This window comes from Mchenga conophoros, linkage group LG19 (assembly GCF_057382185.1).
Source record: "Mchenga conophoros isolate Kocher_MC1m ecotype Shallow Benthic linkage group LG19, M_conophoros_male_GT1.1, whole genome shotgun sequence".
NCBI classification, from domain to species: domain Eukaryota; kingdom Metazoa; phylum Chordata; class Actinopteri; order Cichliformes; family Cichlidae; genus Mchenga; species Mchenga conophoros.
Genome location: NC_140544.1, coordinates 6399446 through 6543624, shown reverse-complemented (window position 1 = coordinate 6543624; position 144179 = coordinate 6399446). Strand labels below are relative to the sequence as shown.

At 39.9% G+C, this 144179-nt stretch overlaps 7 protein-coding genes and 1 long non-coding RNA gene across 13 annotated transcripts in view; 6 read left to right on the top strand and 2 right to left on the bottom strand.

Moving 5' to 3' along the window:
- LOC146551561 (tumor necrosis factor alpha-induced protein 2-like) overlaps positions 1-12910 on the top strand; it is a 16083-nt gene extending 3173 nt beyond the window's left edge. For both annotated transcript variants that reach the window (XM_085257468.1, XM_085257470.1), the window contains 12 exons: positions 1795-1899; positions 2420-2494; positions 2755-3388; positions 3646-3757; positions 4944-5066; positions 6678-6772; positions 6888-6980; positions 7083-7206; positions 7308-7427; positions 7550-7705; positions 8316-8437; positions 10665-12910. In XM_085257468.1, coding sequence (XP_085113594.1) covers positions 1795-1899; positions 2420-2494; positions 2755-3388; positions 3646-3757; positions 4944-5066; positions 6678-6772; positions 6888-6980; positions 7083-7206; positions 7308-7427; positions 7550-7705; positions 8316-8437; positions 10665-10854 — 1949 coding nt within the window. In that variant the 3' untranslated portion in view covers positions 10855-12910. The remainder of the gene's footprint in view (positions 1-1794; positions 1900-2419; positions 2495-2754; positions 3389-3645; positions 3758-4943; positions 5067-6677; positions 6773-6887; positions 6981-7082; positions 7207-7307; positions 7428-7549; positions 7706-8315; positions 8438-10664) is intronic.
- A 1174-nt stretch (positions 12911-14084) lies between these two features.
- LOC146551560 (tumor necrosis factor alpha-induced protein 2-like) lies at positions 14085-39483 on the top strand. The gene is made up of 23 exons (XM_085257467.1): positions 14085-14173; positions 14766-15046; positions 17729-17839; positions 18945-19058; positions 20610-20720; positions 22570-22674; positions 23278-23388; positions 24421-24534; positions 25144-25254; positions 27544-27657; positions 28267-28377; positions 29749-29859; positions 30228-30311; positions 30822-31461; positions 33413-33524; positions 33668-33790; positions 35053-35147; positions 35263-35355; positions 35458-35581; positions 35684-35803; positions 35919-36074; positions 36748-36869; positions 37909-39483. The coding sequence occupies exons 2-23, from the start codon at positions 14779-14781 to the stop codon at positions 38063-38065; spliced, it is 3207 nt and encodes a 1068-aa protein (XP_085113593.1). The 5' UTR covers positions 14085-14173; positions 14766-14778; the 3' UTR covers positions 38066-39483.
- A 20614-nt stretch (positions 39484-60097) lies between these two features.
- On the top strand, positions 60098-68795 carry LOC146551559 (tumor necrosis factor alpha-induced protein 2-like). Its single transcript, XM_085257449.1, has 11 exons — positions 60098-60167; positions 60425-61061; positions 61315-61426; positions 61640-61762; positions 62680-62774; positions 62890-62982; positions 63085-63208; positions 63311-63430; positions 63546-63701; positions 64502-64623; positions 66511-68795. Exons 1-11 carry the CDS (start codon positions 60161-60163, stop codon positions 66698-66700), a joined length of 1779 nt encoding a protein of 592 aa, XP_085113575.1. The 5' UTR covers positions 60098-60160; the 3' UTR covers positions 66701-68795.
- Positions 68796-71845: 3050 nt separating this feature from the next.
- On the bottom strand, positions 71846-72806 carry LOC146551558 (uncharacterized). The gene is made up of 2 exons (XM_085258224.1): positions 72478-72806; positions 71846-72388 (listed from the first exon to the last, which is right to left on the bottom strand). The coding sequence occupies exons 1-2, from the start codon at positions 72661-72663 to the stop codon at positions 71846-71848; spliced, it is 729 nt and encodes a 242-aa protein (XP_085114350.1). The 5' UTR covers positions 72664-72806.
- A 3865-nt stretch (positions 72807-76671) lies between these two features.
- Positions 76672-105168, top strand: exoc3l4 (exocyst complex component 3-like 4). 3 transcript variants are annotated; one of them, XR_014890077.1, is made up of 16 exons: positions 76672-76971; positions 77772-78057; positions 80762-80872; positions 81587-81811; positions 84162-84774; positions 86966-87083; positions 88901-89026; positions 89260-89360; positions 90417-90509; positions 92790-92913; positions 95460-95582; positions 96252-96404; positions 96996-97117; positions 97661-97722; positions 97913-98018; positions 102203-102302. XR_014890077.1 is itself a non-coding variant. In XM_085258442.1 (14 exons), exons 2-14 carry the CDS (start codon positions 77793-77795, stop codon positions 102420-102422), a joined length of 2394 nt encoding a protein of 797 aa, XP_085114568.1. In that variant the 5' UTR covers positions 76704-76971; positions 77772-77792; the 3' UTR covers positions 102423-105168. The 3 variants fall into 3 exon arrangements, 1 of the variants encoding a protein (XP_085114568.1); XR_014890076.1 differs by having other exon boundaries at positions 97661-98018; XM_085258442.1 differs by lacking the exons at positions 97661-97722; positions 97913-98018 and having other exon boundaries at positions 76704-76971; positions 102203-105168.
- A 6225-nt stretch (positions 105169-111393) lies between these two features.
- On the top strand, positions 111394-114097 carry LOC146551556 (uncharacterized). Its single transcript, XM_085258446.1, has 3 exons — positions 111394-112204; positions 112321-112489; positions 113001-114097. The coding sequence occupies exons 1-3, from the start codon at positions 111517-111519 to the stop codon at positions 113098-113100; spliced, it is 957 nt and encodes a 318-aa protein (XP_085114572.1). The 5' UTR covers positions 111394-111516; the 3' UTR covers positions 113101-114097.
- A 3184-nt stretch (positions 114098-117281) lies between these two features.
- Positions 117282-119881, bottom strand: LOC146551555 (uncharacterized). 2 transcript variants are annotated; one of them, XR_014890080.1, is made up of 5 exons: positions 119605-119881; positions 119127-119162; positions 118601-118753; positions 118143-118230; positions 117282-117562 (listed from the first exon to the last, which is right to left on the bottom strand). It is a non-coding gene; the product is annotated as an uncharacterized LOC146551555 (long non-coding RNA). The 2 variants fall into 2 exon arrangements; XR_014890079.1 differs by lacking the exon at positions 119605-119881 and having other exon boundaries at positions 119127-119565.
- A 6023-nt stretch (positions 119882-125904) lies between these two features.
- On the top strand, positions 125905-135752 carry LOC146551554 (tumor necrosis factor alpha-induced protein 2-like). Of its 2 annotated transcripts, none has more exons than XM_085258443.1 (12): positions 125905-125995; positions 128795-129028; positions 129286-129931; positions 130185-130296; positions 131723-131845; positions 132436-132530; positions 132646-132738; positions 132841-132964; positions 133067-133186; positions 133281-133436; positions 134283-134404; positions 135119-135752. In XM_085258443.1, exons 1-12 carry the CDS (start codon positions 125935-125937, stop codon positions 135267-135269), a joined length of 2037 nt encoding a protein of 678 aa, XP_085114569.1. In that variant the 5' UTR covers positions 125905-125934; the 3' UTR covers positions 135270-135752. The 2 variants fall into 2 exon arrangements, with proteins under 2 accessions (XP_085114569.1, XP_085114570.1); XM_085258444.1 differs by lacking the exon at positions 125905-125995 and adding an exon at positions 128498-128571.
- The last annotated feature ends 8427 nt before the right edge of the window (positions 135753-144179 follow it).

Below are 144179 nucleotides of genomic sequence, written 5' to 3'. Positions count from 1 at the left end.
TCACAAAGAGATGACAAAGTATAAAACAGAAACAGACAAAAGTTAACAAAATGCAATTCTAAAAAGATGTGTTTTTAGTTGTTTTTTAAAAGAGACCACTGAGTCCACAGATCTTAAACTCCGAGGAAGAGAGTTCCACAGTCGCAAAAACTCTGTCTCCCTTGGTTTTCAGCCTTGTATGCTGAATAACAAGTAGGCCCTGATCATATGATCTCAGGGACCTCCTAAGGGCATAGGGCTGTAAAAGTTCAGTGATGGCTGGTGCTTTTCGATGAAGAACTTTAAAGGGCAGAACCAGAAATTTAAAATGGACTCTGAATTCAACAGAGAGCCAATTGAGCTGCATTAGCAACGGTGTCACATGAGAGTATTTAGATGTTTTGGTCAGAAGCCTTGCTGCAGCATTTTGGACAATCTGCAGATGCTCCAGGGAGCCCTTGCTTAGACAAGTGGACAGTGAAGATGTAGTGCAATCTCTACATTGCCAGTTTGTAGGATCATTGATTATGTTTGGCCATATACTATGGCCGGATTTAAAAGGAAAAAGATTAAGGTAACCCTAATCTATAAAATTGAGTTTTCAGGAGTCATTAAAAAAACAAACAGAGTCAGCAGACCTGATTGAGTGAAGAAGATTATTCTACAGTTTGGGCGCAACAACCTCAAAAGCACAATTATCTTTGGTTTTAAAGTCAGAGCGAGGGACAGTTACAAGATCCCCTTAAACGGGGCGGAAAGGTCGGCTGCAGGGATCAGGTTTCAGAAGCTTTGCTGTATAAGCAGTGCCCTGTCATTGTGTTAGTAACAGAATTTTGCAATATATTGAGGTGAAGGAACCAAGTTTGGGTGAACTTTGAGATATGAGTTTCAAAATTCAGGTGTTGGTCAAAAATTATAGCAAGGTTTTTAGTTTTAGAAGTCATTAGTGAAGGGGCCGATGTACTGACTCATCTCCTTACAGAAACTGCCTGGGCCAAGTACTAGAACCTCAGTTTTACTGCAATTGAGATGAAGTAAATTTGACTGCATCCAATTAGTAATGGCAGAGAAGCTGTCACTGCGGCAGGAAAGGCTGTTAAGGTTGTTGGGCTTGACATAAAAGTAAAACTGTGTAATCTACATAGCAGTGGTAAGAAAGTCCATTAAAACAATTAGTTAGATGGCCTAAAGAAAACTGGTCCAAGGACTGAGGCTTGGGTGCTTGAGGCTTCTCATATGAGAGGTGCAGATGAGGACATATGCTGATTCATATGAATTCTGAAATATCTGCTCGTGTCTGTTTCCTGAATCCTGATCTGATGCCGTCAAATAACATTTTTTAACCTGGGCAATAATCCAGGCGTTAAGAGCATATTTAAAGTATGCAAAATGGCAAAATTTTGCAGTTATAGAATATTTCCAGGATGTAATTGATATCTTAACCATGTCCTCTATAGAGTAAATAAATATAAATATTCAGTCACAGTAGCAATTCAGTTGTCATGATGTGCTGTGTGGCAGGCACTGACTTAAACTAGAAGCCAGAACAACAAATAACATCAAGAGAACAAAACCATGAATAACCAATAATCAAGAAATAGAAATTAAACACAAAACACAGGGTAACACCCGGGACTGTAACAGCACTGACACAGGAAAAATGGTTTCTTTACAATAAAAGCACATGTGAAATTGGCCATATTATTAAATGCTTGTATTCAATTATGTGTGACACTTTGGACACCATCAAAAACAGAAATGATGCCTGCAGTCTGTTATTGAAACTACAATAAACTGTGTGCTTTTCTGTTTCAGATCCCACTACGTCCACTTTTGATAATACTGTTAAGAGAGTGAAAGAATCTTTTTACTTTAGATGGAAAAAGGACGAGGATAAACCCCCCTCGATCGAGGAAAAAGGTGGGAAGTACAAATATTTTTTATTTGCTGAACCTCATTTTAATATACTTGACAAAAGTTTCATTATAATTATTTTTATTATTTTTAATTATGTGCATATAGTACATGTGCAGCATTCATTTCACTGTTTAGCAAGATTTTAAATGTTGAGCAATAAATTTCAAGAGAAACTTTTCTAAAAAAAAAAAAGAAATGTATTCGGGAACATTGGACATGTATTCAAATAGTTATAAAAGTCAGAGGTCCAAATTTCCACAGTACAATTGTGGAACAACAAAATATTAACTTTTAGTTCATCCTTCATGTTTGAGTTCTGCACTTGGGTCCACCTCCTTCATGCCTGCCACAGCTACACATGACAATAGTGGGCAAAAAAATAACAACAATTTTTTTGCATTGAGTTTACAACAGAAAGCACTGTTGATGCTTGTATGTGGAACGTGGGAAAAAACAAAACATTGAAATCATGTCTGCAGTCTGTTATTCAAACTTCATTAAACTGTGTGCTTTTTTCTTTCAGATCCCAATAATACTGTTAAGAGAGAGTTTTCTTTTAGACGGAAAGGACACGAGGATAGGCGCTCCTCAATGGAAGGTGGGAAGTACAAATATTTTTTTATTTGTTGAATCCCATGTTAATATCCTTTGCATAAGTTGAATTACAATTATTTTCATGATATTTAATTATGTGTATATAGTACATGTGCAGCATTCATTTCACTGTTTAGGAAGATTTATTTAGATGTTTAGTGTTAAATACCAAGAGAACCCCAGAGAGCCTGGGTGATTCATTTATAAAATAGTACTGGTAATCTAAAAGAAATTCAAAGATTTGTCTTTGTTATTGTCCACCAGTGAAACCTACGTTTGAGGAATACCTTGAAAGGCAAGCCTTTTGTGAGGCCACTCAGCAACTGATAGACAGGGAGAAACATCTGTTTTGGGAGACAGCTGAGGCTGAGGCTAACAAGGAAGCGGTAGAAAAGCTTGCTGCAGACCATAAAGCCCTTGAACAGCATGTATGGCAGATTCTACAGCAGAGTCTTTCTCTCAGCACTGAGGAAGAGGTGTCTGCTTTGGCATCTGCGGTGAAAGCCATCAACCTTGAGGAAGAGCAGGACCAGCTGTGGAGACAAAATCCTCAAACTCCACCAGCCTGGAGGCCCAGCGAGTGGAAGAAACACCATGATGAAGTGCTTCAAAAATTAGTAAATGGGCGTATGGATAATCCATCAAGCCCCATTGGTGATCCCGTGAACCAGTCATCTATAGAGGCAGACATCCACTCCATGGGCAGGCAGCTGAAGGAGGACCTGCAGTGGGTGGTGGAGGTTGTGAAGAACTGCTACCCACCAGAGATGGACATCTGTAACTTTTATGCAAGACAGTACCATCAAAATTTCAGCGCAAGACTCAAAAAGATTGTGGGTTCTGTGGATGACAAGGACTGCAGCTTCCTCCTGCGATGGGTGAAGGAGTTTTATCCAGGGTAAGCCACCAGTTCAATTATTGTTTGAAGCAGCATCTTTCTGTGACTAAACAAGAGGATGTCTGTCAGTGTGAGGTCCTTCACTGATCCCTGAAGAATAAATACCTGAACAATTACAGATAGATAGTGAATAATAATACAAATATGACTGCTAATTTCTTGTTTTCTTAATGTGCTAAATAAAATGACATTTTTGTATACTAAACACAACTTGGGTTGTTTATAGAAACTCATGTGTTATCTGCTCTGTGTACCAGAATCCTTGAAAAACCTGAGGTGGCCAGTAATATCAATACTGAAGCGCTGGGAAAGCTGCTTCCTGACGAGTTACTGAAACCTCTGGAGGAGCAGTACCTCAGCAAACAACAGGTAACACAGTGTATCTGAGGCGTGTATCCAGTTAATCAGTATGGTCATTGCAGGGCTTAAAGTGAGATGTGTAAATGCAGCATCAAAGAGTTGCTGGTTTTGACGGATATTTTTCTTATACATAATATTGTAGATGTAATTAGGGATGGACCGATCCAATATACAGTATCAGTATCAGTCCGATCCTGACCTAAATTACTGGATCGGATATTGAGAAATAAAAAGTGTAATCCGATCTATTAACTATCACAAAAGCACCTCACAAAACTTGGAACATGGCGTAACCCAGCTTAGTACTTTAGCACGTTGGAGCAGTATGCGTCACTGGTTAGAACGGAAGTTATGTGCGAGACCTGTCAGTGGTCTGGAGTTACTTCACACTGAAAACATTTGGAGCATCGGGAGCCTCACTATGTGCTTCCAAACCAGCATTTCATCAAACAGCAGTGTTGCAAGCGAAACAGTTTCGTGGTTCAAAAAAAAATTAAGAAAACACTTTTTTTCATATGTGTTTTAAGTTTTGTATAGAAATTACACAAAATTCAGTCTCAGGTTAAATGTGACACAAACAGCTTACACTGACATCCATCTTGATAAAAGATGTGTGTCATGAAGCCGTGTTCGCATCTGTTTGCACTGCTTTCCACTCTGGATGTCTATTTATGTTCAGCTTTAAGCATAAAAGGGTCCATTATACAACCTGTTTTTTTTTTAGTTTGTTGAATATAAACATTATTTTGTGCTGATATTGCACTTCTTTTATTTCAGAACCAAAGAGATTTTGAAATGTGCATAAAATTACATTTTAAATTACTTTTTGAATATTAATTTAAATACTTAGATTTAAAGTTCTGCTAAAAGTTTAAATAAAAAGATTAGTATTGCTGAACTGCAAAATATTTTGGGTGCAGTGTATTTTTTGCATACAAGTATAATAGAATAGCTTTAGTGTTTTGCTTTGTAAAACTTGAGTATGAACGTATACGATATTAAAAAGACAGTTTTATCAATGATAAAATACACTTTATCAGATTCATATCAGTATCTGCAGAGATCCAAATTTATGACATCGGACATAAAAAAGTGGTATCGTGCCATCTCTAGATGTAATTATTACTGTCAGTAATTAAATTTTTACACATGAAAGCGGTTTAAAAGTGACAGCTGTGTGTTGTTGAGTGTTTAGAAGGACCTGATGATTTATATTGGCCGAGTATTGGATGAAGCAAAGAAAGAGTGGGATCAAGGAAAGGAGCCGACAAGAGATGATGGTTGCTACGTCAGTCCTGTGGCCTATGATGTCATCCAGGTACAGTTGCTGCATAAACTTGTTATTAAAAAGGCTGAAATTGATGCTTTTATAAAAATGTATTAACATAAAGTGAAAGGCGTCACTTGTGTTGGCCTGCTTTAAGGGTCCTTACAGTGAGTCTTGGACAGTGTTGGTCAAGTTACTTGAAAAAAGTAATCAGTAACTAATTAGTAATTACTTCCCAAAAAAAGTAATCCCGTTACTTTACTGATTACGTGTTTTCAAAAGTAATCAGTTACTTAGTTACTTTAAAAAAAAAAAGATTTACAACCTGAATAGGTGAGAAAGCAATAGATCTTTCAGCCCAATTCTATTTTTTCTGCATAATCCATCATATAAAATGTAATCAAATGGAAAAGTGTCCTTTTGAAACTTGTTTTATTAGTTTTAATCTTTTAACTTTATGCATCAAGCAAACATTAAATTATATGCAACATTCTCTGACTGGAAGAAATTTGTTTAACATTTAAACCTATTTTCTGCACATTCCTGCACATAAGATAAAATAGGTTTTTGTGTTTACACTCAGTCTTTCAAATAAATGCACATAAAACACAGCAGAAAATTAAAAAAAATCAAAGACTCAGCGGTCCTGTTGCTCTATTTTCACCTGTATAGCAGGAGTGGGGCAGGTGGAGGTTTGCTCTGGTGCAGGTGTGTCGTAGCGGTCAGTGGAAGGATTTGGGAGTTCCCGTGGCAGCGTACTGTCGGTGCTTGCTCGTACGTTTAGGGGTTTGTTTCGCTGTAAAAAGAAGTTTTCTTCCCACGCAGTGAACAGCGGACGCTAATGTTTTTGTCACTTTTTACGGAATCAAACTCAAAGTAAGGTCGGTACTTCCACGCTTTAAACGCTGCACGGTCATACTCTCTCCCACCCTCCTTATATTATCCATTGTTGATCTGCACGCAGCTGTTGCCACGAACGGCGCACTCGCTTACATCATTGTCATGAGACACTCTCGCAAAAAAATCATGGTTTTAGTAATGCAGTAACGCAGCGTGCTTATGGGAAAGTAACAGTAATCAAATTACCTTTTTTGCAATAGTAAACCCTTACTTTACTTGTTACTTGAAAAAAGTAATCAGATTACAGTAACACGTTACTTGTAACGCGTTACTATCCATCTCTGGTCTTGGATTGGTTGACTTCTAATTGTTGACCATGATGAGAAGCTTTGAAAACATTGCTATGTCAGAACTGTGCAATAAAAAAATGTGAAATATTGAAACATTGTTTTGATCATAGGAGAACAAAATGTGCAGACTGACATTTACTCTGTTATCCACTTTAGAACTTTCCAAAGAAGTGCCGACAAATATTTTCAGCCTGATGCACATATTAACCAAACTGAAAAAGACTTTGAGAAACTTTAAGAAAAAGATTAACAAACAAACAAAGGACCGTCATTTTTGTTTGGGTCAATTATAGAAACTCATTTACTGTCAGATCAGGGTCACAGTTTCAAACCCTCCCATGGTTCTGTAGTTTAATCACTTGGGTTTGTCACTAACATTGTAAAGCACTGGGTTTGGTTCCTGGTGCTTAACTGGATCAGAAAATTATGCTTTGGGAGCTTGAAACTGATTTGTCAATACATTTGTCTTTAGTTGATCAACGGCATCGTGACATCAGCACATATAACTGTAAGAGACCCGCACAAGGCCCAGGAAATAACATCCAACCTGACTGACTTCATGCAGAGGTAGCAAGGCTTCACAAGGCTGTCTTTTAAATATTGTCATTTGAAAATACATTTCAGTTTTATTTTTGTTATTATCAAGGCAATAAAACTGAAAACTGTTCTTAATCTTCTGCAGGTATCAAACTTTTCATGAAGACGTCATTAAGCAAAACAAGCCACACAGCAAAGCTTTCATAAAGGCAAACCTCAGCTGTGTCGAACAGTTCAGGTTTGTTTCTGATCCAGTTAGATGGAAATTCAGATTTTATCTTCATCATAACAGGCGAATACTTCACTGTGAGCTAATGTGTCCTGTGTGGTCTGTCTAAAGGGACTTCCTTGTGGAGCACGATCTGTTCCCAGAGGATGTGCGGGAAAACTGTTTGCAGGTCCTGACTGAGATGAAACAGTCTGCCCACACTTATTTATTAACCCCTGTGCACAAGATCCTCAAAGTAAGTTCTTTACAACTGCAGATTTCAATAATCCTCAGGATTAAATCCTAACATGTCTTAATCAAAGGTTTAAAAAACTGTGTTATTTGTTCCCCACACAGCCACACTACCAGAAACTGGGAACCAGTGACTGGCTGAAGAAGAACACGTTTGAGAAGCTGCTGAACAGCACTGAAGACGAGCTTCAAGAACTTCAGGGTTCGAGTCAGTCCTCTTACCAGGTAAAAGGAGGAAACTTTATAATGGATTATAATTATAATGGCCATTATTGCCTTCATTGTCAACTTTTTAGTAAAAGGATTATGATGTGCTCTGATTACTTATATACTTGGGCTAAATTCAGGAGCTGATTGGTCAGCTTCAGCAGGAAGTGACAGTGGAATATGTCCGAAGGCTCCTGAAAGGAAAAGTCAAATTAAAGAACACCAAAAAGCAGCAGAAGGCTTACAAGATTGTGAGAGAAAATGCAGAGAAACTCCACGAGCTGTTTGCCAGAATGGTGAGACTCACCTTCACTGCACACTTTAGCTGAGACATGAATAAAACCCAAAAGTGATCAGATTTCTGCTGAGCTGTGGAAAAAATAAGAATAAGAATCGGCTCAATTTCACATTTATTTGGTTTAGAAGTTTTGATTAAAAATAATTTGATTAAAAAGATTTGTAGAATTGAAAAGGCTGTTCAGAGGAGTTGGCTAAAATGTGACCCTCCAAGGCTGGACATAATAAACTCAATGGAAAACCAATGGACTCATTCCTTAGGAACAAAAGTGTGACCTATAGAAAGTGATGGACCAAATGGTCTATATGTAAGTCACATTATGAGTCAAAGGCATGATTTCTATAAAATTCTGGTAATCACTTTAGACTGCAGAAACAATGTTCAACAATGTGCTGTCCTTATTTATTATTCTGATCCCCCCCCACCCCCACCCCCACTTCACTCCACTTTCTGCATATAAACCCCTGTCAAAAAAAGATACATTTATAAATCTTGGGAAGATAAATGTATAAATATAAAAATGTGTAACTCAGAAATTAATATCTTACACACATTAGAGTTTTGGGAAACTTGCAGACTAAACTGACGTCACTGATTTGTCTTCACAGGGATCCGAACAAGACTGGTTAAAGGAAATCCTGACCAACATCGCAGAAGTGCTAAGACTCCAAGATATTCCTGCCATACAGATGCAAATCGTTTCACTGGGATCTGCTTATCCCGACCTCAGGTAACTTTTGAATTGACTCAAACATTATTTACTTTAATACAGAAACATACAGAGTATAACTCACGCAAAACATAATGTGCTCTCCTTTTTTGGGCCTGTTGCATCAACTGTAACATAAACAATAAGGACAGAACTATATCATGATAAGAGGTTTGTGAGACATTAGGTCAGGATAAACAATCGTACTTTTCAGAGAGAGCTGAGGGAAAACAGGAAGCTGACTGAGCCAAACATCTTAATTGGTTTCAGATGTTTCTTATCAGCAGGATGAGCAACATTCATGGAAACTAATATGAGAAACGGAAAGCTAAATAAAACATGCAGGCCTGAGAGAAGCAGCAGCAGCTGTGTGTAGATGAAGTCAATAATGCTGTTAATTAGAGTGAAAGGAGAGATTTCTTCCAAATGTGGCACCAGAAACCAAACTGTCTCGTTCTTGTCTTATTTCTAACCTTAAAGGAAAAGGAGAAAGGGATTCAGGGGACATAATCACTTCTCTTGATAGCACTCATATAAAGACTGACTGTGTGTCTGAAAGTATCAGCACCACAGAAGTGTGTGATTTTATGGGGAGTTATTTGGTAAAACTAGTGTATGTCACGATCCAGCGTTTTGAATTTTAATATATTTTGATGTTTATGGTTTATGTTTAAGTTCATGTAGTTATCTTTAGCTCATCTATTTTAGGTTGCCCAGTTCTAGTTTATTTTCTGTTAGATTCCCCTTGTGTCTTCGCTTCTTGTGTTTATGTCTCCCGTGCCCATCATGTGTTTCAGTAATGTCTTTGTCTCCCGTCTTCTCCTCTTGTTTACATGTTTTCCCTCATGACCCTTTCCATCCGTCATGTGTTTTTCTGCAGCCATCATGTTCTGTGCTTGGTTATGGCTGCCTCATCTCCAGTTTTTTCCTATGTGTGTATTTATAGTGTTCCTCATCAGTTCTTCACGTTGAGTCCACGTGTCTTAGTCTGTCATGTGTTTTCATGTCTGCGTGTTTCATGTTGTCAAGCGTGTGCCACGTCTGCGTTATGTTTCCTGTTTTATTTTGTAGAGGTCTGGTGTCCCATGTTCATTGTGTTTAGTTTTACTTCCCCTGTGGTGTCATTATGTTCATTCTAATCAGCTGTTTCCCAAGTGTTTGCACTTCCCCTGATCACCTCCTGTGTGCATTAATCTGTGTGTTTTCATTCATTCCTCATCCAATCGTCTGTGATCTGGCCATGTCATGCCATGCCAGGTTTCCAGGGTTTCATGTTTTCATGTATTCGTACCAAGTTGTCACATTTAAGGTTTTTTTTTTCACGTTTAGGATATTTTATGTTTTCTTTCTAGTTTTATCCAATTTAGGCTTTTGTTTAGCTTCAAATAGTTTTTACACTTTTATTTTTGTACTGCTCGTTCAGCCATAATAAACGCTATGTTCTCTGTTAGAATCAAGTTTGTTTGTGCGTGTCTGCATTTTGGTTCTCACTCCACACAGTCTGCATCAGCTGACTGTGATTGTGTAAACTGGGAGATTCATGTAAATTTAGGCACATATCAGTGTCACCAATAGTAGTTTCACCTACCATGTATTTAAAACAGAAATGTTTAATTACAACAGCATAGAGCCTTGTTGTTGTGATTTGGTGCTGTATAAATAAAATGTAATTGAACTGAATTGGAAATGGACACATTTTCCACCTCCACTTTTTCAGTACTTTAAATTGGTGTGGTGACGCGTTACTGACAGCTGTTAGTGTTTGCAGGAAGGATGTGTGTCAGGGGCAGAAAACTGAAAAAGACATAACAGGTTCAATAATGCAGATCAGGAAATCAGCTGTTTGATTTGAGACCTGCAGTCTTGGACTACAAGTTTAAAGAAATGAATTAAACTTGTAACCTTTGTATTGACATTTTTCTTATTCACATTGTTAATATCATTTATCAATCATCAATCCTTGTTAATATCATTCATGGTGCATATATAATCATATAAACTAAGCTTGGCAGAAAACAACAGTTATTTGCTTGCATCTCATGGAATTCATACATTTTCATAAACAGTAAGCAAGTCAACACACCAGTGAACTGACAAAGTGCTCAGACTTATTATTTGATGTACTTCCACTGATAGTCTTACTTCAGAGTCTCTAGTTTTGTAATGATAAACAGCATATAAACATAATCATTAGGTCACATCTTTTTTCTTTTTTTTAATAACCTTTTCTTCTTTCTGTCACCAACAGTGAAGAACATGTTTCGGCTCTGCTCAAACTCAAAACAAACCTCTCCCAAGCCGACATGAATACCATCACATCCACTGTGCTGGACACACTAAAAGAAAGCTATACTGGTGGTGAAACCCGGAGGTTTTTCTCCAATGTTGTAATGATGAGCCCTTCATTTCCAACATGTATTACATCATGCAGTGGATAAGATGAGTTGAATTCCAGTGCTTTCAGTCTGTCAGTAAGGATGTACAAAGTGGCTGCCATGGGCAAGCCTGATTCTAATGTTACAGGTACAATAACAAACATCACACTGTGTGTGACCACATGTGACCAGATTGCAGGAGATAGTCTTTCCTCTCTGCATTTTTGCATTTTGTGTTGTATTGTGAAATGTGCCCTTTGCATGATGCTACAGTACTTTAGAATTTAATGACTCTGTATCTTTTAATATGTTAGATTTGTCTCTAACAGACGATGTCACGATTTGTGAGGCAAACTGTGTGGAGACAAGAGATGTGGACCCAAACGCAGACAAAATAGATGCAGGAGAATGTTTAAATTGAAGACGAGCCTTTATTAGCAGTGAGGGGAACAGTCACTAGCGAGGGGTACTAACAAAACCTACACTGAGAGAAGCTAACATGAACCCTGAAACAAAGAATGAGGAAACCTGAAAACTGGCAACACAGGTAGAGGAATGCAGGAAAAGATGAACAGGGGATGATATGCAAACGAGGAAAAGAGGTTAACACACTAAATATTCACAGAAGACAACGTGAAAGCAAAACACTGAAAACAGGACACAAGACTCGCCAAAGTAAAACAGAAAACATGAGACAGTTCACAATGATCCAGACTACACACTAAGACATGGAAACGAGACAGACCTGGGAACAGAGGAAACAGAAGCAGAGACCCTATACTAAATCTATATTAAACATGAGGGTCACAGGAAACAAAAGCTAGAGGACAGGACAGTGACAGATGATAATGAAACATGATAACACACTTGAGAAATGTATTCACATCACATCAAAAAGTCTGTCAGTTTTGCAGCATTTGGCTGAATATGTATCCATGTACACCTCCGAATCCCCCCTGCTGCTACTATCAGCAGTCACATCTAAATCAACACCAGTGGTCGGGTTACACTGGCAGCCAGTTTTCAGACTTTTTGTTGTGTCTCAGGGGAAATGATAATCAGCCTAAGTGTTGCTTTTTATTTACTTATTTATCATTTTTGAAAGATCATCACTTATGTGTTATTTGTTATTCCATTTTGTACAGTTAAACTTTCTCCTTATTTCTTGTCTTAGAGGTGCAGGCTTCTCTCTTAAAACATCGTCACCACGTGCTCTGCTTCACTTGGACGTAAACATAGTTTTGTACACAGAGAAATGGGAGCGAGGAAATGTGCATGTTTGTTCCGGATGCTTCTGATTTACTAACATATGCACCGTGGTGACAATAAAATAGGCTGGCATGCACGTTTCACAAATGGGATTTTGCGTTTGATTTCTGCACAGGGTAAAAATATTTCCAGGCAAATATTAGTAAATGAGGCTCATTGTCTCCCCATGTTTCACAGATAATGTGGTCGTGAAATCGGTCACATGCTCTCTCCTCCTGATTTTCTCTTCCCATGGTTCTGATACAAGTTAATCTTGGTTTCATCTTTTGAAATATAATTTTTCGAGAACTGTGCGTCTGTTAGATGTTTTCTGGCAAAGTCTAATCTGACCTTCTTGTTCTTCAGTGTAACCTCATGTTTGCACCTTGTTGTAAACTCTGTGTATTTACAAGACACAAGATGAGAGTTTTATGTCATGGTGGACTCAGACACACAGGCTTTACACCTAAACAGCATTGATGACCCTGGATAATAATAACTCTGCTGGAAGTGTTTCCTAGTCTTCTATTACTGTATTAGATACTGCTGAAATAATAGAACCGACGTCTTGTAACAACATGGATAAATAATACTCTGATGCACTGGAACATTGTTTCACATGTAACCTTATAGCGGAGTTTTCATTTTGATATTATCTATTAGTTTTTCTCAGTGTTGTAAATAATACTATACTATAATATAAGGTACTGCTTTTAAAAAATGTACACAACCACTGAAAAAAGTCAGAATTTCTGCAATAATTTATGTTTGTTTCTTGGTTTATGCAAGTTAGTATAGAATAAGTCTTTATTTTTGTATTTATACAAGAATAAATAATAAATGGAAATATCGTGTTTACAGTGAAGTAATAAAGTACACTCTTTAAAATATTATCCTTTGTCCTGTCATATTTGTTGTGTTTGACATCAGACACAGAAACGTGACATATTTCACATCAAACATATATATTATGTTAATCTGCTCATGTGTGTTATTTTGTAAAGGTAACCAGACAGATAACCATCAAAGTCAATTCATTTTTCAGATAAATGTATAATCTTATGTGTAGTATCATCATCATCATCATCATCATCATCATTATTATTATTATGATGATGATGCGCATAAAAACAGCACTTGGAAACAAATCTCACATATTTCTATCATCTTATTTAAAAACCCAATTCTACTTTTTTTTCAAAAAGGTATGGACAAAGACTAAACCCCTGCACGCATAACTACAGCACACACCAGTGGACCACCCTCTAGTGGACATAAATGTCCTAATGTCACGTTGGATTTGGTTTTAATGCAACTTGTGTTCATTTACCTGCCAAACATAGAAACCATGTTGTAAATAATACTCAAAAAGATATTCATGAGATTTTTCTCAGTTCTGTAAACAACACTTTCTTAAAAATTAAGTTTTGCTCCATTTTTCATATACCATAAAAATGTAGACACAAGACTCAATCAACAGTTTTTTCCCCGAAACAAATATAGCACCCACATTGCCCTCTAGTGGACTGTGATCACGTTGCATTTGATTTCATTACTTGAGCACAATTATCCGCATCTATATCAGCGTGAGAGGTTACAGGTATTTTCTCTAATTTCTCCTGTTGTGATATATTGCACAGTTTCCCTTCTTTAGACCTCTAAAAAACAACAGCGAAGGAAAAAAAAAGTCTCAGAAGTACAACACACTGGTTTCGAGAGATTTTATCATTTTTGTTGTATTTCTTTCTTCAGTACCCGCTGCAACACTGTCAAAGGTTATGCAGCAGACATAATGCTGCGACTTCATTGTCTCACCTGTAAAGTATACATTTGACCAAAACACGCCTGTAAGGTGCTCTGACTCACAGCTCAGACTGGATGACTGGAAACTGTCCCGTTTCTGTGAACGTGACACGCTTGCTTTTGCCCCTCGTTTGTGCGCCTGCTCTTTAAACGGTTAGTGACGTATCGCTTTCATAAAAAAAGGGACGTTGCCCATTATAAATGCCCTCCTACCCCGCCCCGCGTGCGCGCTCTGTCACACCCTCTGACCTTGCCAAACCTGAACTAGTAATCGAAAGCAGGTGAAGCGGGAAGAAACTGTGGAAGTTCTATCACCTGTGCGAAACCGGAGGTGAGTACATCTTTTCTCTTTACTGTAACTAGGTACGGTTTGCATACACGGACTGAATATCAATCTTGAAAATAAAACTGCGAGAGAAATCACTCTGCTGTCTCTCTCTCCACACACACACAGACACACACACATTTGTGTTCAGCGACATCTAATTTCTTATCTCAGCACGGTGTGCAGCATGTCCTTGAAATGTTTAGTAATCTGGACAAATTGAAGTTTTGCGAGGCTAAAAACGATCAACAGCAGATAAAAAGTATTTGAAAGTCCAGGACCTGAGAGATGAGATTAAATGGTCCCAAATTACAAACAACGTGTTGCTCTCTGTTTTTCTACCTCAATCTATCTGATATAAAATGTTATCTCTAATATAGTTTTATGATGATCCTGGTGAAAGCCACAATGAATTGCTTAGTCAATAAACTGGTTCTTTATACAGCACTTATACAGGTTTTATTATGTAAGATTTTGTTCATTGAGGCACTTTCTCACAAATTACTATAACTATCATTAAAATCCAGATAAGAAGTAACAAAATAGAAATGCTTCATTACTTTACTTGAATATTTATTACATTTTCACATTTGGGTAGATAATGGAATAACATGTCACAAATGATGGACAAGTCCACTGAGAACCCCAGCAATGACACGGTGTCCACCAAGAGCAACGGATCCATCAAGAGCGATGAGAAGACGTCGACTGATGGTGGCATAAATGTGGGCATGATGGGGAAGTTTAGAAGGAGCCTCCGGCTTCCAACACGGAAGAATCCTCCATCTCCTGGTGACAAGGAATCCAAGTTATCACCAGAATCAGATGAACCTGCAAAGAAGTTGGATTCTGCGGCTTCACCACAACCTCCGTCACCCAGTGAGTACCGTTGGGGTTTTCATAAAATCTCCTGTCAAATGTAAACACAGATGGCAAGCTAGATGGTGTCTCTCTTGTTTAGGCCAGAGGACTGAGTGTCCATTTTTTGCAGATTGGTGCACCTCCGTCTCCCTAAGATGCTCTTTTCATACTCAATCATGTTACTGAACTGTGGGCATTAAACTAACCAGTTGCAAAATTTTCCTCCAGCTGTTTCTTGTTAGCACCACTTACTTTGCTGCCTTTCCCAACTTTAGGACATGTTGCTCACATTTGATATGTCTCCTATGTTCTATGCCTAAAATCTTAACTTACAGTATGAGTGTTTCCCAGCTTTCTGACAGTGCGGGTTGCACATATTTCCCTAGAGGACCCACGTGAGTCATTCCTCTGAGATGTGGGTGCTATTGTATGTGCAGTAAAGCAAAATAAATAAATCTATCAAGCTGACTGAAGGCAGGCACCATTACATTTAGAAAATGTAGGTGCAGAAATGTGTCCCCCTGTCCAAGACATTAACGGTGATGTTTGATTTTAGGAGACATGCATTCACAAAGCTCCACCACGGCAGCTCACTCTGTTTACTTTACAGTATTGTAATTGTAATGTATATATTCATGTAGTTTTCTTTTGTTCTTTTTAAATGTCCTACAGGAAATTTGTAGTGCAGTAAAAATCAGATAAAGATGACAGATTTACTTTGACACAAACATTATGTAGGAGCAGGTAATGGGTAATACACAGCAAAATCTCCAGTGTTAAATTAACACTGGAGAGTGTCTATATGGGTCCACACCTCTGAGTGTTAAACATAACACTGTTGAGTGTTAAATTAACACTTTTGATAGTGTTATATGTTTAAAAGTAACCTAGTCAGTTTTGAAGATTAACAAAGACTAACACTGAGCAGTGCTGATTTTCTAACACTGGAATATTTCTAACATTTTGAGTTATTTTCCAGATTTCTACAAATGATTCAAGTTTGATTCAATTTGATTCAGAAATATTAGAAATATGATCATCTGACTTGGATATGTACTGTCAAAAGAACCCTCTAAACCTTGTAGGGGCGATCGTGGCTCAAGAGTTGGCATCGGAAGGTTGCTGGTTCGAGCCCCGGCTCCGACAGTCTCAGCCGTTGTGTCCTTGGGCAAGACACTTCACCCGTTGCCTACTGGTGGTGGTCAGAGGGCCCAGTGTTGAGGTCATTTTTGGTGAAAAAAGCGTCAGACATCACCATACACCGTACACAGCTGTAGACTGGTGTATAATAAGAAAGCGAATAAGGCAGAAAACTGGTATTGAAGTACTCTGAGAAGGATCCACGCTTTGTGTTCCCTCTTTTGTGGAATCTTATCTGTTTTGTGGAATCAGTTTACCTGTGCTTTAATCGTTTGAAGTTTTATCTGTTTTGTGGAGTTTTATCTGTTTTGTGGAGTTTTATCTGTTTTGTGGTTGTTGAAATGGTTTTGAGAGCTTTTAGTTGAGACTCTGACATACGTGGCAAAATACATTTATATTTAAAAATTGATTTAAGGATCCAATAATGAATCAGTATCGGATTATTTAAATTCAAATTGCTTTGAGTTTGGATATCGTTTTTTTTACCCACCCATATTTCTTACTAACTTTCTTTAAAGATATAATGAATTTATGGTTAACTTGTAAAACATGATATTTGTATACAAACTAATGTCATATTTACTTGACCATATATATCATCGCCTATGTACCTTTACGTTGTCAGTACAAACACTGGCAGTGAGAAACAATGCACACACTAAAAATCATAGTTTTAAGCTTTTTGTCAATTTCTGACAAATAAACACATTTTAAGTTGGTATTGAAGATCTCAGTGGATGTAAAGCAAATTTTAATGAGTAGTTAAGATGACCTCAGTCTACAGTTTCAGAATTCATTCCAAACTTTTCAAGCTACTGTGTTTGCAGACAGAATGATGTGCACACATGCACTATGAAAGACATAATTTCCTTAGAAAAATAAAACGAAACACAAGAAGACCGTTAAACTTGTTGGAACATGTCTGTTTGCTAAATGAAGGAGCGTCTGGGTCATACATAAGCAGACAAGTTTTCCTCTGGGTTTTCCTTGAGTTAACATTAACTAGTGCTGGTAAAGATATAAAAACTCACCTCAAACTTTAAATACAAAGAAATGGAAGATGTAAAAATATTGCTCTTTTCCTCAGAAGTTTAATGTCTATTATATTTCATAAAGATATATTTATTTTTCCCCACATTAACAGCAAAATACTAGATTTTTTTCAGCCTGTGCAAGAGGGTGGAAGAAGCCACTTTACTGGTCTGTCCTCTTCTTCAGGTTATCCTTTGAGGCGAGGGCTTTGGTTTGCCTGCTACAGGATACATGAACTACTTTGTATACCAAAGTGTTTTACAGTCCCCAAAGTACGCCATGCAAAAGGACAATGATCTCGTGCACCGCAGCAAATCTACAACAGAATGGTGAAAAAAAAAAGCAAAGAATCAATGTTTTGGCTCGTCCCAGAAAAAGTTCAGAGCTCAACCTGAATTGAATCCTGTGGCAGGACATTAATTGCTGTGACACCACAAAGACGAATGTGTTTTTGAAACTAGGGACTAAAGAGTCAGTTTAAAAGAGAAAGCAGCTTTTACAAATGTCCTCTTCTCCCCTCTCTGTCAGGTCTGAGTCCTGGCTCTGCATCCACCTCTCCGAAGAGCAACCAGGAAAAAGAGGATGATGAGTCAGATGTTTCTTCTCACAAATCCAGACCACTAACACCATCAAACACAGGTGAAACTTCTTAATTTTAATACTAGATCAATGATCCTGCATACTGGATATGTAGAGATTTACTTTCACATACAAATCCATCCATCCATCCATGCACCCATCCTTTTTTGCTTATTCGGGGCCAGGTTGCGGGGGCAGCATCCTTAGCAGAGAAGCCCAGACCTCCCTCTCTCAAGCCACCTCCTCTTGCTTGTCTGGGGGAACACCAAGGCGTTCCCAGGCCAGCCAAGAGATGGAGGAGCCTCCTCCTGGTCCGACATGCCCGGAACACCTCACCCAGGAGGTGCCCAGGAGGCATCCTTGTCAGATGCCCAAACCACATCAACTGGCTTCTTTTGATGTGGAGGAGCAGTGGCTCTACTCTAAGCGCCTCCTGGATGGTTGAATGCCTTACGTTATATCTAAGGGAGAGGCCAGCCATCCTTTGGAGAGAGCTCCTTTGTATCTGCAACCTTGTTCTTTTGGTGACTACCCAAGACTATTGACCATAAGTGAGGGTGGGGACGAAGATCGACTGGTAAATCGAAAGTTTCGCTTTTACGCTCAGTTTTCTCTTCATGAACTCCAGGAAGGCCTGGTACTCTGAACTGTCATTCAGCACATAGAGGCTGACGACAGTCAGGACACGTTTCCTGACCCGAAGGCACAGGGAACATCCTTGCTCCAGGGCGGAGCCCCGGTAACCCTATCCTGGTAAGGGTAAACTGTTCCCTGGGTCTTCTCATATGGGTTTTTGAATTGCTCTTTATCTGGTGCCTCACCCCTACCAGGGGACAAAAGCCCCCCAACATCATAGCCCCTGGGATCTCTGGAATACACAAACCCCTCCACCAGGGTATAGATCATTCATGCATGGATTGTTACCCTTACTATAAAAACTCCAAATGTCATCTGTTTAAAAATCGCTATTATCAGCTTTCATGTTTAAGATCATGCAGTCATGAAAGAACAAACCAAAGTAGCTAAAATCTGCACACTTGCAAATGATTTTTTGTCTCTGTAAAATGTTCTCTTGTCTGTGGAAAGTGGAGAAAACAAAAGATCAGAAATCAGGCCTGTAGTTGGTTATTCAAACTATATTAAACTGTTTGCTTTTCTTTCTTAGATCCCAGTATGCCGAAGTTTGAAAATACATTAAACAGACTGAGAGAATCTTTTCGTTGGAGACGAAAAAAGGAAGTGGATACACTCCCCTCTGAAGACTTGAAGGAAGAAAAAGGTGGGAAGTACAAATACTTTTTACTGTACCTGTTTTTAATTTTCAATGCTCTATTTAAGTATTCCTTTTAACTTTTACTTTTTAATGCAAATATATCTCCTTTCTACTCCTTACGTTTTCAAATCAGACTTGTATTTGAATTTCTTTTTATTTATTTATTTTTATTTTTATTTCCTGTCACTGTGCACCTTTAAACATCAAGCTGATGCCAAATTGCAACCTCATCCCACATAGCAAAATTGGTATGGCTTAGATCTGGCCCACAGAATGTGCTTACACATGGCTCACATACCGCAAAGAATGACGACCCTTTGGTGGCCCAGATTTGGTTTGCCAGATGTGGCCCACACATGGGTCAGCACAAGGCCAGTTGCAGACACACTGCTGGCCCAGAACAGTTTCAGCTCTGGCCCCGGATGTCAGCCTAATGTGTACCTTAATCAAGCCATGTAATAACAACAGGTGCCAGAACATAATAGTGCAAAAGAAGCATGACAAAACTCTGTTCAGACAGTGAATGGACTGACTCTTATACAGCGCTTTTCTAGTCTCCCAGATTACTTAAAGTGCTCTATACAACATGCCACATTTATCAAACACTTCCTCTAAACTGAGTGCTTCCTATTTACATTCATACACATTCACACTCTTGACATGCAGACTGGAGGAGCCAGGGATCAAACCACTAAGCTTGCGTTCAGTAGGTGACCTGCTCTACCTCCTGAGCTACAGCCACCCACTGTCAAAGATGTGTAAACCGTCACTAGGTTTTGGATAAAGTGTACCCTCACAAACCTGTCACACCTGCATTTGAAACGTTGGTTACCATAGCAGTATAGTATTGCAACATGGCATTTGGGTCTTCTAACTAAAATGGGAAAATAGGAACATAAATAGTACCATCATTGCCAGACCTGGCCCACATCTGGTTGACATACACCCTGCCATGACTCCAGTCAGTCAGAAGTGCCAGCTTGATGCCAGATCCGGGCCAGACCTGTTTTCTGTGGGCCTGGGCCACATAAACCAAACCACAATCAAGCCAGATGTGGCATTCCATCACATAAACAGTGCCATCTATGCCAGGCCTGGCCCATATCTGGATGACATATGTCTTATCATGCCAGAAGTCAGCAGTGCCGGTTTGATACCAGATCCAGGCCAGACTTGATATGTGGGATTGGGCAGAACAATAACACATAAAAGACAATCTTATTAGAGTATCCATCGCCAATCTTTATTGCATACAAATCACACTTAGTGGGTAAAGTGACCCCAAACAATGCAAAACAGCATTTTTGGTGCAGATGTTCATGAGTAATAGTTGTGGTACTTCAGGATCTAGTTAGTGCTACAGACACAAATGAGCATCAAGCAAACAGTTTCTGAGAAGTTCATCGCACAATGTGTGAACACAAGCCAGTGCACAAGCCCTAGATAACTGGAGAGAGTTGCATCAGGAAGGCCATCTGGCATCAAATCTTTGCCAAATCAACCTGTTATGAGAAAATTGTGCTGTTACCAGCAGTGCTCTGCTTTACCCTCTGTCAGGTCTTGGCGACGGCTCTTCAGCCACCTGTCTGGAGAATGAAGAGAAAAAAGAGGAAGAAGAGTCAGATGTTTCTTCTCTCAAATCCAAACCAGCGACACCATCAAAGACAGGTATTAACTTTAATACTAGATCAATGATCCTATAAACTGGCAATATTTAATTATTAAACTTCTACTAACATTTTTTAGTATTTACCTTAACATAGTCTGTGTTGACTAAAGTTTATAAACTTGTGAAAAAAGTATGTGAACATTAACTTTGCAATGCCAAATCAAACCATGGGCACTGATCTGCTGCTGGAAAAGCCTCCACCTCTGGTTCAAGGCTTTCCATCAGATTGTTGCATCTGGCTATTATCTGTTGGATAAGTATGAAGAAAACCATTTAAGAGCAGTACCAGTAATGCCAACTCAGCTGTCTAGTCTGTAGCATTAATACTATTAACGGCTGCTGAAAACTCAACCAGAAGTAAAATTGAATGTTGACCAAGTAAAGCTGCTATTTGTATTTAGTAGTGAAACATTAACATTTATGAGTGATTGTTTTGCCCCCTCCTTTTCCCTGGGAAGCTGAAAAATAAAATAAGGAAAAATGTTCATAACTGAATCCTGATCTGATGCCTTCAAACAACATTTTTAACCTGGGCAAGAATCAGTTAAGTTAAAAGCATATTTAATGTATGATAACAGAATAACTTTGCCTCAGTAAAATGGCAAATTTTTTGCACATGTAGAATATTTCCAGGATTTAATGCTATCTTAACCATGCAGTGCAGAAAGTAAACCCACATATAAATATCGAGGCATAGTACCAAGGAAAAATGGGTTTCCTTAGAATAAAAGCACATGTGAAATTAGCTATATTAATAAATGCCTGCATTCGTTTATATAGGACACTTTCAACTTACACTTTTTTGATGGCTGGCTGACCAGCATATATTAACAACTAAATGTACATCATTAATGCACGGATTGTTACCCGTGTCCTTACTATAAAACTCTCAATGTCTTCTGTTAAAAACCCCCATTATCAACTTTCATAATAAAAATTATACAGTCATGAAAGAATAAACCAAAGTGGCTAAAATCTGCACACTTGCAAATGATTTTATCTCTATAAAATGTTCCCTAAAAGGTTTGCTGCAGTGCCCTGGTCATTAAAGTGGACAACAAAAACAACATTTTTTGGGGGGGCACTGACTTCACAACAAAAAGCATTGCTGATGCTTGCCTGTGGAAAAGGGAGTGTCACAGCTACAGAGGCAGACGTATGGAGTGACGACAGAAGGACCCGAGTGCAGATGCAGACGACAGAGTAGTTGGGTGTGATTTTTTATTTACAGTGAGACTCAATGCAAACAAAAGCAGAGTATGGCAGGAATAAACTTACAAAACCTGAACATGGAGAAACTAACAAAAGAACACGAGGAACAAAAGAAACGTAACAAAAACCTGAAACTGGGAACTAGGAGCCTGAGATATGAAACATCGAGGAAGAAACGCAGAGGCAACATGGAGGATGACACACAGGGGAAGATTGACAACCAAACCAGCAATGAACAAGGAAGATGCAGGGCTTAAATACACAAGTAGGACAACAAGAGGATGGGGAACTGGTGGGAACACAGCTGGGACGAATCTGACATAACGAGACACAGGGAAACAAAACTCAATACACTGAACACATGACAAGGGACTATCACAATAAAACAGGAAGCAAGAGACGTTCATGATGACACAGACAAGACAATGAGACATAGAAACATGAGGCGAGGCAAGATGAGGCGCGGAACCAGAAGAGAAACCAGGAACAGTAAATATAATACAACAGAAAACCACAATTCAAAGAGTGAAACTTAAACCAAAAACACAAACACTGGCAGGAGAAAACAAAGGACCAGAAATCAGGCCTGCAGTCTGTTATTCAAACTACATTAAACTGTGTGCTTTTCTTTTTTAGATCCCAGTGTGCCGGGGTTTGATAATGCATTATATAGACTGAGAGAGTCCTTTCCTTGGAGACGGAAAAAGGAAGTCCCTTCTGAAGACTTGAAGGAAGAAAAAGGTGGGAAGTACAAATAATTTTTACTGTACCTGTTTTTAATTTTCAGTGCTTTATTTAAGTATTCCTTTTTCCTTTTCCTTTTTAATGCAAATATATCTCCGTTCTACTCCTTATGTTTTCAAATCAGACTTGCTAGATGTAATGTATTTGAGTTTTTTTTTTAGTATGTCTCTTTTATTTCCTGTCACTGTGCACCTTTAAACATCAAACTGATGCAACCTCATTGGGCAGAACAATAACACATAAAAGACAATCTTATTAGAGTGTCCATCGCCAATCTTTATTGCATACAAATCACACTTAGTGGGTAAAGTGACCCCAAACAATCCAAAACAGCATTTTTGGTGCAGATGTTCATGAGTAATAGTTGTGGTACTTCAGGATCTAGTTAGTGCTACAGACACAAATGAGCATCAAGCAAACAGTTTCTGAGAAGTTCATCACACAATGTGTGAACACAAGCCAGTGTACTGCAGGTCCCAGCCCTAGATAACTGGAGAGAGTTGCATCAGGAAGGCCATCTGGCATCAAATCTTTGCCAAATCAACCTGTTATGAGAAAATTGTGCTGTTACCAGCAGTGCTCTGCTTTACTCTCTGTCAGGTCTTGGCGACGGCTCTTCAGCCACCTGTCTGGAGAATGAAGAGAAAAAAGAGGAAGAAGAGTCAGATGTTTCTTCTCTCAAATCCAAACCAGCGACACCATCAAAGACAGGTATTAACTTTAATACTAGATCAATGATCCTATATACTGGCAATATTTAAATATTAAACTTCTACTAACATTTTCTTTAATATTTACCTTAACATAGTCTTTGTTGACTAGAGTTTGAAAACTTATGAACAAATTATGTGAACATTAACATTGCAATGCCAAATCAAACCATGGGCACTAACCTGCTGCTGGAAAAGCCTCCACCTCTGGTTCAAGGCTTTCCATCAGATTGTTACGTCTGGCTACAAACTGCATTTGTTGCCATCCAGGTACAAGTTCATTATTGAGGTCCGGAGCTGGTGTTGAGTGACAAGACCTGATTGCTTCTATTCATTCCAAAGATGTTGTGGTCAGGCCTCTGTACATGCTAGCCAGGTTGTTTTGTCAAGAGCTGCTCCAGGCTCAGAAATGAGCCTTTTAAATCAAATAACAGAGCCAGCAAACTGATTGAGTGAGGAAGGCTGTTCCACAGTTTGGGCCCAACAACGACAAAAGCACAATCACCTCTGGTTTTAAAATTAGATTTTAGTTTTAGAAGTTATTAGTGAAGGGGCCAATGTACTGGCTTATCTCCTTAGAGAAACTGCCTGGGCCAAATACTACAACCTCAGTTTTACTGAAATTACAATAAAGTAAATTTGAATACATCCAAGTAGTAATGACAGAGAATCATTGATCGTTAACGTTGTTGGGTCTGACATAAAAGTAAAACTGTTTGTCATCAGCATAGCAGTGGTAGGAAAGTCTATTAAAACAATGAAGTAGATGGCCCATTAAGATTATACAGTCATAAAAGAACAAACCAAAATAGCTAAAATCTGCAAAACATTTTTTGTTAAATGTTTATTAAAATGTTCTCTGCAGTGGTCATTATAGTGGACAAGAAAACAACAACAATTTTTTGGGAACTGAGTTCAAAACAAAAAGCACTGCTGATGCTTGTCTGTGCAAAGTGGAGAAAACAAAAGATCAGAAATCGTGTCTGCAGTCTGTCATTAAAACTACATTAAACTGTGTGCTTTGCTTTTTTAGATCCCAGCATGCCGAGGTTTGATAATACATTTAATAGACTGAGAGAATCCATTCGTTGGAGACGGAAACAGGAAGTGGATACACTCCCCTCTGAAGACTTGAAGGAAGAAAAAGGTGGGAAGTACAAATACATTTTAGTGTATTTATTTTTAATTTGCAGTGCTTTAAGTATTCCCTTAAACTTTTTGTTTTTACTTTTTAATGCATTTAGTGTAAATATATCTCCTTTCTACTCCTTACATTTTCAAAACAGACTTGCTAGGTGCAATGCATTTGATGTGCGTTTTTATTTCCTGTCACTGTGCACCTTTAAACATCAAGCCGATGCCAAATTTCAACCTCATTGGGCAGAACAATAACATATAAAAGACAATCTTATTAGAGTATCCATCGCCAATCTTTATTGCATACAAATCACACTTAGTGGGTAAAGTGACCCCAAACAATCCAAAACAGCATTTTTGGTGCAGATGTTCATGAGTAATAGTTGTGGTACTTCAGGATCTAGTTAGTGCTACAGACACAAATGAGCATCAAGCAAACAGTTTCTGAGAAGTTCATCACACAATGTGTGTACACAAGCCAGTGTACTGCAGGTCCCAGCCCTAGATAACTGGAGAGAGTTGCATCAGAAAGGTCATCTGGCATCAAATCTTTGCCAAATCAACCTGTTATAAGAAAATTGTGCTGTTACCAGCAGTGCTCTGCTTTACTCTCTGTCAGGTCTTGGCGACGGCTCTTCAGCCACCTGTCTGGAGAATGAAGAGAAAAAGGAGGAAGAAGAGTCAGATGTTTCTTCTCTCAAATCCAAACCAGCGACACCATCAAAGACAGGTATTAACTTTAATACTAGATCAATGATCCTATAAACTGGCAATATTTAATTATTAAACTTCTAACATTTTTTTAATATTTACCTTAACATAGTCGATATTGACTAAATTTTGAAAACTTATGAATAAAGTATGTGGACATTAAGTTTCTCATGCTAAACCATGGGCACTAATCTGCTGCTGGAAAAGCCTCCACCTCTGGTTCAAGGCTTTCCATCAGATTGTTGCATCTGTGTGCAAACTGCAGGTACGAGTGCATTTTTGAAGACCACAGTGTCATGTAACGGTGTGTGGCAGGCAGGAAAATAGGACCCAAACGCCAACTCACGGGAAAACAGGACTGAACTCAAAATGCAGCTTTATTGCTGACAGGTGACAAACGATAACAGTGATACCAAAGCAATGTAAAACTAAACTGGGAAGAGCTAATTGTAACACATACCAGAAGACACGGGGAGAATCACACACAGCATGAGGGCCGACACGACACCGACTCAGAGAAACACAGGGCTTAAATACACAGAGGGATAACGAGGGAATGAGACACAGAAGGAGAGCACAGCTGGAAGTAATCAGGCTGGACGAGACAAGCAGAGCAGGACACATTCACATAAGACATGGACCACCAAAGTAAAACAGGAAGTATCATACAGAGACGCAAACTTGACACAGTGGAGAAAGCAACTAAGGAACACAGAGACATAAACCATAAGGCAGAGGACTCTAAGAACCAAAATACGCGGAGGGAAATACTCAACTTGGAACACAAGAAACTAGACTAGAGGGAGTAACAAAAGACCAACCATGAGAACATAATGCACAATGCAGAGGGACAGAAAACAAGAAACTCAAACATGCAAAGACACACAATTACACAGAACAGAGGGGACACAGAGAGACATGAAGGGCAAGGGAACAAAACTAGAAGCCATAGAATAAATCACACAAGTACCATATTACAAACATCACAAGGAACTAGAAACGCTGGGTCAGGGGAAACATGGAATAAACACAAAGAGAGACGAGGGCTCAAAAATACACAGAGGGGCACACAGGGGGTAAGAGTCACGAAGGGAAAACACTTAGGGAACAACATAACAGGACAACTCAGGAAACATGGCCTAAATAAGAAATGAAATACAGAAATACAAGAAACTAAGAATACTGGGCCAACATGGCCCAGGACCATGACACACAGTTGATTTTGAGTGACAAGGCCTGATTGCTTCTATTCACTCCAAAGATGTTGTGGTCAGGCCTCTGTACATGCTAGCCAGGTTGTTTTGTCAAGAGCTGCTCCAGGCTCAGAAATGAGCCTTTTAAATCAAATAACCTGATTGAGGGAGGAAGGCTGTTCCACAGTTTGGGTGCAACAACCTCAAAAGCACGATCACCTCTGGTTTTATAATCGAGCGAGGGACAGTAAGAAGGCCCTGGTTAGGGGGTCGGAAAGGTCGGCTGCAGTGATCAGGTTTCAGAAGCTCTGCTGTATAAGCAGTGGCCTGTCCATGCAGAGGATTATCTGTTAGTAATGGAATTTTGCAATATTTCTGAGGTCAAGGAAACAAGTTTGGGTGAGCTTTGAGACGTGAATTTCAAAATTCAGGTGTTGGTCAAAAATTATACCAAGGTTTTTAGTTTTAGAAGGGGCCGATGTACTGACTTATCTCCTTAGAGAAACTGCCTGGGTTAAGTACTAGAACCTCAGCTTTACTGAAATTGCGATGAAGTAATGTAACAGATGCATGGCAGACCCGACCACATATTGCACACCTTTAACACTTTTTTCTTAATTACGGTTGTTGTAACTTCACACACGGCTGCAGCTTTTCAGCTGCCGGCCACACACACCAACAACCACCACATCAGGACTGAGTTCATCCCTCTTAAGCAGGTGAGGCGTAATTGCTGATGCAGCTCCAGCGTGTCAGCCTCCCTGCAGCGGCGCCACAGACCACGCCCTGCCACAAGTAAATTTGAATCCATCCAAGTAGTAATGACAGAGAATCATTGATTGTTAACGTTGTTGGGTCTGATGTAAAAGTAAAACTGTTTGTCATCAGCATAGCAGTGGTAGGGAAGTCCATTAAAACAATGAAGTAGATGGCCCATTAAGATTATACAGTCATAAAAGAACAAACTAAAATGTTCTCTGCAGTGGTCATTATAGTGGACAAGAAAACAGCACTGCTGATGCTTGTCTGTGCAAAGTGGAGAAAACAAAAGATCAGAAATCGTGTCTGCAGTCTGTCATTAAAACTACATTAAACTGTGTGCTTTGCTTTTTTAGATCCCAGCATGCCGAGGTTTGATAATACATTTAATAGACTGAGAGAATCCATTCGTTGGAGACGGAAACAGGAAGTGGATACACTCCCCTCTGAAGACTTGAAGGAAGAAAAAGGTGGGAAGTACAAATACATTTTAGTGTATTTATTTTTAATTTGCAGTGCTTTAAGTATTCCCTTAAACTTTTTGTTTTTACTTTTTAATGCTTTTAGTGTAAATATATCTCCTTTCTACTCCTTACATTTTCAAAACAGACTTGCTAGGTGCAATGCATTTGATGTGCGTTTTTATTTCCTGTTACTGTGCACCTTTAAACATCAAGCCGAAGCCAAATTTCAACCTCGTTGGGCAGAACAATAACATATGAAAGACAATCTTATTAGAGTATCCATCGCCAATCTTTATTGCATACAAATCACACTTAGTGGGTAAAGTGACCCCAAACAATCCAAAACAGCATTTTTGGTGCAGATGTTCATGAGTAATAGTTGTGGTACTTCAGGATCTAGTTAGTGCTACAGACACAAATGAGCATCAAGCAAACAGTTTCTGAGAAGTTCATCACACAATGTGTGTACACAAGCCAGTGTACTGCAGGTCCCAGCCCTAGATAACTGGAGAGAGTTGCATCAGGAAGGTCATCTGGCATCAAATCTTTGCCAAATCAACCTGTTATGAGAAAATTGTGCTGTTACCAGCAGTGCTCTGCTTTACTCTCTGTCAGGTCTTGGCGACGGCTCTTCAGCCACCTGTCTGGAGAATGAAGAGAAAAAAGAGGATGAAGAGTCAGATGTTTCTTCTCTCAAATCCAAACCAGCGACACCATCAAAGACAGGTATTAACTTTAATACTAGATCAATGATCCTATAAACTGGCAATATTTAATTATTAAACTTCTACTAACATTTTTTAATATTTACCTTAACATAGTCTTTGTTGCCTAAAGTTTGAAAATGTATGAACAAAGTATGTGGACATTAAGTTTCTCATGCTAAACCATGGGCACTAATCTGCTGCTGGAAAAGCCTCCACCTCTGGTTCAAGGCTTTCCATCAGATTGTTACGTCTGGGTGCAAACTGCAGGTACGAGTGCATTTTTGAAGACCACAGTTGATTTTGAGTGACAAGGCCTGATTGTGTTTATTCATTCCAAAGATGTTGTGGTCAGGTCTCTGTACATGCTAGCCAGGTTGTTTTGTCAAGAGCTGCTCCAGGCTCAGGAATGAACCTTTTAAATCAAATAACAGAGTTAGCAGACCTGATTGAGGGAGGAAGGCTGTTCCACAGTTTGGGTGCAACAACCTCAAAATCACCTCTGGTTTTATAATCGAGCGAGGGACAGTAAGAAGGCCCTGGTTAGGGGGTCGGAAAGGTCGGCTGCAGTGATCAGGTTTCAGAAGCTCTGTATAAGCAGTGGCCTGTCCATGCAGAGGATTATCTGTTAGTAATGGAATTTTGCAATATTTCTGAGGTCAAGGAAACAAGTTTGGGTGAGCTTTGAGACGTGAATTTCAAAATTCAGGTGTTGGTCAAAAATTATACCAAGGTTTTTAGTTTTAGAAGGGGCCGATGTACTGACTTATCTCCTTAGAGAAACTGGCTGGGCCAAGTACTAGAACCTCAGCTTTACTGAAATTGCAATGATGTAATGTAACAGATGCATGGCAGACCCGACCACATATTGCACACCTTTAACACTTTTTTCTTAATTACGGTTGTTGTAACTTCACACACGGCTGCAGCTTTTCAGCTGCCGGCCACACACACCAACAACCACCACATCAGGACTGAGTTCATCCCTCTTAAGCAGGTGAGGCGTAATTGCTGATGCAGCTCCAGCGTGTCAGCCTCCCTGCAGCGGCGCCACAGACCACGCCCTGCCACAAGTAAATTTGAATCCATCCAAGTAGTAATGACAGAGAATCATTGATTGTTAACGTTGTTGGGTCTGATGTAAAAGTAAAACTGTTTGTCATCAGCATAGCAGTGGTAGGGAAGTCCATTAAAACAATGAAGTAGATGGCCCATTAAGATTATACAGTCATAAAAGAACAAACTAAAATGTTCTCTGCAGTGGTCATTATAGTGGACAAGAAAACAGCACTGCTGATGCTTGTCTGTGCAAAGTGGAGAAAACAAAAGACCAGAAATCGTGTCTGCAGTCTGTCATTAAAACTACATTAAACTGTGTGCTTTGCTTTTTTAGATCCCAGCATGCCGAGGTTTGATAATACATTTAATAGACTGAGAGAATCCTTTCCTTGGAGACGGAAAAAGGAAGTGGATACACTCCCCTCTGAAGACTTGGCAGAAAAAGGTGGGAAGTACAAATACTTTTTAGTGTATTTATTTTTAATTTGCAGTGCTTTAATTATTCCTTTTAACTTTTGCTTTTACTTTTTAATGCTTTTAGTGTAAATATATCTCCTTTCTACTCCTTACATTTTCAAAACAGACTTGCTAGGTGCAATGCATTTGATGTGCGTTTTTATTTCCTGTCACTGTGCACCTTTAAACATCAAGCCGAAGCCAAATTTCAACCTCACTGGGCAGAAAAATAACATATAAAAGACAATCTTATTAGAGTGTCCATCGCCAATCTTTATTGCATACAAATCACAAAAGATTGAAATCATCTCTGCAGTCTGTTAATCAGACTTCATTAAACTGTGTACTTTGTTTCAGATCCCAACAATAGATCCCAAAAGAGAAAGTTTTCTTTTAAACAGAAAAGGGACGAGGATAAACCCCCCTCGATGGATGAAAAAGGTGGGAAGTATAAATATTTTTTATTTGTTCAACCCCATTTAAATATACTTGATATGAGTTATATTGATTATAATTATTTTTATTATATTTAATTATGGGTATATAGTACATGTGCACCATTCATTTCACTGTTTAGAAAGATTTGTTTCAATGTTTACTATCATAGATATCAAGAGAAAAATTGTTTTGATCAGTTTTTTTTCCCAAAAAAGTGAAAATAAAATTAATTTGGGAACATTGGACATACATCAAAATGGATATTATTTAAATAGTTATAAAGGTCAGAGGTCCAAAAATCCAGTCAGAAACATGTTATAAATAAAAGTGTTTTCCACAGTAAAATTGTGGAACGATAAAATAATAATTGCTATAAACTCTTCTTCTGACCTGTTTCATATTTAGGACTGAAAACATGAGAAAGTATCAAAGCAGTTTAACAGAGCCTGGATGATTCATCTATAAAATAGTGCTGATAATTTAAAAAAAATTGTCTTTGTTATTGTCCACCAGTGACTCCTACTTTTGAGGAATACCTTGAAAGGCAAGCCTTTTGTGAAGCCACTCAGGAACTGATAGACAGGGAGAAACATCTGTTTTGGGAGACAGCGGAGGCTGAGGCCAACAAGGAAGCGGTAGAAAAGCTTGCTGCAGACCATAAAGCCCTTGAAGAGCATGTATGGCACATTCTGCAGCAGAGCTTTTCTCTCAGCAGTGAGGAAGCATCAGCGTCTGCTCTGAAGTCTGCGGTGAAAGCCATCAACCTTGAGGAAGAGCAGGACCAGCTATGGAAACAAAATTCTCAAACTCCACCAGCCTGGAGGCCCAGCGAGTGGAAGAAGCACCATGACAAAGTGCTTCATGAATTAGTAAATGGGCGTATGGATAATCCATCGAGCCCCACTGGTGACCAGGTTAACCAGTCAACTATCCAGGCAACTATCCAGTCCATGGGCAAACAGCTGAAGGACGACCTGCAGCGGGTGGTGGAGAAGGTGAACAACTGCTACCCACCAGAGATGGACATCTGTAACTTTTATGCAAGACAGTACCATCAAACTGTCAAGGCCAGGCTCAGAAAGATTGTGGGTTCTGTGGGTTCTGTGGATGACTGCAGTTTCCTCCTGCAATGGGTGAAGGAATCTTATCCAGAGTAAGCAATTAGTTTTTGTTTGAAGTAGCATATTATTTTTATGCTGGGATTTATTTATATTTATTTATACGCCTGTCTTTTAGCTGCAAATTTTTGGTGGCTTTCATCCATCCATTCCATTCTCTTCCACTTATCTTTGTCAGCATCGCCGGGGAGTGGGGGGTGGAGCCTATCCCAGCTACCATAGGGAGGCAGGGTACATCCTGGACAGGTCGCCAGTCTATCACAGGGCTAACACATAGAGACAGACAACCATTCGCACTCACAATTACGCCTATGGGCAATTTTGAATCACCAATTAATCTAACCCCACTAACTGCATGTCTTTGGACTGCGGGAGGAAGCTGAAGTATCCGGAGAGAACCCAGGTAAACATGGGGAGAACATGCAAACTCCACACAGAAAGGCCCTGGCCAGGTAGAAATGAACTCAGGATCTTCTTGCTGTGAGGCAGCAGTGCTAATCACTGTGCCACCATGCTGATTTCAGTACATTAAGCAACCATTTTACATAATTTCCTAAGTATTCTGATTCTGATTCATTTCTGGTGGCTTAATACGCTGTATTAAATTTTGATACTATTGACCATAATATTTAATCACAGCAATTAGAGCATGCTGTTTGTATTAGAGATACTATGCTGCAGTGGTTTAAATAATATTTATCTAACAGACTTGTTCATGTTAATGTAGAGTTTTCTTCACACATTAAGGTTAATTATGGAGTTCAACAGGGTTCTTAGCTGGGACTAATTTCATTTTAAGGCATAGCATTGTCATTGCTACACAGACACACACCAATTAGTTAAAGAGAAATGCCTTAAAGACATAAAAACATGGATGACCTCTAATTTCCTGCTTCTAAAATGAGATAAAACTGAGGTTATTGTACCCGGCCCTGAAAAGCTTAGAAATATGGCATTTAACCAGATTTTGACTTTGGATCAATTGGCCTTCAGTAACACTGTGATGAACCTAGGAGTCATTTTTGACCAAGATATGCCCTTTAATACACATAGATCAGAAACATTCTGTCTTGGACTGATGCTGAAAAACTAATTCCTGCATTTATTACTTCTAGTATGGACTATTCCAATTCATTGTGGTCATGTTGTCCTAAAAACTCCCCGAAAACTTTCTAGTTGATCCAAAAAAGCTTCCGGAGGAGTACCTACAGGGACTAGAAAGAGAGATCATATTTCTTCCATACTGGCTTCTCTTCATCGGCTAACTGTTGAATCCAGAATCAAATTTAAAATCTTCTCACATTAAAGGTCTTCAATAATCAGATCTCATCTACTCTTAAAGACGTCTTAGTACCATATCACAGCAATAGAGCACTTAGTAGAATGGAAGGGAGAGCCTTCAGCTTTCAGGCTCTTCTTCTATGGAAGAACCAGCTCCCAGTTGGGAATCAGAAGACAGCCACCCTACTTTTAAGATGAGGCTTAAATCTTTCACTTTTGACAAAGCATAAACGGCTAGATCAGATGACCTTGAATCATCCCTTAGTTATGCTGCAGTAGGTCTAGGCTGCTGGGCCTTCCCCATGAGTTTCTTTTGCACTCACCTCTTTTCACTTTCTGTGTGTTTTTAAACCACTCTGCATTTAATCATGAGTTATTATTAATCGCCACCTCTCTTCCACAACATCTGATCCTGTCTTTCTCTCCGCACCCTCAAGTGGTCATAGCAGATGGCCGCCCCTCCCAGAACCTTGTCTTCCTGTAAATAGGGAGTTTTTCCTTCCTACTGTTTAATCATACAGGGTCGTTTCATTGTTGCAGTTTTCTCTGTGTTATTGTAGTGTCTTATCTTACAATACAAAGTGCTTTGAGGCAACTGATGTAGTGATTTGGCGCTATATAAGTAGAACTAAAGTGAATTAAACTGAAATAACAAATGACGTGTAGACTAAATACAACTTGGGCTGTATCTGCTCTGTGTACCAGAATCCTTGAAAAACCTGAGCTGGCCAGTAATATCAATACTGAAGCGCTGGGAAACCTGCTTCCTGACGAGTTACTGAAACCTCTGGAGGAGCAGTACCTCAGCAAACAACAGGTAACAAAGGATTTGTTGTCATACGTTTAATTTGCTTTGCACGTTTTTAGAATGCTGTTCAAAAAAAGTTATAGTTTGTTTTATTATAGCTCATAGAATATTGTAGATATAATAGTGACAACGGTGTGTTGTTGTGTGTTTAGAGGGACCTGATGATTTTTATTGACCGAGTATTGGATGAAGCAAAGAAAGAGTGGGATCAAGGAAAGGAGCCCACAAGAGATGATGGTTGCTACGCCAGTCCTGTGGCCTATGATGTCATCCAGGTAGAGTTGCTGCAACAACTTGATATAAAAGAGGCTGAAATCAATACTTTTATAAAGCTTGAATAAAGATGTATCAACACAAAATGAAAGGAATCACTTGTGTTGGCTAACTTTAAGGGTCCTTATAGTGAGTTTTGCATTTTGTTTACTTCTTGTGATGGTTTGCTGTGTGGCAGGCAGGATGAAGGTCCCAAATACAAGACTCACGAAACGAAAGATTTAACTAAAGGAGGCCGGCTTATTGTGCAGTTAAAAACTAAGCACATGAAACTCAGACTGGAAAACTAAAAAAACTAGAAACTATGCCAGAAATGGAGAACTAAGATTTAATCAAAGCATAACACAAGATAACACAGAGAGGGTAGTTAATGACACGACTACGGACAGAGGAAAACACGGGGATTAAATACACCAGGTAGTAAACGAGGGAAAGAGAAACAGGAGGACAACAGCTGGGACTAATCTGACATAACGAAATGGACAGGAAGCAAAATTAAAAACATTAACAAAGGAAGCAAGACTGTCAAAGTAAAACAGGAAACAGGACACAGACACAGAGACACGGACTTGACAAGAAGACACAGCTGACAGGGGAGACGCTAGACAGGAAACTAGACAAGGGACGTGTAACACATGGGAGACATGGAGGCAAAACCAAAGAACTAGAAAACTCCAAAAGATATAACCAGAACTTAACTGAAACAAAGCATATTCATAACCCTAAACATAAACACTGAGTCACCAGACTCTGGAACATGATATTTCTAATTGTTGACCATAATGAGAGGCTTAGAAAACATTGCTATATCAGAACTGTGCAATAAAAAATTGTTGTGGTGAAATATTGACAGAACATTGTTTTGATCGTAGGAGAACAAAATGTGCAGACTGACATTTACTCTATTATTCACTTTAAAACTTTCCAAAGAAGTGCCGACAAATATTTTCCAGCCTGCTGCACATATTAACCAAACTGAAAAAGACTTTGAGAAACTTTGATAAAAAGATTAACAAACAAACAAAGGACCATCATTATTGTTTGAGTCGTTTGTAGAAACTCATTTACTGTCAGATCAGAGTCACAGTTTCAAACCCTCCCATGGTTCTGTAGTTTAATCACTTGGGTTTGTCACTAACATTGTAAAGCACTGGGTTTGGTTCCTGGTGTTTAACTGGATCTGAAAATGATGGAAGTGCATTGCTGTGTAAAGTGCTTTGAGTACTTGAAACTGCCACTGATTTGTCAATACATTTGTCTTCAGTTGATCAACGGCATGGTGACATCAGCACATATAACTGTAAGAGACCGACACAAGGCCCAGGAAATAACATCCAACCTGACAGACTTCATGCAGAGGTAACAAGGCTTCACAAGGCTGTCTTTTAAATATTGTCATTTGAAAATACATTTTAGTTTTATGTTTGGTAATAACAAGATAGTAAAAGTGAAAGCTGTTCTTAATCTTCTGCAGGTATAAAGAGTTTCATGAAGACATCATAAGGCAGAACAAACCGCACAGCAAAGCTTTCATAAAGGCAAACCTCAGCTGTGTCGAACAGTTCAGGTTTGTTTCTGATCCAGTTAGATGGAAATTCAGATTTTAACTTCATCATAAAAGGCGAATACATCACTGTGAGCTAATGTGTCCTGTGTGGTCTGTCTAAAGGGACTTCTTTGAGAAGCACGATCTGTTCCCAGAGGATGTGCGGGAAAACTGTTTGCAGGTCCTGACTGAGATGAAACAGTCTGCCCACACTTATTTATTAACCTCTGTGCGCAAGGTCCTCAAAGTAAGTTCTTTACAACTGCAGATATCAATAATCCTCAGGATTAAATCCTAACATGTTTTAATCAAAGATTTTAAAACAATGTGTTATTTGTTCCTCACACAGCCACACTACCAGAAGGTGGGAACCAGTGACTGGCTGAAGAAGAACACGTTTGAGAAGCTGCTGAACAGCACTGAAGACCAGCTTCAAGAACTTCAGGGTTCCAGTCAGTCCTCTTACCAGGTAAAAGGAGGAAACTTTGTTTTGGATTGAATGGCCATGATTGCCTTCATTGTCAACTTTTTAGTAAAAGGATTATGATGCGCTCTGATTACTTATATACTTGGGCTAAATTCAGGAGCTGATTGGTCGGCTTCAGCAGGAAGTGACAGTAGAATATGTCCAGAGGCTCCTGAAAGGAGAGGTCAAACTGAAGGACAGCAATCAGCAGCAGAAGGCTTGCGAGACTGTGCAAGAAAATGGAGAGAGACTGCACGAGCTGTTTGCCAGAATGGTGAGACTCACCTTCACTGCACACTTTAGCTGAGACATGAATAAAACCCAAAAGTGATCAGATTTCTGCTGAGCTCTGGAAAAAAATAAGAATAAGAATCAGCTCAATTTCACATTTATTTGGTTTGGAAGTTTTGATTAAAAGTTCTATAAAATTGAAACAAAAAAAAAAAGAGCAGCTGACTAAAATCTGATCCTCCAAGCCTGGATATAGATGAAATACACTCAATGGAAAACCAATGGACTCATTCCTGAAAAACAAAAGTGTGACCCATAGAAAATGATGGACCACTTTTTTCCCCACTTTTTTCCCACTTGCTGTATATTGTTAAAAAAGATTTTTACATTACACATTTGTATCTGTAGCATATAAATTAATATTTTATACAGATTTTACATGGAGCAAAACATGGTGGAAATGAAGAAAAACCCTCCACTTAAGGACAACTGGACTGTAGTTACAAATGTATCAAATATCTGAACATTAGTTGATGACTATGTGGTGCATAAATAAAGACAATATTCACGAAACTGAAAGAATGTATCAAATACATCATTGATCTTGTCAAACTCCAGTGCAGTAGCTCCAGAATGAAAAACATCATTATTGCTTTGTTGATTACAGTTTGGGGAAACTTGCAGACTAAACTGACGTCACTGATTTGTCTTCACAGGGATCCAAACAAGACTGGTTAAAGGAAATCCTGACCAAGATTGCAGAAGTGCTAAAACTCCAAGATATTCCTGCCATACAGATGCAAATCGTTTCACTGGGATCTGCTTATCCCGACCTCAGGTAACTTTTGAACTGACTGAAACATTATTTACTTTAATACAAAAACAACTGCACTTTTTGGCGATAGCTGAGGAGGAACAGCAAGTAGACTGAGCCAAACATCTCAGTTGGTTTCAGATGTTTCTTGTCAGCAGGATGAGCGACATTCATGGAAACTAATATGAGAAACTGAAAGCTAAATAAAACATGCAGGCCTGAGAGAAGCAGCAGCAGCTGTGTGTAGATGAAGTCAATAATGCTGTTAATTAGAGTGAAAGGAGAGATTTCTTCCAAATGTGGCACTGGAAAACAAACTGTCTCGTTCTTGTCTTATTTCTAACCTTAAAGGAAAAGGAGAAAGAGAATCAGGGGACATAAACACTGCTGTTGATAGCACTCACATATAGACTGTCTGTGTGTCTGAAAGCATCAGCACCACGGAAGTGTGTGATTTCATGGGGAGTTATTTGATAAAACTAGTGGAAACTTGGAGATTAATGTAAATTTAGGCACATATCAGTGTCACCAATAGGAGTTCCATCTATTGTTGCATTTAACACAGAAATTGACACATTTTCCAATAGTTGGTGTGGTGATGTGACAGCTGTTAATGTTTGCAGGATGGATGTGTGTCAGGGGCAGGAAACCGGTTACACACAGAAAAAGATAACAGGTTCAATAATACAGATCAGCAAATCAGCTGTTTGATTTAAGACCTGCAGTCTTGGACTACAAGTTTAAAGAAATGATTGAACTTGTAAGCCTTGTGTTGAAAGTTAAAAAAATGTTGCAGAATCTTTTTTTTTACTTATTAACATTGTTAATATCATGTGGCATTAATGGGGTGATTTTGCACATTCATGTAATCTAAGGTAGGCTGAAACATCATCATCATCATCATCATTTGTTTGCATCTTACTGTCATATATGACTTTCTTCACCTGACAGTTTTGTTTCTCAGTATCTCATTCTGTAATGACAAACAGCATATAAACATAATCATAAAATACTTGGCATGACATCTTTTTTTTGAACATTTTCTTCTTTCTGTCACCAACAGTGAAAAACATCTTTCAGCTCTGCTTAAACTCAAAGCAAACCTCTCCAAAGTCGACAAGAAAACCATCAAAACCACAGTGCTGGACATACTGAAAGAAAGCCATACTAATGCTGAAACCCGGGCGTTTTTCTCCAAAGTTGAAGTGACGGGCAGTTGATTTGCTTTTCAGAATATCACTGACTGAGAGTTGGGTTGCAGAGCATCTGTCTTATATTGTTTGGTAGATAAGATGAGTTGAAGTGTTTTCAGTCTGTCTGTAAAGATGTTCAAAGTGAATGTTATGGGTAATTTCCCATGTTTCTGTCTCGTTGTCTGTTAGTGTTTGACACAGCGAGTATCAGGGTTGTTTTTTTTTTTCATTTAGTCATTTTTCATTTTTGGATGACCATCACTTATGTGGAAACACTTCCTCCTTGGACCTCAGACACTTATTCCATTTTCTACAGTCAAACTTTCTCCTAAATTCTTGTCTTAGAGCTGCAGGCTTCTCTCTTAAAACATCGTCACCACGTGCTCTGCTTCACTTGGAGGTAAACATAGTTTTGTACACAGAGAAATGGGGAAATGTGCATGTTGGTTCCGAATGCTTTTGATTTACTAACATACGAACTGTGGTGATAACAAAATAGGCTGGCACGCAACGTTTCGCAAATTTAACAGTAATTTTTCTGTGTGGACTACTTGTGTATTAGTGTATAAGTCCATGTATTAGTAAATGAGGCTCATTGTCTGCACCATGTTTCACAGATGATGCAGTAGTGAAAAGTTTTTTCTCTCCTTCTTCTGACTTTCCCATGTTTCTGATACAAGTTAATCTTGGTTTCATCTTTTCAAAGATGGCTTTTCGAAACCTGTGCGAGGTCTTTTAGATGTTTTCTGGCAAATCTAATCTGACCTTCTTGTTCTTCAGTGTAACCTCATGTTTGCACCTTGTTGTAAACCTTGTTGTATACTGCTGAATAGAAACCAAGTCTTGTAACAACATGGATAAATAATACTCGGAAGCGCTGGAATATTGTTTCACATGTAACCTTTAGGTAAATAGTGAGGTTTTCATGTTGATATTATCCAATAGTTTTGTAAGAATAAAACAGAATACTTTATGGTACTGCTTTTAAAAAATGTACACATCCACTGGAAGAAGTCAGAATTTCTGCAGTGATTCATGTTTGTTTCTTGGTTTGTGCAAGTTAGTATAGAATAATTCTTTATTCTTGCATATGTACCAGAAGATAAATGGCAATATTGTGTTCACAGTGAAGTAGCAAAACACACTGTTTAAAAATATTACCTTTGTCCTCATGTTTGTTGCGTTTGACATCAGACAAAGAAAAATGACATATTTCACATCAAAATAACAAACATTACATGTTTGTCATTTTGTACAGGAAAACAGACATAACTGTGAAAGTCAATTAATTTCTCAGGTAAATTTATTTTTATGTGTTTTGTATAAGTTGATTCAAATGTTTGGATTTTTTTTTTCACTTTTTGTGATTGTAGCTAAGAAAATGTAAACATTGTGTAACTGAAATGCATATTTTATAATACCAATAAAAAGCCACTATATCCACTAAGCACTATCAGCCTAACCCATTCACATTTGTTCATTTATTTGGACTGGAAATGTTTTCTTTTATTGAAGCAAATATCTGTAACGATGTGCATAAAACAGCACTTGGAAACAAATCTCAAATATTTCTATCATCTTATTTAAAAAAGACAATTCAACTTTTCCCCCCCAAAAAGGTATGGACAAAGACTAAACCCCTGCACACACAACTACAGCACACAACCCCCTCTAGTGGACATACATGTCCTGATGTCACGTCGGATTTGGTTTTATTACAACTTTTGTTTATTTACCTAACATAGAAACCGAAACAACAACATGAGAGCTTGCTTCTTCACCTCTAAAGTATACATTTGTCCAGGGCTGGACTGGGACAAGAAAAATCAGCCCGGGCATTTTGACTAGTGACCGGCCCACCAGGTATCATAGGAAGAGCCATAAAGTCTTTGAATGAAAACGAACACTGTTGTGAGAGTGATGTACAGTCTTGTTGTTATATATGTATGATTTCTATACATTTTACATCAGATAAACATTTTGGTTGTAGGATTCAGATAATTATTTATTAAAAGCCAGACATTTTAAATGAGAATAAGAAAGAAAAGTATTTCTTTTTGCCCCCCTCTCCCTGTTAATGCCCTACCTGGCCCCTTGGCAGAACTTTGCTAGACCCACCCCTGCACAGTTACCAGCTGTCAGCTACATAGAAAAGGCTCCTGGTGTTATTTGTCTCTCAGAAACAGTTCATAACTTCCCTTCAACTCATTCACGTCACCTAAAAGGTAAACCTGTTTCTCCATCACAGCTCTGATGGTTCAGTAAGGACATCTCCTGGTTTCATCTTCATGTTTCCCTCTCACCAGATATACAAACCGACATCATGACCAGCAGCTTTTACAGCTGTGGCTCCAGCAAACATCAGCTGATACTAGAAATTAATATTAAATAAATTCTAACAACAGCTGATCAAGCTTAAACGTCGACATCCGATGGTTTCCTCTTTCTGGCGCAAAGTGGGCGATAAACAAACGATAGACTGGACTTGCGAAAGAAAAGCCGATCAGCTGATCATTGATCAGTTTCATGATTGAAGTAGCAACAGGAGAGGGAGGCGGAGAGAATGGGACAAGAAGAGACAGCTGACAGAGTAAAGACGCAGAATAAATCCAGCTTTGTGTCTATGTTTTCTTTTTTTTACCGTCTAGCTGAAGTACGGGACAAATCGCGTTCCTTTTCACCATGTCGCGTCGTACCATCAGATTATGCCTGTGTGTTTCGGTTCTCCATATTCCATGTTCACTTCATGTTTTGTTTTCGTACCAGCAATAAAGCTGAGGTTTTTGAGTTTCAAGTTAGTGTCTGAGTCCTGCATTTGGATCCTCCTCTCCGCCTGCCCGCACACAGAGCCCTGACACTTATATGGCTTTCTCAGAGAAAGTAACGTTGCCCATTGTAAATGCGCCCCCATCACGCACCCTGGTCACACCCTCTTGCCAACCCTCAACTAAACCGAAAGCAGGTGAAGCGGGAAGAAACTGTGGAAGTTCTATCACCTGTGCGAAACCGGAGGTGAGTACATCTTTTCTCTTTACTGTAACTAGGTACGGTTTGCATACACGGACTGAATATCAATCTTGAAAATAAAACTGCGAGAGAAATCACTCTGCTGTCTCTCTCTCCACACACACACACAAACACACACACACATTTGTGTATCAGCGACATCTAATTTCTTATCTCAGCACGGTGTGCAGCATGTCCTTGAAATATTTAGTAAACCAGACAAATTGAAGTTTTGCGAGGCTAAAAACGATCAACAGCAGATAAACAGTATATTTAAAGTCCAGGACCTGAGAGATGAGAGGAAATGTTCCCCAATTTTAAAAAAAACACGTTGTTCTCTGTTTTTCTACACTATCTTTTCTAATCTATCCGATATAAAATGTTACTTGTAATATAGCTTTAGGATGATCCTGGTGAAAGCCACAATGAATTGATTCTTTATACATTACTTATACAGGTTTTATTATGTAGGATCTAATTCACTTAATTATTATTTAAATCCAGAGATGGGAAGTAACAAAATACAAATACTTCATTACTTTATTTGAGTATTTATTACTTTTTACTTCTTCCAAACAGACGTGTTACTTAAAATTTAACAAACTTTGTCTTTAAACATTTCTTTTGTATTCGTTCTCACATTTGGGTAGATAATGGAATAACATGTCACAAATGATGGACAAGTCCACTGAGAACCCCAGCAATGACACGGTGTCCACCAAGAGCAACAAATCCATCAAGAGCGATGAGAAGACGTCGACTGATGGTGGCATAAATGTGGGCATGATGGGGAAGTTTAGAAGGAGCCTCCGGCTTCCAACACAACCTCCGTCACCCAGTGAGTACCGTTGAGGTCTTCATAAAATCTGCTTTCAAATGTAAGCACTGGTGGCAAGCTAGCCATCAGTGCTTACATTTGATGTGTCTTCTATGTTCAATGCCTAAAATCTTCATTGACATTATGAGTGTTTCCCAGCCTTTTGAGAGTGAGGGTTGCATATATTTCCCTAGAGGACCAGCATGAAAGCCTGTGTGAAGTCATTCCTCTGAGAAGTGGGTGCTATTGTACACACAGTATGTGCAGGTGGAAGGAGAAGTTGTGTGGGAAAAGTGCAGAAAGAGCAAAAAAAAGAAATCTATCAAGCTGACTGAAGGCAGGCACCATTACATTTAGAAACTGTAGGTGCAGAAATGTGTCCCCCCTGTCCAAGACATTAACGGTGATGTTTGATTATAGGAGACATGCACTGACAAAGCTCCACCATGGCAGCTCACTCTGTTTACTTTTAAGGGAACAGTAAAAGTAAATAGTTGTAATTTGTACATATTTATTTAGTTTTCTTTTGTTCTTTTTAAATGTCCTACAGGAAATTTGTAGTGCAGTAAAAATCAGATGAAGATAGCAATGACAGATTTACTTTGACACAAACATTATGTAGGAGCAGGTAATGGGTAATATTTATCTGTAATAACTGGACATGATTAACGTGAGCTAATTATATAATAGTATATTTCTAAATAAGACTGGGTATTGTCAGTGATTTCTGCAAATGCAAGTTTATGATCATTTGTCTTGGTTATGTACTGTCAAAACCTTTCCAAATTATGAACAGATCCTAAAGTAGTTACTTTGTATTCATCCTGTTGCCATGACATACACAAAGTGAACTAACTTTTTCTCTACAATTAAAAATTCAGTGGGGAAAAAAAGAAAAGCGTTGGACTACACTGTACACCGCTTTAGACCGGTGCATAATAAGCAAGCCAATGAGGCAGAAAATAAAGATTTCTGGTGGGAAATTGGTCTCAAAGTACACTGAGAAAGATCCACTCTTTGTTTTACATCTCGTTGCTGAATCTGTTTACCTGCTCTTTAACTGTTTGGAGTTTTATCTGTTTTGTGGTTGTTGAAATCAATATTTAAAAAACAGTTCCAGGATTTAATGTATTAATATCAGATTATTTAAATTAAAATCAATTTGAATTTGGAAATTGTTTTTTTTTTAAACCAACCCGTATTTCTAATTAACTAGCAGCTCATTCTCTTTCTATTGATGAAACTTTCTTTAAAGATATAATGCATTTTAGGGTTAACTTGAAAAACATGATATTTGTATGCAAACTGAGATGTCATATTTACCTTGCCAATATATATCATCGCCTATGTACCTTTGTGTTGTCAGTACAAACACTGGCAGTGAGAAACAATGCACACAAGACTAAAAATCATAGTTTCTAAGCTTTTATGTCAATTTCTGACAAATAAACACACATTAAGTTAATATTGAAGATCTCAGTGGATGTAAGGTAAATTTTAATGAATAGTTAACATGACCTCGCTCTACAGTTTCAGAATTCATCCCAAACTTTTGAAGCTACTATGTTTTCAGACAGAATTACATGCATACATGCACACAAACACTATCAAAGACATAATCTCCTTGGCTGAGGTAGAAAAATCAAACAAAACACAAAAAGACTGATAAACTTGTTGGAACATGTCCGTTTGCTAAATGAAGGAATGCCTGGGTCATACATAAGCAGACAAGCTTTCCTCTGGTGCTGGTAAACAATGGCGTGTCCAGCGGGGTGGCCTGGGGGGGCACAGGCCACCCCCCAAACCAGACTGGCCACCCCAGGTGCCACCCCAAAGGCAAAACAATAAAATTCAATCAAATATCAAATGTCCGATTATGTTTTCACGGTGACGCTCAGATATCCGAGTGTAAGTGAATGCAGCATCGCTTCTGCGCTATGCGCATCACGTTAGCAAAGGTAGGAGAGCCAAGCACGAAAGATGGCACTGCAGGAAACAATTTTTCGGTGAAAGAAAATGAGGACAGAATAAATGTCCCGGTAAGTAATATCAAGTTTGTTGAGTTTAGTAAACTTCGGTGAAATTAGAATCCCAAGGAAAAAAATAACACTTAAAGAATTATTGCAGCTGTGGAATATTTCAGACAGTATGCTACTGAGGGCAGCTAACATAAGAGTTATGCGTTATAAGATATAATCTAAGTCGTAACATTGCTGTATGGAGCTGCAGATTTGGTTGCAGGTTAACATCGCTGGACTGGCCATCGGGCATACCGGGCATATCCCCAGTGACTTATTTTTTATTTTTTTTGTAATGGCATGAACAATGAGAGGTGGTGGATTGGCCAGATGCAGGTCGATGTGTAGAAATAACTCCGTTGTTTGGTGGTGACTATGACGGGGCTTCCACAGAGGCAACAGGTGGATGAGGGAAGGGGAGGCAGGAGGAGAGACCCGAAGCAGCCACCAGTCCGAGTGTCAGGTGAACTGAACTTCAGGTAAGAAGTTATGACCTGCAGTCTATCTGGGTCAGATATAAACCAAGTTTAGGTGGAGTTTATTTTCATGTTGCTGACTTTTTACTGTCAGTTGCAATAACTCATACTGCGTTCTAGCCAGTTTGACGGAGTTTTTATACAGCTGGGTGGGTGCTATGATGTTACTGATAGTGAACTTTATTTTATTCATAAGGTTAGTAGAGTTGCCAACGGCTCCTTAAAAAAATGGAATGGTCCCTCATTCAGAGAAAATATTACACGTTTCGTATTGAGCTGAGAAGAGACGCAGTTTGTCCCGGACTTTAGCTAGAATGGAAAAAAGACACAAAGCTGGATTTATTCTGTCTTTATGCTGCACAGCTGCCTCTTCTCTCATTCTCTCCCCCTCCCTCTCCTGTTGCTACTTCAATCATGAAACTGATCAATGATCAGCTGATCGGCTTTTCTCTCTTGTTTATCGCCCACTTTGCGCCAGAAAGAGGAAACCAGCAGATGTTGCGCTAAACAACAGCAGCACGTTTAAGCTTGATCGGCTGTTGTTAGAATGTATTTAATATTAATTTCTAGTATCAGCTGATGTTTGCTGGAGCCACAGCTGTAAAGCTGCTGGTCATGATGTCGGTTTGGATATGTGGTGAGAGGGAAACATGAAGATGAAACCAGGAGATGTCCTTACTGAACCATCAGAGCTGAACAGGTGATGGAGAAACAGGTTTACCTTTTAGGTGACATGAATGAGTTGAAGGGAAGTTATGAACTGTTTCTGAGAGACAAATAACACCAGGATCCTTTTTTATGTAGCAGACAGCTGGTAACTGTGCAGGGGCGGGTCTAGCAAAGTTTTGCCAGGGGGCCAGGTAGGGCATTAACAGGGAAAGGTGGGCACAAAGAAATACTTTTCTTTCTTATTCTCATTTAAAATACCTAGTTTTTATTAAATAATTATCTAAATCTTACAACCAAAGTTTTTATCTGACGTAAAATGTATAGAAATCATACATATACCAACAAGACTGTACATCACTGTCACAACAGGGTTTGTTTTCAGTCAAAGTCTTTATGGCTTTACTACCTGGTGGGTCGGTCAGTAGTAAAAATGCCCAATTTTTTTGTCCCAGTCCAGCCCTGCAGGTTAATACTGGCAGTGTCACCATGCCAGCTGACTGTATTTTATCATCAGCCAGTGTTGTTCTTGATCAATATTACCAAAGTTTACCATAAGGCAGCATAGAAAGTATTTACTTGCTTTCAGGTTTCATTCAAATGTTAGTCTTTTCAGTTGTTTCCCCACTTTTTTCCTGTTTCAAAATCAAACACCAGTTTGTGAGAAGATTATCTTCTTTTTTTAACAGGCAGATAAAGTTTTGCATTGGCATTGGCTAATTTGTCAATTGTTTGTTACAAATGTTCGTATTTTAATTTTCAAAAATGTTTTTGCCCAAAACATATGTGCACTATATGTCAGTAAAAATACTATGCAAATATTGCTGTCCTTGACTGCTGAGTAAACACTGACAAAGCACTGATTGTATCTCTTGTACTTTATCAACGCAGTATCTAAAAACTTTGCACCGTAGTGGTTAAAATCTCATTCTAATAAGAGTTAAAAGTGCATTTGGTTATTAGGTTTATAGGATTATTGAATTATGGTTAAGGGTTGGTAGAATTTTTTTTTAAAACATTATCTGCCAATTAAATCTGCCACCCTTCTCCAAATCTGTGCCCCTACCTGGCCCCCCCAACAAAAATTTTCTAGACACGCCACTGCTGGTAAACATACAAAAAAACTCACCTCAGACTTTAAATACAAAAAAATGGAAGATGTAAACACATTGCTCTTTATCCCAGAAATTAATTATTCTATAGTCAAATGTGAAACCATCTTTTGGCCCAACGTTTGTCATGCAATAGGACAATGATCTCATGCACTGCAGCAAATCCACAACAGAAAGGCGACAATCAATGACTTGAATCATCCCAGAAAAAGTCCAGAGCTTGAATCCTGTGGCAGGACCTGTAGAGAGCATCATTGTAAAGAAGACTGGGGCAAAATTCCTCCACAGTGATGGGGGACTGATAATGTCATGCAGGAAAAGCACCAAATCAAAACAACTCCATTTAAGACACATCATAGTCGAACGTAAACACACTACAGCAAAATTTTACCCAGTGTTTAATGTTTCCAATGCTAAGCTTTTCAACCTCTATCAAAGGTTATACATTTCAGGTGTACACATTAGGTAATTAAGGTAATTTACCACAAGTCATTAACTCTAAATCATCATGTGGTCAGAAATGAGGTCAGACTGTTTTTCAAGATTCTGCCGATCAGTTTCACTTTTAGGTGCTGGCGCTGTGCTGCACCAGCCTGTTCTGTATCCAACATGACTTAAACTTTGCATTCTTCAGTTTGTATAATACAAAGCAATGTCAAAGCCATGGACACACAAACACCCACATAAGGCAAGGCAAGTTTATTTATATAGCACAATTCAACAACAAGGTGATTCAAAGTGCTTTACAGAGACATTAAAAAACAAAAACAAATAAAAAGCATGATCTAAAATTTATTAAAAATAATAAATAAATAAAAAAAAACAATAGATAAAATCAGAACAGTAGATAAAATCAGTAGTTAAATGTAAGTTTTGAAATTTAAGCTTAAAAATGTGGATCTGGTGCTTTATTCAAATGCAGCTGAGAATAGGTGAGTCTTCAACCTGGATTTAAATAAACTGAGTGTTTCAGCTGATCTGAGGCTTTCTGGGAGTTTGTTCCAGATATATGGAGCATAAAAGCTGAATGCAGCTTCTCCGTGTCTGGTTCTGACTCTGGGAACTGATAAAAGACCGGATCCAGATGACCTGAGGGATCTGGAAGGTTCATACTGGGTCAGGAGGTCACTGATGTATTTTGGTCCTAAACCATTCAGAGCTTTATAGGCCAGCATCAGAACTTTAAAGTCTATCCTCTGACGGACAGGCAGCCAGTGTAAAAAGGAAAATAAACTTCAGAGTTGGTTTTGTATCGCTGTGACACGGCAAAGACAAATATATTTTTGAAAGTAGGGACTAAACAGTCAGTTTAACAGAAAATCCAGCTTCTACTAATGTGCTCTTCTTCCCTCTCTGTCAGGTCTGAGTGCTGGTTCTGCATCCATCTCTCCGAAGAGCAACCAGAAAAAATCCAGACCACTAACACGATCAAACACAGGTGAAACTTCTAACTAACTTCTAGCTAAATATGCAGAGATCCATACAGCCATCCATCCATCTTCCCCTGCTTATTCGGGCCAGGTTGTGGGGGCAGCAGCCTTAGCAGAGAAGCCCAGACCTCCCTCTCCCCAGCCACCTCCTCTTGCTTGTCCAGGGGTACACCAAGGCGTTCCCAGGCCAGCCGAGAGATAGAGGGGCCTCCTCCCAATCCGACATGTCCAGAAGATAAATTGAAAGCTTCGCTTTTTACGCTCAGTTTTCTCTTCACCACAACGGACTGGTACAGCATTTGCATCATTGCAGCCACAGCACCAATCCGTCTGCCGATCTCCCACTCCCCTCACTCAGCACCCTGGCATATACTTTCCCAGGAAGGCTGAGGAGTATGATCCCCCTACAGTTGGAGCACACCCTGCAGGACCCAGCCCCTGCTGGCTCCTTGGAATGCTGTCGAAGCTCTGTCTGAGGTGGGAGTTGAAGATCTTGCAGATGGGGGCCTCTTCCAGGCATTCCCAGCTCTCCCTCACTATCCTTGCCCGCCTCCTAATCCATCTCACAGCCAGGATGGTATCAGTGGACAGCTCAACTGGACACTCACCTGAGTGTCCACAACGTATGGCTGCAGATCTAATGATACAATTACAAAATCAGCCTGTGCCTTGGGTGTCCTGGTGCCACGTGCACTTATGGACATCCTTATGTTCAAACATGGTGTTTGTTGTGGTTTGTGTTTTGTGGTTTGGCACAGAAGTCCAGTAACAGAACACGGCTCTGGTTCAGATCTGGCAGGCTGTTCCTCCCAATCACGCCTTTCCAGGTGTCACTGTCATTGCCCACGTGAGCGTTGAAGTCTCCCAGTAAGAGAACACAGCTGGAGCACCCTCATGCACCCTATTCATGAACTCCAGGAAGGCCTGGTACTTTTAACTGTCATTTGGAACACCCTGGCTCCAGAGCGGAGCCCCGGTAACCCTATGCTGGGAATCCATGCTATTCCCTGGATCTTCTTCTTATATGGGTTTTTGAATTTCTCTTTGTCTGGTGCCTCACCCAAGGCCAATTTGCCATATGAGACTCTACCAGGGGACAAAAGCCCCCCAACGTTATAGCCCCTGTGATCTCTGGAACACACAAACCCCTCCACAAGAGTAGCAATTGATGTAGGGGCACTCAATGGGCACTAATCTGCTGCTGGAAAAGTCACCACTCCTGCTTCAAGAGCTGCTCAAGGCTCAGGAATGAGCTCTTTGTTATTAAATGCCTGTATTAATTTATATGTGACACTTTGGACTTGCATTTGTTGGCATTTGTTGCCATCCAGGTACAACAAATGCAGGTCCACAGGTGATGTTGAGTGACAAGACCTAGTTCCTTTTACTCATTCCAAAAATGTTGTGGTCAGGCCTCTGTACATGCTAGCCAGGTTGTTTTGTCAAGAGCTGCTTCGGGCTCCGGAATAAACCTTTTAAATCAAATAACAGAGTCAGTAGACCTGATTGAGTGAGGAAGGCTGTTCCACAGTTTGTTTGCAACAACCTCAAAAGTACAATCACCTCTGGTTTAATAATTAAAGTGAGGGACAATTAGAAGATCCTGGTTAGAGGATCGGAAAGGTTGGCTGCAGTGATCAGGTTTCAGAAGCTCTGCTGTATAAGCAGTGTCCTGTCCATGCAGAGGATTATGCTAGTAACAGAATTTCGCAATATTCCTGAGGTCAAGGAAACAAGTTTGGGTGAGCTTTGAGATATGAGTTTCAAAATTCAGGTGTTGGTCAAAAATGATACCAAGGTTTTTAGTTTTAGAAGTCATTTGTGAAGGGGCCGATGTACTGACTTATCTCCTTAGAGAAACTGCCTGGGCCAAGTACTAAAACCTCAGGTTTACTGAAATTGCGATGAAGTAAATTTGACTACATCCAATTAGTAATGGCAGAGAAGCAGTCACTGCGGCAGGAAAGGCTGTTAAGGTTGTTGGGCTTGACATAAAAGTAAACTGTGTCATCTGCATAGCAATGGTATGAAAATCTATTAAAAAGATTACATCGATCGCTCAGGGGTGACATATATAACTGTCACGATCTGGTACAGGGATTCAAACGCAGAGCGGTAAGGTATCTCCAAGGTGTAGTTTATTTACAGTGCCAGTGCAATATATGTACAGTGAAGGGATCCAAAACTCCGGGGGAATCACAGGGTAACTCGCCCACGTCTTCTTCTCTCACACTCACACACTTTCCCGCAGCAGGGAGGTCGCAGGTCCCGGGGGGGGAGATCTGAGGCAGACGAGAAGGCAGGTCACCAACTAATCACAAATCACGAATATGAAGCACAAGAGCTGTGAGAACACTAACGTTAGGGGTACAATCATCCAGCGACGAGAGGATCTGTGTTCCAGCCTCAAATAGTGCTCCCGGTGATGATGGGTGAGTGTTGTCAGGTGTGTGTGTGGGCCAAGGGCAGGAGCCCACAGTGAGCTCCGCCCAGGCAGAGAGGGAGAGAACAGAAACAGCAATTGTAGCCTTGTGGGGCCGACCGGGTAGGCACGGAGACCATGACAGTACCCCCCCCTCAACGGGAGCCTCCCGGTGACCCACCAGGCTTACCTGGATGCCTGCGGTGGAAGTCCCGGAGCATGGCCCCATCCAGGACAGCAGCTCGAGGCACCCAGGAGCGTTCCTCTATCCCGTAGCCCTCCCAGTCAACCAGGTACTGAAAACCCCGACCCCGGCGCCGGGAGTCCATGATGCGGGTGATATTGTAGACCAGCTGACCATCCACGAGCCGGGGGGGCGGCGGGGCCCTGGAGGGAGGGCACAACGGGCTGGAGAGCACCGGCTTGACCTGAGACACATGGAAGACATTGTGAATGCGCATGTTGCGCGGCAGCTTGAGGCGGACAGACACAGGGTTCACAACGGCTTCCACGGGAAAAGGGCCAATAAACTGAGGAGACAGCTTCTTTGACTCAGTCCGTAGCGGCACAAAACGGGTAGCCAGCCATACCTGTTGACCGATGGTGTACACGGGGGCCGGTGTCCGGCGACGGTCAGCGAGGGTCTTGTTCCGCTCCTTAGTACGGAGCAGGGCAGCCCGAGTCGCCCGCCAGGCACGACGGCACCCGCGGAGGTGAGCCTGTACAGAAGGAACGGAGTGCTCACCTTCGATGGCCGGGAGCAAAGGCGGTTGATAGCCCAGGGACGCTTCGAAGGGAGACTTGCCCGTGGCGGAGGACGTGTGGCTGTTGTGGGCGTATTCGATCCATGGAAGCTGTTCACTCCAGGTCGATTGGTTGTGCGAAGCGACACAGCGGAGGGCAGCTTCCAGCTCCTGGTTGGCCCGCTCCGATTGCCCGTTACTCTGTGGATGGAAACCGGAAGACAGACTGACCTTGGCCCCCAGTGCGGAGCAGAACTCCCTCCAAACACGGGACGTGAATTGCGGCCCTCTATCCGAGACGATGTCCTCGGGGATCCCGTGAAGACGGAACACATGGGAGGTGAGGAGCCGGGCCGTCTCCAAGGCAGAGGGGAGCTTCGGGAGGGCGACGAAGTGTGCAGCTTTGGAGAAACGATCGATAACGGTAAGTATGGCGGTGTTACCAGCGGAGGGCGGCAGCCCCGTGACAAAGTCCAAAGAAACATGGGACCACGGTCGGGCTGGTGTAGGGAGAGGCTGCAGAAGACCCGGTGGAGGGCGGTTCGAAAGCTTATTCCGGGCGCAGGTCGAACAGGCCGCTACGTACTCCTTGGCATCCCTAGCCATAGCAGGCCACCAGAAGTAACGTCGGAGGAACGAGCAGGTGCGGAGGACCCCAGGATGGCATGAAAAGCGGGCGGCGTGAGCCCACTGGAGAACCTGAGAGCGGACGGCTGAAGGAACGAAGAGGCGACCAGGTGGACCAGTGCCAGGATCCGGTTCGGTCTCCTGCGCCTCTTGGATGAGCCCCTCGATCTCCCAGGAGATGGCTCCAATTACGCAGGCGGCCGGGAGGACAGGCTCAGGGTCCGAGTCCTCCCCAGTGATGGAGAATTGCCTGGACAGGGCGTCTGGCTTTACGTTCCGTGTTCCTGGCCTGTAGGTGATAGTGAAGTCAAAACGAGCAAAAAACAGCGCCCACCTGGCTTGCCGGGAATTGAGACGTCTAGCCGAGCGCAGGTACTCCAGATTCTTGTGATCCGTCCAGACGATGAATGGTTGTGCCGCTCCCTCCAACCAATGTCTCCACTCCTCCAGGGCCAGCTTGACGGCCAGAAGCTCCCGGTCCCCGATGTCATAGTTACACTCTGCTGGGGAGAGACGGCGAGAATAAAAGGCACACGGGTGCAGCTTACCGTCCAGCTGTTGAGACAGAACTGCCCCAACCCCGGAGTCCGACGCGTCCACCTCCACAATGAACTGCCGTGTAAGGTCCGGTTGCCGGAGTATGGGAGCAGTGGTGAACCTGTCCTTGAGCAGGGCGAAGGCTCGCTGAGCGGCAGAATCCCACTGGAAGGGAACTTTGGGAGAGGTGAGTTTAGTGAGAGGGAGAGCGATTCTGCTGAAATCGCGAATGAACCGTCTGTAAAAGTTGGCGAATCCCAAAAAACGTTGCACTTGGCGGCGATCAGGAGGAGTAGGCCATTCCACCACAGCCCGCACTTTCTCCGGATCAGTCCGCAAGTCCCCCTTCTCGATAATGTGGCCCAGAAAACTCACTGACGCCACGTGGAAATCGCACTTCTCCCCCTTCACAAAGAGCCGGTTCTCCAGAAGGCGTAGCAGGACCTGCCGGACATGGACCTTGTGCTCCTCGAGTGTCTTAGAAAAGATCAAGATGTCATCCAAGTACACAAATACACAACGGTTAACAAAATCACGAAGGACATCATTAACCATCACCTGAAACACTGCGGGGGCGTTAGTCAGCCCAAACGGCATCACGAGATACTCAAAGTGGCCCCGATGCGTATTGAACGCGGTCTTCCACTCATCCCCCTCTCTGATGCGCACCAGGTGGTAAGCGTTGCGCAGATCCAGCTTGGTAAAGACGGTCATGCCTTGAAGCAGTTCAAAGGCGGAGGAAAGCAACGGCAAAGGGTATTTGTTCTTAACAGTGATCTGATTAAGGCCCCGAAAGTCAATACACGGCCGCAGCGAACCATCCTTCTTATCCACGAAAAAAAACCCAGCCGCGACAGGGGAAGAGGAGGGGCGAATCAACCCTGCCGCCAGCGACTCCGAGATGTAACGCTCCATAGCATCCCTCTCAGGCCGGGAGAGGCTGTACAGGCGGCTAGACGGCAGCGGAGCTCCAGGAAGAAGATCGACGGCACAATCGTACGGGCGGTGCGGGGGAAGGGACCGCGCCCGATCCTTACAAAAAACATCCCGCAGATCATGATAAACCCGCGGAACCATCGAGAGGTCCGGGGCGTCCGACGGCGAGGCCGTGGGTGGGAGCGAAACGGGGGAAGCCGCAGCCCGGAGGCAGTTCATATGGCAGGCCACACTCCAACCTAGTACGGCACCCTTCTCCCAGTCGATATGCGGGTTGTGGAGGACAAGCCAGGGGTGACCCAGAACCAGCGGAGTGAGAGGAGCCTTAAACGAAAAAAAACAAATCCTTTCTGCGTGATTGCCAGAGAGAGATAATGAAAGGAATTCAGAAACATGAGTGATGTCAGGCAGGCGCTGGCCCGACAGTGCGTGAACGCGGAGGGGGCGTGACAGAGGCTCCAAGGCGATGTTCAGTTTGGCGGCGAGTGAGGTGTCAATAAAGTTCTGCTCAGCCCCAGAGTCAATGAGAACGGAGAGAGAATGAGAAACAGTCCGAACACGCAGAGTAGCCGGCAAAAGAAGTCTGGGGAGAGGGCTTTCACTCGACAGATCGTCCACCAGCACCCTCACGATCACTGGTGAGCGCACCCTTTTGCCAGCGTTGGGCAGGAGGAGACAGAGTGGCCTTTACGGCTGCAATAAACGCACTCACCGGAGGCAAGACGGCGCTGGCGCTCCGCGGGCGACAGCCGTGAGCGCCCAAGCTGCATGGGCTCTTCCCCATCCCCGGTGTCGGCGTCACACGACCCATGGGCTGCAGTAGGGGTCCCACAAAAGTCCAGCGGGGCATGCCCCGAACGCGCGCGTGCGCTCCGATGTGCGCGCACCTGATCATCCACCCGCATACACAAAACCAGAAGCGCATCCAGGGAGGAAGGCAGTTCACGGAGCATAAGGTCATTCCTTATTTCCTCATTAATATTAGTGAGCAATGCACTTTTAAGGGCCTCTTCCCCCCATTTCGCCTGTTCAGCCAAGGTAGAAAAGTCAATAGAAAAATCAGCCATGCTGCGTTTACCTTGTTTAAGCGCAAGCAAGCGCTGGCCGGCGGTGGCAGTTGTGGCTTTCCTGTCAAACACACCTTTAAACTTAGTAAGAAAGTCAGAAAAGGTGATGTCCGGCTCCGCCTGAAGCGCAGCTTGAGCCCAGGTTAGAGCACGGTCCTGGAGTAACTGGACGATATAAGCGATTTTCGCACCATCAGTAGAAAAGGCTTGCGGTTGCTGGCGAAACTGAAGGGCACACTGAGTGAGGAAACCAGCACATTTATCAATCTCTCCCGTGAAAGCCCTGGGAGTGGGGAGGAATCTGTCAACGTGAACAGGTGAGGGAGCAGGTGGCGCGACACTTACTGCTGGAGCTGGCGCCTCCGACGGAGGAGCGGCGACCAGTGGAGCGGCCGGTAGCAGTGTTAGCCGGGCCACGGCCTGTGTGAGGTTCGCGAGCTCTGCTCGAAGGTGAATGAACATCTGCTCGTGGCGTGCCAGCATCGCGGCCAAAGTGGCGAGGGTGGGAGTCGAGACCGCTGGATCTGCTGAATCCATTTCCGTGGCTGGATGATTCTGTCACGATCTGGTACAGGGATTCAAACGCAGAGCGGTAAGGTATCTCCAAGGTGTAGTTTATTTACAGTGCCAGTGCAATATATCTACAGTGAAGGGATCCAAAACTCCGGGAGAATCACAGGGTAACTCGCTCACGTCTTCTTCTCTCACACTCACACACTTTCCCGCAGCATGGAGGTCGCAGGTCCCGGGGGGGGAGATCTGAGGCAGACGAGAAGGCAGGTCACCAACTAATCACAAATCACGAATATGAAGCACAAGAGCTGTGAGAACACTAACGTTAGGGGTACAATCATCCAGCGACGAGAGGATCTGTGTTCCAGCCTCAAATAGTGCTCCCGGTGATGATGGGTGAGTGTTGTCAGGTGTGTGTGTGGGCCAAGGGCAGGAGCCCACAGTGAGCTCCGCCCAGGCAGAGAGGGAGAGAACAGAAACAGCAATTGTAGCCTTGTGGGGCCGACCGGGCAGGCACGGAGACCATGACAATAAAGGAAACTGGTGCAGGGACTGAGACTTGGGGTGCAGATGAGGACATACGCTGATTCATACAAATTCTGAAGTATCTGTTGGACAAGTATGAAGAAAACCATTTGAGAGCAGTACCAGTAATGCCAACTCAGTTGTGTAGTCTGTTAATAAGAGAAGTATTAATACTATTAAAGGCTGCAGATAAGTCAACCAGGAGTAAAATCAAATGTTGAGCAAGTAAAGCTGCCGTCTGTGAAGGTTCTCAGTTATCCAGGTCATTGTAGTCTAAGGAGCTTGGAAAGAAAAGTGTTTGGACTTCTTTAAGTTGAAGACGTTTCACTTCTCATCCGAGAAGCTTCTTCAGTTCTGGGGTCAAATGGTGGAGAGTCCCAGATTTAAGCCCTGTGGGAGTGTCCTCCCAAGAGGGACAATGGACCCCCTAATGATCCTCTAACTAATCACACGAGCCAAGGTGTGAAAACGGATGTAGTTCAAAGTCAGCCAAGGAAATCACTCTATCATGTGATTTCCTGAGGTCGATGACAGAGATGACACAGGATGTGAGTGGGCGTTAAGGTGTCTGGAAATGGATCTCAGGGGGAAAGTGTACATGTAAAGGAAGCTTTTAAAACATGCGGTTCACAGGTCAGCAAAGATGCACAGAAAAGAAGATCAGACACCAACTAGGGAGGCTCTGAAAGACAAACGAAACAACATTGTTGTAGCCGGTGTATCGGAACTCCAGAGAGTCTTCTCCAAGCACGACATCCCAGTGTACTTCAGGCCCAGCAACACACTCAGACAAAAACTGGTTCATCCCAAAGACAAAACTCCTAAACACAAGCTTAACAATGTAGTGTATGCTGTAGAGTGTAGCGAGGAATACCCAGACCGCTACACTGGAGAGACCAAACAGCCACTTCATAAACGCATGGCACAACATAGAAGAGCCACCTCAACGGGACAAGACTCGGCTGTCCATCTGCATCTAAAGGACAAAGGTCACTCTTTTGAGGATGCCAATGTTCACATTTTGAACAGAGAAGACTGATGGTTTGAAAGAAGAGTGAAAGAAGCCATCTATGTTCACTGTGGCTTCTGTTCTGGACATGATTTCCTTGGCTGACTGTGAACTACACTGCCTCATGGCTTACGACACCAACTGTCTGCCATCTATAATCCAGTTCTGAGATCCCTTCCCAGATGCCTTAACGCCCACTCACATCCTGGGCCATCTGACCTCAGGAAATCACATGATAGGGTGGGGCCAGGTTTCACAATGAGCTCACCCGAAACCTTGGCTGACCCACACCCGTCTTCACACCTTGGCTCATGTGATTAGTTAGAGGCTCATTGAGGGGCGGGGGGGACCACCACACTCCCACAGGGCTTAAATCTGGGACTCTTCACCATTTGACCCCAGAACTGGAGAAGCTTCTCCAATGAGCAGTGTTGGGACTAACGCGTTATTAAGTAACGCGTTACAGTAACTACGTTATTATTGTGGTAACGAGCACGGTAACTAGTTATTATGCCAAAATCAGGAACGCGTTAGTCGTTACTGGGATTTAGATAGGGTCGTTACTCGTTACTTCGTGTGGTGGCTATCGCGGAGCTTCCACAGATTCAGTAACATTAGCAAGTGGTGGAGGCCAGCAGGTGGATGAAGGAAAAGGGACGCAGAAGGAAAAGAGACCCGAGGCGGCCGCCGGTCCAAGTGTGAACTGAACTTCAGGTAAGAAGTTATGACCTGCAGTCTCTCTGGGTCAGATATGAACCAAGTTTAGGTGGAGTTTATTTTTGTTATTCTGACTTTTTCGTACTGCGTGCTAGCTAGCATGACGGAGTTTCTATACAGCTGTTGAACTTTATTTTGTTCATAAGTTATTAGAGTTGCCAACCGTCCTGTCTGGTATTCAGAGAAAATATTACGCGTTTCTTATTGAGGTGAAAAGGAACAGTTTGTCCCGTAATTCAGCTACAATGAAAAAGACACAAAGCTGGAGTTATTCTGTGTTTACGCTGCACAGCTGCCTCTCATTCTCTCCCCTCCCTCTCCTGTTTCTACTTCAATCATGAAACTGATCAATGATCAGCTGATCGGCTCTCTTGTTTGTTTATCGTCCACTTTGCGCCAGAAAGAGGAAACCAGCGGATGTCGCGTTAAACAACAGCAGCACGTTTGATCAGCTGTTGTTAGAATTTATTTAATATTAATTTCTAGTATCAGCTGATGTTTGCTGGAGCCACAGCTGCAAAAAAGCTGCTGGTGATGATATCGTTTGGTTATCTGGTGAGAGGGAAACATGAAGATGAAACCAGGAGATGTCCTTACTGGATCATCAGAGCTGAGCAGGTGATGGAGAAACAGGTTTACCTTTTAGGTGACATGAATGAGTTGAAGTTATGAACTGTTTCTGAGAGACAAATAACACCAGGATCCTTTTTTAGGTAGCTGACAGCTGGTAACTGTGCAGGGGCGGATCTAGCAAAGTGTTGCCAGGGGGCCAGGTAGAGCATTAAAAGGGAGAGGGGGGCACAAAGAAATACTTTTCTTTCTTATTCTCATTTAAAATGTCTCGCTTTTAAAAAATAATTATCTGAATCTTACAACAAACGATTGATAGATTGATGCATATATACCATCAGAACAGTGTACATCACTGTCACAACAGTGTTTGTTTTCATTCAAAGGCTTTATGATTTTTCCTATAATAGTGGGCTGGTCTCTAGTCAAAATGCCCGGGCTGATTTTTTTTTTTGTCCCAGTCCAGCTCTGTATGCAGCTCATCTGCAGTCTGGTGTTACCTACATCTTCCTATTCAGAAGGCAGAATTTCTGAGTTCTGAGTACAATCAAAGCACCACGACTGCAGTTTTTGTGTTGGATGTAAAAAGCACACATGACGCTGTGACGTAGGCTAGAATCATGGCGGCGGTCAATGACGGTCCAGGCGTGGGATTTCTCTCGTGGAAATATGCACATTAGCTTTTCCTTTCTATTGGTCGGTGGCACAGTGCACTGTGGCAAGTAAGCAAGCTAGAAGACTGGCAAAGTTATGGAAGCAACACATTAACAAGAGAATTCTGAGTAAAACCAAAGTTACGTTCCCTAGTAACTAGTTACTTTGAAAGTAACGAGTAACTTGAAGTAACTGAGTTACTTTTGAGAGAAGTAACTAGTAATGTAACTAAGTTACTATTTTAAAGTAACTTACCCAACACTGCCAATGAGAGGTGAAACGTCTTCAAGCAACTTAAAGAAGTCCAGATGCTTGTCTTTCCAAGCTCCTTAGACTAAGTAAAGCTGCTATTTGTATTTAGTAGTGTAACATTAACATTTATTAGTGATTATATTCATCACAGTTTCCTGAATCCTGATTTGATGCCTTCAAATAATATTTTTAACCTGGTCAATAATCTATGTGTTAAAAAAATATTTAATGTATGTAAAGTGGTACATTTTTGCAAATCTAGAATATTTCCAGGATGTAATTGCTAACTTAACCATGCACTGTAAAAATGAAACCACGTAAATGCCAATATTCATTTATATGTGACACTTTGGACTTACAGTTTTTTGATGGCTGGACAACCAGTATATTAACAACTAAATGTACCTCATTAATGCATGGATTGTTACCCCTGACCTTACTATAAAAACTCCAAATGACTGTTAAAAAGCCCTTTTATCAGATTTCATATTTACAATCATGCAGTCATGAAAGAACAAACCAAAGTGGCTAAAATCTGCACAGGATTTTTTCTCGGTAAAATGTTTAATAAAATGTTCTCTGCGGTGGTCATTATAGTGGACAAAAAAACAACAATAATTTTTTGGGCACTGAGTTCATAACAAAAAGCACTGCTGATGTTTGTCTGTGGAAAGGGGAGAAAACCTGCAGTCTGTTATTCAAACTACATTAAAATGTTTGCTTTTCTTTTTTAGAACCCCGTATGTTTGATAAAAGATTAAAGAGAATGAGCGAATCTTTTCTATGGAGATGGAAAAGGGAAGTGGATACACTCCCTTCTAAAGACTCGAAGGAGGAAAAAGGTGGGAAGTACAAATATTTTTTATTTTTTATTTGTTGAACTCCATTTTAATATAGTTGAAAGTTTCATTATAATTATTTTTCTTATTTTCTTATTATTAATTATTATGTGCATATTGTACATGTGCAGCATTCATTTCACTCATTAGTAAGATTTGTTTAAATGTTAAGTAATAAATATCAAACATTTTTTGATCTGTTTATTTTGTTTCCCAACAAAACTTATTCAGGAACATTGGACATGTATTCAAATCGTTATAAAGGTCAGAGGTCCAAAGTTGCAGTAGGAAACATGTTATAATTAAAAGTGTTTTCCACAGTAAAATTGTGGAACAAAAACAAAAAAATAATGGCTATAAACGCTTCTTCTGACCTGTTTCATCTTTAGGGGTGAAAACTTGAGAAAGTATCAAAGCAGTTTAACAGAGCCTGGGCGATTCATCTATTAAATAGTGCTGATAATTAAAAACAATTTTTCTTTGTTTTTGTCCACCAGTGAAACCTACATTTTAGGAATACCTTGAAATGCAAGCCTTTTGTGAAGCCACTCAGCAACTGATAGACAGGGAGAAACATCTGTTTTGGGAGACAGCTGAGGCCAACAAGGAAGCAGTAGAAAAGCTTGCGGCAGAGCTCGCTCCTGTTTCCCTTATTACTCCTCTGAATATCTAAGCCCTGTGCTTTTCTTTGCCCTTTGTCACATCGTACCTCCTCATGTGTGTAAATCTCCATGTGTTTCTAGTTTCAGTGTAGCTCCTCATTTGTAGTTTCTTGGTGTAAGTTTTCTTTTCCCAGTGTTTTTGTTACTATTTTCCATTTTTCTAAATTTTGGTGTTTCTTGTGAGTTTACGCTTTTAACAATTTCCCCAGCAATAAAACTGCCACCTTTAGTTCATCCTTCATGTTTGAGTTCTGCACTTGGGTCCACCTCCTTCATGCCTGCCACAGCTACACATGACAATAATGGGCAAAAAGACAACATTTTTTTTGACACTGAGTTCACAACAAAAAGCACTGCTGATGCTTGTCTGTGGAAAGTGAAGAAAACAAAAGACCAGAACTCATGTCTGCAGTCTGTTATTCAAACTTCATTAAACTGTGTGCTTTTTTCTTTCAGATCCCAATAATACTGTTAAGAGAGAGTTTTCTTTTAGACGGAAAGGACACGAGGATAGGCGCTCCTCAATGGAAGGTGGGAAGTACAAATATTTTTTTATTTGTTGAATCCCATGTTAATATCCATGGCATAAGTTTAATTACAATTATTTTCATGATATTTAATTATGTGTATATAGTACATGTGCAGCATTCATTTCACTGTTTAGGAAGATTTGTTTAGATGTTTAGTGATAAATACCAAGAGAACCCCAGAGAGCCTGGGTGATTGAACTATAAAATAGTACTAATCTAAAAGAAATTCAAAGATTTGTCTTTGTTATTGTCCACCAGTGAAACCTACGTTTGAGGAATACCTTGAAATGCAAGCCTTTTGTGAGGCCACTCAGGAACTGATAGACAGGGAGAAACATCTGTTTTGGGAGACAGCTGAGGCTGAGGCCAACAAGGAAGCAGTAGAAAAGCTTGCTGCAGACCATAAAGCCCTTGAAGAGCATGTATGGCAGATTCTGCAGAAGAGTCTTTCTCTCAGCACTGAGGAAGAGGTGTCTGCTTTGACATCTGCGGTGAAAGCCATCAACCTTGAGGAAGAGCAGGACCAGCTGTGGAAACAAAGATGCCAGACTCCACCAGCCTGGAGGCCCAAGAAGTGGAAGAAACACCATGATGAAGTGCTTCAAAAATTAGTAAATGGGCGTATGGATAATCCATCAAGCCCCATTGGTGATCCCGTGAACCAGTCATCTATAGAGGCAGAGATCCACTCCATGGGCAGGCAGCTGAAGGAGGACCTGCAGCGGGTGGTGGAGGTTGTGAAGAACTGCTACCCACCAGAGATGGACATCTGTAACTTTTATGCAAGACAGTACCATCAAACTTTCAGCGCAAGGCTCAAAAAGATTGCAGACTTTGTTCTGGATGACAAGGACTGCAGCTTCCTCCTGCGATGGGTGAAGGAGTTTTATCCAGAGTAAGCCACCAGTTCAATTATTGTTTGAAGCAGCATCTTTCTGTGACTAAACATGAGGATGTCTGTCAGTGTGAGGTCCTTCATTGGTTTTAGAAGAATAAATACCTGAGCAATTACAGATAGTGAATAATAATACAAATGTAACGGCTAATTTCTTGTTTTCTTAATGTGCTAAATAAAATGCCATTTTTATAGACTAAACACAACTTGGGGTGTTTATAGAAACTCATGTGTTATCTGCTCTGTGTACCAGAATCCTTGAAAAACCTGAGCTGGCCAGTAATATCAATACTGAAGCGCTGGGAAACCTGCTTCCTGATGAGTTACTGAAACCTCTGGAGGAGCAGTACCTCAGCAAACAACAGGTAACACAGTGTATCTGAGGCGTGTATCCAGTTAATCAGTATGGTCATTGCAGGGCTTAAAGTGAGATGTGTAAATGCAGCATCAAAGAGTTGCTGGTTTTAACAGATATTTTTTAGACATAATATTGTAGATGTAATTATTACTGTCAGTAATTAAATCTTTACACATGAAAGCGGTTTAATAGTGGCAGCTGTGTGTTGTTGTGTGTTTAGAGCGACCTGATGATTTATATTGGCCGAGTATTGGATGAAGCAAAGAAAGAGTGGGATCAAGGAAAGGAGCCGACAAGAGATGATGGTTGCAACGCCAGTCCTGTGGCCTATGATGTCATCCAGGTACAGTTGCCGTAGAGTTGCTACAACTTGATATAAAAGAGGCTTGAATTGATGCTTTTATAAAAAGGTGTTAATATAAAGTGAAAGGCGTCACTTGTGGTGGTCAACTTCAAGGATTCTTATAGTGAGTCATGCGTTTGTTGACTTGTAATTGTTGACTGTAGTGACTCACCTGACACACTGCATCATGTTGAGGAGTGTTTATTGCAAATCATTTGCTTGTTGACAGGTACGGCACCCACTCCACCTGTTTTCCTGCTGGTCTCCAGCTCACACACTTCTCATCTTAAGTCTCTGGCTTCATTATTTACAAAGAGAGAAACCTCATTAGTTAAATCCCTGACACCTCAAGAGGGGTCCCTCCATCACCCTTGAGCTCACTGCTCCACTCCTCCCCTGCAGTTGAGCCAGGGACCTCACCACCGCCACATTGACCATTGTGAGAGGCTTTGAATACATTGCTATATCAGAACTGTGCAATAAAATTGTTGTGGTGAAGTAATGACATAGCATTGTTTTGATTATAGGAGAACAAAATGTGCAAAATGACATTTACTCTGTTATCCACTTTAGAACTTTCCAAAGAAGTGCCGACAAATATTTTCCAGCCTGCTGCACATATTAACCAAACTGAAAAAGACTTTGAGAAACTTTGAGAAAAAGATTAACAAACAAGGAAGACAATAGTTTTTGTTTGGGTCATTTATAGAAACGTATTTACTGTCAGATCAGAGTCACAGTTTCAAACCCTCCCATGGTTCCGTAGTTTAATCACTTGGGTTTGTCACTAACATTGTAAAGCACTGGGTTTGGTTCCTGGTGTTTAACTGGATCTGAAAATGATGGAAGTGCATTGCTGTGTAAAGTGCTTTGAGAACTTAAAACTGCCACTGATTTGTCAATACATTTGTCTTCAGTTGATCAACGGCATCGTGACATCAGCACATATAACTGTAAGAGACCGACACAAGGCCCAGGAAATAACATCCAACCTGACAGACTTCATGCAGAGGTAACAAGGCTTCACAAGGCTGTCTTTTAAATATTTAAATTTGAAAATACATTTTAGTTTTACGTTTGGTAATAACAAGATAATAAAAGTGAAAGCTGTTCTTAATCTTCTGCAGGTATAAAGAGTTTCATGAAGACATCATAAGGCAGAACAAACGGCACAGCAAAGCTTTCATAAAGGCAAACCTCAGCTGTGTCGAACAGTTCAGGTATGTTTCTGATCCAGTTAGATGGAAATTCAGATTTTAACTTCATCATAAAAGGAGAATACTTCACTGTGAGCTAATGTGTCCTGTGTGGTCTGTCTAAAGGGACTTCTTTGAGAAGCACGATCTGTTCCCAGAGGATGTGCGGGAAAACTGTTTGCAGGTCCTGACTGAGATGAAACAGTCTGCCCACACTTATTTATTAACCCCTGTGCACAAGATCCTCAAAGTAAGTTCTTTACAACTGCAGATATCAATAATCCTCAGGATTAAATCCTAACATGTTTTAATCAAAGATTTTAAAACAATGTGTTATTTGTTCCCCACACAGCCACACTACCAGAAGGTGGGAACCAGTGACTGGCTGAAGAAGAACACGTTTGAGAAGCTGCTGAACAGCACTGAAGACGAGCTTCAAGAACTTCAGGGTTCCAGTCAGTCCTCTTACCAGGTAAAAGGAGGAAACTTTGTTTTGGATTGAATGGCCATTATTGCCTTCATTGCTAATGTTTAAGTAAAAGGATTATGATGTGCTCTGACTACTTATATACTTGGGCTAAATTCAGGAGCTGATTGGTCGGCTTCAGCAGGAAGTGACAGTGGAATATGTCCAGAGGCTCCTGAAAGGAGAGGTCAAACTGAAGGACAAGGATCGTCAGCTGAAGGCTTACGAGACTGTGAAAGAAAATGCAGAGAGACTGCACGAGCTGTTTGCCAGAATGGTGAGACTTACCTTCACTGCACACTTTAGCTGAGACATGAATAAAACCCAAAAGTGATCAGATTTCTGCTGAGCTCTGGAAAACATAAGAATAAGAATCAGCTGCATTTCACATTCATTTGGTTTGGAAGTTTTGACTAAAAGTTCTATAAAGTTCAAAAAGGAAGTCAGAGGAGTTGGCTAAAATGTCAGCCTCCAAGGATATAGAAGAAATGGAATGGAAAACCTGACTCATTCCTTAACCCTCTCGAGGCAGGCGTTGCTGATTTGCAACAGTTAAAAACTAACAACCTGATTAACCCCACATACATATTTTATGAGTTTTTTTTACTCAGAAGTACCACTGCAGGACTTGGTTGTGCATTAGCAACAAAAAGTTTAATTTGAGCCTGAGAGGGTTAAGAACAAAGGTATTGACTCATAGAAAATGACGGACCAACAGTCAATATATAAGTTAGATGATGAGTGCCCTTGTCATAAAGATTTTTAAATTACAGATTTTTATCTGTAGCTAATAAATTAATATTTTATACAAACATTTTACATGGACTAAAACATGGTAGAAATGAAGGGAAAAAAACCATTTAAGGACAACTGGACTGTAGTTACAAATGTTTCAAAGATCTGACCATTGGTTGATGACTACATGGTGCATAAATAAAGACATTATTCATGAAACTGAAAGAACGTATCAAATACATCATCGATCTTGGGAAACCCCAGTGTAATAACTCCAGTTATGTTGATTACAGTTTGGGGAAACTTGCAGACTAAACTGACGTCACTGATTTGTCTTCACAGGGATCCAAACAAGACTGGTTAAAGGAAATCCTGACCAAGATTGCAGAAGTGCTAAAACTCCAAGATATTCCTGCCATACAGATGCAAATCGTTTCACTGGGATCTGCTTATCCCGACCTCAGGTAACTTTGAATTGACTCAGACATTATTTACTTTAATACAAAAACAACTGCACTTTTTATCGATAGGTGAGGAGGAACAGCAAGTAGACTGAGCCAAACATCTCAGTTGGTTTCAGATGTTTCTTCTTAGCATTCATTGAAATTAAACTATGCTGGCATGAGAGAGCATTGTGTGCAGATGAAGTCAATGCTGTTAATTAGAGTGAAAAGAAAGATTTTCTTCCAAATGTGGCACCGGAAACCCAACTGTATAGACCTCTTATTTCTAACCTTAAAGGAAAAGGAAAAAGGGAATCAGGGGACATAAACACTGCTGTTGATAGCACTCACATATAGACTGTCTGTGTGTCTGAAAGCATCAGCACCACAGAAGTGTATGATTTCATGGGGAGTTATTTGGTAAAACTAGTGGAAACCTGGAATTCATGTACATCTAGGCACATATCAGTGTCACCAATACGAGTTCCAATTACTGTTGTATTTAAAACAGAAACTGACACATTTTCCACCTTCACTTTTTTCAGAAGTTTAAATAGGTGTGGTGATGTGTTACTGACAGCTATTAGGAAGAATGTGTGTCAGAGGCAGGAAACTGGTTACACACAGAAAAAGACGTGTCTGGAACACCTCACCCAGGAGATGCCCAGAACCGCCTCAACTGGCTCCTTTCAATATGGAGGAGCAGCGGCCGAACCTCTCACCCTATCTGTAAGGGAGAGGCCAGCCACCCTTCGGAGGAAGTTCATGTCCTCCACTTGTATCCGTGGTCTCGTTCTTTCAGTCACTACCCACAACTCAGGACCATAGGTGAAGGTGGGGTTGTAGATCAACCGTTAAATTGAGAGCTTCCCTTTTACACTCAGCTCTCTGCACCGCGACAGACCAGTGCAGTGTCTGCATCAATGCAGCCGCAGAACTAATCCATCTGTTGATCTCCCACTCCCTTCTCCATTCCCAGTATCTCAAGACCTCGAGATACTTAAACTCTTCTACTTGGGGCAGGAACTTGTACCGGACGTGGAGTGGACACTCCCCCCTTTTCCGGCTGACCTCAGATTTGGAAGTGCTGATTCTCATTCCCACTGCTTTGCACTCGGCTGCGAACTGTTCCAGTGAGAGGGCATTACCTGATAAAGCCAACAGAACCACATCATCTGCGAAAAGCAGAGATGAGATTTTGAGACAACCCAGGTGAAATCCTTCCGCCACTTGGCTATGCTTAGAAATTCTGTCCATAAAAATTATGAACAGAATCATTGACAAAGGGCAGCCCTGGCAGAGCCCATCACCCACCGACAACTAGTCCGATTTATTGCCGGCATTGCGGACCAAGCTCTTGCCACGGTTGTATAAGGATCGAATGGCCCGTAGCAATGGGCCAAACACCCTATACTCCTGGAGTACCTCCCACAGGACACTCTGAGGGACACGGTCGAATGCTTTCTCCAAGTCCACAAAATACATGTAGACTGGTTGTACAAACTCCCATTCACCCTTAAGTATCATTAAGAGGATAAAGAGCTGGTCCTGTATTCCACGATCAGGACGGAAACCGCATTGTTCCTCCTGTATCTGATGTTTGACGAATGGACGGACTCTCCTTTCCAGCACCCTACCATCCAGGGAGGCTGAGGAGTGTGATCCCCCTGTAGTTGGAACACACCCTCCGGTCCCCTTTCTTAAAGATGGGAACCACCATCCCAGTATGCCAATCCAAAGGTACCGCCATTCCTCCCAATCACGCCCCTCCAGGTCTCATTTTCATTGCCCACATGAGCATTGAAGTCTCCCAGTAGGACAACAGAGTCCCCAGGCAAGCATCATAAACATAATCATGAAATACATGATACACTTTTTTTAACCCTTTCTTCTTTGTGTCCCCAACAGTGAAAAACATGTCTCGGCTCTGCTCAAACTCAAAGCAAACCTCTCCAAAGCCGACAAGAAAACTATCAAAACCACAGTGCTGGACATACTGAAAGAAAGCCATACTAATGCTGAAACCCAGACGTTTTTCTCCAAAGTTGAAGTGATGAGCCGTTCATATCCTTTATGTATCTCATCATGCTGTGGATAAGATGAGTTGAATTCTAGTGCTTTCAGTCTGTCTGTAAAGATGTACAAAGTGGCTGTCATGGACAAGCCTGATTGTAATGTTACATGTACTATGCTAATAACAAACATCCCACTGTGTGTGTCCTCATGTGACCAGATTGCAGAAGACAGTCTTTCCTCTCTGCATTTTTGCATTTTGTGTTGTATTGTGACTCTCTCTTAAAACATCGTCACCATGTGGTCTGCTTCACTTGGAGGTAAACATAGTTTCATACAGAGATAAATGGGGCAGAGGAAATATGAATGTTAGTTCCGAATGCTTTTGATTGACTAATATATGCACCGTGGTGACAACAAAAAAGGCTGGCATGCACGTTTCACAAATGTGACGGTAATTTTGCATTTGATTTTTGCGCAGGGTAAAAATATTTAGTTTTTCTCCAAAGTTGAAGTGATGAGCTGTTCATTTGCTTTTCAGAATATCACTGACTGAGAGTTGGGTAGCAGAGTGTATTATCTATGAAGCGCCTTGAGGCGACTTTTGTTGTGATTTGGCGCTATATAAATACAATTGAATTGAATTGAATTATATTGTGTGATAGATTAGATGGCGTGAATTCTAGTGTTTTCAGTCTGTCTGTAAAGATGTTCAAGTGAATGCCATGGACAATTCTCCATGTCATTTTTCTTGTTGTCTGTTAGTGTTTGACACAGCAAGTATCAGCCTAAGTTTTTTTTTTTTCATTTAGTCATTTTTCATTTTTGGATGACCATCACTTATGTGGAAACACTTCCTCCTTGGACCTCAGACACTTATTCCATTTTCTACAGTCAAACTTTCTCCTAAATTCTTGTCTTAGAGCTGCAGGCTTCTCTCTTAAAACATCGTCACCATGTGCTCTGCTTCACTTGGAGGTAAACATAGTTTTGTACATAGAGAAATGGGGGTGAGGAAATGTGCATGTTGGTTCCAAATGCTTTTGATTTACTAGCATATGCACATTGGTGACATCAGAATAGTCTGGCACGCAACGTTTCACAAATCTAACAGTAATTTTTCGTGTGGACTTGTTTATGTATTAGTACATGAGGCCCATTGTCTCCACCATGTTTCACAGATAATGTGGTAGTGAAATGGATCACAAGCTGTTTCTCTTCTTCTCTTGACTTTCTCTTCCCATGTTTCTTAAGTTACAAGTTAATCTTGGTTTCAACTTTTCAAAGATGGCTTTTCAAAACCTGTGCGAGGTCTTTTAGATGTTTTCTGGCAAATCTAATCTGACCTTCTTGTTCTTCAGTTTAACCTCATGTTTGCACCTTGTTTTAAACCCTGTATATTTACAGGGTATATTTACTGTTATCATCCACTTTAGTGTTCTTCTTTGGTCTTTTGGACCTTTCAGTGTTGCTGAGCTGGTTGGAGCATTCATTCTTCTTATGAATAAATCAGATTGTTGATTCGGCCGTTTCTAATCAAGTTTTTCCTGTCTCAGATGGGTTTATTTTGATTTTTGGGTCTAATCACACCCTCTTTCACTGGCATTAACATCTCTTTAGACCTCATGACTACATTCCAGTGAAATAATATAAACTCCAGATCTTTTGTCTGCTTAAACTGTCATGGAAAAATCATGGAACTGACCTCACCTAATCATGAAAATGCTTTATAATCAACTGTATAGTACAGGTAGCCTGCATTTAAACAAACAGTGTAAATTTGATTGAACTTAACCATCTTCATATGTAATTTATTTTCAATCAAATCATTTTGTAATTTTACAAAGAGTCAAACAGAGCATAAGCATGGTGTTACACTTTAATTTGCATTTAAGCACGAAAGAAGACATTTACAGTCTTATGCAACATTTAGCGATATTTGCAAGTTCTTTCTTTGGATAAAAAATACAAATTAATTGACTAAACACAAACTGAGTTAGCTTAAATTTAAAACATTCGTTCATCATAATACAACAACAAGTACTGTTGTTTTTATGCCATGGTGGACTCAGACACACGTGCTTTGCACCACAGCAATATTTATGACCCTGGATAATAATAAATCTACTGGAAGTGCAGGGCCAGCTCAGTGTTTCCTATTTTCCTATTACTGTGTTAGATACTGCTGAAATCACAGAAACCATGTGTTGTAACAAAATGGATAAATAATACTCTGAAGCGCTGGAACATTGTTTCACATGTAACCTTTGGGTAAATAGTGAAGTTTTCATTTTGATATTATCCAGTAGTTTTGTAAGAATAGAACAGAATAGAATAGAATAAAATACTACAACATAAGGTAATGCTTTTTAAAAAAAATAATAAATACACAACCACTGAAAGAAGTCAGAATTTCTGCAACTTATGTTTCTTGGTTTGTGCAAGTTAGTACTGAATAATTCTTCAGACAATAAATGGTAATATTGTGTTGACAGTAAAGTAACAAAACACACTGTTTAAAAATATTTCCTTTGTGCTGTGATGTTTTACACACTATTGTTTGACATCAGAAAAAGAAAAATGACATATTTCACATATTTCAGTGACATGTCAATCTCAAGGAAACCAGACATATAGCCGTCAAAGTCAATTAATTTCTCAGGTAAAAATATTTTAATGTGTATTATTGTTATTATTTATTTATTTTGTATTTAGTATAAGTGGCTTAACCTGGTTTTTTTCCCAGTTTTTGTGATTGTAGCTAAGAAGATTTAAACATTGCTTTACTGAAATGCATATATGGTAATACCAATAAAAGGCCACTATATCCACTAAGCAATTGATTCAATGTTTTTTCAACCCTACTCCACTCACACTTAGTCACTTATTTTGATTTCAAATGTCTTCTTTTCCTGAAGTGAATATCTGTAATGATGTGCATAAAAACAGCAGTTTGGGCTGAAACAAATACAGCACACAGCCCCCTCTAGTGGACATAAATGTCCTGATATCATGTCGGATTTGGTTTTATTACAACTTGTTTACATTTACCTGCCTCCCCAGTATATAAGTGGTAACCAGCCTGAGTCAGATATTTTCTCTAACTTCTCCTAATGTTAAATATTGTACAGGCACTTTTCCTTCTTTACATCTTTAAGAAGGTAATACAGAGGGAAAAAGTACAACTCATCTATTGCAGGAGTTTTTCTATCTGTTATGATACCTCTTGTTGTATATCATTCTTAAGCAGCCAATGCAACACAGCCATAGGTGAGCTCAGACCCTTTTTAGTGGTCCCATTAAAAAAAAACATCCTTAAATTTAATCACAGCACCCCTAAAAGTAACTATAGTAATAGTTTAAATTGGGTTTCAGTGTTTATTAACAGCACAGCTCCAGTTCCAGGTGACAGTAAGTTAAAAGGATTGTGCTCTCCTCACAAGTTGTTCTTTACTTTGGAAAACTCTGGTCAAAATGATTGAGACTAAAGTTTCCACCTTAAAGCTGTTTATTATATTTAAATCTGTGATTATTTATTATGAATTATTTTTAGACACTGCAATATGTCATCAGCTATTTAAGCTGTTTTTGAAGTTGACATTCTACTGAAATTGCAAATGTGGAAAGAGCTGACTACATTTGAAAGAAGTATATTCCATTAATATTAATTTTAGAGCACTAACCCTGGCATTGTGGCTGGGGGCTGAGGCCCTCTAAAGCTTCGTATCTAGATTCGCCCCTGAACATAGCCAAAGGTTATGCAAGAGAAATATTTAATGATGCGTCAGTTTGGGTCCTGAGTAAGTAAAGCTCCGTGGATAAGTGGTCCCAGTAGGGGAGACCGGGGATAGTTGTAACATTTTTGACATTTCTGTCTGTAAATTGGAGCTCGTTTAAGGTAGTGGATTCAAAATGTAATGCAAAGTATTTACATGTGTCGGCTATTAAACAGTGCAGCTATTTTCTCTGCAGCACAATTACCCATTGCATGGTATGGTCTCAAACACAAAGAGTGAAATGTTACAATTAACCCCATAGTCTGAGTTAGTTGTAACATATCCTGGGGTGAAATGTAACACAATGAAATAACGGTACTAAGAAAACATTAACATGTAATCTTTTTTATTCAACACATGAATGCACTTACATCCATTTATGTAGCTGTGTGTGTGTGTGACAGAATGCAAAAATCAAGGTTTTGAACATATTCCAACCCCCCAAAAAAGACAAATTATGGAATTTTCTGCAACTGAATATTTCATTAATTTTGATTGGTCTTCCTTGAGTTTGGCCTCATTGGCTCAGTGAGCATTATAACCTACAACTCTTGCACCAATGTTAAACATAACAATGAAGCTGAAAAAATGTAGTTGTTCACCAGCATCGCAATTCCATTTTACTTTTTATCATGGCTTACCTTGGTGTGGTTTGCAAAGTGCTTCAGAAAGATGAGGAAATCTGTTTCTTGCACCCATCCTGATTTATTTCCACTACCAGTACTTCCTACTGGTCCATCTCTGACACAGTGGTCTGCATAATGTATGTGTGGGAACACAAACAGTGAAGTAATTGTGTTGCCAATGGCATTAACCACATATACAAAAGCGACCAGTGAACCTCTCTCTGCTGATGTCGTTGCCCCAACTTGTTTAATATAAGTTAAAGTAATAGTGTGGTAAGTTGTAACATCTGCATTATTGTTACAACTGACCCAGACTCCTATAGCCATGAACTAGCTAACATTACAGCCAACGGCTAAAACACTAGCTCTAAACACTAGGAAGGCCCAGAGCCCAGCCATTTGGCTTTTCTACCTATAAAACCCGGAGAGTTGCCAAATGGCTTTTAGCTAGGCTTTAGCTTCAGCCAAGTGGAAGCTAAATTGGCTAGTCATTCATATGTAAATTGGGTTGTTACCTGGGAATTCTGGAGGGAGGGGAGTGGGGGGGTGTGATTGAGGGGGTGGGGGAGCTGCTAAAAGCTGTGCACAGTCACCAACTTGGAGTGTTTCAGTTTGATGCATTCTCAATCATCCAGGGAAATAAATCTCCAAAAGTCACCAACTTGGAGTGTTTCAGTTTGCCATCTTAGGGAGAAATCAACACACATGGGTGTATGTCCTTTGTTGCTGAGATTTATTGATAAAAACAGTACAAAAAACCAACCATTTGTACACATTTTTACAAATAATAATAAAAAGTGAGTGAGTACATTCCAACATTTTCAGCAATCACTCACAATCCTGGCACTGCCATGGTATCTGTAGTCTGCATTTACCACATGTGTATCTGTTGCAGTGAACACATCGCACAGTGGCATGATTGTTCTTGCAATTGTGTTTGACCTGACACATGGCTCTTTTTCCAGGGCTCGGTGTGGAGGGTTGTGTCCGAAGCAACTGTTGTTTTCTTGCCTTCTTCGCAGCTACATGAGAGTGAGCCAACTCTCTTGCAAGCTCCACCAGGAAGTCCACCCGTCTTTCCTTCGTCCCGGTGCATGCTTGATACAGCACATGTGCATTCAGTGCTGCCATGTCAATCATGTTATAAAACACGGCAACTGGCCAGCGCCGTGTTCCTTTGCGGACAGTGTACTCCCGAACCATCTGGTCCATCACATCCACGCCACACTTTGTTTTGTTGTAAAGGGTGACAGTGTTTGGCTTCCTTTTGGTAGTGTTATCAGTCTGAACCACGCTGTGCATGCTGCTATAGACTGTCTTCTTCCGTTTGGCCGCATACGCCGTCAACGTGGCAGCAGAGGTTGAAAACACCTAAGAAATAAGATAAATTGTTATTTCCATAGCCCTTTTACACACAATGAAACACATAAACATAGAACCACAAAAGACCTGCAACATACCTGAGTGGTGAATTCACTGCGATCTGTCTGTCTAGTGGATTGAGGAATTTCCCTGCGAATCTTGTTGACTGTGCTGAGGATGGTGGTTTTCCGTCCAAGAAGTTTTTGCACAAGTGAAAGCGATGTGAAGAAATTGTCCGTGGTAACATTTCTGCCCTTGTCTAGGAATGGTTCCATCAGCCTCATTACTACATTTTCAGAAAGTCTCTCCCCAGTGGGACGATTGGGGTCCTTGCCAAGATATGGGAAGACATTGCAAATGTACTTGGATTTTAGGTCGCAGGCCACCCAAAACTTGATCCCAAACTTGTCCGGTTTACTTGCAATATACTGCAGGAAACTGCACCGAGTCTTTGATGGGAAAAGGGTGTGATCACATTGATGCCACAATGGACGACTGATCAAGCCCTGTCACCCTTTACAACAAAACAAGGTGTGATCACATTGATGCCACAATGGACGACTGATCAAGCCCTGTCATCCTTACAACAAAACAAGGTGTGATCACATTGATGCCACAATGGACGACTGATCAAGCCCTGTCATCCTTACAACAAAACAAGGTGTGATCACATTGATGCCACAATGGACGACTGATCAAGCCCTGTCATCCTTACAACAAAACAAGGTGTGATCACATTGATGCCACAATGGACGACTGATCAAGCCCTGTCATCCTTACAACAAAACAAGGTGTGATCACATTGATGCCACAATGGACGACTGATCAAGCCCTGTCATCCTTTACAACAAAACAAAGTGTGATCACATTGATGCCACAATGGACGACTGATCAAGCCCTGTCACCCTTTACAACAAAACAAGGTGTGATCACATTGATGCCACAATGGACGACTGATCAAGCCCTGTCATCCTTACAACAAAACAAGGTGTGATCACATTGATGCCACAATGGACGACTGATCAAGCCCTGTCACCCTTTACAACAAAACAAGGTGTGATCACATTGATGCCAGGTTTCTCTTCAGCACTGTAGCCAGGCTGACAAAAAGTCAGAGCTCTTTTGAGCCAACCATCCCTTTAACGTTAACTAGTAATGACTTCATGAACTTCTTCACAAATAAAATTTTTATCATTAGAGAAAAAATTACCAATAATCATCCCACAGATGTAATATTATCTACAGCTACTCTTAGTACCATTGATATTAAGTTAGACTCTTTTTCTCCAATTGATCTTTCTGAGTTAACTTCAATAATTACTTCCTCCAAACCATCAACGTGTCTTTTAGACCCCATTCCTACAAAACTGCTCAAAGAAGTCCTGCCATTAATTAATTCTTCGATCTTAAATATGATCAACCTATCTCTAATAATCGGCTATGTACCACAGGCCTTCAAGCTGGCTGTAGTTAAACCTTTACTCAAAAAGCCATCTCTAGACCCAGCAGTCTTAGCTAATTATAGGCCAATCTCCAACCTTCCTTTCATATCAAAAATCCTTGAAAGAGTAGTTGTCAAACAGCTAACAGATCATCTGCAGAGGAATGGTTTATTTGAAGAGTTTCAGTCAGGTTTCAGAGCTCAGCACAGCACAGAAACAGCTTTAGTGAAGGTTACAAATGATCTTCTTATGGCCTCTGACAGTGGACTCATCTCTGTGCTTGTCCTGCTAGACCTCAGTGCAGCGTTCGATACTGTCGACCATAATATCCTATTAGAGCGATTAGAACATGCTGTAGGTATTACAAGTACTGCGCTGCAGTGGTTTGTATCATATCTATCTAATAGACTCCAATTCGTGCATGTAAATGGAGAGTCCTCTTCACACACTGAGGTTAATTATGGAGTTCCACAGGGTTCAGTGCTAGGACCAATTCTGTTTACATTATACATGCTTCCCTTAGGCAGTATCATTAGAAGACATAGCATACATTTTCACTGCTATGCAGATGACACCCAGCTCTATCTGTCCATGAAGCCAGATAACACACACCAATTAGTTAAACTGCAGGAATGTCTTAAAGACATAAAGACCTGGATGGCCGCTAACTTTCTGCTTCTTAATTCAGATAAAACTGAGGTTATTGTACTCGGCCCTGAAAATCTTAGAAATATGGTATCTAATCAGATTCTTACTCTGGATGGCATTACCTTGGCCTCCAGTAACGCGGTGAGGAACCTTGGAGTCATTTTTGACCAGGACATGTCCTTCAACGCACATATTAAACAAATATGTAAGACTGCTTTCTTCCATTTGCGCAACATCTCTAAAATTAGAAATATCCTGTCTCAGAGTGACGCTGAAAAACTAGTTCATGCATTTATTACTTCCAGGCTGGACTACTGTAATTCATTATTATCAGGATGTCCAAAAAACTCACTGAAAAGCCTTCAGCTAATCCAAAATGCTGCAGCAAGAGTCCTGACAGGGACTAGAAAGAGAGAGCATATTTCTCCTGTTTTGGCTTCCCTTCATTGGCTTCCTGTTAAATCCAGAATTGAATTCAAAATCCTGCTCCTCACATACAAGGTCTTAAATAATCAGGCCCCATCTTATCTTAATGACCTTGTAGTACCATATCACCCTATTAGAGCGCTCCGCTCTCGCTCTGCAGGCCTACTTGTTGTTCCTAGAGTATTTAAAAGTAGAATGGGAGGGAGAGCCTTCAGTTTTCAGGCCCCTCTTCTGTGGAACCAGCTTCCAGTTTGGATTCGGGAAACAGACACTATCTCTACTTTTAAGATTAGGCTTAAAACTTTCCTTTTTTCTAAAGCATATAGTTAGGGCTGGACCAGGTGACCCTGAATCCTCCCTTTGTTATGCTGCAATAGATGTAGGCTGCCGGGGGATTCCCATGATGCATTGAGTTTTTCCTTTCCAGTCACCTTTCTCACTCACTATGTATTAATAGACCTCTCTGCATTGAATCATATCTGTTATTAACCTCTGTCTCTCTTCCACAGCATGTCTTTATCCTGTCTTCCTTCTCTCACCCCAACCGGTCGCAGCAGATGGCCGCCCCTCCCTGAGCCTGGTTCTGCCGGAGGTTTCTTCCTGTTAAAAGGGAGTTTTTCCTTCCCACTGTCGCCAAAGTGCTTGCTCATAGGGGGTCATATGATTGTTGGGTTTTTCTCTGTATCTATGAAGCGCCTTGAGGCGACTTTTGTTGTGATTTGGCGCTATATAAATAAAATTGAATTGAATTGAATTGACTGATCAAGCCCTGTCACCCTTTACAACAAAACAGGGTGTGATCACAGGGCTTTGCTTCCTTTTGGTAGTGGACAATTGATCAGGAAGCCAAGCCAAGGTAAATGCAGACTACAGATACCATGGCAGTGCCAGGATTGTGAGTGATTGCTGAAAATGTTGGAATGTACTCACTCACTTTTTATTATTATTTGTAAAAATGTCCTCCCTAAGACGGCAAACTGAAACACTCCAAGTTGGTGACTGTGCACAGCTTTTAGCAGCTCCCCCACGCCCTCAATCACACACCCCCACTCCCCTCCCTCCAGAATTCCCAGGTAACAACCTAATATACATATGAATGACTAGCCAATTTAGCTTCCACTTGGCTGAAGCTAAAGCTTAGCTAAAAGCCTACCAGCCATTTGGCTGGTGGCGGGTTTTAAAGGTAGAAAGGTAGAAGCCTGGTCCTCCTAGTGTAAAGACCTACACAGAATATATCCCCATAGACATACAAATAACATAATTTAAGTTTGATGAGTTTAACTGCAAAGCAGATAATGCTATTAGAAATTGAAATAAAGTAGAAAAACTTACTTTTTGGCACACAAATTACTTTTTTTCGTGTTAAATTGTCTGTGTTTGACAAAATGTGCTGATTTTTCACATGTGATAGAACTGAGTTGGGCATGCACAGGATGAGTCACATCATTTGAAACTTAGCCCTGATTGGAGAAATTGGAAGTGTTACAACTGACCCACATTACAACTATCCCCGGTCTCCCCTACAATTTAAATTCTGAGTCTTTTTCGTTGCTGCGCTCTTACGTACAGAATGAGCGCTTGTTGCACCACTGCAAGGTTTAAACTCTTAACCTTGAAACATGAGCTGATGGGGGCAACGCGGCTGTAGGATTTTTGTGTGTGTTCGGGGGAAATCTTCCTGTAAACTGATCAGGGTGTTGGGAAAAGTAAAAAAAAAAATGTCGGTCAGTGGTTTCAGCTTGTGCTGCGACCGACACTCCCGCTGACTAAATGTCCGTTTAATCATTAACAAGAGGTCTCTGTGTGTGTGTTTTTTCAGTCCGTAAACCTGCTCACTGGAAGGTGATCTCTGGCTTGTCCTTGTGCCCAGAGAAGCTAGTTCGCCTGCTTCACCTTCTGCTTTTACCGCCGGCTTTTTAAAAAACTTTCTCCTACAGAGACACAGCTGACGGTAAAGATTTCCTGTCTGCCTTCATGCCAGCAATGCAAATTTAAGAAAGCGAAAGCACCGAATAAGCTATAAATAGTGAAGCACAAAAACAGCGGAAGTTTTATTAACCGAGGAATCGGCCAGAGGTAAGTTGACTTTTCTTTCCCCCTCATTCGGTCATTGTTAGTAGCAAACCTTTATTATATAAAATAATATAATGTAATAAAATAAAATCACTATATATATATACTGTGAATGCATTCAGCAAGTAGCATATTTTTGGCATCTATATGCACATATAGTAAAAGAGTTGTTGGAGGTTTGACCTCTGCTTCTTAATCCACATCAGAAGTTATAGAATTTTAGTCGCTGCAGTCATTTCTAGTAAATTATGAAGACATGTCAAGTCATGATCATGTAACACATAGTTAGAATTATTATTATTATAATGTCTTGAATAAAAAGTGATTGTTTTTAGTTTTTTTTTCTTTATCTCATGACTCTGCAAATATCCAAATGACATTTTTGGATGTCATTTTTTGTACATTGGTCCAGAGCTACATCAAACATGTAGCATCTGTCAAAACAGTCACTGACCATTTTTTGTTCATTGACTGACTTCTTTAATATTGAACTCCTCTCCTTGGTTTTAGTTTTTTGTTGTTGTTGTTGTTTTTTAAAAACAGCCAGAGAGAGACAGGGGAATTTCTTTAGTTCAGCCTGTACCTGCAGATACAGCAGTTTTAATTTTAATCTGCAGTGTCTTTTGGGTGCTTATGAAAACTGCTGGCTCATGTGTTATTAGTCAACAAAATTCCTCCACCCATTTATTTTCTCAGCAGTCACAATGATTAAACACTCACACACATGCTCACTTGTAGAGCAAAGGCACTGCACAGAGAGACATTTTGTCCTTACAACTTTTCTTTTACATTTTCACTCGCAGTTGGGTAGTAAATGAAATGAGATGTCGCAAATGATGGAAAAGTCTACCGAGAGCCCCAGCGAGGACAGAGCGTCCTTCAAGAGCAACGGGTCCATCAAGAGCGATGAGAAGTTGTCGACCGATGGCGGCACAAAGTTGGGCAGGCTGCGATCGTTTAGAAAGAGCATCCAGCATGCAACACAGAAGAGTCCTCTGTCATCTGTCAAGGGATCAAAGGTCACGTCCAAATCAGATACGCCTACAAATGAGTCAGATTCTGCGGCTTCACCACCACCTCCGTCACCCAGTGAGTACCCTCATGGCTGTAATAAAATCTGCTGTGAAGCAGGTTTTGCAGACAGGTGGAATCTCAAGGTCAAAAGAAGAGCCAAGAGGATCTTACAGATAATTTACACCTCGCTATCTCTCTTAAAAAGGTCCTCTCACAAAACATAAATAATGTTGTGTCCTAGCTCTTATTAATTAATGCTTGTTTACATTTTTTCCCATGAGCGCCCAGGAGAAAGATCGTGTGAAGTCATTCCCCTCAGATGTGGGTGCTATTTTAAAGAGAGTATGCAAAGGTGGAAGGAGCAGTTGTCTGGGAAAAGGGCAGAAAGGGCCAAAACGCAAATATATCCGTTTGATCAAAGTATCTTAGCAAATGTCAAACAAAATGTTTCCTTGCTCAAAGAAGGACTGCAGGACCATGCATTACTGTGCAAAAGTCTATATTTTCCAAGGAAAGTGGAAAATTGCTCCAGAGATTTATTGGAATTTGTGCAAAAAATATGAAAATGTGGTATGTGAGGCTAGTATTTGTATTTATATTTTATATCAATTCTAATGAGCATGAAAATCAGTATTTGTTATGGCATGGCCACCTTTTACTCTCCAGCTTGGCCTGAACTCTTAGCCAAAGTTTGTTTTGTAATTTCTTTAAGTAGCCTTCAGGAAGAGTTCTCCAGGTTTCTTGATATTCAGAGCTCTTCTCTGGATGTTGGTGGCCTTTTTTCTGTTCTTTGTCAACATACATAGTACATGACTGATAGTGTTTTCTTTCTAGATGTTCATTTACTGCATTGGTGGCATTGTGTGTAGAATTTTGAGTTGAAAAATGAATGAGTCCATTGTAATCAGGCTGTAACATGGCAAGATGTGGAACAAGTGAAGCACTGTGAATACTTCCTGGATGCACTTTAAGAAAGTCTGGCTCAGTATCAGGTAGATAAATTACTTTTATCTGATTAGATGTGTGTGAAATGTCATTTAGCATATAAACCAAAAACATCATGATTCAACGATGAATATACTACACTATAGTGTACCTCCAGAAGAGTACAATCAAAGAATAATTGATTAAAGCGCAGCTATGCTCAGTAGAATACAAACAACACCAGCTTTCAGAAATGGAAAACAGCATGCTGATGTCATGTGTTGTGAGTGAGGCAATAATTACCTTTGGAGTTCATGCTTTGCTCAAAGTTCTCCTGACTTTAGCCTGAGGACACTTTAAACAGGTCACACTTTAGAAACATGAGGCTTTGCTGTAAGATGTCAACACACTGCTCCCTTTCCTGACAATAATAATAATACAAATATAAATTCTTAATAAAATGAGCAAAATCCCACGTTTTCAGTTATTTTCTGGATTTGTGGATAAAACATATTTAGCTATTGCCCACTCCCATTTGTTACTGCTGAACTTTTCAGTCTGTGCAAGAGGGTGGAAGAAACCACTCTACAGGTCTGTACAGGTCTGTCCACAGCTCCAAGTTACCTCAATTTGAGCCATGGTTACAGTTATCCTTCCCCTCAGGTCTGACATTTTAATAATAATTTCATCCTGCAACACGTGGAATTTGCTTGTGATTTTCCCTGTGAATAAACGTCTAATTTTACTTCACTGTGGTGATTTCTGACCGTTTGTACATGTGAGACTTTAGAAATAAAGTCCTGTCCTGGCCATCAAATCAACTAATTAGTAGGAAAGCTGTTTGAATGTAGATAATTTGGGAAATTTGACAAAAGCAATTCATTGCTTCACAGGAAAGGAGTTGCCTCTCTTTTCATGGCACCCTCTTAGAAATTTTCTGTTGACGAGGCAGAATCGGGCCTCATTTAGATCCATGTTGTCATGTTTCACTGTTAGCAAAGGTCAGGAGTTCAGAGGAGCATCAAGCCTCCTTTTCATCTATTTTTAAAGTGAACTAAAAGCTTGTTTTAAAGCTGCTGCTGATGTGCAGTTTGTCCAAGCTTCATTTTAGAAGGAGAAGAATTAACATTAATTAACTGATTAAACATTCAAAGAGATTATTTGTGTAGATAAGAGAGTTTTCGCAGGGGGGCGTGTAGTCCTGGAGCGTCCAGGTGTGTGTGCAAATTCACCCCAAGGTCTGACCGTGCAATTCTCAGAGAAACTGCAAAAAAGATGTTTTGTCACAATGCACAAGACCACATTTGGAAAAAACCACACACAGCAAGTCAGTGCAATCACCTCATACCAACTCTCACTTGTGAATGAGGGGTTATGATTTGGGCTTGTTTTGCAGCCACATGATCCGGGCAGCTTGCAGTCATTGAACTTCTGTGTAATCTGAGCCCATCTGCCCAACAGTTAAAACTTGGCTGAAGTCGGGTCATGCAACAGAACAACCATCCCAAAACATTTGGCACAAGTTATGTGATTATTTGTAAATCATTATCTCATCAGAAATCAGGTCAGGCTGTCTCCTAATGATGAAACTCATTAGGAGGCAGCTTTTTAGGCACTAGCACTCTGAACTTTTATTTCTAACACAGCTTACAGTTTTTTGCATTCTTCAGATTGCATAATAGCATTGCCAAAGCCATGCACATACAAACACCCACATAAATGGATATAACCTTTAGTTTATATCCCTGTGACACCACAAAGAGAAATTTCTTTGTTTTATTAAACTAAGGACTCCAGAGTCAGTTTATGAGAAACTTCTGCTGCTACTGATGTGCTCTTCTTGCCTCTCTGTCAGGTCTGAGCGCCGGCTCTCCGGCCACCCCTCTGAAGAACAACCAGAAAAAAGATGATGATGAGGCAGATGCTTCTTTTCGCATATCCAAACCACTGACACCATCAAAGACAGGTAAAATGTTAACTTTAATACTAGATCAATGTTGCTACATACTGGCAATATTAAAATATTAAACTTCTACCTATATTTTTTTAGTATTTACAAATTTACTACTAATAATCTACTCTAGAAAGATCAGCGTTCTATAGTTGGAAGTAATGTATTCAGGTAAAGCTGCTATTTCTTTTTACAAGTGTAACATTAAGATATATGTTGGTGCAAAAATACTAATACAAAGAACAAGGAATAAAACAGAAAAGTACAAACAAAGAATACTTGATTGAAGGACAGCTATGCCAAGTAGAATACCAGATATACAAGTTTTCCTCAATGGAAAACAGCAACTTGATGTCATGTGAGGTGAGTGAAGCAATAGTTATCTTTAGAATTTATCTGTTGCTCAAAGTTCCCCTAGGTTTTCACCCAGACCCTTCTAAGTTGAACTGGTAAGCGCCTTATACTTTAGACATGTAAATATGAGTCTTTACTGTAAGGTGTAAACACACTGCTCTGTTTCCCAAAAATGAGTCTTATAGTCCGTACAAAGGTAATAATATATGTCTATGTGAAAGAGCAAATCAAAGTGCCTAAAATCTGCACATTTACAAATTGCCATTATAGTGGAGCATATAAACTTACGGCTTTTTGCTGCTGAGTTTAAAACTATGCCTGTAGAAAAGGGAGGATAACAAAACACCCTGAAATCATCAAACTTTTCTTTTTTAGATCCTGGTACTTCCAAATTCAGTAATTCTTTTATGAAAAGAGGAGCATCCATTCGTCGGAGTCTGAAAATGGTTACTAAGAAGGATACTGATAAAGTCTCCACTAAGTCCATCTCTGAGGCCTCAGTGGAGGAAGACATGGAGGAGAAAGAGGAGGAGGAGGTTCTTAGAGAAGAGATCGAAGATTGCTACGTACTGCCAAGTATCCCCCTCACACCACTGTCAGGTACAGTCTCCACTACATGTTCACGTTGGTTTAAATTGACTGTGACTTCATATAGCACATTTTTGACTGTAACAATTTTTCCACCTACAAGTGAAAAGGCAGAATAGCACCGTGTCTCGAATGTCCCCTAACATGTTTTCTGTGTATACATGCCACGCTGTAGTCTGGATCTGTCTCTTTACTGTTTGTTTTCGCAACAGACAGAGCCAATGATAAGAGCTTCCTTTGTCATGTAAATAACAGAGGGTCAGTTTATCTGTAGACACAGTTTCAAATCCAGTCTCATAAATGGGACACTGGTTTAGCTGTTAAAAAACAGTGATGGTGGCATCTTCTACTCTTAAGAATAAGTTGATGGATTTAAGAGAATTATAATCTCTTTCTTATTTAGGGACTCTATGAAAATGATTGACAAGCTCGTTAACTATTATAATGCTGTAACACCAGCAACATCAACTTCCTTGCGTCCCTGAAAACCAGGATGGTCTCTTTTACCTGCCTTTATGACTTTAATAACCTCCTGCAGTTTAACTATCTGGTATGTGTTATCTGATTTCATGGATAGATACAGTTAGGTATCATCTGCATAGGAGTGAAAATGATATTATAACAATACTGCCTGGGAATGATGTATAACAGATTGAGTCCCAGCACAGAACCCTGTGGAACTCCATAATTAGCCTTTGTGAAGAAGACTGCATAAACAAACTGGAGTCTATTAGACATGATTCAGTCGACTGCAGTGCAGTATCTTTAATACCTATGGCATTCTGTAGTAAAATGTTATGGTCGAGAGTATTGAACCCTTCACTGAGGTCTAGCAGGACAAATACAGAGATGTGTCTGCTGCCAGAAACCAAAATGATGAACCTTGTCCTGCGTGTCACTTGAAGATTCAGCTTTTTAGATCCAATTAAAAAATAAAATCACTCACAAAAGATTGTCTGGAGAAAGCAGAATGTGTTGAAACAAAGTCTATCAGGCTTCTACAACAAGAGCAGAGTCATATAAAAATCAAAACAGAGCAGCGAAATAACACAAATTAAAGCAACATAAGGGCGAAGAGCCTTAAGCACATCCACAAAAGGCAAGGTGATAGGGTAACAGAGAGATAGAGACGTAATTTAAAGAAACAAAGAGAAAAGAAGTAACGGAAAGAGAGAAAAATGAAGCAAGGGGCACAAGAGACAAAGAAAAAAAGAGAAATATAAAAGAGAGTGGCAAAATGAAGCGAAAGGGACATGGACCCCCTATTGATCCTCTACTTAATCACACAAGCCAAGGTGTGAAAGTAGAGGATCAATAGGGGTCCATGTCCCTCTTTGGGGACACTCCCATAGGGCTTAAATCTGGGACTCTCCACCATTTGACCCTTAAACTGAAGAAGCTTATCAGATGAGAGGTGGAACGTCTTCAAGCAACTTAAAAAAGTCCCGACGCTTTTCTTTCCAAGCTCCTTAGACTACAATGACCTGGATGACTGAGAACCTTCACAGACATTTCTTTATAATTTCTCAGTAACCTTAAAACCCATTAATCTCACGAAGAACCTTCAAAGTCATAATTTTTCACATCAAACGTGTAGAATCAAGGATTACCTCCAAAGCACAGCATAGCTATGGTAATGGCATATTTAGTTAGTAAACATAGCTTACTATATAGCATAACTGACTACTACCTAAAAATTACTTCAGTATATAAACAAAACACTTATATTAATTATCTAAATTTAAAATAAAAATTATTACTTATTCTAAAACACATTGCCTCCACTTTAAGAAAAAAGACTTTAGACATTTAAAATTAATTCAGATATTTCAACATTATTTAATTTCATTGGTATGCAAGTGTGCCAGGATACTGTACCAGCAGCTGAAATTGCAATTTGCAACAGCCTTCTTTGCTAGCCTATAGCAGGAGACCAATTCCAACTCACCATCTCCACAAAAGCTGCAGGTAGGTTTCATTACAGGGTAAAATTAAAGATCTTTGATGTTTCTGAACTTTTACTTTATTAACTTTTGCTGTTTAACTATGATATCCAGTAAAAATGAGCAGTAATCCTATTTTACAAGGATTATACCGTAAATCTAAAATTAAATTCTTTGACATCAAGCAGCATCAAGCCAGTGTAACGATGTGACACCTGATGTGATGAATTGTTCTGGATTTACTGTTTCTGAATGAGCTGCAATAAGTCTACTGAAGTCTGGCTTTTTTTGCTGCGTTTATGTTGACTGGAGCAGCACTACACTCTGATTTCTACCATTGTGGTTTGATAATGAGACATAACTGATTACAGGAGCTCTGTTAAGCCCTTGGTGATACGATTACTTCTGCTTGCTCACAGTGATGGAGATCAACAAACTGATAGAGACGGGGGAGCTGGAGGAGGCTCACCTGAACCTGCTCGCCCTGCGGCAGGAGTTTCACCAGCAGCCAGAGTCGTGCTCCGATGGCTCAGCTATGGAGCTGGCCACAAGGGAAAAAGACCTCAACCTCCTCTATGGAACAATGAGGGAAAAGGTCAGCGACATAGTGTGCGACCCTCTCTCCGACAAAAACAAGAAGCTGCTGCTCCAAATGGCCCGCGTCATCCAGGAGGAAGAGAAGAGATTAAGAGAACCAGGAGGCCTGAAAGACAGCTGGATGGACGCTTGGAGGGAATCGGTTAGTGCGGGTGTGCAGGTGAAGGTGCAGAGTGTTCACTTGGACAGAGTAGAGCAGAACTCCGCCTGGTTAGCTGTTCACTTGGGTCTGTTGGGTAAAGTCATTGTGGAGGACTTAGAGAATGTGAAGCAGGAACTGCGGTGGTCCTACCCACCCAGTTTTAAAGTCTTCAGCACTTATGTGAGAGGTTATAACAGAGTCGTTGCACAGCACCTGAAGAAGCTGGAGCAGCAGGTGACGGAGCTGAAGGATTTCTATGGTCTGCTGGACTGGATCATCAACAAGTACAAGAGGTGAGTGGGTAGATTGTTCAAATAGGGCTGTTGTTTTTCCTCAAGGACACCTCTCAAAGGAATTTCCTATTCAGCCAAAACAGTACATAAATAGATGGAGACAAAATTGAAATGAACTCTTGTGCATTATATTTCACTTTTTAGAATGATGTTAAACAGTATTTTCTATTTATTGTGGTGTGATCACAAAAACTGGCATGCAGTTACTTATTGTAATGTAGTTTTGTAATGTAATTTCTAACTCTGATGCTGTACAGCTTCAAAAGCGTTCAGTCGTCTTTGTCCAACATGACATTTGTCATTAGCCTTGCAAACATAGTTTGTTGAAAGCAGCTACAAAATTGAGTACCCTATAAACAATCGTTATGCATCATTTTAGCCAGTCACACATTGCACTGTTGACAGACCGTACTCTGCCAAGAAGATTTTATTTTGGTAGCATTTGTGTGTCATTCTTACTGTACTTACTTACTTACTGTGATCATGTTAGCGATCCATTAAAATTTGGCATACATCCACTTTCAAAGTCAAGTTAATGATTTATTGGTGGAAAATTGACAAAGAGCCTTAAAATTTCTCATGTATATCTCACATGTATATGTATTGTCAACATATTGAAAATAATGTATAAAGATTTTAAATATCATGTCACATTTGACCTCTGACCTCTCCTTTAAGGCCAATTGATAGGCCAAAGTGATAATAATGCTATATAGATTTATTTAAAACTATGTTTTCTTTTTATTATTAAATTTAAAAAAAAACCTTAAAGTCATTGTTTCAATAAAGCTCTAGATCTGTTGTCGAAAAAGGACAAGCATTAAAAGTGGTCAGATGATGGGCACATTTCCTGTCATGGTTCTCTGTGTGGCAGGCAGTGATTGGACCCAAACGCAGGACTCTCAGGTGGTATTTTTAACTTAAAGGCAGCAGTTTTTATTTGCAAAACAAACTGAAAAACACAATACACGAGCACTACAAATAAAATTAAAACTCAAACTAGGACGACTGACCTAAACTGGGAGTTCATGGCATGACATGACAATTCAAAATACACAAAACACTGGGGCATCGACCCAGGACCGTGACATATCCAGTAAGTGCACAACCCATCCTACCACAAATGAAAAGAGCTTTTTTTAAAAATATGTTACATATTAAAATGCTTTTTTATTTGATGATTGCAGCCAGTTAAATAAAAATCACCAGCATTGTGTTTCCTCAGGTTTGAAACCTAGAAAACTGTGAAAAACTTGTGGTGTTGCATCTGAAAGCTGTGGGTGTTCGTTGGGCAGTGAAGGTCAGAAAAGCTCAGCTCTACAAGTCTCCATATTTCAGTAACTCTGCCTCTGCTGCTGTGATTTAGGCTATTCTTTATAGTTTTTTATGAATCTCCCATCATTACGTTAGTATGGTGAAGAGAATAAGTGAATTCAGGTGTTTTTTGGAATATACATAGAATACAGAAAATGTATTTTGTGATTTAAATTGAATTCAGATAGCCTTTGTAATGATTGCATACAGCAAACAGAGACAGATGATATGCAATAAACTCCTCAGTCGGATTCTTTGAAGGCGTGATGTGTTATGCAAACATTATAAAAGGGAAAAGTATGTCTGCATGTCCTCCTGCAGCTTTTTTATCATCTCAGATTTACAGGGGGAAGGCACCTAAAACCACATCTTCACTGTCCACATAAAAATGTGTTCACACATGGTGCAGACAGCCGTTTTAATAATACCCAACACAAAAGCAGGACTGCGAGCGTGAGTGAGGTAGGCAGTGCTGACATTATTTGTTGAATCAGGGCATGGGAAACATAAAATAAACCTGTGCTCAGAACAACATTTGGGAGACCAAAAATAAACAGCTGATCTGATAAAAAAGAAGCACAACACTCTCAAGGCCAAAATGGGAAAAATAAAATCAGGTCACGACCACATTTTTCACAGATTATGTAAAATAGGATCCTCTTCATAAAGCATATCGCACACAGACCATAATGTAACATGGTTTTCATAAAGCAAATACACTCATTCAATATTGCATTGCAGTGTGCAAAGGACTACTGAATGTATTTAATTGGATTTTTTAAACGTTTTATTTTCAACATCACAGGTAGGAAAATGTATTTTGGCCGATCTTAGTACCACAAAATGTTGTGAACTGCATCTTGTTTCACTCCAACAGTGAGAGGATCATGGGAAGTCTGTCTCTGCAGCCAGACATCCAAGATGAAAGCACTGATCTGCAGCTTGAGGAGAACTTCCTGAAACAAGTGAAAGAGAAGTACTGCAGGAGAATGCAGGTGAGGCGCTCACACTGAACTCACAACACACAGACTTTTAAATGTGTTTCTTGTTGGAATTTCATCCATAGATGAAATTTTAGTCTTTCATATTGTTATTCTTTGTGTAATTATGAGAATGAGTTGAATTAAAAGACCATTGAGATATTATGAAGCACACACTTCATTACTATATGTCTTTATTATGCCTCACTTTAAGAATAATGTCACGTTAAAAGATCTGCTAACTGGTTTTGTGACTTTCATGACCTAAACTGAGCTGACTTGACATGAATCAATTATGTATAATTGATTCATTGGTTTGTGGATTACCATTTGTGTTTGCTTTAGCTGTCTTGGCTTTTATGACCTGGGTAGAACTTCTGAAGGGTTAGGGTGGAAGTGTGGATAGATGGATGGATTGGTGGATGAATGGAAACCATGGAAAGAGAGGTTAGGCTGAAAACAAATGCTAGCTAGCTGGGTTAGCATAGTGAGCCCGTACACACAGACTCAGATACCAAATTATCAATTATGTAGATATAGATACCTAATTAGTGCTAGCATATACATTCAGCAAGATAGTACACTGAAAAAACCCCCACATAAAATCCATCACACTCACAAACCAGTGTGTGATGTCACAGGAGCTAAGTGGCCATCAAGTGGTTATTTATAGAAATGCAGTTTTTGCTAAATGGCTTGCACATGTGAAGGAACAAAAGGTGTCTGTCGCTAGGTATTTTCTGCTGTTGTTTTCTTCTAAAATTGAATAATTTGGGGGAATATGCATTAAAAGTCTAAATATTTAAAGAGAGATTGTTTTGAAGAAATGTAACAGAGTACTATCAATCTGTCTACATGCCAGATAGCCTCTCAGTAATGGTGGGATAAGTTGCAGTAAACCTCCAACATTCAATCAGATTAGAAGTTTAGTGATTAACTTGGTTACATGATGTCAGTCACTACAGGCCAGAGGTTTGTTTGGTTTTATTGCTTTAACATTCATGCCATAAAACACATTTACAGTTTGAGCACACTGATGTTGAACCAGCTACAATCTTGCCTTCAGAATAACATCAGGTCAGGTGACTTTTTAATGTGACAGAGGTCACTAACACTCATGGTAACAACCTCCCAGAGAATAAAGACCTCAGTCTGCAGCTCTGTTTCAGGAGTATTGGAGAAAGCATATCCTCTGATAATTAACCCATCTACACAGTGAAGATGTCAATCATCTGTGATGTAGTTGCAAGTTTTCAGTTCACAGTCTGATGCACAGTACTGTTAAACTTCCAGTTAAAGACACATAAAACAATAAAACCTTGGTAGGAATCAGGCAGTTTCTTCAACAGATTGTTTAAAATCATTAACCAAGTTGCCTCGATCACAACTTAGTCACATAACCAAAACATGAGTATACAAAATAGTACAACGAAAGCCTTTGATTTATTTTCTCAAAGTGCGTCAAACCCATTGACATGGTAATAAAACAAGATCACAGATAACTGAGCACATTATCAGTGTACGGTTTTTTACCAGTGCTTGTTATTTTCTTGATTGATTTTTATGTTACTGAAAAAACATATTCCTTGCTTATTGTATTTAACAGTTGTTGTTTTTTTACTAGTGAAAAACACAAAGATATTCACTGTACTTGCATAGAAGAAAAGAAAATACTCAAAGCATCAGTTTTGAGTGGTTACACCCAGCAAATGTTTGACTAATGGTTTCATTTCTGATATAGTTCTCAGAAGAGATGTTGCCACGAGTTGCTGAAACAGCTGTTTTGCTTGCACTTTAATGCTGACTTCCACTCTGCTTGGCTCTTCCTGCAGGAGGAACTGAGAATGATACAGGGCAGAGTCATTGAACTTGAAAATGAAGAGGTGTGGAAGGATGGCAAAGCTCCTAAAAAGGAGGACAACTTCCCCATTTCTTCATTTCCCATTGACATCCTAACGGTACTTATTGAAATATCACATAATGCACATAATGGGTACATGCTAAACACATCAAACCCATCAGATACAGATAAAATCTCACATTTATTTATTTAAATTAGTGAAGATTTCTCTGCCAACAGATCTTCTTTTTTAATCCTCCAAGTTGCAATGTAGTGTTTTCACCATAGGGTGGCAGCACATAACTTCTGTTTCCTTACACTGTGTACCAGCTCTGTTTTTTTCCTCAACAGAGCGTGAAATCATTTGTTTTAAACTCCATCAAACTTGATGCTCAGCTGGAAAAGAAAGTGGTTTCTTCCTGCCTCAAGGAGTTGAAACAGTTCCCAAATGGGTATGGCAACACAGAGACAGCACATCTATCTATCCATCTTCTGTCTGATTACCATGACATGTAGTGCAGATGTTGTTTAAATCCATGTCTTTGATCAGTGGTGGCATTTTCAATCACTTTGGTCGCTTTTCTGACTCTTCTCATTAAAATGAAAAGTACCATGAAAATTCAAAACTCTTCCTTTCTTTGGAAGTGAACAAAGTTCCAAATTCAGCGAGGGATCAACCATTTATTTCCCCCACTGTACACATGGCGAGGGTGGGATCAAAGGTATTATGGCCACAACAAGAGAACAGCAAAAACAACTGGATTAAAATAACTTGTGATAAAGAACTGAGATGAGGAAGAGGAAAGCATCCACCTAAAAAAGCAAACAAATGAAAAATCAGGACGCTGACCTTTTTGCAGTGATCAGACAGTAATGTTATGTTATGTTATGTTATGTTATGTTAAGCAATACAAGAATATTCCCCTCGATTGGTCAGACAATCCTCTGAGGATCATGTGTTTGTCCCCATCCCACACAGTGTGTATAAGCAATCTCCCTCCTCCATCTTCCCCTGCAGACATTCTACCCAAAATATAACAGAAAAGAAACAAAACATAATCAAAATAAAGGATTATACACCAGAATTAATCAGTGAAAAGGAAATAACAAGACTCCCACACAAAACACAAGCGCTGTCATGCTGAAACAGAAAAGACCTTTTATTTACTTGGAGCTGCGAAGCTGATGGAAAACTTTCTGCATCGTGCAGCTATGACTTTTCAGCCTTTCTGCAAATCCCCCTAGTGTATTTATGATTAATAAATAACCTTTCTTTGCACTTTTGCACATTTTAACAACACTTCTTATGCATTCATTATTTTAAACATCACTTTTTCCTGTTATCTTTCCATCCCCCTTGGAGGGTTTCTGTTTCCTATAAAGTCTGTAACTTTGCTTTACAACAAAATGTCACAAAATGTTATTATTTTTAAACCCCTGTTATTTATCTGGCTTGTTTAACTCTGTCCGCCTCATCTTTTGACTGAAGCTTCTTCTTTCCTCTGCAGGTTTGAAAAAGCGTTCAGCCAGCATTGCACCTCTCACCAGCCTTTGTGGACAGAGTATCGCATTACATACATTAACAGCTTTACTTCTTTAAAGTAAGTCACGTGACTTCCTGAAAACATCCACGAATGCCCTGCCAGATTTAGCATGTCGTGACACGGTTATCTAGAGGGTTCACGCCACATTTTTCCCCCCAATAAATCTGTCAGCTCATTCATCTCGTGTGGATTTAGAGACAGGATGGATTTATGAGCAATTTTAATTTAAAAAAAAGGCACCAGGGTGCTATTTAGTCCCGATTTTTTGATTAAAAAAAAAAGCATGCAAAATCAAAGAGAATGAAAGGTATATTACCTAAAGTCAGAAAAAGCATTACAATTTATCTCAAGAAAACCAAAAGTGTGACGAACATGACTGCCAGTAGGTTCTGAATATGTATTACCCATCCTCTGAAAACAATATGTGTATTGTTCATTGTAACAAAGCAGTTTAATGTTTATAACAGAGAATCTATTCTGTCTTTCTCTTTATTCAAGTTTTTTGAAATGAATCAAAAAAATCGAATGTGCAGACTTGAGCAGAAGTTCATGGTTGTCTTTTGCTTGGATGAGTCATCTCGCAGATATTCAGCTCTGACATATATCTGCCGGGACAGTAATTCTGTTGTGTGCCACGACTGCTGAGTCTCACAAGTGTGGGAGTTCTTTGGATGGGACAGCAGAGGCTTTTATATGCCAGAGCAAAAAGAGATCCACGTGATTTCAGAGAAGCAGGGCTCTGAATGTGAAACGCTGCTGTGGTATAATCGGGAGAAAGAGAAAGTACTGCGGGCACACCAGCTACTTCTGTCACTCGCTGTGCTGGTTAGCTCAGTTTCTGCAGGGATATTTAATCAAGGTTCTAACACTTTATATTTATAGCTGCAGGCGTAGCTGCAGGTTAAACCTAGAGCCTATCCTAGCTTCCATAGGGCACGATGTGGGGTATACCCTGGACAGATTGGCTATCTGTTCAGGTCGTATTTTCATGCTTAGTTTAGTTTTTGCTATCATTTTGGTTAGCTGGGCTTTGCTTGATTTAATTACTGCTATCTCTTTTGTTACTGATCCTGCTGTGTTCATGTTTCTCCTGTCACCGCCTGTTTCTTTCCATATATGTACATGGAAGGACTGGGAAGAGAAATAGATGTAGTGCTAAAGTCTGTCTGGGAAATCTCATCAGACCTTTTGTTATGTTTAAACTAGGAAAGCCCTTCAGTATTCCTGTTTGAAGGCTTGATTCAGTACACACACTTTTCCTGCCTGTAGTGCCAGGGAAAACACAAGGAAGTCTAGAAATATGCAGGGAACTGGAGACACATTAAGGGAAAAGACACACCGTGTCTGCCTTTGATAAAGTTAATTAAAAAAAAATAATAATAATAATTCAGCTCCACTGTATTGAGTTTTCTGCAGGAAGTTTAGGAGATGGCTTAATCAAAATGCCTAAACAGGCTAAAACAACAGTGAATAGCAGTGATAAAAAGACCTGATAGGACCACATTCAACATGTTACTGAAATAAAAGCAAACGTCATATTGGCAGAGGTGTCCTCATTCTGCAGAGAATTCAGTCTGAGAATTCAGATCCTGGTGATATATAGAGTCTGTAAAAAGAGGAGGTTAGGATGAATGGCAAAAACCGCCCCAAAAAAACACAGACGGTAGAACCAAAGCCTGATCACACAATGGCTCCCTGGGCTTTCACATCATTATCATCATTGTAACCATGATTGTCGTCACCGTGCTGATGCCTTAGATCCATCAGATGAGTTTAAATCTCACTGAGGTCGAAATCGAGGTCATAGTTTTCTGGAAATCTTGTAAATCCAAAGAATGACGTCACCTGGGATGTTCACACTTACAGGTACATCTGTTAGGAAGCTGAGGGGGTAGCAACTCTGTAGATAACCCTCTCAGGACACACCAACTCTTGCAGAGTATTAAACAGGGAATGGGAAAAATAAAAAACAAAATATAAATAAAATTACACCAACCCTACCCTGTAAAAACATGCGAGTTATTTAAATGAATTGAGATGTGAAGTGTGAAGAGAAATATATCTCACGGTTTGCCCCAAAGTGCTTCATTAAAAAACAAAAAGTCTGGAAAAATTGATTAAAAAACTGTAATTTTGAAAACACGTGTAACTTGTAGGTAGTATAAGACAGAAATAAACATGCAACATACTCAAGTAATTACTTAAAATTAATGTAAGTAAATGAGATGTGCTTCACCAGACTCACCAGTGCAGTTCTGATTGAAAATGTGGCAATATTATCACCATGCAACCTCATGATGATCAAGTTTTTTTATTTGTTGTTGTTTTCTCCTGCAGGAAACACATGGAGGAGTACAAAGAAACCTGTAAAGATGGGGTGAACGGCTTTCAAAAAGCGGTAGATAGTTTGATTGACAAGCTTATGCGAGACCTGGAGGATCAGTTTAAAGAAGATGTCAAGGTACGGCAATCTAGTGAATCATATGTTGTACAGGATATAAAACTGAGGAAAAGGGAATCTTCCCATTTAACTTTTTTTGTTATTTCCTTCCTCTTTGGAGCTACAGTAAAACAGGCCACCCAAACACATGAGATATCAACAAAAAGCCCAGAATCTCCTCTATTAAGTACATCAGGACTTAGTAGAATAGCTCACAAAAAGGGGATTCCTCCTTTCTTGCAGTAATAGCCAAGAGCACTTAGGGAAAATTCACAGAAGAAGAAAAAAAAAAGGGCCAAACAGAGCAGCAGACAACACGCCAAGTTGCACCAATATTTGGACAAAAGGATGAAGATGGTAACTTATCAGCTAGTTCACACTTTGCTAAATGCTAGTTATTTAGCAAAGTGTATCTGTGGCTGCAAGAAGGAGGAAAACCGGTAACTAAATGGTGCAGACAGCACCACCTGGGGAGGGAGTTACACCCCAGGAGAGATTACAGTAACCAGTGCAAACGTTGTGGGCACACAGGCTCATTACTAACGAGCAGAGGCGTGGCAAATCAATTTCATAGAACAAAGTTTAGACAAAACTACAAATATACACCTGCAGAAAAGAAAACAGCAACTTAAGCAGCAGGGCTGGCAATGCCGAACCATTAATTAAGACACTTTATTAACAAACATTAGTTAAAAGAACAAGGTTCAATACCAGCCAACACGACAGCAACAAAGCAACAACAAGGCTAAAGGAAGACAGCAGCAGTGTGTAGTCCTGGAACAACAGAAAGAACCACCCTTTAACAGTCACACAGCTTAAACAATTGCCAGGGGAAATGAATCCAATCTATAATACTTAAAGACAGCCTGTGAATAACAGGAATGAGTGCACATTGCCAGGGACCAGGAGGAGGCCACAGCTGCTTCTTATAACCGGCCTCTGACTAACCCCTAAGAAAGGGGTGAATGTTCATGCTGCGTTTGCTGACACCATGCATGAATCAAACATCTCCTACCAAATCTAACCAACTGCATACTTATTATTCACAACTATACTAGATGCTATGAGTGTTTAGACCAAAAACGTTTGGTATTGTGGAAAGTTTTAGTATATTCAAAGACACAAACTCATGCAGAATGACCCCCTAAGTAAGCGTAAGAGTACTTTCCTAAAATCTTTCTCCAGATGTTATGTCTTTAAAGTGAGAAGTAACTTTCTTGAAACATTCAAAGATACAAGGAAGTATGATATAAGCTAAATCCAGATGTTTGGCTTACATGCTGTTCAGTTCTACAGTTGTACCATTCTAATCAGCTTGGAAGTCAATATCTGGTATGATTGCTGTTATTTTCAACACAGCCTGAACTCTCACTCTCACTGTTAGCCTTTAAAAAGTCTTCAGGAATAGTTTTACAGACTTCTTGAACAATACGTGAATGCTCTTTAAGATGTTGACTTATCTTTGGTATTTTTTAACTAAAACTAAAGTGCAGACAGTTGCCTTTTTGTGTTCATTTCTAAGTTGTTTGTTACGTGTAGCCACAACTATGGTTCATTCCTTGAGTTAGGTTTCTTTTTCATGCTTGAATGATTCATAGGTCAGTGTTAAGAGGCTCGAGGACTGGACTGAAAATGAGGGAAAACACAGATAATGGCCAAAGAAAAAGACTTTCTGAAAGCGTGGAGAAATAATACTTAATACTAGTCTGGCTCCTTCAAAACAAAATTTTGGACTTTTGCACATTACTTTGTCTGTGAAGGTTCTCAGTCATCCAGGTCATCGTAGTCTAAGGAGCTTGGAAAGAAAAGCATCTGGACTCGTTTAAGTTGCTTGAAGACGTTTCACCTCTCGTCCGAGAAGCTTCTTCAGTTCTAGGGTCAAATGGTGGAGAGTCCCAGATGGTCGCTCACAGTGGACATAAATGGCCTCTTTTACTCGTCTTTCAAACCATCTGTCCTCTTTTTCCAAAATATGAGCATTGGCATCCTTGAAAGAGTGGCCGTTGTCCTTTGAGGATTCCATCTGCCCTCAGAAAATCACATGGTATGCTGGGGTTAGGTTTCACAATGAGCTCACCCGAAACCTTGGCTGATTGTGACCTACACATGAGCCACACCTTGGCTCGTGTTATTAGTTAGTGGATCATTACGGGGTCCATCATCCTCTTGGGGGGACACTCCCACAGGGCTTAAATCTGGGACTCTCCACCATTTGACCCTAGAACAGAAGAAGCTTCTCGGATGAGAGGTGAAACATCTTCAAGCAACTTAAAGAAGTCCAGACGCTTTTCTTTCCAAGCTCCTTAGATTGCACATTACTTTAGATTTTGTGATGAAGATAAATACGCATATAAGTAGGCTTTGAGAGGAGGTAGTTCCATTAACTGCTTCTCATTCAATATATTCCTTTTAATATGAGGTTTGAGGTTTGTTTGTTTTTTTACTTTTAGCCTATTTAGTAGAATAATCAGGTGTTAACTTGAAATGTGACTTTTTATAATCTGTCGTGAGTAAACCCTCAAAGGCATTGTGTGTTTTAATGGCTGTGTTATTTGTTGTTTTTCCAGTCTTACTTAAGGAGAATGATGACAAGGAAATGGCTCACCAACGATGAAGACTTTGATCAACTCTACAGCCGGACAAAGCTGCTTTCCCAGCACTGCAGTCTCATGATGCCACCACAAGCCAAGGTGAGAAGGAGGAGATGGCCTGGAAAAAAGTCAACAGGGGCAGTCCAGAGTTGACCAACTACTTTATAAAACTTAACAGCCAAATGTTTTTACTTACAGTACAGGAAAGGCCGCCGCTTGGAATAAAGACAGGTTGCCTGCCAAAGTCAAGTCCCTTGCTAAGGCTAAGGATTTTCTGGCATTTGTCCCAGTCTGATTAGACAGTTACCATGAAGGGAATTACCTTCAACAGAAGTTTTTATGGTAATTATGGTTTTATTTGTAGGGTGTTAAGTGATTTAAATAGGAACAAAAGATGCAGAATATCATCTAATATCTATTGTACTTAGACGTTTTTTTAATGCTTACTATGAAATCGGGAAGTCCTGTTTATTTTAGATCGATTGTCTCGGAAGTTCCAGTTAATACATTTTGCTGTCCCATTGTTTTTCTCCGGATGCTGCAAGAGCAGAAAAAAAAACTGTGAGTGTCATGAATCCTAACAGGAAAGAATGAATAGGTAGATTAAAAGGTGTCAGTTCAGATGAATTGAACCCTGGTGGTCACGATGCATTATCACCTCCAAACTAACATTTCCCGTTTTTTGCGTCCATCCTGTTATGCCGCCACCTAACTCCCTCTTTCTGTGTGTGTGTATGTGTGTTTGTGACTCTGTTACCCTGGAGACAGGCGTTTGCAAGCAAACTGCACTACCATGTGGTGATAGAATACATCGGTCAGCTGATGAAGAGTAACTACTCGTGCAAAAATCGGAAACACGAGAAGGCCGCGACCAAGATCCGTCATCAGTGGAATAAACTCAGTGATCTATTTGAGGACATGGTAATTAAGTCATCACTTCCCTATCAACACTAAAAGCAAATAAAAAGTAAAATACAAATTAATTGCTGTAGGTATTTTTAAGTACATGTCATGATTCAGTAAACCTTCAAACTACTTTGAATTTTAAACAGGTTTAATGAACAGGTGGAACGTTTCTAATTATTTTTAGCCAAGTAATCTAAACACTTTTAACCTCCTAAGACCTGAACTCTTTCATGGCATGCATTTGTAATTTCTCTTTGCTATTTGGGACCTGATGAATGTAAAAACAAAGAATGATGTCTAAATGGTCCTTTATTTTCATTTCACATAATATGCATCCTCTTTTGCTTCAAAATACAAAATACTGACCTGATCTTTGGTCCACAGATCCTTCGTTCATGTTAAAAGCAGTATAAGTGTATGTTTAAGTGGCGTATTTGCCTTTGATGGCTGGTCACATTCCTCTCAATGAGCAGCATAACAGGAAATCCTCTGCTGTGCAGCCCCTTTATTTGTGTAGTCATGTGTTTTATTCAAAATTCAAAGGATGTTCAAGGTCAGCAGCAACTCCATCAGTTTTAATGTTTTGATATTTTTTGTCTTTTACAGAAGTCGAATAATGAGTGGCTCTACCATGTAGGAGACGACTTGAGCAACATCATTGGACAGAAAAACACATCAGACATCAAGAACCATCTGCAGCCTGTAATAGAGAATTACCCAGACTTCAGGTAAGCACTTCTGCCAAATGCAACATGACGATTCACTAAAAATAAACCAGGAAAAATCCCGTTCTACCCTCTCTTAGTCTTTAGGATGCAGGCAGATTAGGGTTTTCCCATAATCCACTAGGTGACAGATAAGGAACGCTTAGGCTGGACTGGTTTCTAGCCTTATACAGATTTGGTGTGTACAATTTAGGCCAGGTTTCTACAAAATAACCCTGTTTTATGCCAATAGTTATATCTGAATATAGAGAGCAGTGTTTTCTGCTCTGACATTTACCAAAATTTGGCTCCAGTGCTTCTTGCAGTTGAGCGTTATTAAAATTTTCCTTTACTGAGCTTTGTTAATATTGTACAAATCAACAGAAACAAAAGGACATCGCTGTTTGTCTTGGATTAATATTTAGCTGTTAGAGAGGCGTTAAAGTAGGATTTGGTGGAAGAGGAAATCCTAAAATTGAGTGCTTTGCAAGGGCAAAAGAATTGCTCAGTAATAAGTTACATAATAGCTTATTTTGTGAGTGCCGGTACATTTTTCTTTGTGTACAGGCTGTGATCAGCTGACCTGTGCTGCTTCTTTGATGGTGGTGGCAACCCCCAATCCTACTCAAGTAAATAAAAGTGAAGTAAAGTGTTTGGAAAAATGTACTTCTAAAAGTACTTTTTGTTGCACCATGTTCATTCATTCATGAGCTGCTGTAGCATGAGTCAAATGGATAAACTGCACGTCAGCACCTCAGCATGCAGTCGAGTTCTATAGTCTTACTAATGACCTACTAATTTCATTCACATGTGTTGCAGCAGGGACACATAGAAACGTTTCAGGACACTGGCCCTCGAAGACACCTGGGATGTAACCTAACATTGACCATGAACACCACAGAGCCTGTTTAGCCTTCACTAAACTGTATAAAACTCCTTAGAGCTAGCTAGATGTTAGCTGCACTACAACTTTATTTACATCTGTCCATGAACACATCACAGGACAAAGTGTAAGCCACTCTGGGATGTCATATTTATTTATGTATTTATTTATTTTTGGTAAAAAAAATAATAAAAATTTTGCACTGTAGTTCAGGACAAGCTAAGATCACGCAGTATGTAGGCTTTAGGGGTTTCCCATCTACCAGGTTTCTATTGAAATTGTTTTATAAAAGTGAAACATGTATGGAGTAAACTATAAAACAACAGCATGTCTGCATCAGAAATTTGTGGTTGTGACATGCGAAGAAAAGCAGAAAGAAAAAAAAATCCAAAATGAAGACACAACAAAAGTGTCAGACCTTCCCCTTTGTGGTTGTTGAAGCACATAAAGGAATTCTTTATTTTATATTGGTGTAAAACAGAAGTGGGCAGATTGTAGCTGAATAGGAATCCCCCATTATCAGCTGTCAAGTAAACCTAAGTGGACTTTGACTATCATCAGGAGAATGAGGAAGTGAAGCGAATTTCAATGACTGACCCAAAGCAGAAGAGCAATGTTTAATTAGCTGTCTGTGAGATTCATATAAACCCCTCTGACATTTAGCATCAGGGATATATCTCGTCCAAGCACGACATCTGAGATGTGATTTTCTTGAAAGGAAGCCGATAAAACGGTGAATGGTATTTTTAACAGCCATCACATGATAATGACCTTTGCTCTCACTTTATGAGTTATGAACATGAGTGGGACAAACTGCAGACATGTGAGGTGATCAAAATAAAGAAAAGGACATGTTGGTAACAAAGATGAAATCCACAAGTCGTGGTGATTACTCAGTTTCTTTTTCTTTGCAGAAATTTGGATATTGTTTGCACTAAATTTAGATCTGACAGCTTTTTTATGATGAGACAACACACTCCACTCAGCAAACATGAACGGTAGAAAAGACAGTAGTTGTTCCAGTCTTTTGACAGATATCAGCAAGTGATGAAATGATGCCTGAAAGTGTGTTCCTGAATCAGTGTTATACACGTGAAAACAAATGCATGAGCTCATTGGGGACAGAAAAACAGATTAGCTCATCTTACTGCTGTCCAGTGGATGGGGGATAAGTCCAGTGGACATTTCAGTGAACAGTTCCTGAATGACATTCAAAGCTCTTCTTTGGATGTTGCAAAACAGGCAGACTGGTCATGGTTTGTTGTAACAAAGTGCCTGAACATTATATTTAAAATAGGTTCTTTGCGAAGTTATGTGTTATGTGTAGACACAATGCACCTCCATTCCTTGAGTAAGGAGCATTTTTTATAGTCAGCTGATGCATAGGTCAGTGAAAGCAGCAAAACAAATAAAATGGTTTTTCAGAAAATGGTCATGAACTCGACTGAAAACAAGTGGAAAAAACCCCGAAGAAAGAAAGAAACACCCTGGAGGACTTTTGCTCAAGACACTTTTAAAAAGTTACAAGAAAGTCTAGCTCTGTTGAAGCGATATATAAAGAGATTAAGGGTGGCTAAATAGTGTTGTACATTATATAAATGTCCAAAATTAATTATGATCTTGTTCAGCTAGAGATATGCTCTTGGAGATTATCTCAGATTTTCTCCACCTGTGAGAAAACATGATCTGAGAGGACTTTAAAAAGGACATTTTGAGATGCTGTGAAAGTTTTACTTTGGTGTATTTTGGCCATGGCCACAAAACTCAGCTTTTACCTTTCAGGGTTCTAGGAAATGGTTTTATCCTTCACAGTGAAAGCTTAAAATGTTTGGTGACTAATGAGAAGAGCCTGTGGAGTTTTTTTGTTCTACTGCCCAGCTGTCAACTGTTCAGGAATCATAATCTGAGTTACCCATTTGTGGATGCCTGTGGTGATAATACCCCTGAAGTTGAGTCTTCTGGAATGCACAAGGAGTTACGGTCATTCACGATTAAAAATGCTCTGCTGTAAATGATCTGATGGTTCTTAGGTCTGCTTCACTCTCTGTTTAAAGGCATTTTAGAGTTTTGTTTCCTCAGTTCCCACCAGATTGCTGCTGTAAATAAACCTCTTAACTGCTCACTGCAGGCAAAATCCAGATGTTCCAGCATTCCTATCATTTGATGCCTGTGCCCTGTTATTGTGCAATACACAGCTTATCTTAGGTAAAACTTCACAAAACATGGCAAGAAGAACTATCTAACAAGATAGATCAACATCTGTCTGTCTGCCTCTCACACAGGCTGCAAACTGCAACCGTTTTAGTTTCTAAAAGAAAATTGCGTATTCCTCTCACAACATAACAGAAAGCTGAAAACCACATAAACTTGTGCTCAGGAGACGGATGTTTTTGTTAATGAGAGCTAATTGCAGCCTCTGTAACAAAAAAGCAAGCTGGAAGCACAGAGTGCAGCCTGTTGACCCTGTATAGCTGAGGCACGCTGAGTTGGGATTTACGTAATATCTCACAAAGTTTCCCCCAGCAGTAGAAATGTGAGAGGAGGGCCTTAAATGATCCTGCAATGCTGTGGTTAACTTTAGACTTCATGCAATATGTGCATGGGGCATTTCCACATTCTTTCCCCTTTTTCTCTTTCTTTCGGTTCTGCTAAATGAAAACATGTGCAAAAAAAAGGTCGAAACTTAAAGAGATGATCCCTGAAACTAGAATGTTGGTTTGTGCTGTGAAGTTTGTAAGTCATAGGACCACAGCAGATACGGTTTGAGTAAGTACAGGAATTTAAACTGTATGTTCAAAAACTGTACGTGAGTGAAGAGATCATTATAACAGGTTTAACTGTACTACCAAAAAATCTAGTTGTAAAGATACCGTGGTTATTTTTCCATTAATATCCATATTGGAGTGCCTTTTTTGCTATGACATGCAGTATGATTTTATTTTATTTTTGCCCCTTTTTTGTCAGAACCTCACTGTTACAGCGCAAAGGTCTACGTGATGTGATCCTGAAAATATCCAATAAAAATAACAAACTATTGCACAATTATAAACAACTCATACATCTGCAGTTTGGAAAGGACAACACTGTTGAAGTGATTATTCCCAAGTTTAAATATTTTTTGATGGATTTATGTATCATATGGTGTTGGCATCTGTGGATTGGCAAGGCTTTACTTCTACCCCGAAAAGGGAGGGAGTGTGTAGCTATGGACAGTTTGACTCTCTGTTGGTTTGCAGTCTAGGGTCCACATTTTTCAAGATATCTGTGTGATGTGTGAATTCTGTGTGAATTCTGTGTGATGATAGATACCAATGGCAGCTCGAGCTGATTAAATTTTTGTTAAAATTGGGTCAAGGGTACAACAAAAGTTAAAAATCAGTAAAAAACTTTGCATTACCCAGAACTTCACAACAGTAAACTAGACCTTGGGAGGTTTGCTAAGCAAGTAGCTATCTTCGTAAAATCCTGGAAACTATTCTCACATTGTTAGTGACATACAGAACAGAACTAGGGGTGGCTGTGGCTCAGGCGGTAGAGCAGATCAGCTACTGATCGGAAGGTCGGTGGTTTGATCCTTGGCTTCCCCAGTCTGCATGTCAAGTATCCTTGGGCAAGATACTAACCCCAAATTGACCTCCGATGAGTTCATGTGTGAATGCAGGTTAGTTTGCACTTGTGTATAGAAGTGCTTGTACGAGTGGGTGTGAATGATGTTGTATAGAGCGCTTTGAGTACTCCGGGAGAGTAGAAAAGCGCTATATAAGATTCATACCATGTACCGGAACTTGTTGTTAATAGTATGAGGGAGGTTGTCTGATGTCATCTTTATGGGGGAAGAAGTTAAGACTCTCACTGCAGTATTAGCCAGATAGTTTTAAAGCATGTAGAAAAAGCAAAAGCCAGCGCTGTTGGAGCTTTGAATTCTTCAAATTCTAAAGAATTTAATAAATGTGTTATATTTTCCAGAGTCAAAAAGTTACATTGTTTCTCATGGACTTAAGTATTTAGATGACCCCCGTGTCTCAGAAAGTCACAGTTAATACACTCAACTACTCAACAGCCTACAAAAAATACTTGGTGTTTGTATTTGGTGGGGGGGGGGTTCAGGTAAACTGGACTTTCAATGGAATTAATATAAATTGGTTAACTAATGAATTAAAATAAATATAAATAGTATTAATAAATATGGAATTAATAAGCATTTTGATGTTGTTCTCCACTTGCAGTAAGAAGCACCTGGTTGCTGTTCTGTACTTCAGGGGGCTCATTAGGGGCCACGAACACCAGCTGATCCTCCGGCGACTCACAGCACTGAAGAGGGAAGGGAACATTGCCAGTAGTGACAGAAACCAAGTGTTATTTAGTAATATGCAGGTTACGGTCAACACAAACTGCCTGTCCAACTTCCCTTACTCCTGCTTCAGCTTTCTGATGCCAGACAACTAGGAAAACACTGCAGGTGTAACACCACAGAGTGTAATGAAGTGTGTCACCTGTGGATTGGTATTGGTGACCTGTCCAAAGCCTTATATACTTTGCACTACTGATATTTGTTATGTCACATGTTTTTTTGTTTGTTTGTTTGTTTGTTTTTGTTTGGGGGGGGGGGTGCTTGTTTGTTTGTTTCTTGTTTATTTATGTGATAAGATACAAATAACTCGGACCAAAATGAATGTATCACTCAGACTGAACTAATTTCTCGTCAGTAAAGCAAACATGATTTGAGAGATATTTGTTAGTTCACTGTTCACTGAGTTAAAAATCTATTTCTACTGATAGGGTTAAATTAAAGCTCACAGGTGTTATGTTAGTACTTTGCTTCTTGCTGGTCATGTGAGCAGTGGACTGTGTTTATACTGTTCATACTTGATGTGTTATATATAATGACAGTGTAAACTAGGAGATCGAAACTAAATTGTGTTTAATTTATGTGCATGTGTGTAAAACATTCTTCAGGATAATATGAAGCTAACAAAAGACGTGTTTGCCGCAGTGCGAATGTATATAAGTATATAAAAAGTATATGTATTTAAAACTTAAAGATAAATATTTGCTGGCCATGTGAGATTTGTGTTTTCCAGTAACTGGCACATGCAGTTTTTTTGCTTAATGTTCACCAAAGAACCTGAATTTGTTTTCAACAAATTTTACAAAAAAATGAAATGAACACTACACGTGCATAAGAAATAAATTAACTTACCAATCAATCAATACTCAATATTATGTCAAGCATTCAATTCAATTTTATTTATACAGCGCCAAATCACAACAGTCGCCTCAAGGTGCTTTATATTGTAAGGTAGACCCTTCAATAATACATACAGAAAAAAACCCAACAATCATATGACCCCGTATGAGCAAGCACTTTGCTGACAGTGGAAAGGAAAAACTCCCTTTTAACAGGAAGAAACCTCCAGCAGAGCCAGGCTCAGGGAGGGGCGGACATCTGCCGCAACCAGTTGGGGTGACAGGAGGAGGACAGGACAAAAGACATGCTGTGGAAGAGAGCCAGAGATTAAGAAGAAGTATGATTCAGTGCAGAGAGGTCTGTTAACACATAGTGAGCAAGAAGGGTGACTAAAGAAGAAATATAAGAAGTATAATAAAATCGGTTCTAACAAAGCAAATAACTAAATCCTGCACGTTTTTTACCACACTGCATCTTTTTCAAAGAAAACAAAATGAATATGTAAAAAATGCATTCTTATTCCCTCAAAGTTTCATGAAACTTATGCAAGCTACAGATTTTGCATAGATGCATAGACTCCGTTAGAGGTTGGATGGCTGATAACTTTCTTCAACTCTATGAGGAGAAAACTGAAGTCCTTGTCTGTGCTCCTGAAACATTTGTATCTAGGGTTATGGAAAATTTAAGTCCTCTTGCTACATTTGCCAAACCTTCTGTCAGGAATCTTGGCGTAACTTTTGACTCAGCCCTGACTTTGGATGCTCATGTTGAATCTCTGTTTAACTCCTGTTTTTATCACTTGAGAAACATTTCTAAGCTGAGTCACAGTGTCTCACGCTTAGAACTGGAAATTGTCATAGATGCATTTGTTTGATCTCGTTTGGACTATTGTAATCCTTTCTTCACTTGTATATGCAAGGCCTCCTCGTCCTCCTGTTTGTTTTACAGAACACCGCTGCAAGGCTTCTGACCGAGTCTCCCAAGTACTCGCAAGTCACACCCCTGCTAATCCAGCTGCATTGCTTCTTGTTACTTTATATTTTGTTTCCAGCGAGTCTTTTAATTTCTGAAAGTGGTCTTGCACATCACTTTTACCCCCTTCTGTGGGCCTTTAAAAGTTTTTCTGTGGATATTGTCTGCTTTTTCACTCATTTTCAGTCCCGTCATTGTATCTGACTATTTTCAGATGAATGTATTTTTAATACTGACCTATGAATCATTCAAGCATGATGAACCTGTGTTAATTGTATATTTAGGAACATTGTTACTACCGGCCTGTCATATAAACATGATATGTGCCAATTTGTGTAGCTGAACACAAAATGCAGAAGTTTACACATTTTGCACCAACAAAAATGGTTTCTCATGTCCTTAAAAAAAATTGAGGAAACTGGGCAAGCGGAGGACAAAACAGGCTTAAAAAAAAAAATCTACAACAAATAATTGTTATCTGAAAGTCATGTCCCTAAGAAATAAGAGAAAATCCAGCAAAGACCTGACACAGGACCTGAGCGATTAATCTGACACTTTAGTTGATCCATCTACTGTTTGCTGAAGCTTCATGAGAGCCAACATCCAAAGAAGAACTTTGAATGTCATTCAAGAAACCTGGACAACTATTTCTGAAGATTGCTTAGAGAAACGACAAACAAGCTGCCTAAGAGAGTTCAGGCTGTGTTGAAGAATAAAGGTGGTCATACCAAATATTGACTTTCAAGTTTGTTAGTATTGCACAAAGTCTGTTTCCATGTATGTTTGTACTTTCAGGAAACCACTTCACCTTCTTCCTGTTTGCTAGCAAAACATAATGAATTGAGGAGTGTACAATGTTATCCCTCTCCCACACCGATCACTACTTGGCAACTATTGTAATCTATGACTTCCAGCATCCACCACTTAATGATCGTACTGTAAACAAAAAAACAAACAAACCTATAAATACATTCATGGACAATTTGCTTCTATTACAGGCAGGTCAGTCTTTTTTTGTCAAAGCACAATAAATCATCCAATGCTGTCTCATTATTGCTTATTTATGGAAGCAATAGGATGTTAATATTAATATCATGCCCTCATTTCCCAATGTACACTGCTCAAAAGGCTACAGAGTACATACATGTAAAATCACTCGCCTTGAACAGAAACTTTCACTTGACTGAGTCCTTTAATGCAAAGATTTTTTCCTTGTACTTCCATATTTTTGCCTCTCACTTTTAAAAAAGTAATCACATTGGAGCTGTTTGTACAATTTCTCTGAGGGTTCCCAGGATGTTTCTTCAAAATACTTAAATCAACACTTTTTTCATTCAAAATGTGATTAGCAGCCAATATAAATATAATGAGTCACATGAAAAAGAAGAAAAGAAAAGATATAAATTGTCAAGCACAGTGGGGGTGGGCTGAGAACTTGGGCTGTCTGTTTGACAGCTAAAGCTTGGCTGAAATGAAGTCATGCAGCAGGACAATGATCCAAATCAACAGAAGTGCTGAAAAAGAAAATGATCAGGTTAGCGCACTGGCCCAGAAAAGTCCAGAGCTCATACTCAGAGAAATGCACAAGTGGGGCCTTAGGAATGCTGTGCACAGAGAAATAAAGAAATGTAATGCGTTTGCAGGCATTTTTTCTTCTTCTTTAAGTGGTGCTAAAACTAAGCTATCATGCAAATATGCCAATGACAAGTTCTTTTCCTTCCCAGTTACATGGCTAGGAATGTGAAACCAGGGTCAAGTCACGAGTCATTTATTGTCCCACTCCTTAATAAAAGGCTTAACCTCCTAAGACCCAGAAATTATCTTTTGCTTTCTGTCTGGGATTTGACTCTGGGCCATTTCTTAATTTATCTATATGAATCCTGCTGCACGATCAAGGAGGCATCATGGGCTTTCTAATGATGCCACATTTGTGGGGGATGTGCTAACAGAGCACATGAACTTTCTTTCTTTTTAAAAATGGTGGAAATTGCAGCATCCATATTATTAAGGCTACAAAGGAGGTTAAGTGATATCTTTTTTGTTGCTATTGCGGTTCTATTGCTTAAACTCAAATTCATTTTTTCAGTAAAAACGAACCTTTCAAATTAAGCCATAAAAAGTTGATTCTGTTCATCTGGACGTTGCGTTTTCAGTGGAAGAGACGTTTCATCACAGGGCCTTCTTTAATGTGGGCTGACTGCAGGTTTCCCCAACCTTATTAGCTGTAACCTGCACAATGACTTGAACAATGGGCTGTGATGTGAGTTTCTTGATCAAGGAACTGACCTCACAGCCCATTGTTCGTCGGTGGTGATAGTTTCAGTCATTGTGCAAATGTACTGTTTATAAGGTTGGGGAAACCTGCAGTCAGCCCACATTAAAGAGGTCACTTGGATGAGTGACGAAACATCTCTTCCACTGAAAACTCAACGTCCAGATGAACAGAAACAACTTTTTGGGATTTTCTTACCTGGATGATTGAGCATGCATCAAGACCTTTCAAACACAAACAGACACCAGTTATGAGTTTGATTTCTCTATACTGTTTTTCTTTTATCCTGTCAGTTTATGTAATTAATAACATATATGCTAAATGTGCACTAAACTCTATGTCTCTTGTCTTTATCAATTCAATTTCAACCATACAGAATTTTTTTTTAGGATGAAACATGAAAGCAGGGCACCGTTGACCACAACTGCCAAATTTCTGGTCCTCTGAATACATCAAACAGAAAACATGCAAACTGGATCTTAAAGGAAGATCTGAATTTACTGGTTCCTAGTTAAAGTTAGTTCAGTAAGTTGAGGGAGAGTCTTCAAAATTAGGCAGTCCATCAAAGTATAAATTGATCTAAACGATCTGATACAGCGAATAGTGACAACTTTCTTAAACAGAATGCAACAAGGCCACCATGGAAAGATGGTTCATTTTCATTCATTTTCATTTATTTATTCATTTTCAGGCACAACAAATACCTATATTGAACATAAAATACACAAAACAAAAAACAAAACTTGCCTGAAAAAGGAGTGGGACGAAGAAAACTTATTAAATCCCACCCCTATACTCACTCATCAACAAAAAAAAACAATAAACTTCCCGCAGCTAACGCCCATCATTGCATACAGACCCATCAACAGCCCCGGGCAGATACAAGCATCTAAGCGGCAGCTCGCAACCAACAATTAGAGCCTTCATAACTGGTTCACTTCCTGAATGGCAGTTCAGCAACCAAATCCCACAACTTCAGAGTTATAGCTTACACAATACTTTGTATCCATAATGGACTTTGGATGGCGTCATTTTGCCTTTGCACAGGTTCCTCAAAAGCTGGTATGTCCTCCCCATGAACTTTCGCCTTCTTCCTCTAATGTCTGGCCTTCCTCCACATCAACGTTTGTTCCACTACCACAGCTCTAAGTAAACTATCTCACAGCCACCATATCATTCTGTGATCAACAAGACCTGATGCCCATTTCAAGAGATAGAAGATAAAACATTGGCTCTTGACGGAGGCAGTTGCACTTTCTCCCTCTCCCTTATCTTTCCTGCTTGGCTTCTCATGTCTTTTGTATAGGCTCACTTATTCTCTAACCCTAAGAGAGTCTCCCAGACTTAAAGAAGAATTATGGATTTGATCAACTGGTCCCATGATGAAACTGACACCCTCCTGGGCTTGGGAGAGCCCGTTTGTCCTGCAGAGACGTGGGCTGCCAGATACTCGATGGTCGGTTGCGTCGTGTGTCTGGCGACACTCTCGATGGAGGACACTGAACGAGATCTGCCGATTTGGAACTACGATAACAGAGTTCTGGCTGATTGGAGCTGGCTCGGAACCGGCTTATCGAAGAACAAGAAGCAGCTACAGCTGTTCAAAATCCCACAAGGCTGGCCGACATGATATACATTGGGAGGGCTGTGAGTACTCAAGACTGTGTTTATCGAACGCAATATGGATAAGATCTTGAAGAACAACAGGAATTAAGAGACCTGGTGACCAGTGATTAATATTAGACCAACTGTAAAACTGGAAGCAGTTTGTTCGCACTAACCAAAACAACTGCCATCTTCATCTCATGCGGCCCCCCTGGCGCCAGCTGGATGCTCAAGGCAAAAGCTGATGGGAATAACAAAATTCTCCCTTAGAAAACAAAACTGTGTTGTGAGTCTTCCCCCTCATTCAAGGCCACCCACGTCAACCGAAGATTGTTGACTTTTGCCTAACCGAGTGAAGGGACACTTTCTCTCATCTGAACATGGAACACACACACATACGCATGTACACTGACACAGACCTACACCCCCCCCCCCCCCCCCCCCCAAACGCCTTCGAAGCTTAGTCTTCTATGTTGTGAGATGTGATGGTTCATGTTCATGTTCTCAAACTGATCTCCCTGTTGGAGCTCAGTCTGGGGGGAGTTCTTTTTTCTCCTCGTCTTTCCTCATTTTGTGCATTTTCCATTGTTTCGGTTCGGGTCGTTGCTTGTGCGATCGACTGGCCGGTGCCTGACTTGTCTCCCCAATGTGATGTTTGTGTATTGTATGTACGGTTGGCAAGGTATCATCTATCTTAATTGCCCCTTGAGGATAAATAAAGTCTCTCTGACTGATAAATCTCAGGACGTTAATCCAAACACAGATTTCTATTACCCAAATTAAACTTAGTGAAAAATGTTTTAACCTCTAACAATCTGGCAAATCAGGAGTTAATACACGGGCTGCTTTCTTACTAAGCTTATTAAATGTTCTGCATATGCAGTGAATTACGCTTTTTTGCTCCGAGCATCGTGGGGGAATTGTGAAATCATTTTCTGGGAAGGAATGAATTTCAATAGTTGGATCAAGTAGAGTAGCAGAGAGAAACATTGTGAAACTTCACGTGTGGAGGCATGTTAAATTGAGTTAATAACTCTAAGCAAGGTTTTAAAGTAAATCTTTTGCTGTCTCTGCTTTGTCTTAAGACTTCGTTTATTTTGCTTTGACACATTTAAAAACTGAAAGTGAGACAGAGAATAAATATATGCGAATTTACAAGTCTCCAGACTTTCATATAATGAGCTTGTAGGATCTAGTAAAAGGATCTAGCAAAGAAAATGATAAACTACAGACTAAACAACAAAACACAGGAAGTTCTAATCAGTGACCATGAAAAGGGGGAAAAAATAGTTTAGTTGTCTAGTTTTGCAAAGACTTACAGGAATAAACAAAAACATGCAAAGAAAAAAACAAACCTATAATACGTATATTATTCGCCAAATGTTAAACCAAACTACAGCAGCTTAAATAAGTTGTTTAAACCAAATTTAAAAGCTGGATGTGCAAAAAGCTACTGACTGAGCCATCAGCTGACAGCTGCCAATGAGATGAACTTATCTGTGTGGATAAGTTGTTTAATCATGGAGGCCATTTGGTTCAGTTACTATGTTTGCAGTCATTTTTAAGTAACCTATAATAAATAAGATATAATGGACAGATATCAGACAAATCACAACATTTATTACATCCACAGGGAGTTTTCAGATGCCATCCGGATGTTATTCACATCCTTTAATGTTTGATCATCAGTGTAACAAGATCAAAAGCCTCCCTCCTAACTTCCTGCTGTGGAGCAAACGCAGAGAGAATCGAAAGACAACGACTGCAAGATAAGATCCCTAAATACATGGTCTTGACTTGATTTTGTTGCGTCTCTGTGTGTATATGCACAGACATTCTCACGATATGCGTAGACAGATCGTTTGGATTCTTTTAAGTGAGGACCCGAATGCAGACCACAGAAGATGAAAACGGGAAGTAACTAAAAGGGCGCCATTTATTAAGGCAGAAACAACAAACTAGGAGAAACATAAATAATAAACTAAACAGAAGATCACCTGAACTGGGAAAACTAAGCATAATAAAACTAAACCCGGATAATTAGAGAGACCTGGAAAGCAAAGCTAAACATACTGAACGTGGAAAACTCGTGACTGTCAAAATAAAACAGGAAACCTAGATAGACGTGGACTGGAAATGACGGACAGACGAAGAACACGTACACTTTAAAAACATACAGAGGGGAAAAGGGGACCGGACATGAGACATGGACACAACAAAGCACTAACAGAACATGATGGTGGGAGAAACACACATGACAGAAGGAATGTGTCACATGTAAACAAGAGGAGAGGACAGGAGACAAAGACATTACTGGAACACATGAAGGGTGAGGGAGACACAAGGGGAATCTTATAAACAATGAACTACACTGTAAAAAAGGGCAGTGAAATTGACATAAAAACCATGTAAAACCCCTACAGAAATGTATAGTAAACCCCAAAACACAACTTTCCTGTTTCGATCACAGTGAATTATTGTAAACCTTTAAACAGAATGTTCCTGTTATATTTACAACATGAATGTGTGATTATAATCAAATTTATTGGTTAAAACTACAAATACTGTGAATAAAAACAGTGAAACACCGTAATACTCATAACCAAACAATCATGTTAATTTGACATGCAAATACTGTAAAAATCACAGTTTTAGTCAGTTTTTCTTAAAAACACATGACGTATATGTAAGTCACTTTACAACTGCATGGATGTACTGGGCCTACTTTTAACATGATTCATGAAATGATGCAAAGTCATGGATTGGACTAATAAAAATGTTTTCACAGAAGATGTCATTGTGAACCTGAGAGGTTGCCTCTCCATTTATAGGCTATATAAAAATATACAATTAAAATTGTTTACATCATGTTTTTTTCTTAAATCATTTGCAGCCTATTGTAGGGTAACCAATAAGAAATTATTATTTAACGACTAAGTAATGCTTCTGTCATAATGCTTGTATTCTTTATGTTTCTTTTAATTGCAATGTGATACTTAGACTAGAATACTTTTTTGGGTTAGGTCAGCAATGTCTCATTATTAAAGGCTAAACAAACTTACAGTGCCTCCCATAGGATCTCTATAGTGCCTCATCTCCACAGAGCTGTAAGCTACTTCAGGCCACTCACAGTTGCACTGAGCGCGCCTAATTTTGAATGTGCATCTGAAGCTCGTCTCTGATTGGATAATGACGTGAGGGCGGGAGGAGAAGAGCGCCTAGTTCACGACTATAGCTAACGAGCCAGCACGAGAGAGAAGACGGGAGAAGAAAACATCGAACTTTCAGCAACTACGTTGTTAGGACAAATTACAAACATACGATTTCAAGTGTTTTTTGAGGATCTGTGTTTGTTCGTCAGAAAGTCTGCACGGTAAGTTCAATATCTTGGCGACGTTTTTTCGAGATAAAAGCACCAGTTGATATTTAGACCAAGGCTCATAACCTAGCGCTAGCATGCTAGTTCAGCTGAAAAGCACAGGCAAACTTTAGAAATACTAAAAATGATCATCTGCGTCTTTTGTAAAAAGGTATTGGTCACATTAAGAGGCTATGTACTACATTGCAGAGTGCATAAGAATGAGCCTTGTTGTATTTTTAAATGTGTTGGCGCCAATTGCAGCCAAACATTCACCACGTACTCTGCTTTCAAGGGGCATTTTTATCGTGTGCACAATGCACCTGCACTTCAAGCTACTCCTAAAGCTCTTGTTGCAGATTTAAAATGTGCAGTTTCATTATGTGCCCGCCATTTTCAAACAGTGAAAGAGCTAGTGTCTCACTTAAATGATCATATTGCAGGGGGCAGGTCTGTGTCATGTCCAGTAAGTGGTTGTAAGCATATGTTTACAAAAAAGTCATCATTTACTTCTCACATGTGTAGGAAGCATAAAGCTTGTTCCCCAGATGGTATTGATGACATGTACAAGGAATCTCGTCCTCAGCCCCCAAATGACAGTACAGAATATTCAGAAAACACACATGAAACCATGGCATCTGCTAGTTCAGCCAGTGATATGCCAGAGAAGGATAGTCATTCTTATCTCAGAAACATGTGTCTCTTTTACCTTAAACAGCTACTCAGCTACTTTGAAGAGAAGGAGTCCATGCTTCTCTGTGTTGAAGATACATGTCTGGCAGATGAGGTACAACTGGAGCAAGTGCCTCTGACACCCACTATTATCATGTGTGGTAAGTCTGTTTCATAGCTCTCTCTCTCTCTCTTTTTTTTTTTAAGTGCATTTTTTATAGAATGTCATGTGACTGCCGTGTTTATTGATATAACCTGTTAAATAATTTCTTCACAGGACAGTCCTGCTATTCCTCAAGAAGATACATGCTGAGTGTTGATCGGCACCTCGTCAGCACAAACATATCCTCCTTCATTTCTGCACTGTGCCTCATGTTCGGGAGCTACTACAATTTCAACATCCATTATCCATCTGAGCTGGCTTCCACTTTAGAGTTTCTTCAGAGGTGAACAAATATGGCTTTGTTATTTCTTATAACTGAGACTCTGGGATCTGGAGTCTGGCTTTGATGTGGTTCGAGTCCAGGTCTGGCTCTGAGTCTCGGTCGGCTTTGGAGCCGGTTTCAGTTGTTTTTTCTGTTTTTTGTTGTTGTTTTTTTTGTTTGTTTGTTTTTTTTAAATACATTAACAGTCTGAATCTGGGTCCAAGCCTGGCCGAGACTCAGGGCTAGACCAAGCGTCAACTGACGTCTGACTACCTATAACCTTTGCTTTGGATTTTAACAATGCTAAAGTGTGACATATCACTGCAGAAGACACTCGTGAAGGGTGCCAATACTTTTGACCATGCATTGTTCACTTCCCCACAGCATTTTGGTTATACTTTGTCTTGAACGTGGTCATGGCCATGACTGTATATATATGTATATACTTAATTTTTACTTACTTTGTATGTGTATTTTAACTGATCAATTATAAAAATGCTTAATAAACTTTTATATGATTGTTATTCTACAGGTGTTTCTTCTCCATAAACCCAGAAAAAGGAACCAAAGTAGAGAACAAAAACTCAAAGCGTCGTCTCAGTGTGAACCCTCGAGTCCTCACCCTGATTTAGGATCTCGCCGACCACGAGTGGCGCTAAGCCTAAATCTTGACTCTCTGTGGACTGTTAGTTTTACTTTGTTAATTTTGTTCCACAATGTGTACTGGAACCTTTTACTGGTCGAATGCATGAAGCCAATTCATGAAGATGTTCTTTCTTTGTAGGAATGTTCTTTATTTACATAAGAAAAGAAAAAAAACAACATGCTGCTACTGCAGTGTTTCTAGACCACATGTGTAGGTTTGTTTCACCACGTGGTTTTGCTGATGTTTTCTGACCAGGGCCATGGTTGTGGTGACAGCAGGGTGCGTGTTGCGTTGCACGGTGATTATGATCATTTTTGGCACAATATGTGTTTTTTGTTTTAAAGTCTTAACAGGTTATTTAACTTTTTCTGGTGGAGGGTCTAACAAATGCTTGTTTCATGAACATGGTTCTTGCTTTGCAGGAATGTTCCACAGCTTTTATAGCCTATATTTTGATTGAATTGTGTAGTTGCTGTGTGCCTTGCATATTGTGTTAGTTGGAAAAATGGATCCATTTGCTGTCATTTTGCTAATGTGGCTGCAAAATAAATTTCCCAAAAGTGATATTTTCCTCTCTTGTGTTTTCTCATGTGTATTTTTGCATGTTTGGGTGTAGGCGTAGCAGTAAGAAATTTGCTGGGTTATGGTTAAAATTTTACATTAAAACATATAATATTCAGCATAGATTTTATGTATAATTTACAGAGCAGCTCCATTTAATATGCACAGTTTCACCGTAGTTCTACCATTTTAAATTAGTTCTTTGTACGATATTTCCCTGTTAATTTTGCAGTTTATGGATCCACAAAAAGCATTTATTACTTGTAAAAGATACAGGAAATAGTGTATTTATATATCACATCTATGTGTGAAATTAACTTCTTTTTCCTGTAGATTTAACAGTTTTAATCTGAGATTCATTCACTGTAAATCAATTTACAAGTTGCATCTGTAAAGCGTTTTTACAGGAAGTCCCTGGTAACCCCAGCTGCCAGGGTTTTCCTGTAAAAACAGCACGTTTTTTTTTACAGTGTACAACAGGGCAACCTATGCCAAACAGAATGAGCTTAAGACAGCTAAATGAACTTAAACATAAATCCTAAACCATCAAAATATATTCAACTCAAAGCACTGGGTCGGAACTAGAGCTGGGCGATATAAGATTTTTTCATATCACGATATGTTTTTTTCATTTATATCACGATATAAGCCAAATAACTATATTTGTAAGATTTAAATGTGCTGTTGCTCACAAGTAAAATGTGAAATAATCAGCAGCTTGTTTTGATTTAAATATTTATTTCCCATAATAAATCAAATATTGCAAAATAAAATATAAGGCAAATATTGCAAACTACACAAAGGTAGCCGCTAAAGCGTTTAAGTTTCAAAATAGAACAAACAAAACAGACTAAATTGTCAATTCCACTTAGAAACAAAATATTAATTCTAAAAATAAATCTTAGTTTGTTTTACAGAAGAACAGACAAAATTGACTAACTTTTGTCAATATCAAATAAACTGAGAACTAAAATGAAATTCTCAATCTCTCCTTGTTGTATAGCTTAGCTTTTCAAACAGTTTTAACAGTTACTTTAGTCTGACAAAAGCCGAATGACGAATTAGCGCTTCCAGTCAGAGACTGAGTATGCACCGCTTTATTGTATTTCCAGACTTGCTTTCGGCACAATTTACAGTGCGTGCTACTCTGTTTTTTGTTAGACTTTAAATAGCCGAAATACCTTCACGCTACAGAACTTCTATGGCTCTTCTGTTCAACAATCTCTCCGGCATTGGAACCATCATCTGTTTTCTCTTCGGTAACCTTTGGTCACTCTCTCGGTTGATTTTTCTCTAGTCGGCACACTCATTTCCTCCATTACCCGGGCGGCACGGCGGCTGGCTGCTTCCCAAACAAATACACATGTGCGGCTTGGCACTTGTGCTGTACGTAACAAGTCACGTGACGTGACGCTGCGGCTGTGATTGGTTCGGCTCTGCGCTACTTAATTTGGATTGGCTGTTCTTTTTTTTCTTTTTCTTTTTTTTGTAAGAGGACAAGAGCGGTGAGGCCTATCGCAATCCGATTATTAAGTGATGACGTGACGAATCCTACTTCCGGGCCTAAAGTAGTGTGCATTTTATATGGCTTTTGTGTTGTTAACATGTTTAATGCTTTGTATTTTCTTTTATTTAATCTCAAAAAGCTCCTTAAAAAAAGTCAGTGATCACTGTTGACCTCCCTCGGCTTTTATTACCGCTAATCATTTATTTAAGCTCAGTTTTTAAAACCTTAGGATGTAACTACAGCCCAGCCCATGCAGCAGTATATGAATGACTAACCTCGTATTGTGGATGGATTATCTCAGTTGTTCTCCTGGCTGAAGTTTGGTCCTTTTACAGCATCCTGCCATGCGATTACATTTGTTCCTGACCACTGAGAACACTCACGTTAACTTTTATCGAGTGGAAAAAAAGTTAGCTTGTTTATATTATGCTAACATAGCTGTGTCGCTAGCGGTCACGTAGCACATCATGACCAGCTAGCCAAACTTCAGTAACCCTACAAACGTCACTGCTGTTTAGTTTTCTGTCTTCATTTATGTTGGAAGTGATAAGAAAGCTGTACATTTTAATTTGTTTCCAAAACCCCGCAGTCAGGACATGCTATATTGTATTTAGATGGAAGCTAGCGAGCTAACTTCCTGCTAACTTCTAACTCCGTTAAATGTCATAAATTCCGTTTTCATGGATGCCTGGATGTTAAACTCAGTTGTTACACCTGGTAGATAACGCTGATAATTTTATTAAAGATGAAAGACTTAAGACAGTGTTTTAACTCTCAGTAATGCCACAGTGATCATTCGATATGTGGACCTGCAGCAGAGTTTAGGCCCAGACACGGCTAGTGACGTCAGACTGAACAATCGGATACACTGAAAAAAATATGTTGTTGGATTTACTTAATTCAATGGTGGACATTTGTTGCACACAGATGTTTTGCTTTGGCAGCAACTTAAACAATTGAGTTAAATTAACACAATTTATTCATGTTCAATAAACCTGTGCAATTTGTGTTGATAAAATGTGACTTAAACATGTTTTGATGAAGTAATTTGAGCTCTTGGAATATTTTAATCCTTCACAATTTTTTCACTTTATCCCAACACCATTCAATAACTTTTACCCAATACTACTTGGTCACTTAAATACTACATGTTATCTTCAAATTACATTTTGCTATTATATTCTAGTATCAAATACACAATTTTCAAATGGAGGCCTTATAACAGATTGTATTGTTCTCTTCCAAGATGGTTGCTGGCATCCACCAGTAACCTTTCAAAACAAAATGTCTAATTTCACTGCATTGACAGTAGGTAAAGAATTAAACTGACATTACTCCTCCACTGAATCTATATAAATCAACAGTTAAATAATGTCAGTTCTTCCGTGTTCTCTGGAATCAATCACAGCAAAGAAATTAGACTGTTTCTTTTGAAAAATGTTACAGGACAATACAAAACATTCTATTTAAGGCCTCTGACGTCAAGATTCAGTTAAACAACAATTATAACTAAACAATTTGAGGAAATGTTAGTTTCCATTAACATTAAATTAGGTTACTGAATTGGCAAACACCTTCCTATTAACATTACCCATTTTACCCCAATAACTAAAGAAATTAGCACTTGCAGGTCAAAAACTTTATTCAAGAGACGCAAAAATAACATTGATACAGTGACTGTCAAAAATTACAGCACTGATCATACTGTGACATCTTGGTTCAAAACAGCACACTTAGAAATATTCAACATTCTTTACTTCAACTGAATGAAACTGAAAATACCATTTCACACGACCCATATGGGATATTTAGACTGCATAACTGTTCACGCTACATCTCTTCACTAGTAAAAGAAAGAAAAAATACAAACAGAAATTGAAAAATGCTGCCAAACAGACAAACAGAGAACTTGTACAGAGCAAAAGGAAAAACAAACAACAACAACAAAAACAGCTTGTCCTCATGGCAGTTGCAGAGTATATAAAAATGAACCCTGCGATCTGCTCCTGGAATTGAGCTTCAAAAATGGAGCAGAACAAGTGTGAGATTTAAATGTCCTCTCACCTAGAGCTGGTCACCTCACATGCATAACAGTGAGCTTTCCTTGCAGGAGCAGTTTTGTCTTAGTTGTGAGCTTTTCTTGAGAGCTGAGTTGCATCCAACTCCATTACCACCCATTGAATCACCTCAAAAGTGTAGCAGAGCTGTGATGGGTAACTCATATTGAAGGAATAAAAAAGGTCCAAACAGCATGGCTACTGCAAAGGTCACGTTATCCAGATCTTGAAGAACAACATCAGAAAAGTCATTGCCTGGCGCATCTCTGGAGACAGATGTTCATTGTGGTTTTCTCAATCTGTGCAGTGGCCTCAGTCAAGTCCTGGTTAAACACAAAACATTTTTTTAAGATTCCCTTTTAAACTCATCTCTTTTGAATCTACCAGTTCTAATGTTAGAGTAATTTAAACCATAGTAAATAGCTATAGCCAAAGAGTGGCCTGCCATGCTGCCATTCATGGTCTAACAGAGTTTCTAAGAGAGAGTGAAAAACATAATAATTTCAAATGCTTTACATTAGTTTTTGTTAGAAAGACACCGGCCCATCAGAAATCCAGGTTATGTCACTCAGAAGATGTTAGAATTTAGACTTTCAGCCCCACAATTTGGTTAGCTGTTGGTCTTTTTTTTTTTTTCAAACAAAAGCTAATGTAAATATTGGGGGGATTTTTCTTTGTTCACTAGAATGACAAATTTAAAGTTTTTTCACACTGATGTGACCCCTAATACAGGGGTAGGGGTGGGGCCTCAAGGGCCGGCGGCCGAGTTCACTACTAGGCCTCATGTGAACTTCAAATTATTAAAGAGGACTACTGGTCCTAACCAGTCCAATGAGGATCAAGTGGATAACTAAATGCATTTTTAAATGTTGCAAAGCCACAATCTACTCATAAAACACTCACCATGAACTCCTGCACCAAGATGTTGCAATTGTCTTTCACACAGATGCGGAGCACTTTGATGAGACTCCCTTTGAGCATTAATGTCATCCTAAAGTATTATAACAAAGAAAACAGAGATTTGTGAACTTTTCAGTAGCACAGAAGAAAATGATCCCAGACAAAAACTTGACTTTTTAAACCAGTCAACATGCAACACCAGCATCTACAAAGCAATATCAAAAATTCCTGTTTGACATCAACTTTATGGATATATAGTTTCCAGAACATATATTTTTAAAAAAAGATAATTTTTTCTCAGTGGGCCAGTAAATGCATGACAAAAAAGAATGGCATCCTTTCAGTGGAATCAGTACTCACAGGTAATAGTTGACTGTTTCAATGGATGCAGCATAAAACTCTTTTACTGACCTAATGCAATACATATACACTTTGTACTTAAAGAATTTTAAAGTTCTTACTGTCATCATGGCAGCTACATCCTTTAGCTTTGTGCACTGTTCCCCCGATCACTTTGCAAACACTTTCAGCAGACTGTCAGAGAGAAACTCAGCTCCGTCAGAAACCTTGACTGTAAAGGCATGGTTGGGATGCACTGGAATGCTGCATTTTATCTGAAATAACATTTTGAAATTTTGAAATAACAGCAGGCACTGTGCTTGGTTAATCAGTAATGTTTTGTTGAATAAAAACTGTGTTTCCAGATCTTATGGGATTAAAAAAATCCAAAGATGTTTGTTTCTGATTTGCAACCCAAGAACCCACAAGTTACAACCTCATTTTAGTTCAAGTGTGCATTAATGTGAGTCCAGTAATCACCTTTCTGACAATACATACAGGTATAAGTTAAACCTATGGCAGATTTTGGATTTCTCAGTTGTTTTAATAGGGTGGTCTATTTGTGTATGCATGCACCTAATAATTATACAAAACCTATTATAATTAAGTTACAGAAACCTTAAGCGAAAATAGAATATACTTTCTTACCATAACACCTTGAACCCACAATCCATCAGCTGACTCCTGGTGAAATGCAGAATAGATGTGGTCTCTCAATGTGCAGCAAAAAAAACAAAAAGAAAAGGACAGCAGGTGAGGGCAGGAGGGGTAGGGATGTAAGCTAGCATAATGCCGCTAATGATATTAGCTAAAGCTGTTCAATGTCCAAAATCTCACTAACACCACGGTGCAGTAAATACACAATGTAACTGAAGAGTCAGTTGGCAAATCTATTCACACAGAAAACCAAATTATGTTATGAGTGCCTCATAATTAGGTTTAATGTGATATTACGGCTCTTGTGCCAAAGACAAATTCAAATGAAAAAGCGCCAATTCTTTGACAACAGATAAAACAGCAAATAAGCTAATGGCTCTTTTTTAGCATGTTACATGGCGACACTCTAGACGTTTAACTACATTTGGCTGAAATATGGTAAATATTAATTCAAAAAATCAAGACATACCAAAAACGTAGAGTTGGCTGCTCGACTTGACTGAGATGGATGCCTTTTTTGAACCACGATCCAAAGCCCGCGAGATGAAATCACGCGTGGTTTCACGAGATTTAACGTTGCTATCTTATTGACTTACTTCACCTGAACATGATATGAACAATTTAATACACCCTTTCTGCATATCATGTAGTTTTTACACTATATAGTTACATTTATCTTTAAAACATGAGGTAATTGTGTTAAATACATGCAAGATGCTTACATAAATCCAAGAGATGGCCAGTCCCTTTTTTTCAGTGTAGTTTAATTTTTCTATTGAGAAAAAGTTATTTCGCAATACATATCGTTATCGTTCTATCGCCCAGCTCTAGTCGGAACCCATCTGTCGATATGGACTTTTTTATTCTGACGAGCTTCTGTGATTCAGAAAGACACACTCCCTCCACTACAGAGGTTTAAATGCAAATGTAGCACAAACGTTAACAAAATTTCTACATCATATGAGTCAACTACATTCTGCACAACCGCCCTAAACCTGTTTGATAAGCTGCACATTAATCAAACAGCTATGGAATGTATCCTACAAATTTAGGTCACATAAATGTTAGAAACCTGCAATTTCCAAATCTGAGAAATCTGAATTTTAGAAGTGAAATTGCTGGAGGTTTTTTGTAATTTTAGAAAAATTAGAATAGTTTGATTAGCATAAACAGGCCCTAAGTTCAAAGTTAGGTGCTATTAACACCCTACTTTGAAAAGCACTGCCTGCTTTGTGGCATCTGCTTCCTCTGTCATTCTATCAATGTAGGTTTTACACTCTTATTTGCTCTAATGTAGGCTCTTAGCCATATTGTACCATATTAGCACTAACACACACTCATTTCACCAACTATAAAATACGCACTCAGATCATTGTTCCGCTGTCAGAGTGGCATTGTGAAGCAGTGAACTGGCTTAATAAAGGCACTGAAATACTGAAATAGAGGCACGTCCTCAAACTAGAGCTGAACTTTTGCAGATAAGAAAGACATTCATCTTTCATACAGTGTTACAACAGCACTGGCTTGAAGACTCCTCAGCAGGACCCAAGACTTAACAGTTTATAGTTCAAAGTTTTTATTTCTGGAATTGAGAAACTGAGAAGGCTTGAAAAAACTGGTCAGACAGTCCGAGAGGGCAACTTTGGGAGAGAGGAGAATTAGTCCAGGCCAAGTTATATGTCAAAGATTGCCTAACGGTGCTAAAAAGCTGATGATGATATCATGATATGTCTGGTTTCTGTGGTAAGGTGATTCAAATGACTGGTAAGTATTTGGCCAGAATCTTCCAGATGAAATAGATCAACTTCACAGGTCAGTGGGTATTAAAGGGGTGTGCACTCAGAAGTCATGTAGTAAAGACTGGAAACCAAGAGAACGCTTTGTGAACTAGAGCCATGACGAAACCTGATTATTACAGATAACAATCTGGTGGAGACTGGATGTTGATAGTCCAACCTATCAAAACTACTGACCATTGCAAGACCGCGACACAAAGACAGCACTAACAGGTGGATGGAAAATGTAATTGGTAATTTACATGCTGTTATGAGTCCCTTGCCAGTCATGTTGACCATTGACAAGTGTGCATCAGCTAGCAAACCACAGTGTATCTTCCTAATAAAGAACCCATTCAAGTATGTTTCCTTTACATCACCACTATGCCACATCACTTAGTTATGTGTTCCTCATCAAAGGATATTCAACCATAATCCAAAGCAATGGCTTTAAAATAATTTGAACGTGGCAATGGCACAAAAACAACATTTGATTTATAAAACAATAATCCCCGCAGAGGTTAAGCAAGTCTTTAACTCATCATCTAGCTATTTGACAAAACAGAACAACACCCCCTCCTCGCCCTCCTGCCCCTGTTAGAGACTGCTCTGTTTCTGTTGCAGTTGGTGATTGTATTCCTGCCTCTTGGTCTCCTTTCATAGTTTCTCTCTTTGCTGTCCATGCCAGTCTTCTAGATATACCTCTGATCACTAACCACAAACCATTGCTAGCTGCTGCTCACATATAAAAAGACCATAACAGTCAGGGGTATTTTTGTGCCAGTGTTTTCTCCACAATGTCAAGAGCCCTGTCATCCTTTAAATGTGACTCGAGCATCACTAAAACAGGCTTACAGAATGTCTGAAGTCCTGAGAGAAGCACACATAGCATTATGCACATACACATAGCACACAAAACATAGCATTATGCACTTTGTTTTAAAACATCTTGAAGATCACAGCTTATGTTCAGCTGCTTTTTATAGATTTTAGCGCTGCATTTAATGCTATCTACTCTTTTCTTTTTTCCACAAGCTAAAATAATTGGATGTACCCTCCTAATCATTAAACTGTATCATTCTTATTTAAAGTCAATAACACTGTGACCCAGCTGAAAGCAATGAGTACTGGTGCTGCTCAAGGTTGTGTTAGAGCTCCTATATTTTTGCACTTTCTAAAAATGAAGTCTTGGCTAAGCGCATGCAGAACTATTTTTAAACACTCATATGATTGTTCCAAGGTCAAGTCTGCTTCACAAGAAAACGGATATGATGATTTCCAATAAATGACAGTTTGTGGCATTGTGTTAGTTTTGAACGGAAAGAAAACCCGAGAGAAATTTGGAGTATCCGTGGTCACTCTGTTGTACAGGTTCAGCCTGATAAGTAGTTTGGTGTTTACAGTGATAGCAGATTTACTTGGAGTTTTCATGTTGACTGGGTTTGCTCTTTTGAACAACAGATATTACATTTTTTACACAGACTGTGCATATAAAGTAAATAAAATCATGCTTCTTTTTTTTGACTGTAGCACAATAGCATGGTGGTTAATGGTTACCTGACAGCAGGAAGCAGGAAGGGCCTTTTTGTGTGGAGTTTGCACATTCTGAGTACTGCAACTTCCCCTCGCAATACAAACACATGCATTTAGCATGGTTAGTTAGTTGGTGATTAACTTTTGTGTGTTAGCTCTTCGAAAGACGAAGTGGTGATCTGTTAAGGTTTTACCTTGCCTCTCACCATATGCATATCCATAGCTGGGACATGCTCCCTCAGATAAGGATAAGTGGAAGATGTCTGTGAAGGTTCTCAGTCATACAGGTCATCGTAGTCAAAGGAGCTTGCAAAGAAAAGCGTCTGGACTTCTTTAAGTTACTTGAAGACGTTTCACCTCTCATCCGAGAAGCTTCTTCAGTTCTAAGGTCAAATGGTGGAGAGTCCCAGATATAAACCTAGTGGGAGTAACCCCCCACAGAGGGACAAAAGGACCCCCTGATCATCCTCTAATCGCCTGAGCCAAGGTGTGAAACTGGGTGTGGGTCCCAATCAGCCAGAGTTTCGGGTGTGTTCATTGTGAAACCTGGCCCCACCTTATCATGCGAATTCCTGAGGTCAGATGGCCCAGGATGTGAGTGGGCGTTAAGGCGTCTGGGAAGGGATCTCAAAACTGGATTATAGATGGCAGAGAGTTGGTGTCGTAAACCCCCGCCTCTGTTCAAAGATGGTCGCTCACAGTGAACATACAGATGGCTTCTTTCACTCCTCTTTCAAACCATCTGTCCTCTCTGTCCAAAATTATTTCAAAGAGTTCATATTTCGTGATTAGCCCACAGAGTGTTTCAGACGAAGCACAATCTTAAGTGAGTTTAAAAGAGTAGCAGCTGTAATATCAAAGGAATCCTTAAAGCTAATGTCCACTCTGTTCAGGCTTTAATCATCTGCTTGTGGCACATTTAGGAAGCGAGCACTTTAATATTTCACAATATTACTGGAAATATTGAGCTGGCTGAACACACATGACACTATGTGTGGCAACAAAAGGCCATTACAGGCTAACATGTAAACATCACCACACAGATTATGAATAACAGAGTCAGAGGAAGACCAAGTAGCAGACCTTTAGTCTCAACAAAAGCAGTGTGATAGTTCAGTGGTTGCTTTGTTTAATAAGGACAGAAAAGAAATGAATATCATTGCTGGCCCATTATAAATACAATAGATTGTCTGAGGTGAATATATTTTATAAAGTATGAGTGCAGAAAACCAGGTAACTCTGCAGGATTCATATGTTGACTTGCAGGCCAAATGACTGCGTAAAAATGCATATTTTTAAATAAGCAATTACTTCTGTTGACCTTCATTGTCAAGTTCTTTATTTCCTTTGAGACCTTTTGCATCCATAAGATAACACATAAAGAGCAAATCTTAGTTTTTGATATGAAGTCAAGGCTTTTGTGCTACATTAAAAAAAGTGTAAATATGTTCTCAGATTGTGTTTTCTTCTTCAGAATGCAAAATGAGTGGAAATTATGGGTATGCGTATCATGGTTTCTGTGTTTTTCCTGGTTATGCTTGGACAAGAACACCTTTGACCTCCTCTCGCAACATCCCAGCATTAATAACTGCAGACATCTGGAAAATGCAGCAGCAGATGAATAATAACGGGGCTATTTCCTGTAAAGTCTCCCTTGTCTTATAGCAGAACCATAGTTCCACTCGCTCTGGCTTTGGTAATTGCGGTGTCTGCCAGTTCCTGTTTCACCAGCTGCTTTCCTCCATCACAGAACTTAGAAGGCAACAGTTCTGATACTTTCACTTTTTCATTTAGCCTCATATGTTTTGCAAAGACTATTTTGTATTAACCCTGTGGTTACATGTCAAGTTGCACCAATGTCTTGTGACATTGTGGGAAAGAATTTAAAATTAAGATATTATGAGCAAAAAACATGAAAACGCCTCCTCTTCTGGAAACAGGAGAGACAAAAAGCTTGTTTTACAGCATCCCAATTTATGATCTTCATGTATTCAAGTTAAAGGCCCCTACAATTATATTTTAAAAAAAAAGGGGGGGGGGGGTAATACTTGAAACATGAATATACTAGAGCAACAATTTCTTTATTTTACATTTGGTTTGGTTAAAGTCTGAAATGGATTCTCTATATTTTATTTCAGGAAACAATCTCAGATCAAAAGACCAGCAGATTTCTTCAAAATTTCATTTTCTCCAGTGGCCTAACTTTGTTGGCAATTTAAACATTTATATTTCCATCACGTTTGTCAAACTCCACTTTCCACTGTCAGTTTGAACTCAGAGTTAAACGGTAGGATAAATTTCTAATTTATTATCCCCAAATAGGTTGAAAGCCTGTTTTTGAAACCAGAGAAACACAAATTAGGTGTGTAATCTTTTTAAAAGCTCAAGTAGAGTTTGAAATAGGAAGCTTACTGATAAGGGGTAGTACAGTCTATATGTGCGTGAGACACAGAGAGATATCAACATCAACATGTTTTGTGTAAAAAGATACAATTCCTCTATGTGACTCCCCCAAAAACAAAAAACTAGAACTGAAATATAATAATCAGTTAAGATTTTGGGTTTTAAGGGAATCTAAACTTTACATCCAGCTATGAGTGTTTTCTAAACTTTCAAATGAAAGAATCACAGAAACCTGTGAAAAGAAAAGAAAAATGGCAAACAGTTTCTTGTAGGTACTATTGGTAGTAGCAACTATTCATCCTCTCTTTATTTTATGTATGAATGGCCATAGGGCCATACAACTTTTCCTTCTTTTTATGATTAAGACAAGCTGAAAAACCTGTAAAGATATACTTAAATGTATGACTTCCTTCACATTTTTCAAAGCAGTCCAGGGTGCCCATTTGGAGTTTTGGTTTTGTTCCTGGGCCTCAGAGTACTCAGACATTACAATCAGTGATTTAGTTGCAGTTTTTAACAGAGCTTAAATGTCTTTCATAGCCCTGAAATAAATGTATTGCTACTTACTTCTTTTGTTAACAATACCAGTACGTTTAGGTCACATGCATGTAAGCTAAGCGCTGTTTGGAGGATACCTCACATTTTTGTGGCAAATAGTAGAAAATAGTGTTAAATCTGTTCAGGCCTGACACTTCTGTTTTTCTTAAGGAAGTGAAAATATTCTTTATGTTCCTCCTTTTGCCTAGATGTTTTATGAACAGTAGTTGTACAAAAGCAAGTATTATGTGTGCAAAATATATATATGTGGAATTAAGTTATTAAGCTCCTGAGTGAATGTGAGATTTTGCCTCTTAAACACATCTCACCCACTATGAGGTTTTACAGTTTCACTCTCATATCATAGGTGCAAACTCAGAGGAAGCCCATATAGGTGCAAAAACAGTAAACGGAGAAGTGTTTCTCACTGTGTGACTTTGCCAACATCCTCACATCAAATGGTATTTGCGTACTTATTTGCATCTCGTCCTCGACTCAGTTGAGTTGATCTGCTGCTGAGACTCGACTGTTAGTTGCTGCATTAAGGAAAAATGTGTTCGACATTTCCCCGCTGCTTCCCCCGCAGATCCTGCAGATCCTACAGAGTGAACGGTAAGACTGTTACTGTATCACAGCAGCAGATTTAAGTTATAGGCAGTAAAAACCACACAGGTCGAATGTGGCTGACACTTTTAACTGACAAAAATGTTACTATAAAAATCAGTTGAAGTCATTTAAATTGCAAAAGAGACACTTTGAATGTTTCTCAATTGCTGTTGCAATTTTGTATGAAATCATAGAGGGTCTTGAAGGGGAAGAACAATTGCCTTAGATCTGAAAAAACACCAGAGCAAGAAAACAAAACTGGTTTTGACCTTTTGTGCCTCACTTTAGTGGTTAGCGCTCTACAGCAACAAGCGGGGCCTTCATGTGGAGCGTTTGCATGTTCTTCCTGCACCTGCGTGGATTTCCTCCCAAAGTGTACGAGTGTGTGCTTGTCATTCTCTTTTTGTTAGTCCAATAATTACATCTCCCAGATCAGGATAAAGAAAGAAAGGCATCTTAAATGGACTGGTGTTTATATAGCGCAACAGAGCAAAGAGCTAAAGGGTTTAGAGGAGCCTACGCAGGGGTTTGTGCGTGTATGTGTTGTTGTCATTTCTCCATCTAGACATCATAATACTTAAAGCCTTCAGGGCGCTGCATTAAACAATACATATTATTATAGGTGGTGGCTACAAACACATTCTCCCTGTTGGGCATCCTCAAAGCTTTTATCTCTTCCTCTCAGCTTTCACCTTCCTGTCTGATCCTGCCTTGCTCCAACTCATCTCCTGGCACCTCTTCCACAATGTTGAGTAAAATCCTTTCTGCCTGACCAAGCTGTTGTTCCTTTTAATTTGAACAGAAAGTCTGTGTACTCTGTTTGCCCAACCGCCACTAATGTGGCATCAACAAAGAGGCCACTGTGTCCTTTTGAAAGGACTGTAGGACTCATACAAATTGTAGAAATGGTGTTTGATGCTATTTGTCTTAAATTAAATGGTGACATTTAGCTGGTCTATGTTCCTACTCTCATTAATGGCCAAGAGCCCTTGGTAGTGACCAAAAACACGAGACTGTGGATACAAATGCTGGAAATAACCTTTCTAAGAGGGTAGGGGGACTTTCACTTAGAGATGGGGTGAGAATCTCAATCATTCGGAGGGACTCACAACTGCTGCTCCTCCACATGGAAAGCAGCCACTGGTGTGGATATGTGACTAGGGAGCCTCCTAGGTGAGAGCTTTCAAGCATATCCAGCTGGGATAAGGCTCTCAGGCACACCCCTACACTGGAGAGATTCTCCTGGATGACCCAGGAACAGCTCAGTGCCCTATACTGGAAGAGCTAGGGAGAGAGAGATCTGGGTGTCTCTGTGTAGACTGCAGCCCTCTGTAACCCAGGCCTGGATAAATGTTTGTTTGACTTAGTAAAAGATATACCTGCAGTGTGTATCCACACAGCAGCAGAAAGGTCAAAGTGGATGTCAGTCGTTTAAAAGATGCAATGTAAACACCAGAAAGAACAATATGAAACCAAAATAAGTAAGTAAGTCATACTGGACTTTTTCTGTATTAAAACAAAATAACAGATCTAAAGAGTCTGTTCACATGTACAAATGAACCTTTAATAATTCACTGATACCCAAACCAAGTTAAAGCATCATTTACTTTTGTGACTGCAGAAAATTGCAAGGATACATCATTTGGCAGAAAGAAAAATCATTTTAGTACTTGTTCAGATTTGTTTTCAAACATTTTATTTCATTTGCTTTTATGTTTGTCTGTCATAACAGTCAGCTCGATGTTTCACTGAGTCACCAAACAAAAGCAAAAGTCTTTATTTGTCAGTGCCATCCAAAGCATACTACGCACCGAGACTTTCTGACCTGCAAACAATCTGGTTGAGTGTGGTGGTCTGGGTTGAGGTTTGGCATTATTAGTTGTCATGGTTCTGTTTTTTTACTTTCACAAAATCACAAACTTCCACCTTTAGCTTATTTAGGAGTCTAACAAATAAGTGAGTCATACTGATTATAATATCTTTTCTTTAAAAAGCAGACAAAAAAACACTGACGGTGTACTTAAGGCTGGTCAATGTTTAATAAGGATCATCACCTTTTTACACTTTTTCTGGCCATCAATTTTAGTTAATTACAAAATAAACACTAAATGGCTAAAAACATAACATTCTAGTGAGCTTTTAGTGTTGTTGTGCAATTGACTTGCTAATGGCATAAAAATAAAAGTACAGGATCATGAAAGTCATAAAGAAAGTATGAAAGACTGTACAACATTTCCTAACAGTCGACAAAGTACCTGTTAAGAGAAGTTGGTCCAGAAGCCACATAAGACAAATGCTTCTGTGCTAGTGCTAAAAACAGCACAGCTTTCTGTGTGTGTGTGCGCACGCACGTGTGTGTGTGTGTGCGCGCGCTTGTGTGTGTGTGTGTGTGTGTGTGTGTGTGTGTCTGTGTGTGTGTGTGTGTGTGTGTGTGTGCTTTGGAAGGGGAGGGATTGCATGTGTGGCTCTGTGGGTCTCTCTGAAATTTCCCTACATCGTCTGAGCGGGAGGAGCTTGTCTCGTTAGGCATAAAAGCTCACAGCAGCTGCAGTTACTTTCAAAGCAGTGACTGTGAAGCTTATGTGAGTAGAATCTTAATGAATTTTTTTGATATATATAATGTGGATAGTTTGTTTGGCAACAAAAATACTTTTTACAGACTTACTTTGGCATATTGTTGTAATTAGAATGGATTTAATCTATTTTTAATTTCACGGTCATGCTATACACAAGGCTAAAATGTTTAGTTTATGCCAATCATATTAAAAAAATGTATATTAAAGCAGGTTTTTTTTTAAATTGCAGATTCCTCAGCACCTTTCTTGGCCTGTTGGTCACGTTTTACAACCTGGAGAAGAATGCGGACACTGTCAGGTTCATCCACAACAGGCACGTCCAACAGTTCCCCTGAACAAACTTTAAGAGCTGGAGGAAAATGGTTTAAAAAGTTCTGGCGAAGCCCCACAGGTCAACCCAGTGACAACGGTCCTTCCACTACTGATGGACACCAATCACCTACTGAAGAAGAGCGGCCAGTTGGTAGGTGACATACATCCAGCTGTTATTAGCTATTTCCTGTTAACCCTCTGTATCTCAACTAAATTGTGTTTTGTATGACATATTAAAAAAAGAAAGGAAATTGATGTTACGGTTGTTCCACGAAATAGTGCTGATGTGTAAAAAACACCTCTATTACAGAAATAAGGTTCTCCATTTCTTCCAGAAATGTTAAATACCTTATTTTAGGAGAAATATGAACTGTTTAAAGATTATTTATCTTTGTTTTTCTCCACCAGTGACTCCTACTTTTGAGGAATGCCTTGAAGGACAATACCTGTTTGAAGCCACTCAACTGTTGATAGACAGGGAGAAACATCTGTTTGGAGAGAAAACAAAGGCTGATGCACTCAAAGCTCACGAGGAAGCAGTAAAAAAGCTTGCTGCAGACTATGAAGCCCTTGAAAAGCGTTTAGAGCAGACCGTGCAGCAGAGTCTTTCTCTCAGCACTGAGGAAGAGGTGTCTGCTTTGATTTCAGCAGTGAAAGCCATCAACCTTGAGGAAGAGCAGGACCAGCTGTGGGGACAAATATGCCGGACGCCACCAGCCTGGAGGCCCAAGAAGTGGAAGGAGCACCATGACAAAATGCTTCATGAATTAGTGTATAGTCGTTTGGAGAACCCATCGAGCCTCATTGGTGATCAGGTGAACCAGTCCTCGATCCAGGCAGACATCCAGTCCATGGGCAAGCAGCTGAAGGAGGACATGGAGTGGGTGGTGGAGGTTGTGAACAACTGCTACCCACCAGAGATGGAGATCTGTAACTTTTATGCAAGACAGTACCATCAAACTTTCAGCGCAAGACTCAAAAAGATTGCAGACTTTGTTCTGGATGACAAGGACTGCAGCTTCCTCCTGCGATGGGTGAAGGAGTTTTATCCAGAGTAAGCCACCAGTTCAATTATTGTTTGAAGCAGCATCTTTCTGTGACTAAACATGAGGATGTCTGTCAGTGTGAGGTCCTTCATTGTTTTTAGAAGAATAAATACCTGAACAATTACAGATAGTGAATAATAATACAAATGTAACGGCTAATTTCTTGTTTTCTTAATGTGCTAAATAAAATGCCATTTTTGTAGACTAAACACAACTTGGGTTGTTTATAGAAACTCATGTGTTATCTGCTCTGTGTACCAGAATCCTTGAAAAACCTGAGCTGGCCAGTAATATCAATACTGAAGCGCTGGGAAACCTGCTTCCTGACGAGTTACTGAAACCTCTGGAGGAGCAGTACCTCAGCAAACAACAGGTAACACAGTGTATCTGAGGCGTGCATCTATGGGCTCAAAATGTGGTCATAAATATTTTGTACTTGTAAAAAAGATTTGTATGTGTAAAAAAGATTTGTATGTGTAAAAAAGATTTGTGTGTGCGTAAAAAAGATTTGTGTGTGGACTTAGAAAAAAAACCCCTGCAAGTTACAAGTACGGATTTTTGACCCTATTTTTCTTCCCTTCATCTGATTGGTCAATGTCATGTCAATCACAAATGTAACAATCCAATCAGAGAACAGATGGGTTTGGCTGTCGAGGGGCGCTTTTTTGAACTGCAGGTCTTTGAAGGGAATAAATGCCCTTTTACATGCCAACCCAGCGTTTTCCTTCATCACCACGAAGGAAAACAGTCTGTGGTCGTCCGAGTTTGGTGATTTTTATGTCACAGGTCTACGTGTTTAATATAGGGACTTCCACAGCCTTTTCAACAGCGCTGCGGACCACGGGGTGGGGGCGGGCAGTGTTTTGGAAATGACAGTCTTCATTACAAAGCTTTCTTCGTTATGAATTAGCATACATGTTTTTATTGAACATTTGAAGAACTAGCAAAAAAAAACAGACTCTTGTAGAGGACATAAAGTCAGAGATAGAAAAGACAAGGAGCAGGTGCATCTAGTACAGGTAGAGCTGCTGCAAAAACCCACAGAGCCCAGCAGCCAGCGCAACAAATTCTGGATCCTTTGCTTTTAGTTAGCATTAGCAGCACATCCTGCGTCCCATGTGAATGGACTTTTATGCTGCGCACTGTGACTCACAGCAATGGTCCTGGGTCAGCCCTGACTTTGTGTTAAACTAATCCTAAAGTAATAATGTTATTTCTAACCACTGATATACCACAACTTTATCCTTTCAACAGCTGCTGAAAGTTAGGGGACCTAGCTGCTATCGGATATTTATATAGCGATCCTCCAGCTTCAAACGGTATCACCCTTCAAGGACCTGCAGTTCAAAAAAGCGCCCCTCTGACAGCCAAACCCATCTGTTCTCTCATTGGATTGTTACATTTGTGATTGACATGACATTGACCAATCAGATGAAGGGTAGAAAAATAGGGTCAAAAATCCGTACTTGTAACTTGCAGGGTTTTTTTTCTAAGTCCACACACAAATCTTTTTTACACATACACAAATCTTTTTTACGCACACACAAATTCTTTTTACACATACAAATCTTTTTTACAAGTACAAAATATTTATGACCACATTTTGAGCCCATATGCATCCAGTTAATCAATATGGTCATTGCAGGGCTTAAAGTGAGATGTGCAAGACAAGCATCAAAGAGTTGTTGGTTTAATTTTTTTGAACATAATATTGTAGATGTAATTATTACTGTCAGTAATTAAATCTTTACACATGAAAGCAGTTTAAAACTGGCAGCTGTGTGTTGTTGTGTGTTTAGAGCGACCTGATGATTTATATCGGCCGAGTATTGGATGAAGCAAAGAAAGAGTGGGATCAAGGAAAGGAGCCGACAAGATATGATGGTTGCTACTCCAGTCCTGTGGCCTATGATGTCATCCAGGTACAGTTGCCGTAGAGTTGCTACAACTTGATATAAAAGAGGTTGAAATTGATGCTTTTATAAAAATGTATTAATATAAAGTGAAAGGCGTCACTTGTGTTGGCCTGCTTTAAGGGTCCTTATCATGGGTTCGTTGATTTCTAATTGTTGACCATTACTGACCATGATTAGAGGCTTTGTATACATTGCTATGTCTGAACTGTGCAATAAAATTATTGTGGTGAAGTAATGACGTAACATTGTTTTGATCATAGGAGAACAAAATGTGCAGACAAATATTTTCCAGCCTGCTGCACATATTAACCAAACTGAAAAAGACTTCTAGAAACTTTGAGAAAAAGATTAACAAACAATTTATAGAAATTGTTTGGGTCATTTATAGAAACTCATTTACTGTCAGATCAGAGTCACAGTTTCAAACCCTCCCATGGTTCTGTAGTTTAATCACTTGGGTTTGTCACTAACATTGTAAAGCACTGGGTTTGGTTCCTGGTGTTTAACTGGATCTGAAAATGATGGAAGTGCATTGCTGTGTAAAGTGCTTTGAGAACTTAAAACTGCCACTGATTTGTCAATACATTTGTCTTCAGTTGATCAACGGCATCGTGACATCAGCACATATAACTGTAAGAGACCGACACAAGGCCCAGGAAATAACATCCAACCTGACAGACTTCATGCAGAGGTAACAAGGCTTCACAAGGCTGTCTTTTAAATATTGTCATTTGAAAATACATTTTAGTTTAATGTTTGGTAATAACAAGATAATAGAAGTGAAAACTGTTTTTAATCTTCTGCAGGTATCAAAAATTTCATGAAGACGTCATTAAGCAGAACAAACGGCACAGCAAAGCTTTCATAAAGGCAAACCTCAGCTGTGTCGAAAAGTTCAGGTATGTTTCTGATCCAGTTAGATGGAAATTCAGATTTTAACTTCATCATAAAAGGAGAATACATCACTGTGAGCTAATGTGTCCTGTGTGGTCTGTCTAAAGGGACTTCCTTGTGGAGCACAATCTGTTCCCAGAGGATGTGCGGGAAAACTGTTTGCAGGTCCTGACTGAGATGAAACAGTCTGCCCACACTTATTTATTAACGCCTGTGCACAAGATCCTCAAAGTAAGTTATTTACAACTGCAGATATCAATAATCCTCAAGATTAAATCCTAACATGTTTTAATCAAAGATTTTAAAACAATGTGTTATTTGTTCCTCACACAGCCACACTACCAGAAGGTGGGAACCAGTGACTGGCTGAAGAAGAACACGTTTGAGAAGCTGCTGAACAGCACTGAAGACGAGCTTCAGGAACTTCAGGGTTCGACTCAATCCTGTCATCAGGTAGAAACATGACAGCGTGAAACTTTGCTATGAAGCCATTATTACCAACTTTTAAATCAATGGACTAACATATGATCTTGTTACTTACATTCAGGAGCTGATTGGTCAGCTTCAGCAGGAAATGACAGTAGAATATGTCCGGAGGCTCCTGAAAGGAGAGGTCAAACTGAAGGACAAGGATCGTCAGCTGAAGGCTTACGAGACTGTGAAAGAAAATGCAGAGAGACTGCACGAGCTGTTTGCCAGAATGGTGAGACTCACCTTCACTGCACACTTTAGCTGAGACATGAATAAAATCAATCAAGCACAAACACCGATCAGCAAAACATTGTTTGACAGGGTGAAACAACCTTAGTCACAAATTCAGCTAACATCAACAACATCTGTGTAACTGAAAGAATTTAAAATTCACATATATTTACCAGTGTTAAATATCAACACTTCACCAAGTTTTTTGATTCATCATAAGCATCTGATGGAAGACAACACACTGCTCAGTAGACCATTTTAACACTTTTATTACTTCTGGAAAGGAGATGCGTCCTGCATGACACTCTGCCGCGAATCTTGAAATAACGATGTGCGCTTACCAGTTTTATCACAGGGTGTCCCGCTCTAGTCTAAACAACAGTATTACACAAGCATTCAGTAGTCACATTGCATAGCATACCTATAGGTTATTGTTTGTTAGCTGCAAGACATCTTTTCTCAGCTCTGGCGAGGCTGCGACTTTTCCATAATCCCTTCTAGTAAATTTCCACTGGCAGATGTTCCCTGTTATCAACTTCTGCAGACAAGCGTGGGCAGGAGTCTCTTACATTTCTATCACTAAAAGACATGCAGTCTAAGGCCTTTAATATCTGGGCCACGTCCATTCATTACTACACTATATGATTATATGACACTTTAGTTAATATAAAGCACAGCATTGAGGCACTTCAGATAATTTCATTTTCACATTTAACACACTAGCTGGAAGTTCCAGTGCAATTACTCCAGAAGAAAAAGCATCATTATTTCCAAAAACAGCAGCTATGCTGATTACAGTTTGGGGAAACTTGCAGACTAAACTGACGTCACTGATTTGTCTTCACAGGGATCCAAACAAGACTGGTTAAAGGAAATCCTGACCAAGATTGCAGAAGTGCTAAAACTCCAAGATATTCCTGCCATACAGATGCAAATTGTTTCAGTGGGATCTGCTTATCCCGACCTCAGGTAACTTTTGAATTGACTCAGACATTATTTACTTTAATACAGAAACATACAGAGTATAACTCACACAAATGTAATGTGCTCTCATTTTTTGGGACCTGTTGTATCAACTGTAACATAAACAATAAGGACAGAACTATATCATGATAAGAGGTTTGTGAGACATTAGGTCAGGATAAACAATCGTACTTTTCAGAGAGAGCTGAGGGAAAACAGGAAGCAGACTGAGCGAAACATCTTAATTGGTTTCAGATCTTGTGAGCAGGATGAGCTACATTCACGGGAACTAACATGAGCTAAAAGTAGCTCCACCTATTGTCACATTTCCAACAGAGGTGGGCTGAGACATTTTCCACCTCCCCTCTTCTCAGCAGTTTAAAGAGGTGTAGTAAAGTGTTAATGACAGCTGTTAGTGTTTGCAGGAAGGATGTGTGTCAGGAGCAGAAAACTGGCTACACAAAAAGATATAACATGTCAGTGAAACACAAGTTTAGACGGGATCAGTGAAGTTAACTTTTTCTGTTATTCGTATGTTGAAAGTGAAATAAAAGATTGCAGATTATATTTAGCTAAAAAAATGCTCAAATTTCTTTATATTTTTTCTTTTCTATGTCAAATGTGGCAGCTTTCACATGACAATCCTTTTTTCACAGTCTCTGACTTTACATAGAGAAAATAATCTCTTTTTAAACCCTTTCTTCTTTCTGTCACCAACAGTGAAAAACATGTTTCGGCTCTGCTCAAACTCAAGACAAACATCTCCAAAGCCGACAGGAAAATCGTCAAAACCACTCTGTCAGACACACTGAAGGAGAGCCGTGCTGATCCTGGAACCCGGAAGTTTTTCTCCAAAGTTGAAGTCAGATGAGCCGCACATTTGCTTCTTAGAGTATCACTGACTGAGAGTGTGGTTGCAGAGCAGCAATATTATCGTGTATTATATTGTGTTACAGTCTATCTCTGTAAAGACATGCAGAGTGAATGCCAGTGAAAAACATTGGTTCAGATGCTACTTAGACTGAAATCCCTATTATACGCAGACTCTGTGATGGTGAATGCTTGCTGTAGTCACTGTATGTTACTGTATACATAAGCTAGATGTCACATTCATGCTGGTAATTTTTGTGCATTTCATGTAAAATGTATTTTTGTAAATAAGTATGCAAGTGTGTGTTTTTACACACTTACAGACAGGTCAGTGTCATTCTATTATATGTCGTTTTGTTTAAAAACTACAATGGTGTTAAAGTCTAATATTTTCATGCCATAAATAGTATTACAGAGAATTATAAATGTCTCATGTACATAAAAAGACGTAAGTTCAGTTTTTTAATAAATGTGCAAAAACCAGCTCAATTTGTTTTTACGATTTACTCTGTGTTTAGTAGATGATCCACATGTAAACTGACTGTAGGGTTTATAGCAGGGGTAGGTAACCTTTCTGATGGCGATTGCCATTTAAAATTTCCTCAGAAGTCAGTGTGCCATATGATTGCATTAGCAATAAATTTAATAATGCTCTATATGAACAGTTACACAATATATAGAACCATTTTATAGAGTTATATTTGTTTGCAGATGTTGGCAGCTATCAGCGAATAGTTATCAGCTACTTTGAAACAAAAAAAGACACTTTTTATCCATAACAGCAAATGAACTGTACAACGGAAAATACAAATGCTATTTATGGTCTCCTCACAACAATGATAAGAAAAATAAACTAAGCCAATATGGCATGTCTGTTAATACAGAGATACACATGTTAATGTGATCTTTGGTCTCCCACTCAGAGACACAGGTCTCCGAGTGTCCAGCATTCAGACGGCTACCTGAGGACTCATGTGAGAGAAAATCTGCTCACACAGACATGTAGAGCCAAATACTGTCAATAGGCCTCTGCAATGTTCTGAAGACAGTTAAACTTGTCAGATAGTGATGTCCAGCAGGTGAAAATGCAAGCTCCATGAACACGCACAGCTATGGATTCCAGCTGCTTCGATGTTGCATTAACTGGCATTAACTCAGCCAGTTAAAGCGAGACAAATCCAGCTGCTCATTAAAGATTTGTGGTTTGATCAGAAAATAAAACATTGGTCCATACACCTGAAAGTCCCAAAAATGCATTGCGTCTCGAGTCTACGGATGTATCTGTGTATCTCCGTGGTGCTGATGCTGTGCTGAAGCTTTTGAAGTGTCAGAATTGTTACACCCCGGCCTAGGCAACCGGCGTGCAACGCAGGAAAATAAAAATAAGGAAAAAACACACGAAAAAAAAACACTAAGGCTCTCCACCAAAATCCCCAAAACGGAAGTGTCTCAAAACGAAAGTATTGACAAAACCCATTTACAGCTATTTACAACAAACTTTTTATTTACAACACGGGGGCAGATCACGCACATGACATACTGAAACACAAGGCTTAAATACATAGAAGGAGCAATCAGGGAATGGACCACAGGAGGGAAACACAGCTGGGGCAAATTAGACCTGACGAGACAAGGAAACGTAAACTGAACACACTAAGATGACACAGACTTTCAAAGTAAAGCAGGAAATACATGACAGTCACGCAAAAAACAAAACACTGACAACACCGAAACGTAACATTTCCCCCCACCCAAAAATCAAACATGTAACCCCAAGTGAAAAGTTTGATCCAGACAGACAAAGCCGATGAAGGCTGGAGCGGTCTCACGGACCCTCCAGCAGATGACGAAGGCTGAAGCGGTCCCCCGGACCCTCCAGCGAAGGCGGATGAAGGCTGGAGCGGTCCCTCGGACCCTCCAGCGGAGACGGACGGCTGAAGCGAAGGCAGACGAAGCTGATGAAGGCTGGAGCGGTCCCACTGACCCTCCAGCAGACGACGAAGGCTGGAGCGGTCCCTCGGACCCTCCAGCGAAGGCGGATGAAGGCTGGAGCGGTCCCACGGACCCTCCAGCGACGACAAAGGCTGGGGCGGTCCCACGGACCCTCCCCCCAGCGAAGGCGGATGAAGGCAGACGAAGCTGATGGAGGCTGGAGCGGTCCCACGGACCCTCCAGCAGACGACGAAGGCTGGTGCGGTCCCCCGGACCCTCCAGCAGAGGCGGATGAAGGCTGGAGCGGTCCCTCAGACCCTCCAGCGAAGGCGGATGGCTGAAGCGAAGGCAGACGAAGCTGATGAAGGCTGGAGCAGTCCCACTGACCCTCCAGCAGACGACGAAGGCTGGAGCGGTCCCTCGGACCCCCCAGCGAAGGCGGATGAAGGCTGGAGCAGTCCCACGGACCCTCCAGCAGACGACAAAGGCTGGGGCAGTCCCCGGACCCCCCAGCGAAGGCAATCCCGGACGAGCCCCCATATGTTACACCCCGGCCTAGGCAACCGGCGTGCAACGCAGGAAAATAAAAATAAGGAAAAAACACACGAAAAAAAAAAACACTAAGGCTCTCCACCAAAATCCCCAAAACGGAAGTGTCTCAAAACGAAAGTATTGACAAAACCAATTTACAGCTATTTACAACAAACTTTTTATTTACAACACGGGGGCAGATCGCGCACATGACATACTGAAACACAAGGCTTAAATACATAGAAGGAGCAATCAGGGAATGGACCACAGGAGGGAAACACAGCTGGGGCAAATTAGACCAGACGAGACAAGGAAGCGTAAACTGAACACACTAAGATGACACAGACTTTCAAAGTAAAGCAGGAAATACATGACAGTCACGCAAAAAACAAAACACTGACAACACCGAAACGTAACAGAATGTGGAAAGCTAACAACGTCCCTCTGACCAGTAGGCTAAGTTATTTTTAGCCAATTACAAGTTGAATCTGGTATTTGGGTTTGTTAGCTAAGATACCGTCATAAAGAAGCAGCACAACTAATGTGTCTATGCAAGCTGATTTGTGATGTGCACCGCTGGCGCGGCCATTTATTTTTTGATGCACCTTCTCAGATTAATTCACTGCGTGTCGTGCCCAGGGCTGGACTGGGACAAAAAAACAGCCCGGGCATTTTGACTAGAGACGGCCAACCAGGTATTAAAGCCATAAAGCCTTTGAATGAAAACAAATGCTGTTGTGACATTGATGTACAGTCTAGTTGGTATATGTATGATTTCTATACATTTTATATCAGATAAAAACTTTGGTTGTAAGCTTCAGATAATTATTTAATAACAGCCAGACATTTTAAATGAGAATAAGGAAGTATTTCTTTGTGCCCCCCTTTCCCTGGCCCCTTGGCAGAACTTTGCTAGATCCACCCCTGCACAGTTACCAGCATCAGCTACAAAGAAACAGATCCTGGTGTTATTTGTCTCTCAGAAACAGTTCATAACTTCCCTTCAACTCATTCATGTCACCTAAAAGGTAAACCTGTTTCTCCATCACCTGTTCAGCTCTGATGATTCAGTAAGGACATCTCCTGGTTTCATCTTCATGTTTCCCTCTCACCACATATCCAAACCAACATCATGACCAGCAGCTTTACAGCTGTGGCTCCAGCAAACATCAGCTGATACTAGAAATTAATATTAAATAAATTCTAACAACATCTGATCAAGCTTAAACGTGCTGCTGTTGTTTAGCGCGACATCCGCTGGCTTCCCCGTTCTGGCGCAAAGTGGGCGATAAACAAACAAAAGAGATCATTGACAGTGTTGGGGAGTAACGGAATACATGTACCGCCGTTACGTATTTAAAATACAAATTATGAGTAACTGTATTCCGTTACAGTTACCGTTTATAAAGGTGGTATTCAGAATACAGTTACTTTGTTGAGATAAATGGATTACACTGCGGTACTTTCCTGTTTCATATAGTCGCGGGTCAGGACTGTTTGGGTTTTGTTTGACAGCTACGTTCTGTTGTTCCAGGCGGCAGCGTTACGGTTGCCATGGTTACAGGGCGACACGCTCTCTCTCTCTCTGCGACTGTGTGTTTCCTGGGTGTGAGAGCGCCTTTTCGTTGTTGTTGTTGTTGTGCTAAGCTAACAGGCAGAATGCTACAAGCATAGCTCTAAAGAATGTAGCATCATGGGCAGTGTAGTCCGTGTTGCAGGGAGAATGGACTGCCATACACGTTATGGGTCTGTGAGCGCGAGGAGGGAGAAAAAGGGGAGTGGAAAGGTATGAGTTGTCATCGAGGAAAAACGGGAGCTGGAAGCATGTAAATATAATAATAACCACTTCAGCCAAGAAGAGAGCCTGACGAGCCCAGTTGTAAGTAAGCTATTAAGACTCGACTGTACACCGTGTTCCTGTTTTCCTCTGAAAACAATAAGTTCCGTTGGAGCAGTCTTTCAACGCCTCTCTCTGTCTCTCACAAGAAAAGTTGACCCACACAACAAAGTAAAGCTATTTTTCGGCTACGAGCCAACAGGGACCGCGCCGTATTAGTCAGAGGTCCCTTTACTACAGTTCGGAGTCGCGGACCTTCAGTAACAGTAATAAATCACACAGCAATAGTACATTCATGTAGTTGTAAAAAGCATGATAATATATTAAGTAATCCAAAGTATTCAGAATACGTTACTCTCATTGAGTAACGTAACGGAATACGTTACAGAATACATTTTGGGGCATGTATTCTGTATTCTGTAATGGAATACATTTTAAAAGTAACCTTCCCAACACTGATCATTGATCAGTTTCATGATTAAAGTAGCAACAGGAGAGAGAAGGGAGAGAATGAGAGGAGAAGAAGAGGCAGCTGACAGCGTAACGACAGAATTAATCCACCTTTGTGTCTTTTTCCATCCTAGCTGAAGTCCGGGACAAACTGCGTCCCTTCTCAGCTCAACATAAAACGCGTAATAATTTCTCTGAATGCGGGACGATTCCGTCTTTTTACGGGACGGTTGGCAACTCTACTAACTAATAGAGATGGCACGATACCACTTTTTTATGTCCGATACCGATACCGATATCATAAATTTGGATATCTGCCGATACCGATATGAATCCGATATAGTGTTTTTTAATCAACAAAACTGTTTTTTAAAATATCTTGCTGCATTTTGCAAGTCTGCAAGTTCATACTCAAGTTTAAAACAACAACTACACTAAAGCTATTCTGTTATACCTGTATACAAAAAAAATATTTCATAGTTCAGCAATACTGATCAATCTAATAAACTTAGACCTACACCATCCTCCCTATTCTGGTATTTTAAAGAGTACTTAGCGTAAATATTAAGCAACCTAACTAATAGGGTTCCAACTCCCAGCAACAACAAAAATAAATAAATAAAAAATAGGGAACCACCCCTCACGCGCCACCTCATGATGCTTAATTGACGTAATCAACCTTAATTTGATGCAGTGTGAAAAAAAATGCACAGAAATCAATTATTTTTCAAGAAATATTAAATAGATTCAACATGTTTCTTCAACAAAATTGCAGACTGCACAGATGGTACCTTCCCAAAGGAAAAAGTACTATAGCTTACTAGGGTATATATATTAGACTTAATAGTCACTATATACAGTAATTGACTTCTATTCATTTTACATCAAATTAAAACTTTGTGTGTCAGATAATTATTTATTAAAAGCTAGACATTTTAAATGAGAATAAGAAAGAAAAGTATGTCTTTGTGCCCCCTTTTCCCTGTTCATGCCCTATCGGCCCCCCTGGCTAAACTTTGCTAGATCCGCCCCTGCACAGTTACCAGCGTCAGCTACGTAGAAAAAGATCCTGGTGTAGAAAGTAATATTAAATAAATTCTAACAACAGCTGATCAAGCTTAAACGTGCTGCTGTTGTTCAGCCGCTGGTTTCCTCTTTCTGGTGCAAAGTGGGCCAAAAACAAAGACGGACTCGCGACAGAAAAGCCGATCAGCTGATCATTTAAGCAGTTTCCCGATTGAAGTAGCAGCCGGAGAGCGAGAGGCAGTCGCTCGTTAAGCTTAACGCAGGAATGCTTTACAAACATTCAGAGATGGACTTACACACTTGCTTTACTTCTCTCGGGGATAACTTTGTCGGAGATGAAATGCCAGGTTGCTAGCGAAGCTCCAAATGCTATCCAGACCACAGGTCCTGCATGCCACAGCCGCTCTATCACGTGATGCATACTGCTCCGACTGCTAACGTTCTGAGGTGAGTTACGGCGTGTTGCAAGTTTTGTGAGGTGCTTTCGTGATATTTAATGGATCGGATTACATTTTTTATTTTTCTCCGATATCCGATCCAGTCATTTAGGTCAGTATCGGACCGATACCGATACGTAATATCGGATCGGTCCATCTCTACTAACTAACCTTATGAATAAAATAAAGTTCACTATCAGTAACATCATAGCACCCACCCAGCTGTATAGAAACTCCATCATGCTAGCTAGTAGCTGTACGAGTTATTGTAACTGACTGTAAAAAGTTAGCACAACGAAAATAAACTCCACCTAAACTTGGTTTATATCTGGCCCAGATAGACTGCAGGTCATAACTTCTTACCTGAAGTTCAGTTCACCTGACACTCGGACCAGCGGCTGCCTCGGGTCTCTGCTCCTCCTGCCTCCCCTCTCCCTGATCCACCTGCCGGCCTCCACCACTTGCTAATGTTACTGAATCTGTGCAAACTCCGCCATAGCCACCACCAAATAACTTTAGTTATTTTTACACACCGGCCAGCATCTGGCCAATCCACCACCTTTCATTGTTTATACCGTTACAAAAAAAAAAGAAAGAAAATTAATTAGCATGGCCAGTCCAGCTATGGTCATGCCATCAGTTAACCCACAGTTGGCACGCGTGCCTAGGGTTGCCGACCCCTGGTTTATAGTATGTGGAAAAAACAGCAATAGTACTGGCAACAGACAGGGAATGGAGTTACAGTTAATGTCTATAATAAGTATCAACATATGTTAAATATAAAAATCATAAGAATGATAACTGCAGGTTACAAGTGAACATGATAGATGCTTGGCTACAAGATGAACAGCCACAAGGAGCATTGCCCTCCATGGAGGAGAAGACTAGAAGCTAAAATCAAGGTAGCACAGAGGCAAGTTAACCATTAATAGTTCAGAAATGGTTCCAAAAATAAGTAAGTACGTAAGTAAGTAAAGTTTATTTATATAGCACCTGTCACAGACATATGTCACAAAGTGCTTTACAAGGTAAAAACATAATACAGTCATAAAATACATCACAAAAACCCTGGTCTAATTAAAAGGTTTTTGAAATAAAAATGTCTTTAGCTGCTTTTTGAAGGTCTCCACTGAGTCCAAGCCCCGTAGTAGTAGGGGAAGTGCATTCCACAGTCTGGGTGCAACAGTTTGGAAAGATCGCTCCCCTCGGTTTTTAAAATGAGTGTGGGGGACCACTAAAAGGTTTTGGTTTGATGACCTCAGGTTACGAGTGGAGGTATGTGGGGGGCATTAACTTTCTGTAATGCTCTGAAAGTTAAAACTAGAATTTTAAAATGGAACCTGAATCTGATTGGTAGCCAGTGCAGCGACTTTAAAAAAGGGGTCATATGAGCACCCTTGTTCGAGCGGGTCAGTAGCCTCGATGCAGTTTTGAACAACCTGTAGGCGGGCTAGCCCTTTCATGTTTAGACAAGTAAACAGGCTGTTACAGTAGTCAAGTCTTGTAGAGATAAAAGCATGTATTATCATCTCGAGTTCACTTGTTGACACGATGGATGTTTAGAAATGTTCCTCAAGTGAAAAAAGCAGGTTCCTACTATCTGATTTAAATGTCCCTCCAAAGAAAAAGCTTCATCAAAAATACAACCAGGTTTCTAAGGTTATGTTTCTGTGAGGAACCAAAGTCACCCAGTCGCCGTTTAATATCGGGTATTTCACTGCCTGGTGCAATAATCAAAGTTTCTGTTTTGACCGGGTTTAGCTGTAAGCAATTATTGTTCAACCATTGTTTAATGGTGGTTAAACAGTCAATCAGATTGGAGAGCTTATGAGCTTCAGCAGGCTTAAAAGAATAATATAGCTGAATATCGTCAGCAAAAAGATGATAAGATACTTCAGGAAACTGCTGTATTATCTGACTTAAAGGAAGAATGTATATTAAAAACAGAATAGGTCCCAGCACAGAGCCCTGAGGAACTCCACAACAACTCTGTAGATTCCGACATGATCTGGTTTGCAGACACACTAAAACTCATTTCAGATATATAAGATGAAAACCAGTCTAGAACAGAGCCAGACATCCCAACCAGGTCTCTCAGACTGTTTATCAGGATGGTATGGTTGACTGTATCAAAGGCTGAGGTAAGGTCTAACAAGACTAGGACTGTGTATTCTCCGGAGTCTGCTGACATCATAATATCATTAGTAACTTTCAGTAGTGCTGTCTCGGTGGAGTGCAACTTACGGAACCCAGATTGAAAACGGTCATGGATGTTATATTTCTCCAAGTATGCCGTAAGGTGGACAGCTACTGCCTTCTCAAGGAGTTTTGACATAAATGGGAGTTTGGACATAGGTCTTACATTTTGAAATAGTGTTGGATCCAGGTTGGGTTTTTTGAGCCTTGGTTCCACAATGGCATGTTTAAAAAAGCTGGGGAACACCCCAGTCTAATGGGAAACATTAAAAAGGTTCACAACCCAAGGACCAATGGTGTCAAAGGCATTAATAAAAAGCTTAGTGGGGATAATGGCTGAGGGGCTTGAGGATGGCTTCATTTTGTCCACCAGGGCTGCTATTTCATCATATGTTACAGTTGTAAAAGTCGACCAGGAGTACAAAGGGAGTGCCTGACTCGGAGAACAGGAAAGCCTTGGGGAGATTTTAGCATTGATGTCATTAATCTTATCAACAAAAAA

Coding starts and splice junctions, on each gene's coding strand:
- LOC146551558 (XM_085258224.1), bottom strand. CDS start 72,663: ATGAGGCTGATGGAACCATTCCTAGACAAGGGCAGAAATGTTACCACG. Junction 72,389..72,477: donor GCAGTGAATTCACCACTCAG/GTATGTTGCAGG, acceptor CTTATTTCTTAG/GTGTTTTCAACCTCTGCTGC.
- LOC146551556 (XM_085258446.1), top strand. CDS start 111,517: ATGATCATCTGCGTCTTTTGTAAAAAGGTATTGGTCACATTAAGAGGC. Junction 112,205..112,320: donor ACCCACTATTATCATGTGTG/GTAAGTCTGTTT, acceptor ATTTCTTCACAG/GACAGTCCTGCTATTCCTCA. Junction 112,490..113,000: donor ACTTTAGAGTTTCTTCAGAG/GTGAACAAATAT, acceptor GTTATTCTACAG/GTGTTTCTTCTCCATAAACC.
- LOC146551560 (XM_085257467.1), top strand. CDS start 14,779: ATGTCACAAATGATGGACAAGTCCACTGAGAACCCCAGCAATGACACG. Junction 22,675..23,277: donor AGACTTGAAGGAAGAAAAAG/GTGGGAAGTACA, acceptor ACTCTCTGTCAG/GTCTTGGCGACGGCTCTTCA. Junction 31,462..33,412: donor GTGAAGGAATCTTATCCAGA/GTAAGCAATTAG, acceptor TCTGTGTACCAG/AATCCTTGAAAAACCTGAGC.
- LOC146551554 (XM_085258443.1), top strand. CDS start 125,935: ATGTGTTCGACATTTCCCCGCTGCTTCCCCCGCAGATCCTGCAGATCC. Junction 129,029..129,285: donor TGAAGAAGAGCGGCCAGTTG/GTAGGTGACATA, acceptor TTTCTCCACCAG/TGACTCCTACTTTTGAGGAA. Junction 134,405..135,118: donor TCTGCTTATCCCGACCTCAG/GTAACTTTTGAA, acceptor TGTCACCAACAG/TGAAAAACATGTTTCGGCTC.
- LOC146551559 (XM_085257449.1), top strand. Junction 61,763..62,679: donor TGGCCTATGATGTCATCCAG/GTACAGTTGCCG, acceptor ATTTGTCTTCAG/TTGATCAACGGCATCGTGAC. Junction 63,702..64,501: donor ACGAGCTGTTTGCCAGAATG/GTGAGACTTACC, acceptor TTGTCTTCACAG/GGATCCAAACAAGACTGGTT.
- exoc3l4 (XM_085258442.1), top strand. CDS start 77,793: ATGTCGCAAATGATGGAAAAGTCTACCGAGAGCCCCAGCGAGGACAGA. Junction 81,812..84,161: donor CCCCCTCACACCACTGTCAG/GTACAGTCTCCA, acceptor GCTTGCTCACAG/TGATGGAGATCAACAAACTG. Junction 97,118..102,202: donor GAGAATTACCCAGACTTCAG/GTAAGCACTTCT, acceptor CTCCACTTGCAG/TAAGAAGCACCTGGTTGCTG.